Source organism: Bos mutus, chromosome 20 (assembly GCF_027580195.1).
Source record: "Bos mutus isolate GX-2022 chromosome 20, NWIPB_WYAK_1.1, whole genome shotgun sequence".
NCBI lineage: Eukaryota > Metazoa > Chordata > Mammalia > Artiodactyla > Bovidae > Bos > Bos mutus.
The window spans coordinates 13,934,671-14,078,849 of NC_091636.1; the positions used below are offsets into that span (position 1 = coordinate 13,934,671).

Sequence of the window (144,179 nt, forward strand, 5' to 3'; positions counted from 1 at the left end):
GCCTTTGGGCAGGGATGAGAGGCATGTTCTGACACATTGCCAATCTGACTCTGAGAGAACTGAACAGATTTTGTGGTGGCTGGAGTTTTGGCATAAGACTTTTATTTCCATCTTGTACTGCTATGAGCTGATTTAGAAAGTTTCTCTTTCTTAAATAGGAATGTATTTTAGATGTGCAAAATCTGGTTACCATATTCCATGGGCCTATTTGCCTCCAACCAACTTTGAAAACCTACTTTGTCCTAATTGTGCCAACTCTTAAGCCATCCACAATGTTGAGTGTCCCACAAATCCACATCTTGAAAAGCAAAGATGATTAGTCTAAAGCATTTTCTTTTGTGTGGAGATTTTCACATTGACTAGATTGTCAATGATGTTCATGACATCACGGAGATGATTAGGTCTAACTTGGCAGTGGGCGTGGTGGCAAGAAGGGAGCTGTTCCCACTAAATCGTGTTAACAGTATGAGCATACACTTGTCATACTGGTCTCTTAGCTCCCAGTTCATCACTTTTCTGTTATGGTTCTGCCACTAATATTAGTGATCTTACCAAGTTATTTAACCTGCCAGGCACTGAGTTTCCTCATTTGTAAAATGAAGATAATTTCTTCCATTACTAAGTTGTTATAAAATGAAATTGTGGATGTGGAATGTTTTTAATGAGTTCAGAATGCTACATGAATGTTTAAACAAAAAACAGGGATAGAGAAATGGAGATTGTGAGGGAAATTCCAAGAGAAGCCAGGAGTTCAAAACACCATCTGCCAATTGAAGTGCTGACTGAAGGTGATTTCAGATGTCCCAATCCTGCGGAGAAATGAAAGACCCACTTAGACATGTCACAGGAGGGGCAAAAGAAAGATGCTTGGGTGGATATTGCTTTTTTATGGCTTTTAATTTACGGAACTAACAGACCAGGGAATGGAACATGATGTCCGTGCCTGTGGTCCTGCCTGCTCCAGTTCACTCCATCCCCTGCTGCCAGACCAGAAACAACTCTGATCATAGAAGTCAGGAATGCTAGACGGGAAAGGAACTGTGAGGTCATATAAGTCGGTTGATATTGTGTAATTCTCTTATTCTAGACCTAAGTGGCTAGACACCTACAATACCTCAGACAGTTACTATTTCTATGATCCGTACCCAGTTTTCTTACTGTTTTCCTTCAGAAGTCCCATGCTCCAGTCAAACTAGAATACAGTTTATTGCCTTAAAATTCTACACTTCTTCACGACCAAAAAAGGCGGGGAGGGAAGTTGACAAAGCAGGAACAAAATGGGCAAGAACACAGAGGGTGATACAAATATATTTAGGTGAGGTCAGAGATGTAGACTGGGCTTTGAGTATGATTTAAATAGGGGGAGAAGAAAGGTAAGGAGAATTATGGACACACAGAACTTCAGAGCAAGGGCTCAGAGCCTATTTAGTCCAATGATTTTTAAACTATGTTCTGCAGATTGTTGGGAGTTGTGGGGAATAGTTCCCTCTTCCAACTCCAGGCGTCACAGTGAAAGGCAGTGTGGAGTTGGGGTAAGAACAGTATGTGAGAATCTAAACTCTATATTGTTTGTCAATTAAAGTGACATATATTTCTTAATCTGCTCTACTTATAAGCTTTTACAAGAAAAAATGGTTTTGCATCAAAGGCAGACATAGATTATAGAATAAAAGTAATTGAGCTGAAAAGGACCTTTGTCATGACTGGAGACATTTTAGTAAAATAGGAAAACTTCACTTGTATCTCAGTTCTTCTTACCCAGTAGATCTTCTTTGAAGCCTCCCTTTCACAAATTTCCACCTTTCTTCCATTCCTGATTTAATGTTCAAATATAGTGTTTTAAAAAAGGTTGAAAACGTAGATGTAAAAACAAAATTGGTAAAGTAGCGAAATGAGAGAAAAAAAGTAGCTTCCAGATGAGATAAAAAAAGATAAAATAGGATACATTCCACAATGCAAGAATAATTCAGAGATGCTTCTCAGAATGTAGACAAAGTGGGAAAAATTCCTGCATTATTGGACTAATAACTGAATAGGATGGTTGGAGGAATAAGGTATTTGACCAAAGAATTTGAAGAAGATAAAGTTTCTCTGTACCATTAAAAATAAATGAATAAAAACTTAATTTAAAAACTACCTTTTATGTCAGTTCAGGCAAACAAGCTAATACAGGGATCTATATAGACACAGACTTAGAGAGGTTATTTGTAAGTGGAATATAGCTATATCTCTATCTATCTATCTATGGAAAATGGGAAGAAGGAGAACCACAATCCTGCAGTGGCTAAAACCAAAACCACATCACAGAAAGTTTATCAGGATGAAAAAGCAGAGGGTTTTGTCCCAGATGAAGGGACAAGATAAAACTCTGGAAAAACAACCAAAATGAAGTGGATGGAGATAGGCAACATTCTAGAAAAAAAATTTAGAATAATGATAGCAAAGATAATCCAAGATCTCAGAAAAAGAATGGAGGCAAAAGATTGAAAATATGCAATAAATGTTTACCAAAGACCTAGAGGAACTAAAGAAGAAACAAACAGAGATGAACAATACACTAGAAGGAATCAAAAGCAGAATAATTGATGCAGAAGGACAAAAAAGTGACCTGGAGGACAGAATGGTGGAAATCACTGCTGCAAAACAGAATGTAGGGGGGTAAAATGAAAAAAATGAAGACAGCCTAAGAGACATCTGGGACAACATTGAATGCACCAGCATTCACATTACAGAGGGCCCCAAAGAAGAGAGAGAGAAGGGACCCAAGAATATATTTGAAGAAATAATAGCTGAAAACTTCTCTAACATGGGAAAGGAAATAGTCAACCAACTCCAGGAAGCACAGAAAGTCCCAGATAGGATAAACCCAAGGAGGAACACACCAAGACACATACTAATCAAAATGATGAAGATTAAAGACAAAGATAAAATATTAAAATCAACAAGAGAAAAAATGACAAATCACAAGAGAACTCCCATAAGGTTTTCAGTTGATTTTTCAACAGAAACTCTACAAGCCAGAAGAGAATGGCATGATATATTTAAAGTGATGAAAGGGAAGAACCCACAACCAAGAATGCTCTACCCACCAAGACCCTTCTTCAGATTTGATGGAGAAATCGTAAAAGCTTTCTAGACAAGCAAAAGAGAATTCAGCACCACCAAACCAGCTTTACAACAAATCTAAAGGAACTTCCCTAGGCAGAAAACACAAGAGAAGGAAAAGACCTACACAAAATACACCCACAACAATTAAGAAAATGGTAATAGGATCATACATATCAATAATTACCTTAACTATAAAAGGATTAAAAGCACCAACCAAAAAGCATCAACTGGCTGGGCAGATGAGAACATGTGCATGTATGCACTTCCACTTAATGCATCACTCTACTTAACCCCCAAAATTGCATGTAATTATTTTATATTGTTAAGTTGATCATGTTTCCATATGGCTTGCAAGTGCAATTATCTTTTATTTTTTGTCTGACTATTGATTGTGAAAACTGATAAGCATCTTTTACTATTGAAAAAATAAAATAAACAATGTTTTTCTAATTCTGTGATATTTTTAGTGGAGAGAGGAAAGAAGATGGGACTAAATGCCAAGTTCAACTAAAATAGCATGACACTTTCCCCTCACCCTGAAGAAATTTCCTCCCAACCACACACACACACACACACACACACACACACACACAGACTAGTGATATAGCAGTTGCCTTCTCCAGTGATCCAAGACAGAGAAGTAACAATGCCTTTTATGACTTGGCCTCAGAAGTCATGCCATTAGAGTAAATGCTTCTTTTCTTTCTGTGTTCTGAATGAGGATGTACACAAGGCAATTTTTCCAAAATGGACAAGTTTTATATATATATCTAACCTTAGCTGTCCCACCCAGTTTTATATTTAACTCTTTATTCTTTTTAAAGCAAAATGTGGTAGTAGAGAAGAATCTGGGGGAAATTCTTAACAGACACATCACCCTTTCCAAACAATATTTTCAAGTAACTTCTGGACAGAAGATGAGGGTCATTAAAAAGTACTAGAATTGTCATATTCACAACCAGCAATCCATATTTGTCAAGTAGAAATTTGTCTCTCATCACCAGGGTTGAACACATGCATATTGTTGCTGTTATTCAGTAAGCTAAGAACAAAGCTAGTGGAGGTGATGGAATTCCAGTTGAGCTATTTCAAATCCTAAAAGATGATGCTGTGAAAGTGCTGCACTCAATATGCCAGCAAATTTGGAAAACTCAGCAGTGGACACAGGACTGGAAAAGGTCAATTTTCATTCCAATCCCAAAGAAAGACAATGCCAAAGAATGCTCAAACTACTGCACAATTGCACTCATCTCACACGCTAGTAAAGTAATGCTCAAAATTCTCCAAGCAAGGCTTCAGCAATACATGAACCATAAACTTCCAGATGTTCAAGCTGATTTTAGAAAAGGCAGAGGAACCAGAGACCAAATTGCCAACATCTGCTGGATCATTGAAAACGCAAGAGAGTTCCAGAAAAACATCTGTTTCTGCCAAAGCCTTTGACTGTGTGGATCACAATAAACTGTGGAAAATTCTGAAAGAGATGGGAATACCAGACCAGCTGACCTGGCTCTTGAAAAACCTGTATGCAGGTCAGGAAGCAACAGTTAGAACTTAACATGGAACAACAGACTGGTTCCAAATAGGAAAAGGAGTACGTCCTCTATATTGTCACCCTGCTTATTTAACTTCTATGCAGAGTATATCATGAGAAACGCTGGGCTGGAGGAAGCACAAGCTGGAATCAAGATTGCTGGGAGAAATATCAATAACCTCAGATATGCAGATGACACCACCCTTATGGCAGAAAGTGAGGAAGAACTAAACAGCCTCTTGATGAAAGTGAAAGAGGAGAGTGAAAAAGTTGGCTTAAAGCTCAACATTCAGAAAATGAAGATCATGGCATCTGGTCCCATCACTTCATGGGAAATAGATGGGGAAACAGGGGAAACAGTGGAAACAGTGGCTGACTTTATTTTTCTGGGCTCCAAAATCACTGCAGATGGTGACTGCAGCCATGAAATTAAAAGACACTTACTCCTTGGCAGGAAAGTTATGACCAACCTAGACAGCATATTCAAAAGCAGAGACATTACTTTGTCCACAAAGGTCCGTCTAGTCAAGGCTATGGTTTTTCTAGTAGTCGTGTATGGATGTGAGAGTTGGACTATAAAGAAAGCTGAGCACTGAAGAATTGATGCTTTTGAACTGTGGTGTTGGAGAAGACTCTTGAGAGTCTCTTGGACTGCAAGGAGATCCAACCAGTCCATTCTAAAGGAGATCAGTCCTGGGTGTTCATTGGAAGGACTGATGTTGAAGCTGAAACTCCAATACTTTGGCCACCTGATGCAAAGAGCTGACTCATTTGAAAAGACCCTAATGCTGGGAAAGATTGAGGGTGGGAGGAGAAGGGGACAACAGAGGATGAGATGGTTGGATGGCATCACTGACTCAATGGACATGGGTTTGGGTGGACTCCGGGAGTTGGTGATAGACAGGGAGGCCTGGTGTGCTGTGGTTCATGGGGTCTCAAAGAGTCAGACACGACTGAGTGACTGAACTGAACTGAATTGAAGTTGTGTTGACTCTTTGCAACCCCATGGACTGCAGTACACCAGGCCTTCCTGTCCCTCACTATCTCCCAGATTTTGCCCAACTTCATGTCCGTTAAATCGGTGATGTTATCCAACCATCTCATCCTCTGCCACCTTCTTCTCCTTTTGCCTTCAATATTTCCCAGCATCAAGGTCTGTTACAATGAGTCAACTCTTCACATCAGGTGGCCAAACTATTGGAGCTTCAGCTTCAGCTTCATCATCAGTCCTTCCAGTGAATATTCAGGGTTGATTTCCTTTAGGATTGACTGGTTTGATTTCCTTGCTGTCCAAGAGACTCTCAAGGGTCTTCTCCAGCACCATGGTTTGACATCAATTCTTTGGTGCTCAGCCTTCTTTATGGTCCTATTCTCACATCTGTACATGACTACTGGAACGACCATAGCTTTCACTATACAGACATTTGTTGGCAAAGTACTGTCTCTGCTTTTTAATATGCTACCTAGGTCTGTCATAGCTTTTCTTCTGAGGAGCAAGCGTCTTCTAATTTCACGGCTACAGTCATATCTGCAGTGATTTTGGAGCCCAAAAAGAGACAATCTGTCACTGCTTCCACTTTTCCCCCATTTGCCTTGAAGGTACGGGACTGGATGTTATGATCCTAGTTTTTTTAATGTTGAGCTTTAAGCTAGCTTTTTCACTCTCCTCTTTCACCCTCATCAAGAGGCTCTTTAGTTCCTCTTTGCTTTCTGCCATTAGAGTGGTATCATATTTACCCCTGTTACTAAAGATGAGATCTGATCTTACTTACAAAGTTTTAGTTACAATTAGTATCCACAGTGGTACAATTTTAACACCACTGGGTATCAAAAAGGATGACCAAAACATATAGACAAGAGATGGAATATGGTATCTGGACTCCAAATAGTTTCCCAATGAGTCCTGTCTTTTTGTAATTACATCCTTGTGTAATTATCAGGATTTGTCTATGTGACCAGTAGAATATGTCAGAAGTGATAGTGTATAATTTATCAAGCTAGGTCATAAAAGATATTGCTTCTGTCTCTCTTAGATCACTTACCTCGGGAAAAGCCAACTGCTATGTCATGAGGATACTCAAGTGGCTTCTGTGGAGAAGCTCATGGCAAGGAACTGAGGCTCCAGCTAACAGTCTTACTCTCCAGCTCCAGTCAAGTCAGCATCTTAATTATAATGTCATGAGGGATCATGATCCAGAACCATCTAGCTAAGCCACTCCTGAATTCCTGACTCATAACAGTTGTGAGGAAATAAATGTTTGTTGTCTTAAGCCACTAAAGTTGGGGGGTAATATGTTATATGCATGCGTGCTAAGTCACTTCAGTCGTGTCTGACTCTTTGCCACCCTATGGACTGCAGCTTGCCAGGCTCCACTGTCCATGGGATTCTCCAAGCAAGAATACTGGAATGGGTTGCCATGCCCTCCTCCAGGGGATCTTCCTGACCCAAAGACTGAACCGAGTCTCTTACGTCTCCTGCATTGGCAGGCGGGTTCTTTACCACTAGTGCCGCCTGGGAAGCACTAATTTGTTAATATAGAGGGGCTACATGCTCAATAAAAAGTATTCTCACTTTGTTTCTGGGATGTGACCCAGAGTAATCTTTAAAATTCATTTTAAAAGGAAAAAGTCATTTGCAAAGCCATCTATGAAGGCAGAATAACACATATTCAAAATCTGACAAAAATGGCACACGATAAAGAAAAGTATAGATTAAGTCTCACTTAAAAATGTACAGGCAAATATTCTAAATATTATATGAGAAATGGAATACAGTAATATATTTTAAAAATACATCTTAATCAATGAACTCATCCCAGGAATTTTGGAAAATCAATTAATAGAATTCATTGTATTTTATATTGAATGAAAAAACTATATAATTATCTGGATAAATGTCAAAAGACAGTCAGTGAAATTAAACATCTATTCTTGGTAAAATATACATGTGTGGGCTGTGTACTTAATTGGTATTTAGTTGCTAAGTCGTGTCCGACTCTTGTGATCCCACAGACTGCTCCTCTGTCCATGGGATTCTCCAGACAAGAATACTGGCATGGTTGCCATTTCCTTCTCCAGGGGATCTTTCTGACCCAGGAATCAACCCAGATCTCCTGTATTGCAGGCAGACTCTTTACTGACTGAGCAGTTGCATATACATAAATATAACGAATTTTTTTAAAACCAGATATAGAAGGAAGTTTCCTTATTTGACAACATTTTGTCAACAGATAACACATACTTAACAGGAACTACTTTTAGTGTTGTACATTCCATCAGAAATAAGGTAAATATGATCATTTATATTATACATTTTTGTGAAGGTTCTAACAAATTCAATAAGACAAGTTGAAATATAGGGAAAGAAGAGACAAGTGGTCATTGTTTGTAATACAATTATACCTCAAAAACAACTAGAACTAATAACAGAGAGTTTAGTAAGACAATCATATAGCAAGATAATATTTAAATATCAAACAATTATTAATATAGCAGAAATAATTTAGGAATTACTAAATATTTATATTTTCCTAAGATGTCCATAAGAAAAAACTTTACTGAAAAACAGGAAGGATTTAAATAAATGGATTTCTATATTGTAATGGACATGGGTTTGGGTGGACTCCAGGAGTTGGTGATGGACAGGGAGGCCTGGCGTGCTGCGGTTCATGGGGTTGCAAAGAGTTGGACACGACTGAGTGACTGAACTGAACTGAACTGAATATTGCATTTCTGTTTAGGAAGATTCAATCTCATATAAATTTCAATTCCTTTTAAATTAATTTATAAATTTACACAATTCTAATAAAGTTCTAATAGCAGTTTGAAAGAATCAAAAAGTTAAAATCAGTTACATTGATTCTAACTTTCATTTGAAAGAATAAATACACAAAAAAATTAATGAGTGGAAATCTGTCCTTCTAAATATCAAGACATACTTTAAAGCCACAGCAATGAAAACACTCTGGGTTTGAATTAAGTATGGAAAAAGAGACCAATGAAACAGAATATAGGGTCTAAGTTAAAATCCACACACATATAATTTGTTTTTATGTTTAAAACCTACAGATGAATTTTAAAATAACTGGAGTATTTTAATGTTTCACATTTCATTATGTAGCATTGAAATGATGGTTATATACTGGGTAAAGAAATATGTTAACTCCATTTTGGAGAAATATTTTTTATATGATGAGAGAATATTCATAAGTTCTTTTGTTTTTACATTTAGAAGTACTTGAAGGAAATGTAGAAAACTTTTATACTTTTGAGGTAGAAAGGGCTTTTGTAAGCATGTCACAAAGCCAGAAACATTAAAGCAGAAAATTAATTTTGTGACTTTTGCTTTTACAGAAGTACATAAAATTTTAAATCAAGTCTTTCAATATGAGAAACTAATAAAATGTATTATAAAATATTTTCAATGTGTATCACAAAGGTTTAAGATCTATAAAATATATAGAACTTTTATCTATCAGTTATAAAACATAAGCAAAAGAAAAATGGGCAAAAATTAAGCACTCAGTTAGATAAAATACAAATGATTACCACTATCTGAAAAGAAACTGCTTAAATTCAATAATAAACAGAGAAATGCAAATTTTTTAAAGCAAGATTGAAGATTTATTTAAACCTTTCAGAGCAATTGGAGTGGTAATATTCAGCGTCCAAAGGTATGGCAAAAATGGGTACTCTCATTCTACTTTCTAGTAGTTTTACTGTTGCAACATTTCTAGAAAATAATCTATTAACAATTTGAAAGATTTCTTGTACATGCCTTTGAGCTAATATTTCTAATTCTAGTGGTTTATCCTAAAGAAATTATAGGACAGATGTACAAAGATATACTGTATAAAGATGCTTATTGTAGTATTGGTCATAATAAAAGATGAATGGCTATAAGTAAATGTACTGATCATAACAAACACCCTCTTCCAACAACACATGAGAAGACTCTACACATGGACATTACCAGATGGTCAACACCAAAATCAGATTGATTATATTCTTTGCAGCCAAAGGTGGAGAAGCTCTATACAGTCAGCAAAAACAAGACCAGGAGCTGACTGTAGCTCAGATCATGAACTCCTTATTGCCAAATTCAGACTGAAATGGAAGAAAGTAGGGAAAACCACTAGACCATTCAGGTATGACCTAAATCAAATCCCTTATGATTATACAGTGGAAGTGAGAAATAGATTTAAGGGCCTAGATCTGATAGATAGAGTGCCTGATGAACTATGGAATGAGGTTCGTGACATTGTACAGGAGACAGGAATCAAGATCATCCCCATGGAAAACAAATGCAAAAAAGCAAAATGGCTGTCTGGGGAGGCTTTACAAATAGCTGTGAAAACAAGAGAAGCAAAAAGCAAAGGAGCAAAGGAAAGATATAAACATCTGAATGCAGAGTTCCAAAGAATAGCAAGGAGAGATAAGAAAGCCTTCTTCAGCGATCAATGCAAAGAAATAGAGGAAAACAACAGAATGGGAAAGACTAGAGATCTCTTCAAGAAAATGAGAGATACCAAGGGAACATTGCATGCAAAGATGGGCTCGATAAACGACAGAAATGGTACGAACCTAACAGAAGCAGAAGATATTAAGAAGCGATGGCAAGAATACACAGAAGAACTGTACAAAAAAGATCTTCACGACCCAGATAATCACGATGGTGTGATCACTGACCTAGAGTCAGACATCCTGGAATCAAGTGGGCCTTAGAAAGCATCACTACGAACAAAGCTAGTGGAGGTGATGGAATTCCAGTTGAGCTGTTTCAAATCCTAAAAGATGATGCTGTGAAAGTGCTGCACTCAATATGCCAGCAAATTTGGAAAACAGCAGTGGCCACAGGACTGGAAAAGGTCAGTTTTCATCCCCATCCCAAAGAAAGGCAATGCCAAAGAATGCTCAAACTACCGCACAATTGCACTCATCTCACACGCTAGTAAAGTAATGCTCAAAATTCTCCAAGCCAGGCTTTAGCAATATCTGAACCGTGAACTTCCTGATGTTCAAGCTGGTTTTAGAAAAGGCAGAGGAACCAGAGATCAAATTGCCAACATCCGCTGGATCATGGAAAAAGCAAGAGAGTTCCAGAAAAAACATCTATTTCTGCTTTCTTGACTATGCCATAGCCTTTGACTGTGTGGATCACAATAAACTGTGGAAAATTCTGAAAGAGATGGGAATACCAGACCACCTGATCTGCCTCTTGAGAAATTTGTATGCAGGTCAGGAAGCAACAGTTAGAACCCGACATGGAACAACAGATTGGTTCCAAATAGGAAAAGGAGTACGTCAACGCTGCATATTGTCACCCTGCTTATTTAACTTCTATGCAGAGTACATCATGAGAAACTCTGGACTGGAAGAAACACAAGCTGGAATCAAGATTGCCGGGAGAAATATCAATAACCTCAGATATGCAGATGACACCCCGTATGGCAGAAAGTGAAGAGGAACTCAAAAGCCTCTTGATGAAAGTGAAAGAGGAGAGTGAAAAAGTTGGCTTAAAGCTCAACATTCAGAAAACGAAGATCATTGCATCTGGTCCCATCACTTCATGGCAAATAGATGGGGAAACAGTGGAAACAGTGTCAGACTGTATTTTTTGGGGCTCCAAAATCACTGCAGATGGTGACTGCAGCCATGAAATTAAAAGACGCTTACTCCTTGGAAGGAAAGTTATGACCAACCTAGATAGCATATTCAAAAGCAGACATTACTTTGCCAACAAAGGTTCATCTAGTCAAGGCTATGGTTTTTCCTGTGGTCATGTATGGATGTGAGAGTTGGACTGTGAAGAAGGCTGAGTGCCAAAGAATTGATGCTTTTGAACTGTGGTTTTGGAGAAGCCTCTTGGGAGTCCCTTGGACTGCAGGGAGATCCAATCAGTCCATTCTGTAGGAGATCAGTCCTGGGATTTCTTTGGAAGGAATGATGCTAAAGCTGAAACTCCAGTACTTTGGCCACCTCATGTGAAGAGTTGACTCATTGGAAAAGACTCTGATGCTGGGAGCGAATGAGGGCAGGATGAAAAGGGAGGACAGAAGATGAGATGGCTGGATGGCATCACTGACTCGATGGACGTGAGTCTCAGTGAACTCCAGGAGTTGGTGATGGACAGGGAGGCCTGGCGTGCTGCGATTCATGGGGTCACAAAGAGTCGGACACGACTGAGCGACTGAACTGAACTGAGTCCTATCAATGGAGAGTTAAGTATGTCATTGTCCACCCACATATTTATACACTGCAATTTTTTTTTTAATGAGGTAGATCCCACTGACATGGAAAAATGTCCCAATACCTTAAAATGAAATAAAAATTAAAGTTACAGAGCAATATATATGTATAGTATGATCCCATTTGGGCTTCCCAGATGGCACTAGTTGTAAAGAACCCTCCTGCCAATGTAGGAGACATAAGATCAAAGGTTTGATCCCTGGGTCAGGAAGATCCCCTAGAGGGGGGCATGGCAACCCACTCCAGTATTCTTGCCAGAATTCCATGGACAGAGGAGCCCTGCAGGTGGGCTACAGTGCATAGGGTTGCAAAGAATCAGACACAACTGAAGCAACTTAGCATGTGTGCATGCATGATCCCATTTACATTTTCTTAAATATGTGGATTTGTGTGCATGCATGCATGCTAAGTCATTTCAGTCCTGTATCTGATTCTCTGTGATCCTATGAACTGCAGCCCGCCAGGCTCCTCAGTCCATGGGTTTCTCTAGGCAAGAATATTGGAATGGATTGCCATGCCCTGTGGATATGTTAGCATAAAAACATGGAAGAATATATGTCAAATTGTTCACTTACCTGTTAGAGATTTAGGACTAGAAAATGACCATTTCTTTCTGTTGTATTACTTTAATCTTTACAGTTGAAACAGATTTTTCAAAAAGATAAACGTCAGGAAAATAAAGTATTTGTGACAATAACTCCTTGGTTTTATGCATAAAATGTTGGGCATTTGCTGGATCTTCTAATTCTTTATTTGCTAATTATTATATCTACCAGAACCTAGTGAAGACTGTCATTATTAATGAAAATGGAAGAGGTCAACCCAGTTACAGGGATTTCTCACTTAATCTGTATGATCAACAACCACACAATCACCGTCCAGCTGTATCACATCCTGTTCTCTGAGAAGAGTCTGCATGCAATGAAACCACTAACTGTGACTTTAAATAGTAAATCTTATCAAAAGCTACATGAGGTGAGGATATGAAAGTCTGGTCTTGCACCTGCTGACACTGGAATGTGTGACTGTGATCATCTATGGGGGAGTCACTCTGAAATAAAATGCCATCTCTGGAGGGAGAAAGGCACAGGCAACGCAGCTCTCCATCAGTGAACTTCACCACCGTGGGTGTACGGGCTCAGTGGCAGGACACCCCAAACCACCAAGGCCAGCTGGCCAGAATTCAACACTGGGGCCAGCAATCCATGTTTCAATTTGAGGTCCTAGAGCCAATGGCCACCCAGTTATTGCTGCAGAACCAACTGCCTGGCAGAGAGGGGTTTGTTTGGAATCACAGTTGTGCCCACCAAGGGAAAGGGATGTGAATTCTCAGTTCAGAGCTGGGTCCTGAGAGGCCCACTGCAGGTGGGGCATGAACTGGGGTCTGAAGAAGAGGTTTCATAGGGAAGTCTCATTGGCTCAGTTCCTCCTACTAGTTCCGAGGTCACTTGTGAGAGGGGATGCAGCTGGGCTCAGGCTTGAAAAGGCAATGTGGCCACAACCCCACCCTGGTTGTAGAAAGAGAATCAAGAAAGAACACACCAGAGCTACCTAACAGCCTTCGCTATATCCTTGGAAACTTGATTTCCTAGAGTAGGAAGGTACACTCAAGTAGCAACTGGTCTTCTTTCCTCAACTTTGAAATTCCTGCCTTCTCTCAAGCCTCTGCCTCTGAGTTAAGAAAGAGGTGTCCAAGTGATGAGTATCGCATTCCTATTGACTTCTCCCACATGGAGGCCTGCTGTTTCCAAATCTTGCTCCTTATGTCTTGTTCCAGCAAGCTGGTCCAGAAATAGAAGCCTGTTGAGTTGGTAGTGGATACTTGCATCTCAAAGGCAAACTTTTGAAATCTCAGTGGCTTCAGAGAGCTGTGGCTTATTTCATGCTCAGATGAAGTCTCATGTAAGTTGGAAGGCCGTCCTCTGCCTTGCAGCTTTGCCATATGTTCCAGCTGATCTCTGAGTTCTCCTTTGTGAGCACATGAAGAATGGAAAAGGGACACTGACCTGAACTCACTAGCTTGGATGAGGCTCCTCCTCCACTTCTACTCACAGTTCAAGCCAAATGGTCTCGTGATTCCAACCTAACTACAGAGGAAGCTGGAAAGTGTTAGAGGGACACAGGGAATACGCACTGTGCATCAACTGTCTCTGCCACATTCATCATGTTGGAAATGCTTTACGAAATCTCAAAGTGGAAGAGCAGAGCGGTAGAAAGAGCCCTTGAGTGACATTCCAGGCTCAGTGTTCCAGAGCCATTTCTGCCACTGGCTAGCGGAGGGAACCCTCTGCTCTTCTACACTTCAGCATCCTCATCTATAGAAGATGAAGTGGGGTTGCATGTCCAGAGCTATGCCTACATCCAAAGACACAATTCCACAAAGCTTGTGAGGATGGTACATGGATGATCACTGAGCTTTTCACCAAAGATTCCACACAGAGAAAGCCCTGAGGGAGAAAGCTGTGGTGGCTTCTAACCTTCTTCCAGGGCCTGCCCCGCTTGCTGTCATTTACAAGGCTCAGTTCTCAAGGGCCCAAGAGTCATTGAACTCAAACTTTTAGAAGCTCATTGAAAAACAGTAGAGGCCCTTATTTCTAACAAGGTGGGCAACAGATCTCTATTCATATCATTAAAACATGTGCAGGGATGGGGGAATGCATTAGCTAAGAACATGGCCAATGGAGCTAGATGGCCCAAGTTCAAATTGTGGCTCTCATACTGTCATGGTGTGGGTTCTCCAGGAAGCAGACTCTGAGTCAAGGGTTTTAGAATGCTGGAGAGTTATTAGGGAGTGTTCCTGGAATCAACCACTATGGAAGGAAAAGGAAATAAGTAGGACTGGGTTAAGGGAGAAGTTAAGCTGCAGTGTAATCTCAGTGAAGGCCTGAGTCAACCTTTCAGGCTTCTGAAACTGAGATGGACCTTCAGCATTATCCTGAGATGAACTGGGGGTGGGGATTACCTTTGTCTTCCTCTGTTAATCAATCACTGGATACAGGCTGCCCGAAGAAGCAAGTATGGCCCCAGGCTTGATGGTTCTCTTCAGCAAAGGCCTTTCCCAAAAAGGGCTGACAGCTAAGGGCTGTCTGCAGCCACACTCTCAGCAGCTGGAGGTGCGAGTCCTTCACCTCTGAAGAGGGAGCTGAGCAGTACATCTCAACATCCTTATAAGTACTCATTAGTTACATGACCTTGAGCAAATTAGTCTCTTTATACTTTACAAAGGAGAAAAATGAGATACTATTGGAATATGTAGTTCATCGTGCTAGTGCTCGGTCATGTCTGACTCTTTGTGACTCTATGGACTGTAGCCTGCCAGGCTCCTCTGTCCATGGGATTTTCCAGGCAAGAATACTAGAGTGGGTTGCCAATTCCTTCTCCAGGGGACCTTCCTGATCTGGGGATCGAACCCATGTCTCCTGAGTCTCCTGCATTGGCAGGCAGATTCTTTACCACTGAGCCTCCTGGGAAGCACAAACTTCATAGAGTATGATAATTAAACAAGTTAAGACATGTAAGACATTCATGAAGTACTTGCTATGTGCCCAGCACTGTTGCAAATGTTAGTTATCACATGCCTCTCATAAAACTGCACAATAACAAGAATGGTAACATTTGGGGATTAATTGGAACTGTGGAATCTTATGGGAGATGAGAAAAAGGGGAGACGTCCCCACAAAAATCCATCTGTGACCCAGCCCATTGTTGATTCCTCAGAGGCCCAGGCTCTCAGCCAAAATGGTTAGCATGAAAGACTTCAGATCAGTTCTCATTCATTCCTAGGCTTACAAACATAAAAGCTCAAGGAAGTAACTTCACCTCAAAGGTCCTTTTTAATGCTTCTGAATGTGAACAACTCTCACCTCACTCAGTACCACAGAGAAAATGCTCTCTCTCTCCTAAGGAAGGCATGTAAGAGCTCTGCCTTTTGAGCTTAGCCCCCAGATTCTCTGGATTCTTCAAGCAATGGAACAATGTGTCAGATCTCCTGAAGGAATCCCAGCCTCCACTCTTTCAGGGCTGGAGGAGGCACTGCTCAGGGAGGAACTGTCCATGTGGGGACCTAGCCGGCAAAGATTCCGCCCTCATCTGCATTTGGTATGGGCCATTTGTTTAGGAATAAAATTCTGACTTGTGGGGAAAAAAAAGCTAAGGCCAGAGAATATGGAGTCTGCAGGAAACAAAAGGCAAAGGGCATGATGGGATGAGTGTTCAACCTTCCTCGCTGAAGTCAGACAGATACCTGGAAAGGTAATGGGAATTTTCCTTCTAAGGCTGGGAGGGTCTCTCCTTATCTTCTATAAACTATTAATATCCCCATGGCAGTGTGAACTAGCCTCCACTTCTCTTTTTTAAAATGTGGATGGAAATAAAGAAAGGAAGGTTTCTGTGCTGGATTCGCTTTCTTACTGCCTGCCTCTGAGACTGTTAGTCTAAAAAGTTCAACCAGCTTCTCTCATCCATAGCCTACTTTGCCATCAGGGCGGGTCAGACGGAAATTTGTTCTACATGGAAACCTCCAATTATTTTCCCTTCTTTTCACCAATAAAAAAAAATTTTTTTTTCCCTACCCCAACCCAACCACTATTTTCCCTTCCCCTCCTCCAAACCATTCTTCCCCCACCCACTCCTGGACTAGCTGCCAGTGTTGGTTCCAACTCCCTACACATTTCAGTAGAAACAGAACAGTTGTTTTCAATTACATTCCAAAGCACAGGCGAAGGTTTCTGCAAGCAGCTTCCTAGTTCTCAATTGACCGTGGCAATAGCAGCCTCAGAGAAGAAAACTCTTTCCAGGAAGAATGCAGACCTCACTTACTCAGAAAGCAATTTGAGGCTTGTTTTTCCATTGCACACACACACACACACACACACACACACACACACAATTATTGGGGGCTTTCCGGTGTTCTCATAAGGAAGGGTTTCTCAGCAAAGCACTTCATCTAGAAGCAAGTCCATCAGAGAACAGGATGGAGGGGCCATAAGATAGTTTTCTGGCCTCTGGAGCTGGAGGAAATGCAAGAAAAGCAGGCATGAAGGCCAAGGTCTTTCATGACTGGACTGTAAAATGCAGGCCAAAGTGGGGCCCTCACAGTTTGCAAAGCTAAGCTGCTCCTTCATCTGTAACATGAAACAAACCTTGGAGCAGCCAACCTAGGGTAACAGGAGAAAATGAGAAATCAGAGTGTTTTAAGAGCTTGATGATACAAGTCTGGTACTGGGGTTCTAGGCCTGGTTGGGCTACATGCCATCTGTCTTGTACCTTCCTTGTGTTTCTGTAGAGCCATTTCCCCACCCTCTCCACCCTGCTGTCTGTCCGGGAAGGTTGCTGTCTATGGACTAAATCAAAGGCAACCTGGCCCTCTGGTTTCCCATTGGGTTCAGTGGATGGCAGTCAACTGGCAGGAGGTCAGAAGGGAGGAGGCAGGGATAAGTGTGTGTCCGCACCGCCCCTCCACCACCCCCCAGCTTTCTCCCTTCCATTCTCTGAGGTTGGCTGCTTCTCACAGCCAGGGAACCTCTCTCTCCAACTCTAGGAACCACTCCTTCCTTTGTCCTTCCTGCCTGAGGGGTTGCGATGGCTACCTGTGGTGGCAGGTCCTGGGCGTACGGAGCCATACTTCTTTTTTCAGAACCCTGTCCACATCTCTGTAGAGTCCGTTGTTAACTGCTTCTCAGTGACCCAGTTTGGGTGTGCCTTCTGGGACCTTGAAGGTTTTATTACTAAATTCATCGTTATGATGTTTTTCAAGGCAGGAACTCTGAATTTCCCAGGGCCCCTCAGTATAGTTTCATAGAGGAGAATGATATATGAAAGTGGTGACTTTTCATTCTTCAACATGAAAACTGAGTCCCAGAGAAGTAAGTCATTTATCTGGTCTACATCCCTTAAACCATATTCTGAAGGGGATCTTGGCAGCTACTGGGGAGAGGATGGAGAGGCTGAGAAGGTGACATGAAAGCCCCCACCAAGGCTTCCAGAGCAGCTAAATGTTATCTGTTTAAGAAAATTTTAGGTGGATATTCCAAAATATTCGAGAATAAATATTATCATTGAAGAGCACTGTTTGGTAAGCAGAAGAGCCCATATGTAGACTTTGAAATGAATGCAACTCTGGATGTTATTTTAGTTGTGGTTGTTCAGTCACTAAGTCGTGCCTGACTCTTTGCTACACCACGGACTGCAGCACGCCAGGCTTCCCTGTCCTTTACCATCTCCTGGAGTTTGCTCAAAACTCATGTCCATTGAGTTGATGATGCCATCCAACCATCTCTTCCTCTATCACCCCCTCCTTCTTTTGTCTTCAGTCTTTCCCAGCATCAGGGTTTTTTCCATTGAAAAGACCTTCAGCTCTTCACATCATGTGGCCAAAGTATTGGAGCTTCAGCTTCAGCATCAGTCCTTCCAATGAATATTCAGGGTTGAATTCTGTTAGGATTGATTGGTTTGATCTCCTTGCTGTCCAAGAGGCTCTCAAACGTCTTCTTCAGCACTACAATTTGAAAGCATCAATTCTTCAGTGCTCAGCCTTCTTTATGATCCAACTCTCACATCCATACATGACTATTGGAAAAACCATAACTTTGTCTATACGGACCTTTGTTGGCAAAGTAATGTCTCTGCTTTTTAATATGTTATTTTAGTAGTAGAATGCTTACTCCAATAAGAGCCAAAGAAAGTGCAGTAGGAATATTTTGCAATGCCAGCTCATCATACTGGCATTTTTTTTTTGCCAAGTAATTCTCAGTTCAGTTCAGTTCAGTCGCTCAGTCGTGTCTGACTCTTTGCAAGTAATTCTACCCCACTGCTAGTCACAGCTAACTGAATTCTAGTGGATACCTGACTTAGGAAGAATGACTGTATAAGTTAGACTGAGAAAGCTCCTTTCTCTTGAGAATTTGAGCCAGGTGGCCCTGGATTGTAGTCAGATGACATTATGACCTGATGCAACAGTCATGTAGTCTGGGGATACAGGAGAGGCTCAGGCTATATGGAGGCTCTGGCTAGTTGAAGCCATGAGGAAATGAAAACTAAGACCCTTGTAGCAGGCACCAGTCCACTGCCAAGGAAATAGAGCAGGTTCATAGAGATCATCTCTCTTGTTTCCTCCATGTGGTCTCTTGTCTCAGTTTATATTTCTCTAGACCTTATGATGCTGGTTATTTTTCCTGCCATTGGGTTCTAAACTTTCTCTCTGAATTTTTACTAACAAATGCCCTTTTCTTGTGCTAGAATGAGAATTGGATAGATAGATAAATGTCTATAGGCATATATACATACATACATAGAGGAGAAAGGACAAACCTTTCTTACAGAAGAATTGCAAATAATATATGAACACGAGCCTTCTCTAGCAGATGGAACTCAACTTCCCTATCTCTAAGTGTGAGCTGGACTTAGGGACTCCCTTCTAAAAAAAAGTATGAAAAAGGAAAAATAGTAGCTTCACAGTGGAGAAATCTATCAGCACTTTAACTAGCTGATCAAAGTTAATATACCAGTGGTAAGTCATGTGGATATCAAGTACGCCCTGATATTCAACACTTGAAGGGAAGAGACACTTCACCTCCATGCAGTTCTTCCCCCAAATCCATAATTCCAATCAAATAGCGAGAAAACATCAGATAAATTCAACTTGAGAAACATTTTACAAAACAACTGACAGATTCTCTTAGAAAACAAGGAAAGACGATTAAGAAATTGTCACAGACGAAAGGAGACCCAGGAGACATGACAACCAAAAGGAAAGTGGTCTCCTGAACTGGATCCTGTAAGAAAAAAGGAATCTTAGTGGGAAAGCTGGTGAAATAAAGTCTGTCATTTGGATAATAGTGTTATACCAATGGTAGTTCCTTAGTTTTGACAGAAGTATCGTAGTTATATAAAGATATTAACCTTAGGAGAAGCTGGGTGAGAGTACCTGAGGACACTCTCTACTATGTCTGGAGCTTTTTGTAAATCTATAATTACTTCCAAAAAAATAGAAAAGAAAAAAGATGACTGAGAAGCTCAGTGGATGTCCAGGAGCACCAGAGAACCAGGCATAGCTACAGAGCCAGGATCTGCTGCCAAGCCCACATAGCAGAACTGGCCAACAGACTCCACGGCCCCCTCAGGGCACAGGCTCTGCAGGCTCTACCACCCACACTATAACACCAGGCCCTTTCCTCGCTCACTGCCGCCTCTAGAAACAGATGTGGCTTCCGCTACCACCATCTGTCACCACAATGAAGTCCAGGCAACCCAACTCCTCCCATTGCTGGGCTACACTTGCACAACCACCACAGGGTGGGACTTCAGCACCTGACATTTTGGCTTCTATCCCTCGGTGGGGTTCTACTTCCTAACATCAGAGGTTTCCCAGACATAGGAAGGAGGTTCCAATGCCCAGTGGCCAGAAAGAAGGACATAGGTCCACTGTGGTGACTGAGTCCATAAAAATGGAGTGGTCAGACAAGGCCCCTGGGAAGAAATAGTATATAGATAGGGCATTATTAGAGTGAAACTGAATTTGAAATAAAACTCAGCAGCTTCTGGCACTCAGCCCTGTGGTCAAGGCGTGATTCTAACAAATAAAAATGCATGCTTCTCAGGCAAACACTGTATTGAACAAGCAGTACACAGAGTGTCAGCAGAAAACAATTTCATTTTTGTCTTTCACTGTCCCCTTCAATCAGCTCTGTGAGGCCATGTCTGCTGATTTTTATGCCAGAGCATGGAAAGTCCTTAAGAATTCTCTGGTCACTCTTGAGTAATACACACAATTCTAGGGTCACTTCAAGTCATAAATCATAATTTCAGATTTGCTTCCAAATGTGTCTAGTCTTACATAATAGTTGAAATTTTAAATTTGCCTTTAAATTGTGGCTTCTCCCCCTCTGATGCTGTGGGTCTGAAGTCAAGGAAGTAAAGGGTCTGTCTGCTCTCTTATCTGTGCTTCCTCTGGCTTTTATGGTTTCAATCCCTGCAGAGCTGAAGTACACTCAGAGTGAATAGGTCAGGGGAGAAGAAAAGTTTCTACTTACCTGGTACTGTCAAATTTATCTACAGATTCAATGAGACATGTATCAAAATCTTTGCTGCCTTCTTTGAAGAAATTAAAAAACTGATTTTAAAGTTCATATGAAAATTAAGGAGCTCAAAATAGGCAAACCAGTCTTGAAAAAGAATAAAGTTTGAGACCTCACTTCCTAATTTCAAAACTTACTATAAAGCTATAGTAATCAAGACAGGGTGGAACTGGCATAATGGTAGATATAAAAATCAATAGAATAGTATTGAAAAGACAGAAATAATCTCTTACAATCAACTCACTTTTGAAAATGGAGTATAGACAATTAAATGGGGAGCTAATAGTCTCTTCAACACGTGGTGCTAAGATAAGTACACATTCAGTGTAGAATGAAGTTGGACCTACACTTCACACCATATATACTATGTGTAAAAAGGAACTCAAAATGAGTCAAAGATCTAATTTTAAGACCTAAAACTATAAAACTCTTACAAGAAAGCACAAGCATAAATCCTCATGACTTTGAACTAGGAAATGTTTACTTAGATTCTGCACCATAAGTACAAGCAACAGAAGAAATAATAAATTTTTTAGATATCATCAAAATTAAAACATTTTGTGTTTCATAGGACACCACCAAAAAAGTGAAAAGACAGTCCACAGAAAGGGAGAAAAATTTTGTATATCACATGTCTGATAAGGATTACTACCATAATATATAAATATCTCTTACAACACAAGAATAAAAATAAAATGCCATTAACAAAGGATCTGAGTAGATATTTCTCTAAAGAAGACAGACAAATGGCCAATGAGTAAATGAAAAGATGTTCAGTATCATTAGTCATTAGGGAAATGCAAATCAAAACGACAATGAGATAACCACTTCGCACCCAGGGTGATGGCTAAAATCATAAAGGGAAATAATAAGTATTGGTGAGGATGTAGAAAAATTTGAACTCTCACACATTGCTAGCAGGAATGTAAAATGTAGTAGCCACTTTGGAAAAGTATAGCAGTTTCTCAGAAGATTAAACATAGAATTACCATGTTACCTAGCAATTCTACTTTCATTTCAAGAGAAATGAAAACATATCAACACAAACAGATTCATAAATATTCAAAGCATTATTTTTTACAATAGCCAAAAAAGAGGTGGGAACAACCCAAATGTCCATTAACTGATGCATGGATAAATAGCTCAAATGGTGAAGAATCTGCCTGCAATACAGACCAGGGTTTGATCCCTGGGTGGGGAAGATCCTCTGGAGAAGGGAAACAGCAAACCACTCCAGTATTCTTGCTGGAGAATCCCATGAACAGAGAAGCCTGGCAGGCTACAGTCAGTAGAGTCAGACACGACTGAGCAACTACCACACACACACATTCATACACTGAAACATAGACAGCCATAGAAAGGAACTGATACATGCTACAACATGATGCACCTTGAAAATATTATGCTAAGTGAAAGATGCCAATCTCAAAGGCTCAAATACTGTATGATTCTATTTAAATGAAATGTCTAGAACAGGCAAATCTATATAGACAGAAAATATATTAGGGCTGGGGGATTTGGGGATAAGTGAAAAGTGATTGCTAATGGGCACAGGGTTTCTTTTTCAAGTGATGAAAATATTCTAAAGTTGATTGTACTAATGGCTGCATAGCTCTGTGAATATACTAGGAACTACTGAATTGTATAATTTGAGTGAATTGTATGGTATGTAAATAATATCTCAATAAAGCTGTAATTTTTTAAAAAGTGCCAGTGTAGTCTGTGCTATGTGAAGACCTGCAATGCTGAAATGAAATGCAGAGGAGTTTTTTTCAAATATTAAAAAATGCACTAAATCTTGGTCTTGCTACAAGTTGTGGTGGATAATTTATTGTTTCTGAGATCTAATACAACCAGCAGAGAAACTGTAGTCTAGAGTGAGGGGATTTTCAACTAGAAGGTGGTTTGGGGAAAGCCTAGCTTCTCAGCATGAGGCCAAAACAGCCAAGTCTCCCAACAGCACAAGGCCTCCTGGCTCCCGCTTGCAGGCACACAGCAGTGTCCCAGCAGACCCGGGTCCTTTGGGAAACAGATCCTGGAGGCAAGTAACCCAGAGCATAACTGTGTGCCTAAGGGTTGTGCAAGAGCCAAGACCTGAGAGTCCACGGTCCTGGGGCACACAATACAAGGACAATGTGAACTATCATCTTAGCCTAGGATTCCTCCAAAGCAAAGGGTCCTCTGTGAGACGGACAGGGCTAATAAACAGGACCAGAAGTATCCATGCCAGTGTAAAACCTTCAGGACATTCTGAGAAGCCTCACAATGCATTTTATAGCTGTTTACCCCTGAGATGAATGGAGGAAGTGCTTTTTTGTCAGCTCCACTTGGCCAATGGCCAAGGGCCATTCTGTGGAGAAGTAACTCTCCCTCCTTCTGGGTTGTGCAAGCCTAAGTTCCCACAGGCATGCTGTGGAGACCGAGGGTAGAAGGTACCAGGCACACCATACACTCATTTTTAGCTGTAAACAAGTTGAGAACAGTGCTTACGAGATGTCTGATGCAACCATCAACTAAGTTCTGTGACGTCTCAGAATCAGCTACAGAATTTTTAAGGTCCAGTGAAACATGAAAATGTGGAGTCTTTATTCAAAAATTATTAGAATTTCCAGATGGTGACAGCAGAGCATTAAGCCAAACCCAGGGTTCTTCTGAGAGTGGACCTTGTGTGACTGCACTGGCTGCCCATGGCCAGGAAGCTGGCCTTGTCTGGACTCTAAAGTAGCAAACTACCCTCACCCCAACTCCCACCCTGGCAATACACACACACACACACACACAGAGACACACACACACACACACAACCAGGTACTCCTGACATCCCCATAATAAACACCGACATCAAGGAACTGAATTCCCCTGTCCCTGCCTCTCCCTCAGCTCTGACCACACACCCATAAGCAAGGTCTCTGCAAGGGGGTTCCTGACCCTGGTGTGTGCTAAGATGTTTCCAGGCCCAGGTCAAATCTGGACAAAGGAGAGAATTTTTCATGAAGCTGTTTATTTTTTTTCCATAAGATTCTTTAATATAAGATTTCTTCCTTACTTGAGAAATGAAATTATGGTGATAGTAAACAGCACTTTTTTTTTTTTTTTGGCTATAAAAGGATATTAGTTTTTTTGAGTGTCAGTCCTTTGCAGTTTTGGACTTAAGAAAATTACTGGCTCATGAATACCTGGAAATACTGGGTTGGGAGGAAGAAGAGAAGATAGGTGTTCAAAATCAAGAGGTTGGTTGATGTAAGGATTTGATGCTACTTGGATAGACAGAGAACAGTGCAGGGTATTTTATCAGCAACCCACCATCCCTTACAAGAGAGAGAAACATCAATACCTCCAAATTCAAGTCTGCCCCTTGTGAGTGTTCTTGATGTGCTTTTCCTTCATCCATTTTTCTTGCCAAGGCTCTGTGTAAGGATGAAGGAAAAACCCTGTCTGTCAGTCCCTTGGACTGCAAGGAGATCCATCCAGTCCATCCTAAAGGAAATCAATCCTGAATATTCATTGGAAGGACTGATGCTGAAACTGAAAGTCCAATACTTTGGCCACCTGATGCAAAGAACTGACTCATTTGAAAAGACCCTGATGCTGGGAAAGATTGAAGGTTGAGAGGAGAAGGGGATGACAGAGGATGAGATGGTTGGATGACATCACCGACTCAATGGACATGAGTTTGAGTAAACTCCAGGAGTTAGTGATGGACAGGGAGGCCTGGCGTGCTGCAGTCCATGGAGTCGCAAAGAGTTGGACATGAAGAACTGAACTGTCAGGTAGAGTATGAGCATTTGGAAGCTCTTAAAAACCCCTCATCTATCCTTAGATCACCCACCTGGAATTCCACTGCCAGTACTGCACTGCTTTGGGTAGAATATGAGCCTCTGGTTTACTCAAGTGGCTTAATGTGTTAATTCTTTAAATATGCATTAAAACCCTAGGCAAGAAGATTCAGTAGCACTTAGTATAGTGCCTGATGCATTGAAGATACTGCTCACATATGATGATGAGGATATTAACATCAGGTGATTATATCATTAAATTCTAACAAAACCCAGAGAAATAGGTGCTAATATCATCCCCATTTTTTGGCTGAGGAAACTGAAGTTCAGAGAGACTGAATAAGTTACTCAAAGCCACACTGCTTGGGAGCAGAGGGCCAGGATCCAAAACAAATCCAAAGTCTATTGTTAAACCCCCTTGCTATGTCACTAGTCCTGTGAGAACATGAGTGGGGCACCCTGAGGGGCAGTGATGCAAGGTTGGAGGCTGATGCCAACCACACTGAGAAGTGTGGAGGTTGGTGCCAGCAAGCTCCATAATTCTTGCTGCCCCACTGGGTGTGCAGCACTTACCTAGTTCAGTTCAGTTCAGCTGCTCAGTCATGTCCGAGTCTTTGCGACCCCATGAATTGCCTAAGAGGGCTTCAAATGAAAGAGGTCCTGTCCTCACCTCTTGTTTCTCTTTGCCCTTCTTTTCTGTACCCTTTTTTCTCCTAGCATTCCTTGTGTGATTCTGGCAGAGCCAATAGAGGAAACAGACCAAAAATTTCCTTTTAGGACAAAATCTTTTCATCTTCAATATCTAGAAGCAGTATCTAGCATTTAGCATCTCACATACAGTAGGTGCCTAATAAATGTTTGCAGATCACTCTGAGAAGGCAGCCTCTTCCAGGTCCCAATGAAATATCCAGTGGTGTTCTTGAGCAGCCTGGCAAAGTCCCTGTCATCCAACATGCCACACAGTGGGCTCCATGCCCACTTTTATTCCCACAAGTCTCCAAAATGAAAGGTTGTTGCTGAACCACAAAGACACCGGGATTCTTGGCCTCCAGAGGAGAACAATTCAACACAGGGCCAGTGACAAGGCTTGATGGCTCAGAGCTTTTGTGTAATAAAGTTTTATTAAAGTATTAAAGAGATAAAGAAAGCTTCTGACATAGACATCAGAAGAGGGCAGAAAGAGTGTCCTCCGCCCCCGCTAGTTTTTAGCCGGATGTTATATAGCTACTAGCAGTCTGCAAATTAGAGAAAGGAAATGTCTCAAAACTCAGAGAATGGCACCAGGCCCTTCACCCACAACATGCATTTTGAGATAACATTGGCACCAGGTGAGTCATCCTGGCCATAAAACGATTGACATGAATCTTGAAGAAAGGCAGATTTCCAAGCAAATATATAGTTTCATTAACATAGATTAGAACAATGCATGAGTTAAACATATTGGTTTGTCAAGCCAGTTCTGAGTTTTAGGCAGAACTGATTTGAAGCCCAAGTCTAGGGTAAATGCATAGTACATTAACATAGCTTAAGACAAACTTTTCCATAAGAAAAATGCTTTGGTTAGCTCCTCAAGGCTTGAGAAAAGTTAAGTTCAGGTGGAGCCAGGTGTCGTCATGGCAACACAGAATTTTAAGAGAAACCTCTTTTTAAATTTGTATAGAGAAGGGGAAAAAATCTAACACTTGTTTGTTTCCTCCTGCTGCGTAAGAGAGAGAAAAAAAAAAAGTCTGACACTTGCAGCCTATTTCCTCTGCTTGGAGACCCCTGGCCTTCCTGCTTGTTACCCTCTCAAAAGCAAACCTCATTATTAATTACAATGACTCTGAAAGATGCAGGAGGTGTGTAGTGCATGCCCCATTCCCAAATTCAGGGCATGTCATCTGATATGGTCCATTTCCTCCCATTACCTACCATCCACCCTCCAAATGTGTCTACTTCAGCTTCAGAAATCTAAACAAACAGTGTCATCTCCACCTAATTAATGCATGACTCTAAGGAAGTACTCCCAAGTGTTTGAACAGCATCTCTTGATGCTGTTTGAGCACGACTGGCTTCCCTGGTGACTCAGATGGTAACGAATCTGCCTACTATGCAGGAGATGTGGGTTCAATCCCTGGGTCAGGAAGATTCCCTGGAAGAAGAAATGGAACCCATTTCAGTATTTTTGCCTGGAAGATTCCATGGACAGAGGAGCCTGGTGGGCTACAGACAATGGGGTTGCAAAAAGTTGGACGCGATTGAGTGACTAACACTTTCACTTTTCTGAAAGGTTAGAATCTGCCAAAGCCTCCAGATAAGGAAAAATATTAGACCCTCCACTCCCAGTCCACCTCAGAGAAAATATACCTTCTCTTAAGCAAAATTAGCCACTCTTCTGATACTAACCCTTAGTATCCACTTATTAAATCACCAGTCACTTGTTAAAATGAAAGTGAAAGTTGCTCAGTCGCTTCCGACTCTTTGCAATCCCAAGGACTGTAGCCTGCCAGGCTCCTTTGCCCATGGAATTATCCAGGCCAGAACACTGGAGTGGGTAGCCATTCCTTTCTCCAGGGGATCTCCCAACCCAGGGATCAAACTTAGGTCTCCTGCATTGCAGGCGGATTATTTACCATCTGAGCCACCAGGGAAGCCCAGTCCCTTGTTAAGAAGCATTGAATTCATCATGACAGAATTGAGACTATGCAGTTATAGTACTGCATATGGGAGAAACCTTTTCGGACTGATTTAATACTAAACAAGGCTTTGCCAAAATGTTTCATTTCATGTTTTATTTGAGCCAGCACCAAATGATAGGCATTGTTTCCTTTTAATTGAACCCATATGCAAATCGGTAGAATACTCCAGATCCTCTGGAAGAAATCTTTCCAAGCTCTATTTGAATTACTTGATTTATGACTGAGTCTTGACATCTGGATCTCACACGGATGTTCTTATTCTAGCAGGCACACTCACAAACAATATGAATTATCATTTTAAAGCAGCTGTGTGTGTCTTATTCCAAAATGGACACCAAGTTTGTTTGGAGTTGCAGAGTTAACAGGAAAAAGAGGAGGGAAATCAGGCTTTTTTGTTTGGTTTGGCTGGTAGTCCTAGCTCCAGAGACTTTATGGCTGAAGCAAGGAAGAGGCCAACATAGTCATAGAGCCAAGTATGTCCAGCTCTTCCACAAAGAACAGGTATTCTCCTTCCCAGTCAAAGGAGAGCAAAGGCTCACTTACTGTATGCAAAGATGCTCCTTGGCCTTCTCTTTCTATGTACAAACTCAAGCACACATTGCCATTCTGCTTCTGCTGAGTGTCTGACTACTTAGAACAGACCTAAGAACAATCCTATGTTGTACAGTGATCAAACCAACCTTGGATTATGACTCTCATTCCTCCTTTTTTCTAAAGGGATCAAGTACAAAAAACACTTGGGAGGTCTATATAAAATTCAGGAATCCAGAAACTGCAGGAGAGAATCACTTTTGGGAGAAGAGCAGAGAAATCTAGTAGAGGATGAAATGATTAGATAGCATCTCTGACTCAGTGGACATGAATATGAACAAACTCTGGGAGACAGTGGAGGAAAGAGGAGCCTGGTGTGCTGCAGTACATGGGGTCACAAAGAGGTGGACATGACTTAGTGTCTGAACAACAACAACAAAGAGAAGCCTAGTTCAGCAGCAGTTGTCCATGGCCAGGGATGGTGGCAAAAGCTGTCTGTGGCATACATCTAAGGATCTAAGACAGGGTAGTTGTCTCTAGGCCTACATATGTTATGGTGGTGGTGGTTTAGTTGCTAAGTTGTGTCCAACTCTTGAGACCCCATGGACCATAGCCAGCCAGGCTCCTCCGTCCATGGGATTCTCCAGGCAAGAATACTGGAGTGGGTTGCCATTTCCTTCTCCAGGGAATCTTCCCAACCCAGGAATCGAACCCAGGTCTCCTGCATTGCAGGCAGATTCTTCACCAAGTGAGCTACAAGGGAAGCCCCTACATATGCTATACTTCCATTTATTCTGTAGTTTGTGAAATCTGCTTCCACAAGAACAGTTAAAATTGGGTTGGGAGAGAAAAGCAACCTAGAAGAGCAGAAAAGGGAGAAGGTAAGGAAAAAGCCTTTTCTATACGGAACACTTTAGGGGCATCAGACTTTTGGGGACACTCTGACCTCATCTTTACCTTTGTAAATATCCTCCCCCCTCCCCCCTTTTCTCTCTTTTTCTCCTGATGTGTTCCACCTGTTAGTACAAGGAAGCTTTTTTCCTTAGACAAAAGATTATAAAGAAATGAGTCTGGTCAAGTTTTGTTTGGTTTTTAATATTCTCTTTAAAAATGTTCATGTTTGCCTTTAGCCTATCACAATTTCAAACACACTATGGAATTTTTACCCTTCCATTCCATTTTTAGAATACAGTTTTTGCCTAGACTTGGTAATGGATCTATTAATCCTTCACTGGATATAAAGGAGAACTCCACATTTATGACTTTAACCAGGGTTCTCAACTTGGCATTACTGACTTTTGAGGCCAGAAAATTCTTGTACAACGTTGGATATTTAGCAGCATCCTTGGCCTATGCTCGCTGGATGCCATCAGCACCAGCTGTAAAATCCAAAAATGTTTCCTGATATTGCCAAATGTCTCTTAGGAAGAAATTCCTCCCCCCACCCTAGAAACACTGGCTTTAAGAAAATCATTAAAATATGAAAAGGAGATATTAGATACCAATTTGAAAACTCAAAATCTTCATTTCCCAAGTATTTCAATATTTCAATACTTGAAAACTTTTTTAGTAGATTTTATTCATTGCCTGTCTTATGGCCATTTCCCAGCCCTCTGTAATTACATGGTGGGCTGATTCATTGATCTTTTCTTAAAATTTTTTCGGCCCTGCTGAATGGCTTGTGGAATCTCAGTTACCCCAACCAGGGACTGAACTAGGGCCATTGCAGTGAATGCACTGAATCCTTACCACTAGACTACCAGAGAACTCCTGGATTCACTGATCTCTGAGCTGGCAGAATCCTGTCCCAGCTCCGGAAGAGACGCCAATCATGCAAATCCCCTTTCCCTTTGCCAGTGGTTGGTCAAGGGATGGGAAACATGTAGCTCGGTTCTAGACAATAAGAGATAAAAGTGGGGGAAATGCTTGGGAAGGCCTCAAGATTTTAAAAAATATCAGTAAATAACAATAAATAAGATCCTCTCTAGAAAAAGTCTTTCGGCCATCTCTCCTTTTCACCCACTAGGATTTTTGCCTTTGAGTGGGGCTATATTACTTGGAGCTTCAGCAGCTATCTCACAGCCACAAGGAACTAAATAAAAGGCTGAAATGCCAATAGCTTGAGGAAGGTAAAGTAGAAAGAACAAAAGAGCTTCAGTCCTCGATGATGTCTTTGAACTGCTGAACTGGCCTTGGAATATCCACCTTAGGCTGCCTGTTAGTTGAAATAATTCAAAATTTTTATTGCTTAGCTAAACCAACAATCGGCACACTACAGTCTGTGGGTCACATCCAGGAACTAAGAATTGTTCTTACAGTTTTAAAAGGTTGTTAAAAAATAAAAATAAACACCCATATGTGATCCACAAAACCAAAATATTTTTACAATATGGCCCTGCACAGAACAAGTTCGCCAGTCCCCAACCTAAATCCCACTCATAGCAGATGTCTGATGATTTGCTACCCAAAGCATTTCTAACTAATAGAAGTATTGATGTATCCATTTTATAGCTGTGGAAACTGAAGCTGGGTTGGCCAATTGTAGGCTCGACTAGGCAAGTCAAATACAAATTTGCCATTATTTCAATTCATTGTAAAGTTAAGCCAAATTGAGGCATCACAAAAGCATTAAACCTATTCCTTAGGGCTTCAAATAATGTTTGTACAACAGGTTTGATGTTACAAATCAGAATAGACAAGGCCTCTTGATTAAACATAATGTGTTCAATGAATACCTTCAAAAGGGGCCAGACTGTCCCACTATCTAGAGCACCAAGGCATTTCCTGCATTAGGAAATCAAAGCTGGAGACTCCAAGGAGGAAAAGTCATTACAGAAAAACACCAGAAACAAACTCACAGATACGATCAATTCCCTCTTCTACTTGCTGACACAGTTCCTTCACTTCCTCACTGACTCACTCAGAGAGTGAATCTTCAAGGAAAAACATTCAAAGCCTTCCTCCACTAACTATAGCTCCTGTGTTAATCTGCAGTCAGGTCAGCACGTTCTGTCATGTAAACAGTGACAAAATCTTAAGCACACTCAGAGCACTGGGTCTAGAAGAAGGCACACAAAACTTGTGGACACCCCCTAAGGTGAGTGTTGCACAAAAGTTACAGTGAGCACCTGCCAGCATCTAACCATGGAGCTGAAACTGAGCACCAAGGGGTGGCAGAGCCAGGCTTTTCTCGGTTGATCCAACCAGCATTTCTCTGCCTTGGTATCCCAGGACCTGGCACACAGCAGGCGGTCAGTGAGGAATGAGCGCCCTGAGTCTACACCCAGTACTGCTTGTGCTTTAGTGCTGGGTTGGTTTGTCTGCAGAGCTTGACCATGTCAGGATCCAAATTCATCCATGTCTCCCATGGAGCACATCTTTCTGCTGGCTCGGAAGCTGGAGACTTCTCCATGCGTTCACATGGTGGGGCCCTGAAAAGACTGACTGGAGCACTGCCGGAGCTTCTTGGGAGAGGCGTCACTGTGACGGTGGGAACCGTTGGGCTCCTCTCTGGCCTAGGACCTGCGGTTGTGGGTTCTAGGTTGATCTGGGGCTTAATAAGAGGTGTTGCCTTGTCTGCCTTCCGGCCCAGCAGCCAGACACACGAGGCCACCACGGTTACTATTAGCAGGAAGAGCACCACTGACAGTGGCATGATGACCATCAGAGGGTGACTGCTCTCCCTGGTCTGGGTAGGGGCCCCAGGGCTGGCTCTGGTGGCATCTGGTGACCAAATGACTCTGGTGGGAGAAGCCATGACATCCAGAGTGGGCTCTTCACCACTGTGTCGTCCCCAGGGAGCTGCTTCCGGCCATCTGGTCTGGGTCAGCTTCCCCAGAGTTCCTGTCTGTGTTGTGGGTTCTGAGGAAACCACAGGCTTTTCCTGAGAAACACCGATAGTCACAAGGTTATCAGTGACTAAGAAGGAAACATTGGGGGTAAAAGTCTGCGAAAAAAAGGGGTCAGGTGGCACTATGGTGAAGGGGAGACACCCTGTCGCTGGTTGGACGTGGTCTGCCCTGAGCAGAAACGTGAAAGAGTCACTGAGGCTGTTGGGGCCCGTTAGATTGGCATGCGGCTCAAGAATCAGCAGTCCTTGGTCAATATCCCTCTGAGTGAACAGAGTAGCATCTTCCAAGGCAGTGTCCCAGCCTGCTCTTCGTACAAGTCTGCTGTGGACAGGGGGTTCTGTCACTTCAAATGTGGGATCACTGTTAGTCCTGTTAGCAAGCTCAGTAGCATCAAGGTCCTTTCTTGTCAGCTGATGGGCCACTCTGTTGGCAACTGTCAGGCCTGACGACACCCGCAGTAACGGCTGCACTCTGATGCCCAGTGTTTGTCCTGTCAGGTTGCTTTCTGAGGTAAACAGTGAGAACTGTAGCTGGTCCTCTGAGGCAGTGAGGTTTGTCATGTGGTAAGAGAGCTTTCCTAAATTCAGATCTTCCTGTCCAAAACTGACGACCTCCTGATCTTCAATGAGCAGATGACCATGCTGGAGGGGCCGCATAACCTTGTAAGTGACGTGGGGGCTCCTCCCATTGGTCACTGCTGACAGGTGAGCGCCAGTGACGGTGACACTTGTCTGGCCTTGTGGAAGAAGAAGGTCAGTGAGGTTCACAAGGGTGATGGAGACGGGGATGACATCCAGGTGGAAGGGCTTATAGAGTGGGCGGTGCTGGCCATCGCTGACACTGAAGTAAAACGCCCCAGAGGATGGGCTTCCATCGTGTACGAACCACACCTGAGAGTTATCAATGTCGGCTTGTGTGAAGTGGTGAACGGGTACATGCGGATGGTGCGCCATTGCCAAAAAGCCATTATTAGGATCACGGATGACCACATACCTGATCTCTTCTGGAGGACTGTCTAGATCTTCCACTTTCAGGTTTTCAGGTCCTAAAACCAACCTATTGCCCTGCAGAACTTGCAGTCGAAGCCCTTTTGTCTTTAATTCCGGTGCTTGGTCATTTATAGGAGTGATGGTGATGTTAAACATCTCTTCATGAAAGTCGGCCTCTGGCTTCATGGTGGACTTGCTCTTTTCATTGGGCCAAACAGCAAAGGTAAAGTTATCAGCCAGTGATTCAGAGTCATCGTGAAGGTATGTGACTCCAAATGTATTAATTATATATTGAGAGAAATTGGGTTTTCTCTTGGTAATATTTCTCTCTCCAACCATAAGAGTTCCATGGTGAGGAAGAGATGTAACTTGGAACCAAATTTCGTATAAAGAACGCTGAGATTTGGGCAATTTAAGTAAGAGATTGGACGCATCTAACTTAGATTGGTCAATGAGAACTTTGTCTCCCTCCTTGACAACAGCTCCTGTTAAAAACACATGTAAAGAACAAAGTGGCATTTCATTAGAACTTTCAAATGATCTCACATTTGCCTGTCCCAGTGGATGATCCAAAACACCTTAGTATCTGAATTAGCATTGCTACCCAAGGCATACTAAAAAAATTAATTTTAAATACACACGCCCACTCTATGAAGTCAGTATTTCAAGTAAGAGAGTTTTAAACCTTGAGATTCATTTATAACAAGTCCATCTCCTAACTTTCCCACTACTGGACTTTCTCTTACCATAGAAACAGGTATAGCTTTCAGTATCTCTTTCTTTTCAAGAATTTACCCTTTTTGTTATGTTCATTTTCCATCAACAGTTTTCAGTCGTGGGCATGGTGAGGTCCCCGTTTGGAAGTACAAATAGGAATTCTTGAAAGCTAATTTTCCATTCTTTCCCCACTGAAACTATTAAGGCTCAGGAGAGGAAAAAGCAGAGGCCCAGAGAAAAAGCATACATAAAGAAATAACACATTTCATAGACATAAAAGTTTTATTTCAAAGATTGATATCATGGCATTGATGATTAAAAAGGGAAAGATTTATTCCCCAAATGTCCCTGTTCTAATAAGTGGAGATAAGGTATTGACTTTATCAGTAGGATAAGGTGGAATTACCTGTATTTGCAAGCAGACGACTCTGCCGGCCAGGTTCGTTAATTTCATACGAAATAGTTATATGAAACTCCTCAGGGCCTAGAGCTGCTGGCGGGGAGGACACTGTGAACGTGAAAGAGTCTTCCGCGGTCCAGCCCATGTTTTCCCAGTCCATATGCTGGTATGATATCAGCTGTTCACTCACCTGGCCAGATATTAAGAAAAATCAGCCCCTGATTTCAGGGATCATATGAGAATAAACATATATCCCAATTGGAAGAGATATATGTTTTTTCAGGGTTTATTCATCCTCAGAGTATTACACATTTCCATGCAAATTTAGGAACGTTAAAAGTGTGGTAACATATTTGTCAAACCTAGGTGATTCTATTACCAAAAGAGAAAGAAAAGCACATTGATTTTGAGATGACTGATGCCTGCGGTATCTATATTATAGCAAGTTTATAATGAACCTTTACTTCCATGTCAGCATCATAACTACCAACTCCCAACCAATCTTGCTTCATATGTATTCCTACTTTTCTGCCCAACAGATTATTTTGAAGCATAACACAGACATCAAGTAATTTCATCTGTAAATGCTCTAGTAAGTATTAGTAAAAGATTTTTTTTTTCAAATATTCAGTTACCACCCATATGGCATCATTTAATATGGTCCTCTGGTACCTATAGTTCTTACGTATTTGCAGTTATATCTAGAGCTTTAATAAGAATCAGGTTCAATTTTGCAGTAAGAATGTTTTACATGTATATTTCCTCTTGCATTGCATCACAAAGCAAAATAATGTCGGGCTTCTTCTCTTTTGGATATGTTAAGATTGATAGGTGGCTTCAAGTGTTGCCAGACTGATCCAACTATCTTTAAGCTCCCCATAAGTCTATCAACTAACAGTTTTACGTGCTCATTGATGCACCTGCCTAAACTCATTATTTTCATGGGTTTCCCCAGTGGCTCAGACTGTAAAGAATCCACCCGCAATGCAGGAGACTCAGGTTCGATCCCTAGGTCAGGAAGAACCTCAGGCGAAGGGAATGGCTACCCACTCCAGTATTCTTGTATGGGGAATCCCATGGACAGAGGAGCCTGGCAGGCTACACAATCCATGGGGTCAAAAAGAGTCAGACACAACTGAGAAACTAAGCACATTATTTTCACAGTGACAAAACACTGATATTATTCATCATTCCTTCTTCATTCTTATTTGGAATTCTTCTATAAAAAACTTTCTCTTATCAGCTAGTTGGCTGCACTGATATACAGTACAGGCAGGACAAACAGGATAAGTGTTTTATTCTTTTCCTTGTAATATCATTTTCAGAAGAATGAGTCCCTTGGCTCCAATCTCCAAACACTGACCACTGGTTTTGTTTTATTTGCTTGAGAATCATCATTAATTCATGAATTTTAATATATGGTGTATATCATTCTCTTGCAAGTATAACTCCTACTGATTTTTAAGTTTTCCCATCTTGCTTGAGATAGTTTTCAAGATTTAACCAAAGTCCTTAATGTCTGTGACCTATCACTGTCCTTTTTTTTTTGAAAAGCTTTTTATTTTATATTGGAGTATAGCCAATTATCAATGTTGTGATAGTTTCCGGTGGACAGCAAACTCAATCATACATATACACGTATCCATTCTCTTCCAAACTCCCCTCCCATCCAGGCTGTCACATAACACTATCAAGGTCCTTTTTATATCAATTGATGGAGATGGTCCCAACCCAGTATCTTGTTGATACAACTGCCTAAACTCATTATTTTCATGGGTTTACCATGAAAATACCATGCGAGCAGCCCTTCCTCCAACAACAGTGACTATAACCAAGAAGGGAAGGCTAGAGATAAAATATGCAACCCTGAATTCCTAGAGGTCACATCTTTTTCTGACCTGCTATCTATTACAATATCTGAACTTACAGGTAGGTTCTGCCAAAGTACTTGACTGTCCATGTCAAAAGTTCTGAGGATAAACTATCATATAATTTACAGAGAAATCTTCAACAGTCAGTATTTGGAAATATGGTCTTCCATATCCGTGGGTTCCACACCCAAAGATTCAACCAACCATGGATCAAAAACATTTGGAAAAAAAATTCCATAGAGTTCCAAAAATCAAAATTGTTATGTGTTACATACTGGCCATGATTTATAAGGCATTTATATTGTATTAAGTATTGTAAGTAATCTAGAAATGATTTAAAGTATATAGAAGAATATGTGCAGGTTATATGCAAATACAATTCCATTTTATATATGGCACTTGAGCATTCTTAGATTTTAGTATCTGCAGTGGTGGGGGATCGGAGAAGGCAATGGCACCCCACTCCAGTACTCTTGCCTGGAAAATCCCATGGGTGGAGGAGCCTGGTAGGCTGCAGTCCATGGGGTCGCTAAGAGTTGCATACAACTGAGCGACTTCACTTTGACTTTTCACTTTCCTGCATTGGAGAAGGAAATGGCAACCCACTCCAGTGTTCTTGCCTGGAGAATCCCAGGGACGGGGGAGCCTGGTAGGCTGCCATTTATGGGGTCGCACAGAGTCGGATACGACTGAAGTGACTTAGCAGCAGTGGTGGGGGATATAGGGAGGGATGGTCCTGGAACTAAAATCCTACAGATGTGTAAGAATGACTGTAATGTATTAATTAACAGAGGTGTGGTAATGCATTGCTTTGACTCTCTGCTCATGACAGTGGGTGTATCTAGAACCAGAAAGGCTTTTGGCTAGTGAATTTCATGGAATAAAAGATCTGTGTTCCCAGAGTGGCCAAAACTGCTGATGAGGATTTTTTTGTTTCTCATCCTATTCAAGGATAAAGCAAGTAAGTGCTGTCACTTGGGGATTTTAAGTAGGGAGAAGAAAATATCATCTCTCAACATTTCCTAATTAAAAAAACAAGGTGACTCATGAGAAATTGGACTTTCTCCAAAGATAGTAATTTCTGCTACTAACTAGTAACTGAATACCCTATTAGTTCCTGGGGAATAAGTCAGTTTTATTTAGTAGATCTACCATTTCTATTCCTAGTTTAAGATTTATGACAAAAGGTTAGTTATCAATATATTCCTCCTCCTAGAAGTAGGTGACTGTGCCATGGATTTTAGACCAGAGGATGGTTTCTGAAATGTTTCCATTCTGCTTGAGAAGTATAATATTATAAGGCAAACAAGATCCAGTTTCTTAATATGAAAATTAACAGACTATTAACCAGGAGGAAGGTTTTTGTGGATATGGGTCATTCATGGCCACTGTTTCTTTGGTATGAGTGAAAGTCAGCTTCCCTAAAAAACATATAACAAATTGTTAGAATAATCTAAGATCTTTTGATGTCTATTGTAAGGAAAATGATTTTCCCAAGGAAAGAATGGTTTTCATAGATGGGAAGAATAGACATGAAGGTCAGAAATCTTCTGAAAGAAGTAACTGGCAAAGAGTCTTAAACATAGTTCTGTATTTCAGGTGCCTAATGTAGGAGAGGTCTGTTCTGAGTTCTGTTTTTGAAAGGCATTTTAAGAGTAAGAAATTGTAGATAACAAAGTGACATTTTACACTGGAGAGAGAGAGAGAATGGAATTAGATTCATCTTGAGTGTGTGAGCTTCCAAGACCCGAGAACAGGTAACTGAAAGGGCTGAGCTAGAAGTCAAAGGAAGTGAGGGCACCTGTGGAATGTCAACTTGCCAGTCATGCCTTGAAAGAGGATAAGAGGGTTGAGGTGATGTTTAGAAAACAACTTTGGCTTCACCAGCTTTAAAAGTCAGGTTCTAAGGGGTGTGTGTGTGTGAGCTGGTGTATTTGTGAGAGTGCCTGTGTGTGTGTGCATGCTGAGAGAGGGCCAGGAAAGGAAGAATAAGATCAAGACCTTATGAGAAAAAGTGCAGGGTCAACCTGAGGAGAGAAGGTTCTCAGAGAAGATTAGGAATTACTTGTTATCTCAAATAGAAAGCAGCCTTAGGAACAACTTCCAACAGCTCTGCATATTTCCACTGTGTTAAATATAGACAGATAAGCCACTTAGCAAAGTACCTGGGCTCTGGGATTAAGGGGAGGGGAAAGGGGTGTTTTTGTTTCCTATGGATTTAGATTAGCCCAGATATTTTCTCTTTTACAATCTTTCTGGTATGTCATTAGAAACTGAATGGTGTATAATTTCAATATAGAAAGAAAAATAGAAAATCAGAAAAGTCAGGGTTTCCCTGGTGGCTCAGTAGTAAAGAATCCGCCTGCCAATGCAGGAGACACAGGTTCCATCCCTGATCCCGGAACATTCCACATGCTACGGAACAACTAAGCCCGTGTGCCACAACTACTGAGCCTGTGCTCTAGAGCCCTTGAGCCCAACTACGAAGCCCAAGCGTCCCAGCTACTGAAGCCTGCGCACCTTAGAGCCCATGCGCTGCAGCAAGGGAAGCCACCGCAGTGAGAAGCCCGTGCTCCACAACTAGAGAGCAGCCCCGCCTGCCGCAACTAGAGAAAGCCCACACAGCAATGAAGCCCCAACACAGACAAAACTAAATTACAGGCACCATTGTTTTAAAAGAGAAAAGAAAACTCACCATCTGGCAACCAACTAGTAATAAACGCTTCAGGTAAGAATCCTAAAATGACTGCTGAAACTAGTGAGCTAAATTATGATGAGAAACAGGATATTTAGATGGTTCCAAAGCATCTCCTCATAGACACTTACTAATTTTCCCTTCACAGTTGAGAAACCTGAAAAACAGCACCTGACCAAGTGATGAAAGAAAATATCATCAGGGACAGGGCAAAGCGGGCGCCGGGCAGGACACTCTGGGAAGAACCCGGCTTCTCTTGTGGCGCTCTTGCCCCAGACAAGAGGAAACATCAGATAAAACCAAACTGAGGGACTTCCTACAAATAACTGGCCTGTTGGCCACAGAAAACAGCAAGGTCACAAAAGTCAACATGACTGTGGAATGGATCCAGATTAAAGGCGACTAAAGGCTCCTGACACCTATTTGCTATGTTTTGTGCTGTGGGTTTTCCCCTCTGCCATAGAGCACATTCACTGAAACAACTTGTCAAATCTGAGTAAGGTCTATAGATTATAAAACAGCATTACTGTTCATTTCATGTTGTTGAAAATTAAACTGTGGTTATATAAGAGAACGGCCTCTTGTTTTTAGGAACTATACAGAGCTAAAAATAAATGTACTAAATATAGAGGTAAATAAATACAAATATGTTACTAAATATAGTGGTAAGGGGGGCATCATGTCTGTAACTGGTTCTCAAAACTCTCAAAATATCAAAAGTGTGTGTGTGTGTGTGTGTGTATAGGGAGAATGATAAAGGCAGTTAAAAGGCAGTTAAATGCTAACATTTGGTGAATGTGGATGAACAGTATAAGAGAATTCTGTATTCTATTGTGATTTTTTTCTGAGTCTGAAATTATTTCAAAATAAAAAGCTAATATAACAATTTAAAAAAGTAAATCCTGGGGTGTTTTACTATATCAGCTTCAAGAAGGGATCAACAGTGCCTTTTCTCTGTTGACACCGTTTATGTAGAATGGGGCATGTGCCTTGGCACTCTGAAATCAACAAAAGGTTGTAGACTATCCCAGCATGCACCCCACCTCCAAACTGGTCCATTTCTCTAGGACTTTACTGAGGTTGTATTCCTCTCCGAATGGGTGGATATGTGGCTCCAAATCCTAGACCTTCTCAGAGTAGTGCTTTTACTAGAAGGGACACTAAGATAATACCCTTTGGATCTCTGAAATCTAAACATTCTGGATCTCATAGCCTTGATTCCTACAGAACCACAAAGAAAAACATTTATCAGAGACCAAAGAGACAGATTTGGCTGTAAGAAGGCTAGGGATTCTATTGGTTTTTGTGTGATGAGTTAAAGTTTGCAGCTGAGAGGCTCCTGAGATGCTCAAAGAAGTTGGAATTTCAATAACTCCTCTCCCTCCCCGCAGTGACAGGGCTAGCTGGGAGCAGAGCGGGGGCCAGAACCCAGATGTCCAGGCTTATAGATAAGAGCTCTTTCTTTAGAGCCATATTACTGGCAACTTTTTGCCCCCAACTACTTGAACCATTAACTCTCTTCCTCCAAGAAGGAAAAGGATGTTCACTAATATAAAAATGGAACCACAGGAATGTAGTAAAATATGAACCCTGGATTGATCAGCCGCTGTGAGGTACTTAGTTACTCAGTTGTGTCTGACTCTGCAACCCCATGGAGTATAGCCCATCAGGCTCCTCTGTCCATGGGATTTCCCAGGTAAGAATATTGGAGTGGGTTGCCATTCCCTTCTCCAGGGGATCTTCCTGACCCAGGGATCTCCTGTGTCTCCTGCATTGGCAGGAAGATTCTTTACACTGAGCCACCGGGAAGCCAGATTGATCAGACCCAAAGTCAAATATAAATATTACCAACTGCCAGCTCTGTGTCTTTTATGCAAGTCATTTAATCTCACTGAGCATCCATTTATGCATTAAAATACAGAATCATATCTGACTTGCAGATATGCATTTGACCTAATTGGTCTTTTGCCATATCAATGTTCAAAATGGCGGGCTTTGGGCATTTCTAGGGCTTTCAAGAAAGGATCTAAGCCCTAACTAAACAATTCCTTACAGATGGAAGGCTATATTCATTTTTTATAGTGAATCATGGCATGAGAATATTAAGCAATCAGAAAGTTCTAAAATATGCCTAAATAAATAAATATTTTCTCATAAAACAAAGGAAATTGTAGGCTGGAATTCTGGCACATATTTTGGAAGCTCACTTTCCGTTGCTTTGTAAATAAACATTAGCTCACCATTCTATGGGCTTCCCAGGTGGTGGTAGTGGTAAAGATTGAACCTGCTGATGCAGAAAACATAGGAGACATGGGTTCAGCCCTTGAGTCGGGAAGATCCCCTGGAGGAGGAAATGGCAAGCCACTCCAGTATTCTTGCCTGGAGAATCCCATGGACAGAGGATCTTGGTGGGCTACAGTCCGTGGAGTTGCTAAGAGTCGGACACAACTGAAGAGACTTGGCATGCAAGCATGCACCATTCTACACTTGGTGATTCAGTAAATATTTGTTTAACAAACAGATACACTACTTACAAAGTGTTTTACAAATTTTAATTATAAAGTGTACATTTATATCATGAAGCAGTAGAAATAAGGCAATCCAAGACATCTTACCCATTTATTTAATAAAAACACATTGACAGTACCTAACTTTAATTGTGCCCTAAATATATGCCAGGCATTCTGTTTGGCTCATATGTAACTCATTTTATTTTTATTTTAGGAGGGATTGTTATATTCATTTGACAGATTAAAAAAACAACTGAGGCTCAGAAAATTTAAATAATTCACTAGCCAACAGGTATAAGAACTCAGTTTTTAATTCAGTCTTGTGTGACTCCAGAGTTCATTGTACCTATGTGTGGAAAGCTCAGTGTGTGCTAAGTCACTTCGGTCATGTCTGACTCTGAGATCCCACGGACTGAAGCCCGGCAGGCTCCTCTGTACACAGGAGTCTCCAGGCAAGAATACTGGAGTGGGGGTTGCCATTTCCCCCTCCAGGGGATTTTCTGATTCAGGGATCAAACCCCATCTCTTTCCTCTCCTGCATTGTCAGGTGGGTTCTTTACCACTAGTACCACTCGGGAAGCCCAGAAAGCTCAGTGGCACTATAGTAAGCCAGAAATTCACAAGTTAGGCTCTCTAACCCTAAGGAATTCAGGAATGTTGAAAGTGAATTGGTAGGTATGATTAGGGCAGACAAGTGCCATTTTGGTCTGGCCTGTCTAGGACACAGTCAGTAATCTCACCAAAAAATCTCTATCTTGGGCAGATATTTGTAAGGAAAGGAGACTACAGGAATCCAAACAGTTCAAAAAGATTAAATCTCCAAGGTTCCATGTAGGTTAATAAAAAGTCCTAAAGGCTAAGACTGGGAAAACAACAAGCTCCTGTGCTCCTGAAGGATGATCTCAGAGAAATGACTCCTTTTTGTGAGCCCTTTCTTGTTTCCACCAGGACTGGGACCAACATGCCTGCAGTGAACAGCTAGTTGGGCATAGCTGTTCAAAGGTTCCCAGAAGAGGTCAGAAGTCTGGGGCAGCTCAGGATGAACCAGCTTAGAGGGTGCCCAGGTATCAGGCATGTGTAAGTCCCAGGCATGACTCTCCTTACTGGAAATGGATAGAAGAGGCATTTTAGGAAACTTAAGTTCCTAAATGGTGATATCTGGAAATCTCCAGCTAGAAACGGGCAACTGAAAACCAGGCCCAAACAATTATCCATGCTCCTCTATACTCTACATAAAAATATTACAACAAAAAGCTCTTCATGGGAGCCTAGCAATATATCCATCTACAGCCCTACCTGACAGAGAGGTCCAAATCCACATTTATATGGAAGCAGACTTGCTTCTTTTAAAAAAAAGCAGACTCTTTTTTTCTGGAGAAGGGAATGGCTACCCACTCCAGTATTCTTGCCTGGAGAATTCTTTGGACAGAGGAGCCTGATGGGCTACAGTCCATGGAGTCGCAAATAGTTGGACACAACTGAGCGACTAACACTTTCAGACACAGATTTGGGCTTCCCAGATGGCACTTGTGGTAAAGAACCCACCTACCAATGCAGGAGATGTAAGAGACTTGGGTTTGATCCCTGGGTTGGGAAGATCCTCTGGAGAAGGGCATGGCAACCCACTCCAGCCTGGGAAATCCCATGGACAGAGGAGCCTGGTGGGCTACGGTCCATGGGGCTGCAGAGCCAGACACGGCTGAAGTGACTCAGCACACACGCACAGACGTAGATTTTCATGGGCCTTATACCATTACAAGCATGGAGTCCTTTAATAAAACTACCAAGTGAGATCGTATGGGACACCTCGCTTTTATTCTATATGAACATACTAGGCTAAAAACACCCACCAAAAATATCAGGGCCAAATCTCTTGAACCTGTGAGTGTTACCTTCTATGGCAAAGACTTTGCAGATGTGACTAAGTCAATCTTCCTAAGACGGGAAGGGTATCCTGGATTATTCAGGTGGGCTCGAACTGCAATCACATGAATAAGAGGGATGCAGAGGGCTAAAAGATACAGACAGAAGAGGAGAAGGCAATGTGACCACGAAGACAGAAATTAGAGAGATGCGGCCACATACCAGGAAAGGCTGGCAGCCACCAGGAGCAGGAAGACAGGAGTGGAAGAAGTTCTCCCCTAGTGCCTCCAGAGAGAGCATAGCCCTGCCACTGCCTTGACTTCAGTCCAGTGAAATGGAGTTCCAACTTCTGGCCTCCAGAACTATGAGACAGTAAATTTCTGCTGTTTTAAGCCACCAAGTCTGAGGTCATTTATTACAGCAGCTTTAGGAAGTTAATAAAAGGAGAAAAGCTCAACCATGCTCACTGAAATGGGAATTAGTTCTCTCTGCTTTTTTGGTTATTCAAAGCCAGCTTCAAGTTTGAACAATGAATAGGTGGCTAAATGACAATGCAATACAATAATTTCCATGCATGCAAAAATATGCTAGCACATAATTCAGTGAACTGCAAGGGCCAAATCAAAATTGCTAAAACAAGAAACTGGAAAATGTTCAAAATGTCTACTGAGTCTAGTTGCCATTAAGCTTGTCACTGAAGAGACCCCAAGAAAGCAGGGGTCAGGGTGGGGCAAGAGTGATCACTAACACAAAGAAGCTTATCCTTCCCTGCACAGAAAATAAAAGAGCCAAAGTTTAACCATCCCATTACAGTCTCCATTAAGTTATAATAAATTAGCTTCTCTCCTATGGGAAATGCGTTCACAATGTCTTAAAATGTACACGCTGATTTCAGAGTCTAGAAGGGGTTATTAGACAAAACTCATAACCCAGAATCGATTGTATCATTTTCTAAATGTGGACCTGGAATCCTGTATCTGTGCTGAAGCAGCAGGCAGAGATGAAGATGGATGATCTACCCATAACAGCATAATGGCTGAAACGCAATTACTGGGCTTTATGGAAAAGAAAAAAGGCCAGGCGTCATAAACCTCAAAACCAGAACACTTTGCTTTTTAATGATTTCAAATTATCTAAACAAGCACTGGAATGAAAATCACTCAATTAGCCTTGTGCTCTACTAGTCAGAGAATTCTTTAGAGAATTCAATTCTTACTTTGTACATTCTTTGAAATGAACAATAATTTCTCTACGTTTGTAGAAAGGTTTTATTTCATTTTAAAATTTGATGATTCACCTTCTCTGTGTATTTGTATGTTTAATTCTTCAGGATGTAAGATTTTCAGCACAAATTTTTGTGGTTTAGCTATTCGCTCTTGGGCAGTTGTAAAATTACGCAGGTGAAAAACAAGAATGTTACTGTTTATCTTGGTAGGTTGATATGGTATGGTTTGAAAATCATTAATTTATTCCAGGATAAGAAAGTATTTTGAGCTATTAACTAACAAATGTTTTCCCCACAATTACTCTTCCAAAGGGTGATATTAAGCAAGAAATGTCTTGATTTCTTTCATTAGCTGTAACCATCCAGAGCCATTAATTTAAATGGTCATTTTTGTTTATCTATCAAAAGCCAGACAGGGTATAGGTTTTACATGCAAATGATACAGTGTTTCTGCCTCCCCTAGCTGAGTGGTAGAGAGCTGGAAAGAATTTATCCTTTAAGGTAAAGGTGTGAAAAAAGACTCAGCCACCACCTGTCTGAAGCCCTCTCCCCATTGGACCCTTGGCAGGTTATGGGCTAGAACTAACTCTTGAAATTAGAAAAAACTAATCTAAAAAGTCAAAAGGCAACTGAAGCCATTATATTACATGAACATGGCTGAACAGCTCTGAGCTCCTTTTATAATGAAAATTGTTTCCTCTGTAACATCTCTTCTCACCAACCAGATTGAAGAGGACTAATCAAAGCACACAATAAGTGTTCAGTTAAGGTCCTTGTTCAATAATTTCAGGGAAAAGGTTTTAACCATAGTCGCTACCTCCAAAACCTATCCCACCCTCTTTTTTACTTTTTCTGGAGCTGCTGGGGAGGAAACTGAACCATCATAAAATGGCTGAGAATTTGACCAAGGTCCTGTATGACAGAGCCCATAAAACTATTGATTTTATGAAGGGATTCATAATCTATTTGCATGTGAAGAAGAAGACAGGATCTGAAAAGAAGAAAGTCAGGGAGGTAAACAGTAAGTTTCCTTCTCTTCCCAAGTCACAAATCAAAATGTGCATTTTTGAACACACAAGCTAAACAGAATTGGAACGCCTTCACCTAAACACCAATTGCAGTGGATTTTTTGATGATGCTCTACTCTTTTTCAGTACTAATTTTCTTTGTTTTGATGTCAGGACCTTTTTTATTTTTATATTTTTTTAGCTTTTTATTTTATATTGGAGTATAACTGGTTAACAATGTTGTGATAGCTTCAGGGGGACAGCAAAGGGACTCCACCATACATATCTCAATATTAATGTTCTGCTCTAATGTTTCCTAATTTTATTTTTACAATAAGCATGTGTTACATAAAAACTCAAAAAACCCACACACACTGAAAGAGCCAGAGTTAGCATTTGGGTTTATATTCTTGCAGAGTTTCCTTTGCACATTCTCCTCTCCTCCATAAGTACTGATGCTCTTTGTGACTAAAGAAGCGGAAGGGGAGTCAGGGTATTTTGATGAAATTTATTCACAGAAGCTTACAAACTTAGCCAAACACATCCTGCAAAAAACACCAGGTTTGTTCAGCCGCTCCCAGCTTCTCTGGTGAGACCTTCCACCGGGTCCTCCTTGCCCTGACCCTCTGGGGTGGGATCCTTGGCGCTGCCCCAGCCTCAGGCCTCAGTCTGCCTCCAGCCTGTGCTCTGCCCAAGGATGCAGTGCTGCTGGATCCAGACAGGAAGCCCCTGACATGGTCCCCAGCCTCCTCTTCTCGTCATCGCTCAGGGAAATGTGTTCCAGAACACCAGGGACTCTTCCACAAAGGGAATCAGTGAGTGGGCGACAGGATGAAGCAAACGCCACTTTCCTCTCACGGCCTCATTTCCATTCATGGGATCACCACAGCCCATTAGGGGAGATGTAGCAGCCAACTCCAGTGTCCCAGAAAATGGCCTGCCCCATGAAAGTAGTCCTTTGGCTACCAGAGGAAAGAACTTCTCACATTTTCAAGGACAAAAGGAGAATCACAACAGCCTTAGCTACTATTTATTTAGCATCTGCTACATGTGGGGCAGTGTGCTAAACATTTTGTATTTACTTTCTTGTGTTAATTCATTATAAACTCTAAGAGGAAAGTATGGACTAGCAGATAGGAGCATGACCTATAATCGAGACCCTGAGTTCCAATCCTGACTCTGACACTTGTGAACTGCGTAGCTGCGGGCAAGTGGCTTAACTTCCCTGTGCTTTAGGATCCCAGCCTGCAAAGCAATATAATTAGTAATATAAAAGAAATCTGTGAAACTGCTGCACTCAATATGTCAGCAAATTTGGAAAACTCAGCAGTGGCCACAGGACTAGAAAAGTTCAGCTTTCATTCCAATCCCAAAGAAGGACAATGCCAAAGAATGTTCAAACTACCACACAGTTGTGCTCATTTCACATGCTAGGAAGTAATGCTCAAAATCCTTCAAGCTAGGCTTCAGCAGTATGTGAACCAAGAATATCCAGATATACAAGCTGGGTTTAGAAAAGGCACAAGAACCACAGATCAAATTGCCAACACTTGTGGGATCATGGAGAAAGCAAGGGAATTCCAGAAAAACATCTACTTCTTCATTGACTATGCTAAAGCCTTTAACTGTGAGGATCACAACAGACTGTGGAAAACTCTAAAAGAGATGAGAGTACCAGACCACCTTACCTGCCTCCTGAGAAACCTGTATGTGGGTCAAGAAGCAACAATTAGAACTGGATATGAAACAACGGATTGGTTCAAAATTGGAAAAGGAGTATGTCAAGGCTTTATGTTATCACCCTGATTATTTAACTTCTATGCAGAGTACATCATACAAAATGCCAGGCTGGATAAATCATAAGCTGGAATCAAGATTTCCAGGAGAAATATCAACAACCTCAGATATGCAGGTGATACCACTCTTATGGCAGAAAGTGAAGAGGAACTAAAGAGCTTCTTGATGAGGGTGAAAGAGGAAAGTGAAAAAGCTGGCTTGAAACTCAACATTCAAAAGACCTAAGTCAAGGCAGACAGTCCCATTACTTCATGGCAAATAGAAGGGGGAAAAGGGGAAGCATTGACAGATTTTATTTTCTTGAGCTCCAAAATCACTGCGGACAGCGACTGCAGTCTCGAAATTAAAAGACGCTTGTTCCTCTGAAGAATAGCTATGACAAACCAAGATAGCATATTAAAAAGCAGAGACTTCACTTTGCAGACAAAGGTCCATCTAGTCAAAGCTATGGTTTTTCCAGTAGGCACATACAGATGTGAGAGTTCGACCATAAAGAAAGCTGAGTGCCAAAGAATTGATGCTTTCAAATTGTGGTGCTGGAGAAGACTCTTGAGAGTCCCTTGGACAGCAAGGAGACCAAACCAGTCAATCCTAAAGGAAATCAACCCTGAATATTCATTGGAAGGATTGTTGCTGAAGCTGAAGCTCCAATTCTTTGTTTGGGCACCTGATGCAAAGAGCTGACTCATTGGAAAAGACTCTGATGCTGGGAAAGATTGAAGGCAAAAGGAGAAGGGAGCGACAGAGAATGAGATGGTTAGATAGCATCATTGACTCAATGGACATGAATTTAAGCACACTCTGGGAGATAGTAAAGGTTAGGGAGGCCTGGTGTGCTGCAGCCGCAAAGAGGGGTTGCAGAGTCAGACAAGACTGAGCAACTGAACAATAACACAACTCAGCAGAAAGCTGAGAAAGTTGCCATTCTAATGGCATCCTGGGACATAGGGAATGTTCAAAATGGTTTCAACTGTCATTACTACTATTTCCCCCCATTTTACAGATGAGGAAACTAAGGATTAAAAGATACATTATAACTCACAGAGTTAATCCAGGTCTTCCCACTTCAGAGGCCAAGGCTGTGTCCTCAGTCATAAGTGGTCAGTAGTGGCTCAAGGAGCAGCAAGAAGGCACCCGATTCCTACATGATATGCTCTGTCCACACTCTTATACTGAAGACAGGGAGTATGGGCTGCTGTGCTGAATTCCCACAGACTCTAAAAGTATCTTAGATGCTGTTTTGGGGAAATAGGAATCATCCCAACCGGGAGTTACCTGCATAAAGGCCTGATGCCTGGTACACAACAGAAGGGTCTCCCCATTGTCCTCTGATTCAAAGCACTGGGCAAAGGCCACACTGGCATGTTGGGTGCATGCTCTGGAGAGGAAAGGGCTGTGTGGAGAAGAGGGATGTTCTGCTGGTCCATTCAAGGAGAACACACCTTTCTCTCTGACCACACCTGACTTGTGACGTTGCCCAGGCTGTGCGTCCACACTGCAGCCTGGCCCTGCCTCCACGAGGACCACCAGCTGGGTCTAACACCCCTCATCCCGACACCACTGTGCAGGTGCTTTCCAGCCCTGAGCCCCACGGTAACACACCACCCACAGACAAATACCTGTCACTGATGATACAAACAGCTGCCACTGATGATACCAATCAATCAAGACTTTTTCTGCCCTACTAGTTGGCCTTCTGGGCTTCCCTGGTGGCTCAGACGGTAAAGAATCTCCTCAATGCAGGAGATCTGGGTTTGATCCCTGGGAAGATCCCCAGGAAAAGGGAATGGCAACCCACTCCAGTATTCTTGCCTGGAAAATTCCATGGACAGAGGAGCCGGGTGGGTTACAGTCCATGCGGTTGCAAAAAAGTTGGACATGACTGAGCATGCACGCACTCCAATCTAAATTATTATATATTTGCAATGAAAGCAGTGGAAATTAAAGCTTGAAATGATCACCATCAAAAAATAATTTTTTAAAGAACTAGGGCTAGAGTCAAGGCATCTTAATAGGACTGTCATCATTCTTGCTAGTATTCAAAATACTAGCAAAAAAAAACTAGGCAAGTTTTGATGCCTTTGGGCGCATTAAAAGTTCCCCCTCACAATGTAGTTTTCATCCTTAATTTCTTTTTTCCTTCCTCCAGAGTACAACTGTGAACTAGAGAATTTATACCTCCTCTTTTCAATGTCCCTTTCAGAACTTCTGCTAACCTTATGATCTGTTCCCTTCAATGCATCCCAGACAAAAGCAATTGCAAAGCAAAAGCTAAATTCAATTCTGCTACATCACACTGGAGAAAAATGGCTCAACAGTTAAAGGCAGATTTGTGGTTCACTCTGGCTATTTCCTCTAAACTTGACAAGACTTTTTTATTCCTTAGTCATGTAAAGCTACAGCCAGATCAGCTACCATATCCCTGTTCCCATTGTTTAAGAATGGAAAAAGAAAGTTGAATGACGTGCAACAGTTATATTCAAGAAGACAATTTGGAAACAAAGATTTTTAGAAAATGAAATCACACATAAGCAGTCAGATTCCTAGGTTGCAAAAGTAAAAAAAAAAAAAAAATCAAATGACTTGAAGGCTTATACATTTAAATAAAAAGGCACCTACATAGATGCTGGTGGTAAGAAGTTGGAAACAGATGGCTCTGGGTGCAGATTAAATACACACACACATTTTATACACATACATATTTACATGCATACATACAACTGTAATATATGAAATTACGTATATCAGTTCATATATTAAGCATAAATGTACACAGACATATCCTGCAGGATTTATTCTTGTAACTCTGCTTTGGGTTCCCTTTAAATTCATCTTTAGTGATAAAAGGATTCCCTCTTATTTATTAGACACGAGGTTTGAATTTGCTTGGTGTTTTCCGCCAGTTGTGTTTTATCCTGTGTTCACCACAGTGTCCAGTTTTAAGACCAGCACAGCTGGAATGAGTACCTGCCTGGGCAAAGGGGCACCTCTGCTTGACTTTAACAGGATGAGGACCAGCAGCGAGGGGCCCGCTTTGCACAGACACCGAGCCCAGTCCAGCTGCCCATAAGTACATCAGGACTCACCAGATTCTGCGTAAACACGGAAACGTCCTCCGTGCTGTTGTCAGAATTGACACGTAGCAGCCTCCCGAGTCTAGGGGAACGTATGACGGTAAAGGTTATAGTTCTGTTTCCTGCACTGTCCACATCGTTGGTCACAGCTCGCAGGTCACGAGATGAAAGGGGCTTCACGGAACCTAAGTGAAGATTAAAACATGCATGTAGAGCATATGAAGGCTATGGTTAATGACTTTTAAAGACCCCTGGGAACTGGAAAACGCGTAGTTATGTACAGGAGACTAGCTAACTTTAACTTGAAATCGGGCTATGAGGAGCTAGTGATCCATGAGGCATCTGTTTGTGGATGTGCTTTGCTACTAGGGCTGGAGATGAAAGGAAAATCCCACGAAAAGACCCCCTCAGCCCCCACAGTCCTGTGTGTCTAACTGATCTCAAGAGAAAGAAGCCATGGCCAGGTGAGTGGCACCCAGCTCAGCTCTGGGCACAGGAAGGGGGAGTCGACGTTGTGCATGGACAGAACAGGAGACAGCCCCCTCCCCGGGAGGACAGGCCCATCCTGGCCTGATGGCGGCTGTAGGTGCTCCATGGAGTGTCCATCTGTGGACACCTGAGGGAGAGGCTGGCTCTGGAACAAATGTGAGAGGTCCCAAAGGACCCCCAGACATGCACGCTGCATGGATAACATGGGGAGGGAAGAGCCTGTGTGGATATCATGGGAAGAAGAACCAGTGTGAGAGGTCAGTGTGCCAATGTGACCTCATTGATAATCAATGGCCAGAGAGACTGGGGGACATGCAGGTTAGAGCAGTGCTTCTCACATGCTCCGTACTGAAGGATCAGTGTTTCCCCCTAAATCCACTGTGGGCCAATAATTTTATAAAACACAATAAAACATTGCAACAATGTCAAATTGCTATAAAATTTTCTAAACACCTCCTTTCACTTTCCATTCTAATCACTTTACAGAGCAGAAGGACCACAGCTTGAGGAATACAGGGCTGAAGTACATATCCCTTCACTTTGCACGGGATTAGGGAGTAATCCCAACCTGATAGGATGGCAGATCTGAGAGAGATTCATGCAGTCCACCTGGCCCAGAATTTCACCTTCTCTCTTCTGTTTTAGCCCTCGCTAAAGGGCCTTAGCATCAGGTCTTGCACAGGGGCCTTGCACTAGCTCTTGGAGTAGGCACTCGATAAATTGTTTAACTAAGCCTCCTAAGTGACATCCACTGTGCTTTCATTACTCAGCCATTATAGCCCTGGAGAGTGAGGGCCACCAACTGCAGTATTTAAACCATGTTAGGTGCTTAAAGGCAAGACCTTGACTATAGCTAATACATGGGGAAAGCCAGCTTTCAGTAAGATTTTCAAACATGCAAGGAATGTTCTAAGGCTTTAATTAACTAAGGTTCCCTTTAAAATAGCAGACAACAAAACAAAAAATAAACAAAATTTCCTCCACTCAGCAAAGAAAACCATCAACAAGATGAAAAGGCAACCTGTGGAATGGGAGAAAATACTTGCAAACCACATCTCTGATAAAGGGTTAATATCCAAAATATACAAGGATCTATACAACTTAGTAGAAAAATCCCCAAATAACCCAATTTTAAAATGGGCAAATGACTTAAATAGACATTTTTCCCAAGAAGACTTACAAATAGGCAACAGGTACAAGGAAAGGTGTTCATCAATGCTAACCATCAGGGAAATGCAAGTCAAAACCACAATAAGATATCACCTCATACCTGTCAGGATGCCCATTAACAAAAAGACATGAAGTCACAAATGCTAGTGAGGGATGTGGAGAAAAGAGAACAGAACCCTTGTGCACGGCTGATGGGAATGTAAATTGATGCAGTCACCATGGAAAACAGTACAGAGTTTCCTTAAGAAATTAAAAGTAGAACTACCATATGATCCAGAAACCCCACCTCTGGGTATGCATTCAAAGGAAACAAATTCATTATCTCAAAGGAAAATCTGTACTCCCATGTTTGTTGCAGCATTATTCAAAATAGTCAAGGTATAGAGACAACTTAAATGTCAATCAGTGGATGAATAGATCAAAAAAATGTTGTAAAATGTGATATATATACACATACATACATATATATATACACACACACACACATATATACACACACACACATACACATACACTGTGCTGTGCTTAGTTGCTCAGTCATGTCTGACTCTGCGACCTTATGGACTGTAGCCTACCAGGCTCCTCTGTCCATGGGGATTCTCCAGGCAAGAATGCTGGAGTAGGTTGCCACGCTTTCCTCCAAGGGATCTTCCCAACCCAAGGATTCAACTCAGGTCTCCCATATTGCAAGTGGATTCTTTATTATCTGAGTCACCAGGGAAGCCCAGTTATAATTTGTATGCCCTGCCTAATTTGAAAAGTCAATCTTTAACTCATTTTATTTATTTATTTATTTTATTTTTAAACTTTACAATATTGTATTAGTTTTGCCAAATATGGAAATGAATCCGCCACAGGTATACCTGTGTTCCCCATCCTGAACCCTCCTCCCTCCTCCCTCCCCATACCCTCCCTCTGGGTCGTCCCAGTGCACCAGCCCCAAGCATCCAGTATCGTGCATCGAACCTGGACTGGCGACTCGTTTCATACATGATATTATACATGTTTCAATGCCATTCTCCCAAATCTCCCCACCCTCTCCCTCTCCCACAGAGTCCATAAGACTGATCTATACATCAGTGTCTCTTTTGCTGTCTCGTACACAGGGTTATTGTTACCATCTTTCTAAATTCCATATATATACATTAGTATACTGTATTGGTGTTTTTCTTTCTGGCTTACTTCACTCTGTATAATAGGCTCCAGTTTCATCCACCTCATTAGAACTGATTCAAATGTATTCTTTTTAATGGCTGAGTAATACTCCATTGTGTATATGTACCACAGCTTTCTTATCCATTCATCTGCTGATGGGCATCTAGGTTGCTTCCATGTCCTGGCTATTATAAACAGTGCTGTGATGAACATTGGGGTACACGTGTCTCTTTCCCTTCTGGTTTCCTCAGTGTGTATGCCCAGCAGTGGGATTGCTGGATCATAAGGCAGTTCTATTTCCAGTTTTTTAAGGAATCTCCACACTGTTCTCCATGGTGGCTGTACTAGTTTGCATTCCCACCAACAGTGTAAGAGGGTTCCCTTTTCTCCACACCCTCTCCAGCATTTATTGCTTGTAGACTTTTGGATCGCAGCCATTCTGACTGGCGTGAAATGGTACCTCATAGTGGTTTTGATTTGCATTTCTCTGATAATGAGTGATGTTGAGCATCTTTTCATGTGTTTGTTAGCCATCTGTATGTCTTCTTTGGAGAAATGTCTATTTAGTTCTTTGGCCCATTTTTTGATTGGGTCATTTATTTTTCTGGAGTTGAGCTGTAGGAGTTGCTTGTATATTTTTGAGATTAGTTGTTTGTCAGTTGCTTCATTTGCTATTATTTTCTCCCATTCTGAAGGCTGCCTTTTCACCTTGCTAATAGTTTCCTTTGTTGTGCAGAAGCTTTTAAGTTTAATTAGGTCCCATTTGTTTATTTTTGCTTTTATTTCCAATATTCTGGGAGGTGGGTCATAGAGGATCCTGCTGTGATGTATGTCGGAGAGTGTTTTGCCTATGTTCTCCTCTAGGAGTTTTATGGTTTCTGGTCTTACGTTGAGATCTTTAATCCATTTTGAGTTTATTTTTGTGTATGGTGTTAGAAAGTGTTCTAGTTTCATTCTTTTACAAATGGTTGACCAGTCTTCCCAGCACCACTTGTTAAAGAGATTGTTTTTAATCCATTGTATATTCTTGCCTCCTTTGTCAAAGATAAGGTGTCCATATGTTCGTGGACTTAAATAGGAGGACCTATCTGAGTCACCAAGGAAGCCCAAGAACACTGGAGTGGGTAGCCTATCCCTTCTCCAGGGGATCTTCCTGACCCAGGAATCAAACCTGGGTCTCTTACGTTGCAGGAGGATTCTTTACCAACTGAGCTACACAGTGAACACACACACACACACACACACACACACACTCTGGAATAGTATTTAGCCTTAAAAAAGAAGGAAATCCTGTCATTATGGATGAAGCCAGAGGGCATTAGGCTAATGTGAAACAAGCCAGACAAAGACAAATACTGAATGGTATCACTTATATGTGGAATTTTTTTTAAGTCAAACTCAGAAACAGAGATTGGAAAGTGGTTGCCAGGGGCTGGGGGTGAAGGAAATGGGGGAGAGTTTGGTAAAAGGGTACAAACTTTCAGTTATAAGATAAATAAGGTCTGAAGATCTACTGTACAGCATGGTGATTATAGTAAATAACACTTCATTGTACAATCGATACTTGCTAAGGGAGTAAAAGTGAAAAGAAAAAAGTAAACATAGGAAGAGATGAATGTATTCATTAGCTTGATTTGGGAAGGATCCTTTCACAGTGTACACATACACCAAATCATCACATTATATATTTCAGATATCTTACAATTTTTGTCAATTATACCTTTATAAAGCTACCAAACAAAAGACTAAAATAAGATACAATAAAACAAGACAAGATAAACATAATAAAGTAAAATAAAATATCTGAGTTTTCTGGGGATAGGCACTAGGCCCTGGGGCCCCTGAGAGGAGGCAGAAGTACCTGGAAATATAAGCCTCAGGAACACAGTTCTGCCCCAAAGTCAGGACTGCCTTGGTACACACACACACAAGTATGCTTTAATTGCCTCCTGTATTGCTATAGTTCTTGCTGCTGAAAGTCACTGCTACCTTTTAGCTTCTGGAACTGGGGACCCAGGCAATGAGGTCATCCTGGGGAGGCCAAGAAGAATTATTCTGTACATTCAGTCAATGTTACATGAAGTCATAACTGAGGCCCATTCTCTATTACCTGTCAAGCAAGGGTCCCCCCTCTTGTCAGGTGGATTATATCTCTTTTGTGTGCAGTCTCTGGCACCCCAACATCCAACTTCTTCTCATCTTCAATTTTTCTTTGGAACTTTTAACACTGTGCTTTCTTAATTATTTCCTTAATGAAATCAGACTCTTATCTTTTCATTTATTCCTTCACCTCAAGGATTATCTTTGGCAGGTGAAGGGGGAGTTGGTGGGAGGGCTCTTTAAAAAAAAAAAACAAACGTTTTATTTATCTTTAGTTGAAGCATGTGGGATCTAGTTCCCTGACCAGGGACTGAACCTGAGCCTCCTGCACTGGAAGGGCAGAGTCTTAGCCTCTGGATCACCAGACAGGTCAATTTCAAAAAGTCTTTTTGGGTAGAGGGCCCACCAGAGATGTCCCAGGTCAAGAGTACTTCTTGCCCAGCCAGAGTATATTAATCCCTCATTCCCTCGTCCAGCTTCCTAACCCAGGAGGGTGTCCAGTTCCTAGTCAGCAGTCACCCAGAGCATGCTCAGTCAGCAAGACTAGCTGGCTCCCTGCTGCAAATGCCTGATGAGCATCTCTGACCACGCAGCCCAATTCACCAAGAGCCAAACATCACTTTCCCCCAATCCCACCTTCTTTCATCCAAGCATTGATATTTTCATCAGTTAGCTTCAAGCACTTAATTTGGGCAAGATTTCACTAAAGTCCCACCTAAATTTATATTCTATAGAAGAACTGCCCTACCAGGAGTGTGGTAATAAAAGGGCACTGTAACCATATCTGTTTGGCAAGCTCCCACTCTACATGTACCTCATGGCGATTTCAAAAGCAAGTTGGCATGTTGAAGACTCTAAGTCTTGGAGTAAAGATTTCTTTTTGCCCTTCTTTTAAGTATAGCAGTTCTCAAACATACTCATATCCTATGATGTTTGCTTCATGAAAAACAACCACCACCATAACAGCAAGAGTTTCATGGCCCCTTGGGCTAGGAGGTCTTGTGCATTCCTTCAACGGACATTATCAAATGCTGTGTATGCAACAAGCCCTCTAATAAGGAACGGAGATATACCAGGAAACAGCACGGACCCAGTCCTGCCTTTTCATGTAGATGTCATGTAACTCCTAAGATGTATGTATTTTTTTCCTCATCGCTAAGAAGGGATGATAAGGTTAAGCACCTTGCCTAATGGTTAAATGTAGATCTCACTGACTCTGAAGTCAGTATTATTAGAAAGTTGGCACTCACCATATTGCCTATATCATACTATTGAGTTGGCAAAAATGTTCATTTCGGTTTTTCTGTAAGATGCTACAACCGAAATGAACTTTTTGGCCAATCCAATACTTTGAGCTCAGTTAAAATGACCCCTGAGTTAGGAAATGTGATGAATGATTCAGGAAATCTGATAGATGCAGCTCTCCACCTTCCAGACACAGCCTGCCTCCTCCCTGGGCTTTGCCTCTGCATCATGCTGTCCTCACTGGTAACCTCTCCCCTCTCTGTTCCCACCATCACAATGCTGCTCACTCTGAAGAGGCAGCTTAAGACCCATCTGGCCAACAAGACCTCCCTCCCCATTGTTGCCTATGGGAAATTTTCCTCCCCCAAACTCAAGGAGTTCACCAGGCTGCACCCTCACTGGACACTTAGGATAATATATTTTGCATGATTACTATACTCCTGAGTGTAAATCTCTTATTTCCCCAACGAGTTAAGTCTTTAATTTTTGCCTTGAGGACTGACAGTCTTTTCTTAAAGCTCTTGGTTATCTCCCACTAAGTCTTACAATATTCAATTCAGTGTTTCAAGACCATCTGACTAAAAGATTTTATAAATCTCTGCTCCAAACCCTTTAGCAACATGCTGTGACTTCCTTCTGCTTTCTTCTCTCCCTCAATTCCCATCATGCAGGACAGATGGCCCATTGGTGAGACATGATTCCCTCCATAGCATAACCAAACCCCAAGGGGACTGAGGTCACACAGTTTGCTATGAATATCCTTCACTGCTCAGTTACTTAACTCTAGGTCTGTGCAAGCTTATATTCCAAACCAGTCTGACAAAACTCTCAAGGTCAACACCCCCCTCTACACTCTTTGTAAAAGAGCCAGGTTTAACTTAGATACGCAGAAAGACTAGAACCTAAGGCCACAGTATGTTCCAACATGCTAAAACTAAATATAAACACATTCAATGGTGGCATTCAAGGTGAAAAACTGGTTACAAAATTCCTTTCTGGGGAACAATTTTTTCTGAAAGAAATAGAATACATGTATAAGTATACACACACCTATATATGTATGTGTATTTGGCGTGCTGAGATTCATGGGGTCACAGAGAGTCGGACATGACTGAGCAACTGAACTGAACTGATACTTATATACAAAATAATAAAGAAAATATACATTAAGTTTACTTTCTTAGTTGACAACCAAAAAGTCTGTTTAGAACTACAGCTCTTCCTATTTTAAAATAATTGAGTTAAAGATTGACTTTTCAAATTTGGCAGGGCATACAAATTATAACTGGGCTTCCCAGGTGACTCAGTGGTAAAAAATCTGCCTGCAATGCAGGAGATGCCAGTTTGATCCCTGGGTCAGGAAGATCCTTGGAGAAGGAAATGGCAACCCACTCCAGTATTCTTGCCTGGAGAATCTCATGGACAGAGGAGCCTGGCAGGCTACAGTCCATGGGGTCACAAAATAGTCGGATACGACTTAACAACTAAACAGTAACAACAACACAAATTATAACTAACCTTCAAACATTCACTCAGTAAGTATTTTTATAACTATTTTGGCTTACCCTACAAATTCTCACAAGTCTCAAGCCAGGGCCGCTTTTTAAGGCAGTATACAAAGGAGGCAGAACAGCATGGCCCAAGTCTGCTGGGGTGATGATGAAAAGCCAACTGGTATGAGCTCAGTGGGAGTGATTGAAAAAAAAAATTGACTAATGCTGGGCTATAATATTTTAATAATCCAAGAGAGTAAAACATACAACATTTCCACATAAGCACTGCTGCTTATTAAATTGCTCTGCACCTTTTCCTGGTTGTGTGTATCAATCCATCAATAACATTAAGAAGGGGACAAACGAAGCAGCCACCATGATGGTCTTATTCTCAGGGAGCTGATATTCTAATATAGAGGCAGTCCTGGAACACAGGCACACACAGAAAGAACAGATACTGTGATCCGAGCACAAGGTTTGGGGGTCGTGTCAGCGCTTCGTCTCGAGGCTTACGATTCCTATCAGTTACCTGACTTTGAACCTGCCCACGTCTCAGTTACTTATGTGCCAAATAAAGATGATCAAAATTTGCTTTTAAACACATTATTTTGTTTAAATCTTTATAACAACCCAGTTCAGTAGATTAAAAAGATACAAAACACTATAAAAACACAGGTATCAATAGTATCTATTGATACTGTCCTATAATAGAAATAGATTTTCTCCTATTACAGTTCTATGAAGTCCATAGCTCTATAAAAAGGAATAAACTGTCTCCAATATTTCAGAACATATAGGTCAACTTGAGTCTGACAAGAGCTACAGTAGCTGACAGCTGACACCTGGAGCCACACCAGAGGTGGGACACAGAGAGTCCCCCAACTCCTTCCCCCGCCAAAGGGCTGGCTAATAGATGGAGGAGGCAGAGGTCACTCAAGGCCTGCTCTCAGCATCAGGCATCTGTCATCATCACCCCTGCAGCTTTACACAGCATCAGGGACCAATATCCTCAGGAGGCTGCAGCAGAGCCAGGCTGAGCAAGACTCAACTATGCCTCTGGAGAGAGGATGAGGCCGTGTGGTCTTCAGAACCACAGCCCACATCCAGGAATTCTGATGCAGAACAGAGGGGCCACTGCTACTTGGGGACATTAGGGTAGGAAGAATGCCAAGAACAACTGGACCAAGGGACCCATAATGTCCACCCCATCTCTAAAATCTATGACTCCCTCATTCTCATTCCACACCCACCCAAGATCAGATCAAATGTTAAGAATCAACTGATGGAAACGTACACGAAAATTCATCTTCCTTCCTACTGACCAGGGGCTGGAGTTGGATATAAGTCATGGTCTGGGGATAGAGAATGACAGAGAACCAAGAATAACAGACCTAACAGGCTAGGGGGAGCTGGAAAAGGAAACAACTCACTTTGGCATCTGAGGATAATGTAAAGTTCTGGCGGAGGGTTCTTAGATACAGGATGCAGGGAGGCCAGAGTAGGGCAGATGCAGTGCATGTCGGAAAGGGAAAGGGGATGGTTACTCAGGGCTGTGTCCACGGTTACTCTATGTTTTGCAGAGTTCCACAAGGGTGACAAGAGATATTTTAACATGTTTTTTTTTGCTAAATTAATATTCAGTAAAACAGGTGCCAGAAACTTGAAACTTTCTAAGCTACAGTGGCTATAACTCCCCTTGAATCCAATAAAACTGTCTTCAGTCACAAACCAGGGTTTAGCGAGAATAGATGAAAGGTATTTAATCTTTTGCAGCAACCAGATTTACTCTAAGTTTAGACCCTCTTTTTAATAGATGGCTGTATTTTTTTTCCAAAATATTAGGGTGTAGCAGTTTGCTTATTTTTTAAAACACCAAATGACACTCTAATTGCCTTGAAAAAGGATAGAAGCATTGCACTTTTCAGAGAAAAATTACGGAATATAAAAAGGTTTTAGAAGAGAAGAATCCAGGTTAACATATCTTCAGTTAGATTTTGATAAAGATTCTTTTTGTGAGCTCAAATGCTTAAGGCACCTAAAAATTTCAAAAAAAAATTTTTTTTTTGAAAGTTATGAACAGTGATTTTTCTCTAGGTTTATTTAGAGGTATGTAAGCTTTATCTTGGAGAAGGCAATGGCAACCCACTCCAGTACTCTTGCCTGAAAAATCCCATGGACGGAGGAGCCTGGTAGGCTGCAGTCCATGGGGTCGAGAAGAGCTGGACACGACTGAGTGGCTTCACTTTCACTTCTCACTTTCATACATTGGAGAAGGAAATGGCAACCCACTCCAGTGTTCTTGCCTGGAGAATCCCAGGGTTGGGGGAGCCTGGTGGGCTGCCGTCTATGGGGTCGCACAGAGGTGGACAGGACTGAAGCGACTTACCAGCAGCAGCAAGCTTTATCTATTTCCTGGTTGCACAATCAAGGTATATCATCTCTTTAAGCCACAAATTCTGCCAACTTGCTGTGAATACATCACCTATCTCACACAGATATAACGATTAAAAGACTAGAACACCACTAGCCCCATGATCGCAGTCCTGGTTGTACTTCAGGACCACCTGAAACTTAAAACAAAATGGTGGCCAGGACCTAGTCCAAAGATTCCCATTCAATTGGTGAGGCTGAGACACTGGTATTTTTTAAAGCTTCACAATGGTTGAGAACAACTGGCTAGAGTAACCATGGAGTGACCATATTATTGAAATGATCAATGTTTATATTTTACTGATAACACTGCTGCTGTTGTTCAGTCGCCAATTCACGTCTGACTCTTTGCAATCCAATGGACTGCAGCATTACTGATAATGTATATCAGTTAAACAAGTTATAATACACAGGGTTTTTTAAAATTGTAATGTAAAATGTTATTATTTCCTGTGCCATCTACCTCAGCGCTTTTGGAGGGAAATAACAAGCTTTAAATTTTTTTCCTCCTCTTTCATTACCCTCGCCATTGGGTAAAACCTTGTTCTATCCTTGCAGTGAGGGTTTTGAGTCAGAGATGCTCACTTACATCTCTCCATCTCAGCCAAGCTGAAATTTTTGGCAAAAACCAGTTCAAAGGCTGCAGGGCCTCAAAGTAAGAACCGCTGGTCCCCTGATACACAAGGTTTTTATATTAAAAAAAAAAAAAAAAAGAAAACCCCAAGATCTAGATACTCATTACAGAAGCTCTCCTGCTTCTTTAAGGATCCTATATGTGAACCATGAACTTCCAGATGTTCAAGCTGGTTTTAGAAAAGGCAGAGGAACAGAGACCAAATTGCCAACATCCGCTGGATCATGGAAAAAGCAAGAGAGTTCCAGAAAACATCTCTTTCTGCTTTATTGACTATGCCTTTGACTGTGTGGATCACAATAAACTGTGGAAAATTCTGAAAGAGATGGGAATACCAGACCACCTGACCTGCCTCTTGAGAAATTTGTATGCAGATCAGGAAGCAACAGTTAGAACTGGACATGGAACAACAGACTGGTTCCAAACAGGAAAAGGAGTACGTCAAGGCTGTATATTGTCACCCTGCTTATTTAACTTCTATGCAAAGTACATCATGAGAAACGCTGGGCTGGAAGAAGCACAAGCTGGAATCAAGATTGCTGGGAGAAATATCAATAACCTCAGATATGCAGATGACACCACCCTTATGGCAGAAAGTGAAAAGGAACTAAAAAGCCTCTTGATGAAAGTGAAAGAGGAGAGTGAAAAAGTTGGCTTAAAACTCAACATTCAGAAAACGAAGATCATGGCATCTGGTCCCATCACTTCATGGCAAATAGATGGGGAAACAGTGGAAACAGTGGCAGACTGTATTTTTTTAGGCTCCAAAATCACTACAGATGGTGATTGCAGCCATAAATTTAAAAGACGCTTACTCCTTGGAAGGAAAGTTATGACCAACCTAGATAGCATATTCAAAAGCAGAGACATTACTTTGCCAACAAAGGTCCATTTAGTCAAGGCTATGGTTTTTCCAGTGGTCATGTATGGATGTGAGAGTTGGACTGCGAAGAAGGCTGAGCACTGAAGAATTGATGCGTTTGAACTGTGGTGTTGGAGAAGCCTCTTGAGAGTCCCTTGGACTGCAAGGAGATCCAACCAGTCCATTCTGAAGGAGATCAGCCCTGGGATTTCTTTGGAAGGACTGATGCTAAAGCTGAAACTCCAGGACTTTGGCCACCTCATGCGAAGAGTTGACTCATTGGAAAAGACCCTGATGCTGGGAGGGATTGGGGGCAGGAGGAGAAGGGGACGACAGAGAATGAGATGGCTGGATGGCATCACTGACTCAATGGACGTGAGTCTCAGTGAACTCCGGGAGTTGGTGATGGACAGGGAGGCCTGGCGTGCTGCGATTCATGGGGTCACAAAGAGTTGGACACGACCGAGCGACTGAACTGAACTGAACTTAAGGCTAGTACAGGAAAAAAGTGTACATGGACCATAAAAACTGCTTCCCCCATTGCCCTTCACCAGCATGCCCTCTTCTGAGGAACAGGAAAGAGGAGGGACGGGGTGGGGGATACCCAGCCTTACTTCTGTTAAATTCCTGCAAAGAGACAATCCTTTTTGGGACTTTGTAACTGTTGTTAAAGTCATTCTATAGTAAAAGATAATACTTTATACCATGCAGGTAGAACTTTCTATATTTATAAAGATATTATATTAAATGATATTTCAATTTATTAATTGAAAAACACTTAAACCCAAACACTCAATGAAGTTAAAATCTTACCTGGGAAGATGCTCAGTCCTCTGTTTACTTCCAAGCTAATGATCAGAGCTCGAGCTGTGATGCTAAAAATTTGTCGTGGTGCAAAGTTCAAACCATCAGTAACCTGAAAATTAAAGCCTCCTGACATTGCTCCTTCAAAAGAAGAAATTACACTCTGGTCAGTCTGGTCATTTTGCAAAAGCCACCCACTTTCACCTTCTCTCCCACCTAATCTCCCTCCAAAGCTACTCCTATCAATTTGAGAGTTAGTTACTACGGTCACCAAGATCAAATCAAATACTGCCAAAACACAAAATGAAAAGAATACCAATAAAGGTCTAAAATGCATATTCCCACCTCATCCTCTCCTGAAAGTAATAAAAGAAAGCAAAGATGTCACCTCCAAGAAATTAAAAAAAGAAATTTCAGACATGTTGATTACCTGTATTTTATTATCTTGGAGTCAATTTATACCAGTAAAAGTAATACAAGGATGCCACACACACATGCATCCCTTAGCAGTTTCTGAACTATTGATAACACTTGATGATAATGAAAATCAAAACTAGAGGGAATTAAATAACACAGCCCCTCCCCCCAAATACTTTCCCATTATTCATCTATCTCTGTTTCCTGCTAAGAGGGGAAAGAGAAAAAATGGAGAAAGACTCAGCCCCAGTTTTGTTAAATTCCTGCAAGAAGACAATTCTACTCTCATACTTCTGTTAAGAGATCAGTGACATCAACAAAGTTATAAATTAACTTATGTGTGAAATAGAAGTTGGGCCGGGCCCCCTATTGATCCTGTTCCCCCGAGTACTTTACCGGTCTGATTCCCAAAACACCAGGCAAGATCATCACGCAGAGAGCATGACAATCACAGTCCCCTTGCCTTTTGAAATAGTTCATCCAGGAGTAAATGTGCAGCCCACAGGTCTCTGCATCATGTAATGGGTAGAAATGCCCTCCTCGTTGCCCTCAGGGACATGTGGCAAGGAACAAAGGAGGCATGATCAGGATCTGCAATTACCTACAAGTACTCCCTTAATAACATGATTTAATAAAAGGCGGTTGATGACTTAACCTTCTCTTAAGTCTCTGTTATTTAAGCAAACCCAGAGAATTCTGACTCCTCAAAATAAAAGGTTACAGCCTTTAAACATTTTTTCCAATACACTGGAGTCACCATATTTAAAAAAAAACAGAGGAAAAGAATTCTGGGTCTGCTTAATTTAGAACAGAGGCGCACAGCCAAATATTATTTTTGTTTGTTTGCTCCTTTTTACTAGAAATAGCACTTTGAAAGCTGTATTTAATTAAATGTGAAACTATGGAGAAAATGTTTTCTGCTATTAGGCAGTTTGAACATTTCATGAATTCGGTAACAAAATGTAAATGGAATCCAAAGGAATTATAGCAAAACGAATACTAGAATAGTGTACTAGGTACACTGACTAGCATACAAATTATGACCAAACAGACAGAGGGAGGGAAACATGAAAGTGACCTGTGGATTTTATTGTATAACCTTAGATTCTCCTGACCTAACAGTACTTTCAGAAGGGCAACCTCAAATCATTTATCCCCCCACTTCTTGGCTGTATCGACCTACTTAGGTTGTTATGTGGAATAATGAATTAGATTAATGGCGGAGCACTTTGCAGATATAAATGCTAAGAGAGACTAACTAAACCTAAGCCTTTGTTTGGGGCTGCTGAGGGACAGATGTAGCAGGGAGAACCAGCTGGTTTCAGCAAGTGGCTCATCTGCAGCTGGGCTCCTGCCACTTTGAAGGCTATTACTGCCTCCAGGTCCATTTAGAAAATGTGATGGATTGACTCTCCAAAGAGCTTGACTTTAACTCTCCTTTCTGCTTTTTTAGGAGAAATTATTTTCTCTATTTGCCAAAAGCAAATATTGACCTGGTAGTTGACAAACAAATCAATCCAAAGAGCTAATTTATATTTCAATCCTTCACTGCAAAGAGTAACTTCAGCTCTTCAAACTACTCTGCCCTTCTATGGGTGGCAGCTACTAGAGAAAGCCCAGCTTTGGAGTCGGACCAGTTATATCTTTCTGGGCCTCAGTTTCTTCATCTCTATAACGAGATCGTTTACTCCCAATCACTCAGAAAACTTTTGCTGATTAAATGAAATGGGTCCTGTCATTGTATCTCCTGCAGTGCCTAGCACATGCCAGACAATCAGTAACTCCTTCCCACTGCACACTGCTTAGTCTTAGAAATTCTAAACTTTCTCTGTGCAAGTCTCTAAAGCAGGTCTCACTATTTTGAACATATGACAATCCTTTCATAGAGATAAAAAACTTCTAGGCCCTTGCCTAATAATACCTGGATTTTTAGTATCTAGTAACCAAAACCACACATAATTGGCAGAAACATCCTATCAATTCAATGCCCCTTTAAATGAATTTTATTATATTAATGAGAACAACTGCATACAATTAAAAAATAAAACACATATGGAAAAGATCATTCAGTCTAGAAACAACGCTTTTACACATGTGGGTAGATTTACGATTTTATTGCAATAAAACTAACCCCCAACAGGTCCCCAGGCTACAGGTTTGGAACCACTAGATAAGAGCAGTCACATAGTAAATGCTTTTCAGGTTATCTGGGAATTCTTTGTACTTAACTGCAGAGATAATCAGGAAATTACTACCTTTGAGTTTAGCAGATTTTTATCTTTGTTTTCTTTATTTTCAAAGAAGGTAATTAAAAGTGGCTGGAAAGATACAGCTTTTAGCTTTACCATCATGCACCCCAGGCTCACACTCCTCCTCCCCCCACTTCCTCCTGTGGCTGAGAATGGGCAGCTTGCCCTCTTTGACCACTGTCAAGGGCAGCCAGGAAACAGAGGCCAGCTAGATCACCCCTCCTGCAGATGTACAGTGGTGATGTGGCTTATTGATTTACTGATGACCAGAGGGAAGAAAACAAAGCCTTTTAATATCAGGGTCTCTTAGATTTACAGTTATATCCATTCATTCATCCTTATATTCATTAATTTAATAAATGCATTTGTTGTGTTCACCAATGTATTCCAGCATTTGGAACATTACCCGGCACATAATAGGTATCAATAGGATTTCATTCTTACAACAAATTTTTATTAAGCACCTACTACGTTCCAGTCACTGTTCTTAGGTGCTGAGAATGTAAGAGCAAACAAAAGAAAGATCCTGTTCTTCTAGCCCTTATACTCTAGTGGGGAAGACAGACAGCACACAAATGAACGAATCAGTCTATACTAGAACGTAAGGTAGCCAGAATAAGGGATAGCGATAAATGCAAGAGATGTGATTTCAGCGGGCGGTCAGGAAAAAGATCTCTGAGAAGCTTACATTTATCTATTTTATATATAATGGATAAACAATAAGGACTTACTATATGGCATAGGGAACTATATTCAATAACCCATACTGCAATAACCCATAACGGAAAAGAATCTGAAATGTACATATTTCACCTCACATGAGAATGTGAGTAAGCCAAGTATGAGTTATAGGTACCCTCTGATGTTTGCTATTATTGGCCTTACTCAAATGTAAGCTTAAATGTACTGGCCTTACTAAAATGTGTCACTTTTTAAAAAAACTATACAGTCTGCAAGGTTTTTAGATGGCTTGTGGTTTTCCGTCAGCAGCTATTAGGTGTGACTACATGTTAACCTTTGACTGAAACGCACTTTAGTTTCACATTGCTTTTCTCAGTTACCTACCATTGTGTACAAACACTAGCTGGCCCTCGTTGATCTGAGCCTGGGTGAAGTTCTGAATGCTACGGCCAGGAATGGACTTGAGAGCCAAATGTCCATTGCTGGGTGGAGAGACCAAGTAGGCCAGGTCCTGTGGGGAGGAGTCCCCATCCACTGCACAGAGTTCATCACGGGTAATCTCAGTGACAGAATTCACCCACACCTTAAAAAGAAAGAATCACACATCTTGTGAGCACAAATTCCAATCACATAACACCAGTAAACTGAATAGCTATGAGACACCGGCCCCTTGCACAAAGACTTAAAAGAAAAAAAAACTAGAGCAACTCACTCACGTTTTTAAACCATGATGAGTCTTAATTCAAAACAGACATATAATTAAATGCCAGATGAAATGCAGAGCATGTTGTAGTGTTTATTTAATTTATGAGATTTCAATAAAAAAACAGGATTCATTGTTATTTATTCAAAACTAATTATTGAAACTGCATATGCATTTATGTAAAGTACAAAAGCAATAAAAGTTGATGGTTACTAAGTACTGTCTGTGTGGCTGGTATATGCTAAGCATTCCATATGGAATCTCAAATAATCACAGAAACTACCCCATAGGATTGACTTAAGGATTTCTATTCATTACTTTAAGAAGCAAATGATTTCATTCGCTTTTAAATATTTGAGGGCAGAACACAAACAATACATTTTTTAAAAATTCTCCTTTATCCTATCCATCTTGCCGGGAAACAAATACCTAGTCCCCATGGCCTTGCAATGTTTACTCTGCTTGTGTGCGTGTGCCGTTGCTTGGTTGTGTCCAAGTCTACAGGACCCCATGGACTGTAGCCTGCCAGGCTCCCCTGTTCATAGGATTTTCCAGGCAAGAATACTGGAGTGGGTTGCCATTTCCTTCTCCAGGGGATCTTCCCAACCCAGGGATCAAACCCAAGTCTCCTGCCTGCATCTCCTGCATTGGCAGGCAGGTTCTTTCCCACTTGAGCCATCTGGGAAGCCCAGGTGAGTGCTTATTGCAGTTGTTTCTGAGTAACAGTCTCTATTTTTCCATTTGTATTTAAAATCTGTTTACATTATTCAACACATCATCCTTTTTTGAACATCTGCTATATCCCAGGCAATGTTCTGGTGCTTGCAATACATCAGTATACAAAAGAGTCCGGTCCTCATGGAGGATACATTCCAACAGCAGAGGATAAAGGGATACAGGGAAGAAATGCTAGGAATAATGAAGAAATAAATGACACAGTCTGTTAGAGAGTCACAGGCACTGTAAACAAATTTTAAATGAAGCAACATGAGATGCTCAGAGGTTAGATAGGAGGCTTATCTGAGGAGAACTGGAAGGAGGTGAGGGAGGATCCATGGGGACACGTGGGGAAGTACAACCAGGAAGAGAGCTCAGCCCTGCTTGCGGGCAAGCCTCGGCCGGCTGCGGAGCAGCAGAGGCCAGCGCGGCGGGGCCAGAACTAGCAAGCTGAAGAGTAGGAGGCGGCACATCGACACGGCCGCCAAGGTCAATCCTGCAGGCTCTTGAAGGCCACCTGGGCTTCACTTGAGTGCAACCAGGAATTACCATGGGGCTTTCGGTAAGTCATAACCTGGGCCAGCTTAGTGGTAACAGACCCCTGTGGCCTTGTGTCAAGGACAGAGTGTGGGAGGCCAAGGATAGAAGCAGGACAACAGTTAGGAGACGCGTGCTATAATCCTGCAGAGAGAAGAGAGTGGGGGGCACTGGAAAGGAGGGAAGAAGCGGGGAAATTCTGGGTGCTGTCGACAGTTTCTAACAAGCTAGGTGTAGTAAGGTGCAGAAGAAGGAAGACGGTGAAAAGGACCTGGTTTGGGTCTCAGCAACTAGAAGGACCAAATCACCATCAACCGAAATGAGGGTAGCTGCAGCAGGCGCAGATCTGGGCAGCAAGAGAAGGTGTTCAGTTTTGAAATCCCCAAAGCCCCAAAAGTCACTTCAGTCGTGTCCGACTCTTTGCGACCCCATGGACTGTGGCCTGCCAGGCTCCTCTGTCCATGGGACTCTCCAGGCAAGAACACTGGAATGGGTTGCTATTTCCTCCTCCAGGGGATCTTCCCGACCCAGGGATTGAACCCGTGTCTCTTCTGTCTCCTGCACTGGCGGGTGGGTCCTTTACCACTGGGGCCACTGAGTTTAAAGTGCTTGCTGAGACATCACATTACATCTCATGGAATCGTGCTGCTTGGGGTTTCTCTAATCCTATGGTCATGTGACATTTCACCAACACTAAAGGCGGTGGCTTTAACACTAAATAGATTTTCACATTTCTCTCTGTATTTATAAAGTCCTCCCGCAAAAATACTGTGCATATTTCTAAGCTTATGTGTCATTCTCTGCTCTCTGACAAGAACCTTATCCTCTTCTACACTTGTTACCAACTCTTTAAAAATTCAATCCTAAACTATTTAGGAGGTAATTGCTCTGGTCTAACAGGCTGTTCTCCTCAGTAGAAAATGCAGTTTGTGAAATTAACTATGACTAAACAGAATTTGAGAAAGGGAGATCAGAAACTACACAGGATTTCTACATTTTTCTACCAGAAATGATATGCCACTTTAGCTATGAAACTTTGGGCACATTTCTCAATTTCTCTGTGCCTCAATTTCCTCATTAGTGAAGTAGGAATAATAGAATTATTATGTATAATGAGTGATATAAAGCATGTAAAGTATTCAGAACAAGTTTTACCTGGCACAGAGTAACCATCCAATAAATAATAGCTTTATGTTACTCATCTTTCTTCATCAGATTTGGCTCTGAGAATGGATGTGATTTTTAAATATTACTTAAAAGTCACCTGGAGTATAATATCACTCTTGACACTATTCTTTTTTATTTTTTAACTTAAAAAAAAAATTGGAGTATAGGGACTTAACTGGTGTTCCAGTGGTTAATCACCTTCCAACACAGGGTTTGATCCCTGGTTGGAGAACTGATCCCGTATGCCACAGGTCAACTAAGTCTGCATGCGACAACTACTAAGCCTGTAGGTCACAAGGAAAATCCCCCACCCACACACACACACACAAATTTAAAAAGAATATTGGAGTCTAGGAGATTTACAATAATGTGTTACTTCCTGGTATACAGCAATGTGATTCAGTTATATATATGTATGTATTTTTTCAGATTATTTTCCACTATAGCTTATTATAAGATATTGAACATAGTTCTGTGTGCTATGCAGTAAATCCTCGTTATCTATTATATGTATAGTAGTTTGTATCTGTTAATCCCATACTCTAATTTACCCCGCCCCACTCTTTCCCCTTTGATAACCTGAATTGGCTATTCTACAATATGCACCGCACATTCTGTTTCATCCCACAGCATTCCTCCAGAATTTGGGATCGTAGTTTGTCTGTTTAATGTTTGTGTTGCCAATGGATGCTCCTATGTCTTGGCATTTGGAATATGCCCACAGAGGATTTTTCAGCCCCAAACTCTAAGAACATCAATTTTAACAGCTACCAGAAATACTAATCAACCTAATGTCAAATTGTAAGTTTTGGTTTTCAGTTAATCCATGAAAAGGCTACAGTTTCTATAAAATATACAAGCTGGACTGCCTAACAAAATTCTAAGCCCAATCATCCTAGTCTTGCACTTTTTACATTTTTAAATCCATATATGAATCTTATCTTCATTTCTTCAGGAACTTGATCTGGAAATATACTGCCATTTCTCTTCCTGTGACTCGTAGATACTCATTTTTTCCAGTGGTGCACACAAAAGCTGGATGAAGCATGTTTTCCACTGTAGTTACTATTCTGTGAAACACTGTTTTGCCCCTCTTGCCTCTAGAATATATCATCTTCCAAAACCAATGTAAAATCTGCCACTCAAAACAAGAGCTAGTAACCTCAGTTCTCCATTTCCACTCAAACAAAATTTGCTTCAGTTAAAAGTCCCATTGCTTTTGATGAGACCTGATTTAATGCCTAGTCTTCGGTAACAGAAACTTCAAATGGGCGGGGACAAGAAAACAAAGTCTCCAAACTTGATTCAGATTGCAGTGTGATCCAAAGCCCAATAAACAATGGCTTAAGGAATAAATATCTGAAAAAATTAACATTTGAACCTGGAATGATGTATTTTTTTAATTCACTTTTAAACAGGATGTTAGATTTAGAAAAATGATCTAATATATCCAAATTATGATCCAAATACTTAAAAACCCAGGCCTTTGTTTTGAGTTTCAAGAGGGATGTGAAATATTTGTGAATGGACTATCCCACTCTTTGATCCTTCCAGGCCTTCAGGCCTCCAAGTCACCGTTTTGGACTTTGCTGCCTTCATTGCTCCACTGTCCATAGCTCTCAGAGATCTTTACAGTGATGGCAAGTGCTTATCAGAAACAAGCAAATAGTTCTATTTTTGGTATCAACAACAACAACAAAACAAAATGTACAGTATCATTGAAAGCAAAAAGTGAAAAATAGAAAAACGAAGCCCCCTTGTGGACACCAATACATTTTATCAAGCATACATGAAAATCACTGGTCATGCCTGAGCACAAAAGTACTCAGGAGAACATACGTCAGAGGAAAATGCAAAGGATTCACCCCACGCAGTCTAATCAAATTCCAGCTCCAGTTTGTCATGCTGAAATTACCTCCTGTACCACCACTGATTGGTCATGCGCTTCAAAGCAATGTTGTTTAAAGTATTTCAAGAGAAAGGAGTGTGCTTGGAATGCTGGGACTGAGTGGTGAATGCTCAGATTCCTGCCTCTGAACGCCCATCCAGAGTCTGAGATGCCCTCAGCAGTTCTACCCTGTCCGCCCGCTATCTTCTCCCACACAGACTGTAGATGACTCTCCGTGCCACCTCCTCTAAGCTCCGATGATAAGTAAGGAGAGTGAGATGTAAGGAGAGTGAGATGAGAGGGTCATGTGGGATGGTCTGAAGGTCTTGAGAAAATGCTGTTTTAAAGTCAAAGACAGGCGGCGCGCCTCCTCCGGTCGCCCTCCCCGCCTCCCGCGCTCAGTCCGGTCCCTGCGGCGTTTTCGGGAGTTTGGAGAAAGCCAATCAATAAAATAAATACATAAATAAATAAAGTCAAAGACAGCAAGAGAATCTGAAGACTCCGATGGTTAATTTTATATGTCAACTTGACTGGGCCACAGGGTACTCAGATATTTGGTCAAATACTACTCCGCGTGTTTTTATGAGGATGTTTTTGGAGGAGGTAAACATTTAAATGAGCTGAATAACACAGATTCCCCTCTCTCAGGGGGGTGTGTGTGTGTGTTAATCACTCAGTCGCCTCTGACTCTGTGTCACCCCATGGACTGTAGCCTGCCAGGCTCCTCTGTCCATGGAATTCTCCAGGCAAGAATACTGGAGTGGGTAGCCATTCCCTTCTTCAGGAGATCTTCCCAACCTAGGGATTGAACCAAGATCTCCTGCATTGCATGCAGATTCTTTACTGTGTGAGCCACCAGGGAAGCCCCATCTCAGGTGAGAGGGCCTCACCAATCAGCTGAAGGCCTGAGTGGGACAAACTGGCTGATACTTCCCTAAGTAAAGAGTATTCTTTCCTGCCTGACTGCCTTTGAACCAGGAAAGCCTTTACATGGGGCTTCCCTTATAGCTCAGTTGGTAAAAAAATCCGCCTGCAATGCAGGAGACCCCAGTTTGATTTCTGGGTCAGCAAGACCTGCTGGAGGAGGGATAGGCTACCCATTCCAGTATTCTTGGGCTTCCCTTGTGGCTCAGCTGGTAAAGAATCCACCTGCAATGTGGGAGACCTGGGTTTGATCCCTGGGTTGGGAAGATCCCTTGGAGAAGGGAAAGGCTACCCACTCCCATATTCTGGCCCAGCGACTTTCACTTCACTTCACACTATTGGCTCTCCTGCATCTGCAGCCTGCCCCCTTGCCCATAGATCTTGGGACTTGGAAGCCTCCATGATCACGTAAGTCAATTCCTTATAATAAACCAACAAATAAATACACACGCACACTCACCCTATTGGTTCTCTTTCTCTGAAGAACGCTTCATAATACAGAGGCCTTATTAATTCACATTTAGGACTGTTTTTGTCCCAGATTCTGCCACTGTCTAACTTGATTATTTTGGGCAACTCACTTCATTTCTGAAGCTTTCTCTTTTTGAAAATGGAAATAACAGTAAAACTCACTTTATCTACTTTCTCAGGTCCTTGGGCTTCTTAACTATAACCATGAAGGAAGACAGTAGAGCGTCACGGTTACAAGTGAAAACTTACATCCTCACCTCTGTCACTACTGTCTACCAGGGGCTCTTCCATTTCTGATCATGTGCAAATGTCTCAGTCTCTCTGTGCCCCAGATTCCTCATCCTTAAAATAAAAACCATATCCCATAGAGTTGTTGAAGATTCGATGAGTAAATAAATACAATATGCTTAGAACAACGTTAGAAGCAGAATAAGGGCAATGTAAGCATCAGGGACTGTTGTTGCTCAGTCGCTCAGTCGTGTCCGACTCTTTGCGACCCCATGGACTGCAGCACACCAGGCCTCCCTGTCCCTCACCATCTCCCAAAGTTTGCCCAAGTTCACGTCCATTGCATTGGTGATGCCATCCAGCCATCTCATCCTCTGACAGCCTCTTCTCCTTCTGCCGTCAATCCTTCCCAGCATCAGGGAATTTTCCAATGAGTCAGCTGTTCACACCAGATGACCAAAATACTGGAGCTTCAGCTTCAGCATCAGTCCTTCCAACAAATATTCAGGGTTGATTTCCCTTAAGATTGACTGGTTTGATCTCCTTGCTGTCCACAGGACTTTCAGGAGTCTTCTCCAGCACCACAGTTTGAAGGCATCAATTCTTTGGCGCTCTGCCTTCTTTACGGTCCAGCTCTCACAACCATACAAGACTACTGGGAAGACCACAGCCTTGACTGTATGGATATTTATCGGCAATGTCTCTGCTTTTCAACCCACTGTCTAGGTGTGTCATAGCTTTCCTGCCAAGAAGCAATAGTCTTCTGATTTCATGGCTGCAGTCAACATCCACAGTGATTTTAGAGCCCAAGAAAAGGAAATCTGTCACTACTTCCACCTTTTCCCCTTCTGTTTGCCATGAATGGGGCCAGATGCCAAGATCTTAGTTTTTTTAAGTATTTAGTTTTCAGCCAACTCTTTCACTCTCCTTCACCCTCATCAAGAGGCTCTTTAGTTCTTCGCTTTCTGCCATTAGAGTGGTATCATCCGTGTATCTGGTGTTGTTGATGTTTCTCCCGCCTATCTTGATTCCAGCTTGTAACTCATCCAGCCCAGCGTTTCTCATGATGTGCTCAGCGTATAGGCTAAACAAACAGGGTGACAGCAGACAGCCCTTGTTGTACTCCTTTCTCAATCTTGAACCAATCGGTTGCTCCATTCAGGGTCCCAACTGCTGCTTCTCGACCTGCATTCAAGTTTCTCAGAAGACAGGTAAGATGGTCTGGTATTCCCATCTCTCTAAGAGCTTTCCACAGTTTATGATCCACACAGTCATAGGCTTTAGTGTAGTTGATTAAACAGAGGTAGATGTTTTTCTGGAATATTCTTGCTTTCTCTATGATCCAGCAAATGTTGGCAATTTGATCTCTGGTTCCTCTATCTTTTCTAAACCCAGTTTGGACATCTGGAAGTTCTTGGTTTGCATAATGCTGAAGCCTAGCATGCAAGATTTTAAGCATGACCTTACTAGCACAGGAGATGAGTGCAATTGTTTAATGGTTAGAACATTCTTTAGTACTACCTTTCTTATGATTATGTAAATTATAGTTATTATTACTGCTTCCCATGCTCTGAAATCTAGGAAAAGAAAAATCACTGCCTGAAATAATTCCCTACATTTGAAATTTTCCCTAGAGAGAAGTAACTAGTAACCATAGCTCTGGGGAAATTATTATTTTGTTGGAAAAAGTACTCCCAGAGCTTTACTATTTTGATGAAATGCATACACTTTATATATTAATTTTCAGAAAGTGAACAAGCCTAACATGTGGCACCTCTTTAATTTTATTAAAAGTTGTCAATTTTGGAGAACACTTTGCAATATGTTCAACACACACAGTTTTTCCAGGAAGTTTTCTGTGTTCATTTGTCATTGCTATTACACATTGTCATGGATATGCTAGAGAGATCATACTTCAATAAAAAAAAATATTAGGGGCAAAAATAAAGGATATCTTAGATGTCATAAACTGCCAACACAGGCTCTCAAAATTAGCTGCCTCTTGGCTCTTTTTCATCAGGTCTAAATTATACTGAGATTGATAGCAGACATTATAATTATATCATAAAATTTTAGGGCTCAAGATTTCCTTCTTCTAAAATCTTTAAACTAATTTCATTCACATTATACTATATATAACAGAAAAGGAAGGTTGTCATTATATACTCTGGTCTACATCCCTTTTTTCCCTAATATTTAAAATTTTATAATTTATGATGTTCTTCCTTTTCTGTATATGCCCTCCTCACCATGACTCTGGGCTATAGAGCAGTACCTAAAGTGAATCAGCCATGTTTGCAGACAATGTACCTAGTCTGACCATTCCTGTCTCCTTTCTTGCTGGACGGTACAGGCAGATGGGCAGCAAATGGGCAGGCAGGGCTGAACCAGCAGGCAGGCCTATGATGACAGTGTTCACAGGGAGACTTCAAAGCTTACAGTGACATTCTATGCCCCCTCCCCTGAACACAGAGACTTCTTGCATGTCATACCCCTGATGAAGGGGTATCTGGCCGTGGGGTGGGGTGGGGGGTTGTTACAGGCTGAATTAACTCTGTTACATCCCTCCAGTATCCACTTCCAGGTCCCTGCTAGACAGAAGTTTCTACAAATGAACTTCTAAGACTTGACTCAACCTGTCAAAGGTCAGGTGTTCCTAGGAACAGGAAGAGTAATTTTAAAAAGTGATTTGCCTATATCAAAACATTTAGATTTGCTAGATCAGTGGCATACAATGTTCTTTAACACCCAAAGAGAGGGATACTTTTTACACAACAACCTAGAACATATATGTGTATTTGTATGTGTGTGTGTTTAAAATGAAGCAAAAGTTTCATATAACAATCCTGCCCTTGCTACACACAGTGCATTCTGATGCTACCTGTTCTATTTGATTCTATTTAATTTGTTTTTAAAATGTTGGTCCTGTTCCATTCAATTAATTTCACAGACTTTGAACAGTCTGAAACCTGGAGTTTTAAAACACTGTACCAGATCATTCACATCATGGATAGCAGAGTAGACTCTGCTCAGACCATCTGGGCTTAAAACTCACTCTCTTACTAACTGTATGACCCTGGTCAAGTAACTTAACCTTTCTGCGCCCAGATCTACTGCAATCCTCATTGTACATCAAGGACTGTGAGCACAATGAATGAGAAGTCACATGTGATACGTCTATAATGGAGCCTGGCAGGGGCTCAATAAATGCTGGCCCACTTCCCCATCTCCTCTGAAGCCTAGTGGAATTAAATGGTCTAGTACAGGGGGTCCTTATGCCCAGCAGTCAGCTCTTACCATGGAACCTAATGGCTGACCACTCTCCTCCCTCCATCTGCTCCGGTCACTCTGAGCTTCTCATGTTCTCAAACACTCCAGACCTGCTACAGACTCACAACTTTTGCTCTAGCTGAATCCTTTGCTTGTGCTCCTAACATTCATATGGTTTCTCTCTCCCCCACCTGAGCCCACTCACTCTGGCTTTTATTCAGAAAAAGTAGGCTTAAGACTGCCTTTCCTTAGGAAGTCCTGTGTGCAAATCGGTACTTGGCTGGCATCTGGGAACTCCGTTATTAAACAGTTTCCTGTACCGATACAAACCTTTTCCTAAAATAATAAGAGTGTGTATCTAAACAGCACAAACAATGTAATTTGCGCTGGACCCCTGCTTTCCTCCTGGGAATCTGGGACTTGGTACATACTAGGTAGAGGGCGCCTGCTTTTATTGAGCTCCAGCCCCCAGTAAACATCTTGGGTACTCAGGATCTAATGATCTTCCCTGGCAGACAGCACTTCCTGCACATCATCACAATTTGCTGCTAGAAGAACTGAGTGCATCCTGTGTGACTTCACTGGGAGAGGACTCTTACAGCCTGACCTCCTTTCCTCTGGACTTCACCCCATGTGCCTTTTCCCTGAGCAGATTTTGCTTCATATATCTCACTGAAATAAATCTTAGCCATGATCTGACTCTATGCTGAGTTCTATGAGTCCTTGCTAACCGCTAACCAACAAACCTGTAGAGGGCTTGGGAACCCCTGACACAGAGGGCTCCGCTCAAATGTCCCTTCCTTGGTAAGACCTTCCCTCACCATGCTCTCTGCAAGCTCATCATTCTCTGACCCCACGGCGCCCTGTCCCCTTAAGTGCTCTGTGAAAACATACCACAGTTCATCACTCTGTTTATCACATACTGTCAAGGTCTTCTCCAATCAACAGAAGCTCCATGGAGCACTTAGATAGTCAAAATTTATTGCCCTTATTACTTGTCAGGGACTGTGCCAGACACTGAGGCCACCACAGGAAAGGGACAGCAAATTCCCTTCCCAATGGAGCTTACGTTTATGGGAGGAGACAAACAATATTTGTTTACTACAAAGGAGAATACAGCAGGGTCAAGGGACAGAGGACAGCACACTGCTCCTTCGGCTGGGTCGTCAGGGAAGCATCTATGAGAGGAACATGTCTAGAAGGTTGGGTGACCAGGGTCCAGCTAGGCTTCCAGAGCAGGCAATACACCCATGCTTAAGGAGTCCTGGCACTACTAATACCAGATGACTGGTAATCAGTGAAATCTAGAAAGCCTCTAATTCACAATCATCACAATTTAAACAACAACAAAAAAAATCATTTTTTGGCAAATAAGCCTAAATACCTTGATATGGAAAGATGTTCATTGATAGAGCACCATGACCACCATTTACAACTGCAGAAACAAATTCTTGACATTTCTTCCATTTTAAAATAATCAAGCAAATCCTACCAAAATGATTTCTACATGTGTACATGACTAGTTAATATGTCTCACAGTCATACCTAGTCACCTCCAGATTTTAGACACACTGACTTTAAAACCAAAACTATTCATATGTTTCCCAGAGAAAAGGTTCCCCCAGTCTAGCCTGGAATGATTCCATCCAACAGAAAATGGAAGCTCAATAGCCCCTTCATCCATCCAAGTGTAGCTTCACCCGGAGAGTGTCAAACAATGTTTACAGTCATAAAAACCACAAGATGTTAGAGCTGGGCGGGACTGTGAGATGATCAAGGAAAACATACACATGCATAAACACTCACACACCCCACCCTGAAACATGCTTATGGTTTTGCTATTGAGGAAGGTGAAGCCCAGAGATGGTTCAGTCGCTAAGTTGTGTCCAACTCTCTGCAACACCATGGACTATAGCACACCAGGCTCCTCTGTCCTTCTCTATTCCCAGAGTTTGCTTAAATTCATGTCCACTGAGTTGGTGATGCTATCTAACCATCTCATTCTCTGCTGACCCCTTCTCCTTTTGCCTTCTATCTTTCCCAGAATCAGGGTCTTTTCCAATGTGTTGGCTCTTCACATCAGGTGGCCAAAGTATTGGAATTTCAGCATCAGTCCTTCCAATGAATATTCAGGGTTGATTTCCTTTAGGATTGACTGGTTTGATCTCCTTGCTGTCCAAGGGACTTTCAAGAGTCTTCTCCAGCACCACACTTTGAAAGCATCAATTCTTTGAAAGCTCAGCTGAGGCCCGGGGAAATGTTGCTTAAATTGGGCAGTTTACAAGCTTTCAACTCTGGTCTCCTAACTTTAATCCAGAACTTTCATGGCAGAAATGAGTTTCTTACTAGATAAATAAAAAATAAGTTCAGAAAGAGCCAGTGTCAAATGACTACACAACTCAAAACTGGGAAGTTGCATCTTTCCTGGCCTGGATCCAGGCTATCAAGGGGGACAGGCAGGAATAAAGGCAATGGCCCCTGCTCCCAGCTATTATTATTATTTTTTTGAGAAAAACACTGGAATCAGGGATGGGGCAAGAGGTTTGGGCAAACCACTTGAGCAAGCAAGGTTCCCAGCAGACTATATTTTCCTAATTTTAAGAGAAAACAAAGTCTAGGGTATACTTTTTTCTCCTCACAATTTAATGTTCTGAACATCTTAAATTGACAAGTACATTTAAATATACTAAAGCTATTATTAAGTTGATAGTGCCTCTTACAATTGATGGTACCTCAGAACTGAATGCCAAGCCCACAGCGGGGTTTCAGTTCCTTCCCATAAGGAAGCCTGAGAGTTCACTACCTAATTCCTTGGTCCTCCTCTCTCCCAGGCAACTCTAGCTCTTCTCTTTCTAGAGCCTCGGTCCCTCCCCTGGATCTTTCTCACCCCGCAGTTCAGCATCACTCAGCAAAGTGTTCAGATCCTCTGCCGAGGCTCCTGAGCACACGGAGGTGTCAATACGCCTGCTTCAGACTTATTCCTGTAAGTCCACTTTAGTAGGAACAAGGGGAAGAAAAGCTCTGGAGATTTTTCTTCACTAATAAGACAGCCCTTGATCACAAAGACACACTGGGAGAGCTTGAGTCAGTCATGGGTAAGAGGGGAAGTGGCAGAGCACAGTGGTGAGACAGTCAGGCTTGGGCATGCTCGGCTTCAAGTCCACACCTTCCCTTGAGACTGCTCAGAGCCTCAGCACTCCCATCTATAACAAGGGTATTAATCACAGCAGTTCCTTTGTAGGGCTGTGAAAATGACACCAGCATGGAAGATGAACAGTACTCTACTCAGTAATAAATGCAAACTTTTACAACTGTGTTTAATAACGATTGACTCCTACAGTTCATCACACTAGCCCACAGCCTACTTCTCAAATCATTTTGCTGAGAGTGGGTCAACAGGTACTAAAATAAGTCTGGAGAGAGGGAGAAAGGAAGCTGAAAACAGAGGGGGAGGCCCACATGGTTGACCGGTTGGAACACATTATCCCCAGGTACCTGGGCAATGACTGGGAAGTTAACTAGAAGATAAAGGAATGGGTTCCAAAGGTCTAAAAACGCCATCATCAATTTTTCACTTAAAATGTAGAGGCTGCATAACGAACAAGCTGTAATAGAATTAAAAGCAAAAAAAAAAAAAAAAAAAGCACTAAAAAGCCTATTCCCAGATCCAATTATTGTGAGCAAATAAAAACAAAAACTCCAGCGATTTTTAACAATGCAAAATTTTCTATTTCGATTAGCCCCTGGTGGGTTCCTGGGTATGCCGGCATAATCATCCAGCTGGTGCTGGAGTATCTTATAAATCAAGGTCAAAGGCTTCTTGTTCCTTATTTCTTTGTTGTTCTCTTTGCTTTCTTCCTGTCCCTCTCTGTCACCTGCCAGGACACCACTCTCCAAAGATCCTTTTTCTCTTTGTGTCAACTACCAGCTAGATATTATGGGTATGTTGCACCAAGTTGTAGCTTGGTGGACTAGATCCTTTGTCACTTAGAAAATAACATTTTAGATGACTGGTTTAGAACAGCACAAGCCAAAATCAACATAATGTCCTGGTATGACTAACCTTTATTTAAAACCAGCTGGAATATGTCAACTATACATACATAGTCATATATCTTATTAACATCAGAAATAATACAAAAGAAAATCAAGCAGGTAGCCCTGTATTATTATGATAAATCCAAAAGCATGGAGCACTTACCTGGAGGATTTTATTGGCTGTTATTACTGGAGCCTCATCATTTACTGATTCAACAGTCACAAAAAGAGTTTGGGGCAAACTCTGTTTTCCAAGCTCTGAGCTATTTGCAAAGATGATGAAACTGTCAAGAAGTGCTTCGCTACCATCATGCACATAGGAAATCAATTCATTTTCTACCTGTAACCAACAAAAAAATTCACCACACTACTGGATATGTAATTTAAAACTATGACAAAAATGCTCTAAGAGAAATCCTGATATTTTATATCTCTTTAAAACACAGAAGCATGTGTTCATCCCATAAAATGTGATTCTGACAATCAGAGCGCAAATTCTGATGCATGGCATAATTTTGATGAAGCACTGCAGCATCCCAAAAGTAAGTTTAAGGATGAACAGAGTGATTGAGCAACATGGGGTAATAAAGAAAATGCTGGACTGGTTCTCACAAGGCCTGAGTTCAAAGGCTATTTCAAACCCTAAAATGTGTTGTAGGTGACACAGTCTTCCCTTTCTTCCAACAGATCACCCATTAAAATTCAGACTCTGCTTGTGTATTTAGACAGACTAATTTTTGAAGTTGTAGAGAATTCAGAATGTTGGACAATTCAGATTATTGGGCTTGGGCTCTTAGTTTGCACCCACTGGTTGGATTTCTGCTCTTTGGGGACACGTGGACCAGTGCAACTATTGCGTGCATCATGCCTGCTCAGACTCTTTAAGTTTCCCCAAACTGCTCTTTTCTGAGCTAAGTATGCATTATTCTCTTAACTGCTCTTTGTATGTGAGGTTACACCTGCTACCTCCTCCTCCTGCAGAATACAATCATTTTTTGGTGCATCTCTTAACAGCTACTAAAAAGCTCCTGAGGACAAAGTATAATGAAATACATTGTAAATAAATTATTTTATCAAGCCAGATTTCTCTCACTGTAATAACCAAAATGCAAATGTTTACTTTTATCCCTGGTTGATTTCATCTTTCTAATTTTCATTCTGAAATGGTTGTCCAATGAATCAGTTATTCCTCTTGGATTTGTGATAGCCACAGATTTACTCAGAATGCCTTTCATGTCTTTAAGACTCTGATGGAAGTATGGATCAAAACCAGACACCAGGAGAATTTTAAAGCTAGACGGGAACTTGGCTTCAGTGAACCTGTGACCCCAAAATACAACAGCAGAGAACTTCCAAAGCCCAACAGGAGTAGTTGAACTTCCAAAAAGTCTCTGGGGTTGTGTTTATTTTGATAAAATACAGCCAACATTCTTAACAGTTCAACTTTGTCCAGTTCTATGGCGCACTTCCTTTGAGCAAAGACTTTTGATCTCTCAGAGGTGTCTCTGACAAGAGTTGAAAAGTTCACGAACCGTCTCAAGGGAAAGTTGTAGTCACTTGAACACAGGTGCATGAAAGTTTCTTTGGAGTTCCATGGGAAGAGAATTCCAGACCGTAGGCCTGACCACATATTCCTGGAACATACTGTTTTAAGCTATTAAAAAAAAAAATGTGGAAGATGGCACTGATCAGAAGGCAGGAGAAATTCTAACCTAACATGCTTTAGGAAGATAGCATTTAAATAGACATCACCTTCTCTGTATCCTTCCTGCAGAAATACATCATTTCCTCAATGGAGTGGTACTCTCTCAAATTACCACGTAAAATGCCAGTGTGCACGTGCACGTGCTGTCACCTCAGTCGTGTCCACCTCTTTGCAACCCCTTGGACTGTAGCCTGAAGGTTCCTCTGTCCATGGGGATTCTCCAGGCAAGAATACTGCAGTGGGTTGTCATGCTCTCCTCCAGGGGATCTTCCCAATCCAGAGATCAAACTCGCAGCTCTTACATTTCCTGCATTGGCAGGTGGGTTCTTTACCAGCTGAGCCAGCTGGGAAGCCCAAAATGCCAGTTAGTAGGTATTAATCTAAAGGCAAGGAGGGTTTGGTGGGAATGTATCTATTCCTAGTTCTAATGCTAGAAAAACATCTGCTGACTTTCAGGTACTTAATAAACTCGTAGAAAATGTTAAAAGATCAAAAAGCATTTGGTCCCCTGTCACCAGTCATGTTCAGGTAATATTAAGTTCCGCCCTTCACAGCAGGCTTTCCAGGTAGCTCAGTGATAAATAATCCACCTGCCATTGCAGGAGATGTAAGAGACGCGACCCCTGTTTTGACCCCTGGGTTGGGAAGATCCTCTGGAGTAGGAAATGGTAACCCACTCTAGTATTCTTGCCTGGAAAGTTCTGTGGACAGAGGAGCCTGGCGAGCTACAGTCCATGGGGTCACAAAGAGTCGGACATGACTGAGCACACAGAAAAATAACAACGGTTCACATTCTCCCTCCCCCATTGTTCTGAACCTCACTAGGGGTCAAAGATAAAGTCAAAAGCCCTCCCATACTGGACCTCCCTAAATCTCACCTACGGCCCCCCACCCTTGTGTGAAGCTCCACACACTGAGCTCCTCCTGCTCCCCTCACAGAGCTGTTCACTTGCTCTTCCCTCTGCCTGAATGCTCTTCCTCCATATCCACCAAGCTCACTATCCATCACGTCCTCCAGGTGTCTGCTCAAGGCTGCCTCAGGCCCCCAACCACTGTATTTGAAGCTGAGCATCAGCACACACAGACACACAAACACCACTGATGTTCCCAGCACTTCCTATCTCTCTTTCCTGTTCTAGTTTTCTCCATAGCACTAATTTCATTCAATTATTTTATTTATATAAAGTCACTTATTTATTTTATTTATTCTCTCTCTCTGCCTCTTTCTTTCCCCACCAGGAAAAAAGATCCACAAGGGCAGGGCTTGTTGCTGGGTTAATTCACTGCTTTACACTCAGTGCTTATAACCAGCATACCTGACACATAATGGACACTCAAAAATTATTCACTGAATGAATGAAGGGCAGAAATGGCCAAGACCACTCCTTCTCTGTCACTGAAGGTGATAGCCACGAGTTGTTAGATGTCACCATAAGTTAAAATGACCATGTCGCAAACCCTGGAGACCTCAGAAGGCATAAAAGAAGGGAAAATGTAAAGGTCTTGAGAAATGGAGGATTTCCTGTCACATCAGTAAACAAAGGATGTCACAGTGATGTTCTGGCTCTCCAAATGTGAATTCCTGAGCCTTACGGGCACTCAGGAAGGAGAAGAATACCCACAACCTGGCAGCCATTAGGCTGTAGCCACTCCCCACAGTGAGCTCTGAGCAGCTCAGGATATGAAAGCAGGATACTGGCTCCAGATAGCTGAGGTGTATGTGAAAGGAATGATTCGAGTGAGCCCAGGCTCTTTCAACATCCCATAAATAGAAAAGTGCTAAATTCTTTAGCTTGGTTAATCTGGTTTTACTTCATTAACAATAACCTTTTGATGTTCAGACTACCTGCTCTTTGTCGCAAACGTCTATATAACCTGATTCCTACCCCCACCTCCTTGGAGCAGTTCTCTCAGGGTCACTTGAGATGCTGTCTCCTGGGCTTGAAGTCCCAAAAACTTCCACCAAATAAAACACAACTCTCAACTTTTAGATTGTGACTATTTTTTAAGTCAACAGGGTCACCTGAAGATCAGGAACATATAATCTTGACTGTGACCAAGGCTACGCAGCAACATGGATGCTGTAGGGAACACACACGTGATGCATACGTCAACCAACCACGCTTAAATATACACTTCTCATAATACAAGGCACGGACGGTAAGGAACTGGTTAAGACAGAACCAAAATTTAGTGCTCAGTCTCTCACCCGGAGTACATGGGGTGAAGAGAATTAAAATTCCATTCACATGAGAGCAGGTGGTTATCTTAGGTGGTTTGTCCAGCCTTTGGGAGGGAAGCTATGATTAAGACATGGTTGCACGGAGTCAGTGAAGAATCACCTCCCCTGGGTCCCCAGTTGAGAGGCACCGAACTTTTCCACCCTCAGCACTCTCCACTTCTCCCCATGGCTCTGAATACCACCTGATTGAGTCTAACCCTCTTGACGTGTGCCTCAGGGCTCTCCAAAGTTGGCCCCTAAGCACCCTCCAGCACACTCTGTCCATCTGGGAGCCTCGTGAACTATTCCTTGGCCCCTAGAACACCATTCACTTCAATGCCTTCACGTCATTGCCATATAGTCCCCTTTTGCTCGCATTTCTTTGCTTTCTCTCTCCATCTCTATTATCTCCCAGCTCCTTCTCTCTATCCTAAAAGTCTAGCTTAAACTTTATTTCCTCTGAGAAGCCTTCAATTAGAGTCAAATGTGACCATTCTGCACACCCACAGTATCATTGTTAAAGTGCTACATGAAAGACAAGAAGAGTACAGCTTATATTAAAGTTCATGTGCCTAACTCCCCCACAGCAATTCTTGAAGGCAAAAAAATATGTCTACTTATCATGGAAACCTTACACAGTAACTTGAACAGAGTAAGTTTTTAGTAAATGGATTCAAGTCACTTGATGAGGTGAAATCCTTAGAAGCAAAATGAAGCAGCAATATGCATTCTTAGCTAACTGGACAAAGATATCCAAAGATGCTAGATAACTGCTCATGGTTTCCATCCTGAAGACAGTGTGTTCCTAGGAGCTTATAAAGGAAATAATGGGGATCTGAAAGATACTTTGAAATTTTTTTTTTAAATATGGAAATCATTCTTTTATTCATGGTAAGGAAGCAAACTATCACAGTAATAACACTCTAATAACTCACTGAGGATATTTAAGCAATGACTAGATGACCTCTCTATGGAGGTATCATGGAAGGGCTTCCCCATCTGCTGGGAGGTTGGACCAGATATCTTCTAAGGCCCCATCACTTCCCAAAGTCTGTGAATCCAAGTGATAAATAGCCAATTTTTTTCTTATCCAACATATCCAAATCCAAATATATTAACTGAGAGTTATTACCTGTTTCCTGGTAAATTTCATCAGCTTTACTCTTGGAAAATGAGAATTTTCAACATAACCATGTTTCGGTGGTTTGAGTAGAACAAATTCACAGTCAAGTCCCTCAAAATGCTTGCTTGGAATTCTGAAATAGTCTTCTGGAAGTGCCTTGGAGCCACCTTCCTGGACTGTGAAATTTTGTACTGCCAGAGGAATACGTTTAGGGACAATATCCACCAGGATTTCAAGTCTGCTCACAGCTTGGAAGCCACTCATAACATCCAGTATAAAACGGTCCTGTTGTTGGTCAGGCATTGTCTGTACATAATGGATGTAACCATCATCAACATCCTGCTGCGTAAACATCAAAGGGAACTTCTCCTCTGTACCCACGCTACCCTCCTCCGGTAAAGACCTTCGAAGGTATCCATGCACTGGCGGAGTTCTAACAATGAACACTGCCTCTGAAGGAACAGGGTGTTCGTGCACAGCCTTGAGTGCACATTAACAACACAGAAACACAAAAAGAAAAACATTAATCTATGGAAGAGTCAAGACCCTTGATGAACCAAATTTTTTTCTATTAATGTTCACAAATGGCTCAAGTTATAATCCAGGTTAAGACACAGTTTAAGCCTGGGTCTGTTCTGGTAACCATGCTAATATTTCGAATTTCAGTCCTGATCACAAAGACAAAGCAACATTTGAACAGTTACTAATGTATTATCAAGACATTGTCCACAGTGGCAAGAAACCTAGGACTCAGAAAATAGAGCTGAAAGAAATAAAATGGTATCTAGACAAGGTAGTAGAAGAAGTAGCAGTTAAAGCACTAAAATTGCAAGACTTTAAAGGAAAGTCTATTTTTAAACTAGCTCAGCATTTTAAATATACATTTAATTTACTGATTCAGCAAAATTCATCTCAAAACTTTCTGACAGATTTATAGTCCATGAACTATGTACACCCCCTTGTGGTGAAACTTAAATTCTCTAAGATCCTGAAAAATAATTGAGAAAAAAGGTGGTGGGCTCCATATTCTCTTGGTCAAAACTCATTATTCAGTAAATTGCTCTGATTTGAATTCATTTCTGCTGCTGCCACTGTTCAGTCGCTCAGTCGTGTCCGACTCTTTGCAACCCCATGGACTGTAACCATCAGGCTCCTCTGTCCACGGGATTCTCCAGGCAAAAATATTGGAGTGGGTTGCCATGCCCTCCTTCAGGGGATCTTCCCGACCCAGGGATCGAACCCAGGTCTCCTATACTTCAGGCAGATTCTTTACCACTCACCCACCAGAAAAGTCCAAATTCATTTCTACTTGATGTTATTGGCTGTATTTAGCAAGCAGGAAAACTCATTTGCAGTCCTGAGGGTAGATTCAGAGTAGCTTGCCTTTGTGGCCAATTGTCATAAATCAGTTTACATACCCTGCACAGATTACTCATTCTCCCCTAACTCTGATCAGCAGGGCTGTGCTGCTAGAGGCTCTCAAGTCAGAGTCTCAGGAAACCAGGCGGCTTCTGGTGTGAAGTCTTACCCTTGGCATTCCCCGGGTCTGGGCCAACTTATCCATCAATTTCAAGAAACTACATAAGGCCACATTCAGAGCTAAAGAAATAAACTGTGTAATATAGTATCCTCATCTGTTTTAGGAATCCTTTTTATGTCAGTTAAATTACACTTTTATGCCCTGCTTCACCACATTACAAATGTAACTCAGATCAAATCAAATATTGGCAGTGTTGCCACGAAAAATGAAAAAAGTAATGACCTCTTCATTGACTATAATATATACATTCCCTCCTCCTCAGGTTATTCTACATTATAAACATATATGCATACTCATGTGATCATGTGCACACAGCTTTAAAATGAAGGGATTTTAGGATTCGTTATATTCCATTTCCAATAGAACAATTAGCAGTATCAAAATCATGGAACCGTCTGGCTTTTCTTCTCAATGGCATCTGCATTTTTAAAAAGTCATTCCAAATACCAGGAGAGAAATCATCATAAAAATAGCTCTCAGAAGCAAACAAAGAGATCATTTGTCCCTGTGGTTCCAGAGGGGGAGAATGCTAGGAGCTAGGACCACCACCTACCTGAAGCCTTCCTCTGCTCAGTTTTACCGGTTTTCCTTCTTCAACCACAAGAGTCTTGCTGTGCAGAATTCGCGTGTGATGTTGGTGGCTTTCTGAGTCCACCTGCACGTAGACTCCCACATATAAATGTGTATCTTTAACTCGCACCGTTAGGTTGAACATATCGAAGCTGCCACTACCGTCATGCCTGTAAATCACACGCCCTTGCTTCAAGTCATGCATGGAAAATGAGCCAGGCGCTGAGCTGCTGACCAGCACCCTGCCGTGCTTTGGGAGCTGCACAATACGGAATTCGACCTCGTGGTCTGTTCTGACATCTTGGTTTGTGGTGACACTGAGGTTGGCTGTCGTCAGGCTGCTGTCTTTGCCTCTCTGTACGAGCAGCCCCGTGTTGTTGACTACACGGATGTAGGGGTCTGACACGCTGACCTCAAGCAGGGATGATGTGTAGTGGACACCATCCGTCACGAACAACACAAAGCGGGCTGAGTCTGCACCCCGGTGCCTGAAGAGCACGCGTCCTTCCCGCAGGTCCTCTTGCCTGAACTGGTAGAGTTTCTGAGTTGGGTCACTGGCTTGCACCAAGTCCCCGTTTGGGATGCCCCGCCGGATGTAGAGCAACTGCCCATCGTCAAAATCTGAGTCAGGGTCATGGTAGCAGATATCTGAGAGGGTCAACAAGCGCTGGCCGTTCCGCACAACCTGAAAGACCTTATCCACCATGCGCACTGGTTTCTCATCATTCTTTAACTCCACAGAAACGGTGACTTTGATTTCCATAGACAGATGCTCCATGTCAAGATCCCTGAACGCTCCCTCTTGGACTGGTCCTGCGGTGGAGGCCACAAGGAAGAATTCATCACTCTGGGTCTCAGAGTCATCGTGCTCATATATCAGCCGCTCACCCAGGATGTCTTGATCCACGAAGGCAGTAATGTTGTCCTGATTTCCAGGAGAATCTGAAGAGCGAATCAGTTTCAGCTTCCCGTGTTGCGGACTCTTGGTGACTGTATATTGGAAAGTCCGATTGTCCAAGGTTTGAGCAAATAATTCTGACTCTGTGATTAATTTCCCTTCTCCTTCTTTTACAAGCAATCCTCTGTTTGTTACAATAATGTGCCTCCTCTCTGCTTTAAAGTTGATTCTGAAAGTATAACCTTTTGATTCTGTGTGTTTTGCAACCATCAAGAACCTGAAACTATCTTGTGAATGTTCCCTGGGCCTCTCCTGTGGTTCATAACTTATCTTACCATCTGTAATATTTTGTTGGCTGAAGACTGAGTTTGTCTGTAGAACTTCTGTGCCAAGTAGCAATTTTCCTTTCTTAGGTGGGATCAGTAACTTAAAATGCAGTTCCCGCTCAGCTACTTCCACTCCCTCTGTCACGGCCTGTAAGTGATCAGAATTCAATACGTGCCTCTTTATTTTACTGATCTCAAGGGCAACATTTTTCAGAAGGGTAAACTTTAGCCACTGTATCGTAATAGGAAACACCAGCTCTTCGCTGCTTTTTCCTTCTATGTCAACTTTAAATTTAAAGTGATCCATAACATTTTCTAGTTGCAAATCTTTGAATGTAGTACAGTACCGGATCTGACTCCGATCAACAGAACGCTGAGAAAAGGTACTGATTTGTTTCCACTCGCCACCTGGCCCTTGCTGCTGAATTTGGCCAAAGCGAGGCGGATAAGTGATAACATAACGGGTGTCCACCTCAGGGCGTTCACCATTAACCTCCACCGACAAGTTGCTCTGAGTAATCAGAACCGAACCACCCTGCTGTACGACCACACCGGTCCGATTGGCCACTGCCAAGTCCCAAGGAATAGCCATGACCCGCAACACCACCGTACTGCTAACCAGCTCTCCATCATTTGCTCTCAGAAGGATCCGGGAGTTTGGATGGCCCCTGTGCACGCAGAAAATGTTGCCATCTCTTAAATCCCCATATGAGAAACCATTAATGGCTCTCCCGGGATCATTGATGTTTTCTAAAAACCCAGCATCTGAATTGAAGTTGCCAAGCACTGAGACACTAAGACTCAAGGAATCTGTGTCTGGGTCTGAAACATGTATGATATTTGGAGTCAGTCGTTTCTTAGAATTCTCAAACACGAGAAGCAAGTTTCCTTCAGGGAGCTTAAGGTTTGGGGGATCATTTACTGGAATGACAACAATGTTAAACACATAAGAAACATGTCCTTGCAGATACAGTGGCACTTCCCTCTTGCTGTTGGAAGAGACTGAAAATGTGAAATAATCCCTAGGTTCTTCTGAACCGTCATGGACATACCAAATGTTCCCTTGCTCCAAATCCAACAGAGTGAAAACTTTCTCCGGTCCTTGCTCGGGGGAAACATCTAATCGAAGGAACCCATAAACAGGCATCTCCTTTATTTTAAAGAGTATCTGAGACTGATGGATACCCAAATCCTTCAGCTCCATATCCACCTTCATATGCCTTTGTTCCAGTAAGGCTTGCCCACCTTCTTGGACCTCCAAGTTATTCAGGACCAAGAAATAGCTACGCACATCTTGAAGACTAGGCTTGCCCGCCTCAGAGTCAGCAGTGGAAAGGGGAACTTCTGCCAGCAGCAGTTTCTCCATGGTTGTTGCAGAAGGGTTTTCATTATCACTGCCCTTCATTTTACACCCAGCAGATATATCTTTGGAAACAAAGGCATCCTTTAATGCTCTCTTTTCTGAGTTGGCTTCCAAGCCTCTCAAGCACCCTTTAAAAGAGATTCCTCCAGCAGATTTCCCAGGCACAGAGGCAAGTCCTAACCTCTTAACTTCTTCTCCCTTGTGTCTATCAAGACCTCCCACGAAGAGGGGGCCTGCAGATACAAACAGTTTGCTCTGCAAAGGCAGGTTTGTCCTTACTCTTTGTTCATCCACCATCAGGCCCAGGTATCTTTCAGTGAATCTGAGTTGAATATCGTGCCACTGGTTGTCACTAACCAAGCTAAAAGAAGAGAGCTGAGTATCACTCCTATCCCTTCCTACATGAGCCTTCAAAAAACCTTCAACTATTTCCAAAGCGACAAAATCTCCTTCCCTACCTGACTGAAATAAAAGCAAGGCTTGTTGAGTTCCAGTCTGCAAAGCAAATTCCAACAGCCCATCCCGTTGGACCTTCCACTCTGGGAAGGTGACATAGGATCTGGAGCTAAAGAAATTGATGGCTTCATCCTCCCCTGCAAAAAATTCATCACTGCATCCTAGTGACACCTCATAAACTTTCTTAAAACCAGGGTAAGATCTAAGAGAGGAAAGGATCTCCCTCTGGTTAAACACCACATCCTCCATACAGCCACGGAAATTGGGGAGCTGTCCATCGAGATATGAGACTTCAAGTCCACCATGGCCCGCTATGTAGATTCCATGCTGAAAGTGCAAATTGTGCATCCCACCAGTGATCCGGCCAGTCATCTCATAATGTTTGTCAATAACCAGAGAGACATGATCCTTAACACAGTACAGTTCCACTAAATGCCAAGCCAAGTCATCCACACGAAGTCTTTGCTCAGAAAGACGCACTAGTTCACCTGTCCCCAAATTCACTCTCACCTGAAAGACAAACAATCATAATTAAGCAATCTCATCTCATAGTGTTTTATTCAGAAAATATGGCCATTCACAAAGATAAAGAAAGAGAAACCTAGACATGGAAAGCCCTTCCCACACTTACGGACTACATACTGAAATTAAAATATTTTGAGTTGGAATATTTACTTGTAAATATTACTTGTAATTACTTGTAATTTACTTGTAAATATTACTTGTAAATATTACTTGGAATGCTTGTAAAATTGGAGAAGATCTCAACCCTTACATGTGGCATCTGATTTTATTCTAGTGAAATAACAATAATCAAGTGTTTTGTTCTCTTTCTCTCACTGTTCTTCCCTCCAGTAATTGAATTATTGTACATTTTTAAAGATTAATAAAAATCTTACCTGTAAGTTTCCTGATAGAATTTCTATTATACAGTAGTCATTTTCCCCAGCTGCAAGAAAAAGTAATCCCTGTGGTTTGCTGGTTTGAAATTTTAATTGAAGAGATAGCTCAGAGGAAACTTCTATGATATTGAGCCCCACGTAGCTTTCACCATAAAAAGATGCTGTAGGAAAAAAAGAAGTCAGTAAACTTATTACACAATGACTGTTACACTTATATAGCCATCTCCCTGCAGGAGAGACCCTGCTGAAGACAGCTGCCGTACCCAAGGCCACACCTGCTTCCTGGGGTAGCCCACAGATCTATCGTGAGGGTATAAACGCTGTGTTCTCTTATTCCAACTCAGGACACTTCTGATAGATCAGTCCCTCTTCAGAACTCTCAAGAGGGCAGAGCCTTCTACTGAAACTGAATTGCAAATCTGCTTCTCTATCTACCCAATTCTGCTTCTTTCCCTTCTAAAGGGGTTAATCCCAAGTCACTGATGGTGAACTGGTGTTATAGTGAAAGGGAACACACTAGCCAGCTCTGAAATATCAACCTATGAGAAATATAGGGCAAGCAGTAGCAATGAGACGGAGAAGGCGATGGCACCCCACTCCAGTACTCTTGCCTGGAAAATCCCATGGACGGAGGAGCCTGGTAGGCTGCAGTCCATGGGGTCGCTACAAGTCGGACACGACTGAGCAACTTCACTTTCACTTTGCTCTTTCATGCATTGGAGAAGGAAATGGCAACCCACTCCAGTGTTCTTGCCTGGAGAATCCCAGGGACGGGGGAGCCTGGTGGGCTGCCTTCTATGGGGTCACACAGAGTCAGACACGAGTGAAGAGACTTAGCAGACTTAGCAGTAGCAATGAGAACAATGGAGTTGGATGTCTATTGATAAGTTTGAATGAAGCTTTGGAAAAAATAAGGAAAAACTAGGAGAGATTAGCTGACAATTACAAGGCAGGTGTGAAGGCCAAAGGGCTTCCCTTGTAGCATATAAAGTCTTTCTCATCTCCTACAGCAGGTGGGCAGGGGAAGTTGAGACTCTCACCCAGAAAATGCCATTGTCAGCTTCAAACAAAGTTCAAGTTCCAATCATATCAGGCTGCCTCTGACAAGTCCAAGGCTTTGTTTGGGAAAGAATGGAAACTTGACTTATGGGATGCGGACATCTGGATTGATGCTGAAATACTCTGTGTCCCTAGATCCCTCTCAACACTCTGATCCTGAAGAAAAGACCCATTCCCCAATTAAAGTGATCCTCCCTTTGCTGAAAGAGGATGCAGAGACCTCTCCCCACAAATAACATGTAACCCCTGAAGACACACCCCCATCTCTCATCCTGACCACTAGACCCAAAACAAAGCCTAAGTCACAACATAACTCTAGTATGGAGACATGACTAGACCCTACAGGAGCTGCAGGACCTATCCAGAAGGTAGTGCCAGCAGCCAGGAAACACACATGGGACCAAGGATACCTAATCAAGGGGGCAGGAATATAAAGTTAAATAGGCAGAGTTTATAAGAGTTTTGGGGGCACATCCCCAGGGATGCAGGATGTAACCTGCTGGCACAGACGGCTGTAAATGATGTGGACTCACAGCTAAGGTAGATCCTAGAAGCACAGAAAGTGCGATGACCCAGCCTGAGACGCACATGACAGAACTGCCATGACGGATGGATGGTGGAAGCAGAGATTCAAGGGACGGAAGTGGTACATCCAGAACTGAGCATGGACAGGACCAGAAGTCCTGAGCAAGCTGCACGACATGGTGGCCTGGAACTTCATGTCATCACCTTTCTTGCATCAGCACCTTTTCCTCAGCTTGTGAGTCTGGTTGCCCAAGAAGGGAGAAACCCCTTACTGCCAGCTGATGGAAGGACCAAACACCAAAGCCTGGTTCATGGCTGAGTCAGCATCATCATGGGCATGCAGACCGGAAATGGATCCCCACTGCACTACAGCTGCTCTTAGGTGTGGCCATGAAACCACCAGTGTGGGAAAATTCTCCCCAAGGTAAAACTATGGGCAGTACATCTAATCATTTGGTTTATATGGAGCCAGAACGGCTTGAGGTTGGAATAAAGACTGATAGGTAGCAGCAAACAGCCTGGCCAGGTGGGCTTCCTAGGTAACCCAGCCTGCTTCTCCTCTTTGCTCCTACAACACTGTGCATTTGTTTATCCTAGCGTTTGCCTGGATAGATATTCATCTATCTCCTGCACCAGTCCATGAGTTTCCTATGATGAGGGACTACATCTCTTTTGCCTTCTTCTCTCCAATACCTAGCACAGTACCTGGCACCCAGGTGGTATAACAGAATTTTGGTACCCCATTTAGATCTCTTTTAACAGGTTGGTACATCCATCCCCCAGCTGATGAACTCTGTTATCCAGAAATTTAAGTAAAATCATACCCTCTGTCCTGGAGGGCAACCTCTAGCCAGTGACTGACTGAAAGAGGTGTTTTGCTCTTCATATTCCAGAGCTGAGATGAGACCACATCTTTGCTTGGTTTCTTTTCCTGCCCTCTCTGCTTCCATCACTTCCTTAAAGTTCTCTCCTGGTAGCACCCACTCAATTCTTCATTCCCACAAGAATCCTCTCCTAAGCCTCTCTCTCTAGGGAATCCAATCCAAGCTAGGTAGGTATCAGGCAATCATTTATTGAACCAAACTGAACTTAAACAATAAACCTTCATTTTATAGTTGAGTCAAGTCAGGCCTAAAGAAGCTTATGGACTTAGGTAAAGTCAAAGTTAATTTGAAGCAGAGCTAAGACAAAACCTAAGCACAACCAACCACCAAGCCAGCATTTTTTGTTTGTTTTTTTTCACCAAGGTACAAAGTTGATACAGAGATGAACAGAATCTCTTTCAGACTTTCTCAGATATGCGGAAGCATCTTTTTTCCTCATTAAAAACAGCCATTAATAATTAAATTCAATAAAACTAGAATATAGGGACATAGTCATAAAGTTGAAAGAAGCAATTACAAATCCACAAGCTTATCCTTCTGGCTCTCCCGTTACTGAAACCCCCCACTCCAATTTTCGACAGACTTAGAGGGTGTATTGTTAAGTTTTCAAAACCAGGAAATGTTTTCTAAATCATAAAATCTACTGCTGAGAATGACTAAGTAACCGTAATAAACAACATCCCTATATTTTCCCATGTTTCACCTCTGGCACTGAATCAATCCCAGTCTCAGCTGGTGGCTAGAAATTTCCATTGCCTCAAGGGAAAAACAAGGAAGCAGGTTTCAAACTTCTGGCCTGACAGCCTGAAGCCACATACTTCCAAGTCAACCCTAACTTTTGTGGTCCCTAGTAAGTGCCTCAAAATCAGAATAAAAAGCAAGTAAAGCACAAGTAAAACTGGTTTTACTTGTGAGAAAAGTAAAGGCAATCTCTACCTGCAGTGAAGGGAAAGGTGTGTGTGGGTATTTTACAGGAGGGTAGCGAATCAAGTTGAACCAACAAGTCAGAGCATCTTCCTGATTTTGTGTCCTTAAATAAATGGTGAAATGTTTTGAATAGAAAGTAAAGTTTCGCTGTGAGGTAAAATACTTTGTGTGGAAGGTTTCTGTAATTTCTCCCAGGTAGGTGACTATATGATTCATTTTACCTACTTTAGAATTGGTTTCCATTCCTTCTTTCAAACTATATCTTCCTGGATTTTTGTTTGATTTTGGTTTTACGTTCAAGTTTTTTGGCGTTTCCTGTGCGCCAGGTACTATGAGGGGTTGGTTGGAGAATTAATAAGACAAAGGAACTCCCAATCTATCACAGGAGAAAACTGTTTAGAAAAAAGAGGGTATCCAAGTGATAGTAGAAAGTACTAGAACAGAAGCTTGGCTTGAGCCCAGTGGGATATGAGGGAAGGAGCAATCCATTAAGGTCTCTCCCTGGCAGATGTAAATATCCCATCCCATGTGCATATTCTGTCCACACAGACCGTTTGGTCCTGGGAATTCAATGGCGATTGAGAAAGACTGTATATCAAGCAATTTACAGTTGCCTGATTATTAAGCAGGAAATTCAGACCACAACAGAAGCACTGGGGCTTGTCAAGGAGGGTAGATGGAGGAAAGGTGTTTCAGGCAAGGCACTGGCTTCTAGGAAGAGCTGGTGAGGGGTGGAGGAAAGGAAGAGGAAAGATGAAAAGTGGGGAGAGAGAGAAGAGAGGAGACTGCAAGGAACCAGAAGCCCAGTGTGGCTGAGCCAGTATAAGGAGTGGGCAGCCAGGATAGAAGCTGCAGAGGCACAAGGGGTTAGGGGGCAAATACCACTGCATCCATTTGAGGCCTTCCCTGAACTTTCAGTTCAAAGTCCATGTGCACAGCCCCCCCCACACACACACACACACATACACGCACACACACATGCATGCTTATAAAAGGAGACACCCAGTCCCAGTACCTGACTACTCCCTTCAAGACTCCTACTTGAATCTCTGATTATCTTCTCTATTTGTTTTCTGGGTTATTATTCGGTCCCAACACCACACCACTCCAAACAGAAGGTAAGACTCTGAGGCCAGGAGACTTTGTTGATCTTGATCACAGCTCCACCGTGTACACAGCAGCGCAGGGCACATTAGGCACTCTGTAAATGATGGCTTAGAAGCCAAGCTGAAGAGTTTAGACTATCCGAAGAGGGCCATAAAGGAGTTACATAGGGACACGACATAACCAGATTGCAATTTAGAAGAGGACTCTGGCTGAAATGCAGAGAATGGACTCAAGGGGCCGGTAGGGTTGGGGGAAGCAAACAGAGGGGAGAGGTAGGCAAGTTAAAGAGATATTTAAAAAGTAGGACTGTCAGGAGAGGAAAAGGGAGAGGCCAAGGGGGGCAATCCAGATTTCTGGTTGAGTAGCCAGTTATTAAGTGAGGGAACCTGAGACAGGAGCTTTAGTTTTCCTTTGTTTTGTTGTGTATATATGACGGGAAATTCTCAATAAACGTTTAGGGAGCAAATAACTGACTGATCACCTGGATCCTGACTTACAGGGGTGGGTGACTTACAAGCCATAATAAGAAGGTTGAACCTTATTCTGCAGATAGTAAGGAAGCATTATGGTTTTCAGTTGGAAAAAGACATATCAGTTCTGTGTTTTAGAAAGATCAGTCTGGTGACTATGCAAGGGCAAAACAAGAATAGGACGGAAATTAACCAGGAAAGTATTTTAAAGAAAGATTTCAGAACTGTTTGCTTTCACTGAAATTAGAATTGTCTTTTCATAATACAGTATTTTTGGTAACTTTATATCATAACTTTTTATGTACTGTGTTTCTTCTAAAATGTTCTATGGATGATACGGCATAAGTGTAAAAACTTATTTTTTAAATTAAAATAAAAAAACCACCAAAGCAAACTTCTCTGCTAGAATATTTGCATTATACAGATTCCTAAGATGAAGTCCTAAGAGAAGGGCTGAAGTTATAAAACAGCTCTTATTCATGCTGTATCATTCGAGTGGAATAACTTCACTTGGAAAGGAAAGCCACATTTTACCCCACAAATGCATCCGTAAGAGCCTTGACAGTGTTTCACCATGGTATTGACGGCCCATACTTTATCAAACTGATGTCGAGTATTTATTCAAGAGATCACTAACTTTATGCACTAGCTCCCCAGGTGGCGCTAGTGATAAAGAACCCGCCTGCCAATGCAGGAGATGCAAGAGATGCTGATTCGATCAGTCAGGAAGATCCCCTAGAGGAGGGCATGGCAACCCACTTCAGTATTCTTGCCTGAAGAATCCCATGGACAGAGGAGTCTGGCAGACTACAGTCCATAGAGTCACACAGAGTCTAATACGACTGAAGCAATTTAGCTCACATGCGCACAACTTAATCCACAGCACTCTAAGAAAGAAGAAAGCTTACAAATGTGAAAAAAATTAGCACAAATATCTAACATGCCCTAGAAGGCCCAACCTCCTTTATTCACTGAAAGCAAATCCCAATAGGGAAAGTTCCAACAGTCTCTCCCACAAGGGTCAGGTCCACTAACATTTAAGTTAAGAAAGAAAATCAATGAGTGAATAGATATTTGCTCCACGGCTGCAGGCAGGGCAGCTGACCGGGTGTTCACTAGGCTGGGAGGGTGGGACAGGTCCCTGGCTCCATATCTGTATAACAAATGTGTTGCTGACACAGTTGGGAGGGTGGCGGAGAAGCAAGTAGTAGGCCCAAGGCCACTGTGAGGATGGAAATCTTAGGTTTCCAGGAAGAGCTGGAGCAATCCACAGTCCTGGAATCCTGGCTATTGCAGAACATGTCGCACCAGCCTCTCAACTTTCATTCATTCCCCAAACATCGGTCCCCATGCCCACTGTTCAGGTTGCAAGAGAAAACCAGCACTTGCCCTGCCCATACCCCCTCTCAATGGGGCATTCTCTAGGCCTGCTAAAAATGGTCATAGATTGTGTCCCCCACAACTGCAGGGGGAGCTAATCCTGTAGATGTTGTAGATTCCTACAGAAACCCCTAGAACTGAGGTAGTGGTCATCCTGGGCCCCAGCCACCTCGGGCTGAGCTGACAGCTCCCTCCTTAGTGACCGCAGAGCTTATGTCCTATCCTGAGTGACACTGAAGACATTTCTGTGTCTGCTCCCCGCTGTCTAGGAGCTCTCTAGGCCCAGCCACAGGCTCTACAGTGAGCGCTGGAGCCAGGCTCGCTCTGCTCATGGACAGAACCTTCTCTAAAGCTCCCAGCTCCCTTGCTCTCTGATGGCACGTGCCTTCTCCTGACAATCAGAATCAAATGGCCCTCGGAACTCTGCTCAATGATATATGGCAGGCTGTATGGGAGGGGAGTTTGGGGGAGAATGGATACATACATATATATGGCTGAGTTCTTTTACTGTCCATCTGAAACTATCACAACACTGTTAATCAGCTATACTCTAACATAAAGGGCTTCCCAGGTGAGGCTAGTGGTAAGAACCTGCCTGCCAATGCAGGAGACATAAGAGACATGGGTTTGATCCCTGGGTGGGAAGATCTCCTGGAGGAGGGCATGGCAACTCACTCCAGTATTCTTGCCTGGAGAATCCCATGAACAGAGGAGCCTGGAGGGCTAGTCCATGGGGTCACAGAGCTGGACATGACTGAAATAACTTAGCACTCATGCATACTCTACTATAAAAAGTTTAAAAACAAACAGAATTAAATAGCCCTTTATATGATCTCTTACTAGTTCAGACACTCCCTCTGTAAACTTCCTATTGCTGCTGTTAGGGCTTCCCTGGTGGCTCAGCTGGTAAAGACTCTGCCTGCAATTCGGGAGACCTGGGTTTGATCCCTGGGTTGGGAAGATCCCCTGGAGAAGGAAAAGGCTACCCACTCCAGTATTCTGGCCTGGAGAATTCCATGGACTGTTTAGTCCATGGGGTCACAAAGAGTCAGACACAACTGAACTGCTAACAAACTGCCACTAATTTAATGGCTTAAAATGACACACATTGATTGTCTTAAAGAGTTCTGGAGTTCACTGAGCTAAATCAAAGTGTTTGAATGCCTGCATTCTTTCTGGAAGCTCTGGGGGAGACTCTGTCTCATTGCCTTTTCCAACTTCTAGAGACCATCACATGTCTTGGCTTGTGGCCCCAACCAGATATCATACCACTCTGACCTCTGCTTCCATCACACCATCGCCTTCTTTGATTTTGACCCTCCTGCCCTCCTCTTATGGCACCCCTATGATCACCTTTAGGGCCCGTTGAGATAATTCAGGATAATCTCTCCACCCTCAAAATCCCTAATTTGATAACATCTGCAAAATCCCTCTCACTATGTAAAATAATATAATCCATGTTGAATGAATTAAGATGTGACTACCTCAGCAGGAGTATCTGTAGTATCCCCAATCTGCTTACCAGACAAAGGTGACTTCCTACTGTGATGAGACTCCATGAGGACATAACACCCTGTGTCATATAAACACTGAGAGCAGCATTTATCTAAGCCTTTGTCAGCCATAAATTGACACTTGCCATCTACCTCTACAAGGACTAAATCAGTTGCTACTGCAGCTGCTGATTTTCAACAAAACACCCTCTGCAAGGAGTTCAGGGTAGAGAGTAGAATTGAGGCATTCTGTGCTCTGAGAAAAAGGTCCTCAGATAGTTAGATATTTTCAGGAGACGATTTTATAAGCCCATTTCTTGAGTCTCCTCACATCTAGAAAAGCACTAAAATGCTTCTTGGTGACGACTGCTCCTTGTGACTAGCAAAAATCTTCTGTAGAAAATAGGTGCTTGAATACATGCACTCCACCTTCACCAAAATCACGTATATACTGACCTTCCCCACTACCTCTTTGGAGCAGTTTCTCAGAGCTATCTGAAATGCCGTCTCCCTGCTGTCTCCTCATTTTGCCCCAAATATAAAACTTAACTTGCAACTCTCATGTTGTGTGTTTTTCAGTTGGCATCTTCAATTAGATTCTTCAAAACAACAGCCTGAATCACCCAAGGAAGAAAGATAAACTCACATTACACATCTGGCTAAGCAAGAATATATTCTTCAAAGTGCCTGAAAGCAGCTTTTGGTGAGACCTCAGTATCCGATATTCGTCACACAATTACAGTAGAGGGTGAAGAACAGTATATATGTTAAATTATATGCTATGGAATTCTTCACTCAATGTATGCTCAGTCACTCAGTCGTGTCCAGCTGTTTGTGACCCCGTGGACTGTAGCCTGCCAGGCTCCTCTGTCCATGGAATTTTCCGGGCAAGAAAACTGGGGTGGGTTCCCATTTCCTTCTCCAGGGCTTCATTCTATCTCCTCTATCCATATTCTGTACCTCTCAATGGATATCTAACCTATTGGGTCTTTCTCATGCCCAAGCTAATGGCACAGATGAAGAGACAGGAGAGTCATTACTAGGACAGAAGGGAAATGAGCATTTATCCAGTAGTTTCCAGGCTGCCATGTCTTGCCTGTGTGGAGGTCTTGCCTGCGTGCATGATCAGTCACTTCAGTCATGTCCAACTCTTTCTGACCCTATGGGCCGTAGCCCACCAAGCTCCTCAGTCTGTTAGGGGAAGCACACTGAAACCGCCCACCCTGGCCAGGCACCATAGTAACTGTTCGCATGAGTTGTTTTAGGACAGGAGGTCCTGGTAAGGAACACAGAACTAATAAGCCACCACCAATGGGGAGAGTTCAGGAAAGGTCAAAAGGAGACACCACATGTCCGATCACCTCCCAGAATCCTCCTCTCTGGCATCCATCTTGGCTGAACAAGGCATGCACCACCAGGAAGGACTCTGAGTCAGATGATTGGCTAAAGACAACCTGAAAATTAATTCCATCACCATAAAACCCGAGACTGCGAGCCACAGAACAGTCTTGCTGACTGGCAGAGCAGTTCTCCTGGGTTCCTTTGCCCTACTGCTCTCCACCCGGATGTCCTTTCCCAATAAAATCTCTTGCTTTGTCAGCACATGTGTCTCCTCAGACAATTCATTTCCGAGTGTTAGACAAGAGCCCACTTTCCGGCCCTGGAAGGAGTCCCCCTTCCTGCAACAGGTCCATGGGATTCTCCAGGCAAGAATACTGGAGTGAGTTGCCCTGCCTTCCTCCAGGTGATCTTTCCAACCCAGGGATTAAAACCCTGCCCCCACCCCTGTGTCTCCTGCATTACAAATGGATTCTTTGTAAAGAATTCTGAAGAAGCATTTATCATCCCAGTTTTACAAAAGCAACATCAAGACCAAGACAAGTAATTTTCCCCAAGTCACTCTGAGAATAGGTGATGACACCCAGATTAAAGCTCAAATCCACCTAATTCCAAAGCCATAGGCTTCTCATCACCCCACAGGGACCACTCAGATCCCTGGCCGTGACCATCACCACCTCACCTATCCCACAACACCATTCACTGCCCACTCAGATCCCCCTGGCCTGCAGCCAGCACCTTCCCTCTCAACCATACACCAAAGCCATAGCCACAGTGGCCTCACACTTGGACTCCTGTACCCTCCGGTTGCTCCCTGACCACCAGGCAGGAAGAGGCCGGGAAGCAGTCAGAAAAAAGAATCTGGAAGAAGGAAGATGAAGAGGAAGGAGCTCGCAAGTGCCCCAAACAGCAGAATTGACTGCGCAGTGTCAGAGGAACTTTGAAGCAGGTCCGCACAGGGGTGAGAGCCAGGCGTGCGCCAGTACAGGGCCGGGTGCTGTACATCACTCCAGAGCTCCTTGCGAAATCGCCTAAAGTGAAGTAAAGAACCATTCCGAACTTAATCCGAAGACCACAAAGACTGGCAAGGCCTTTGACTGAGAATGCGTTCTCAAGTCTCGAAGAATGTCTTTTGTTATAAACTGAATTAAATTTCAAGGAGCTAGAGAGGGCGGGAAGGCCCCAGTGGAAGGCCCCAGTGTCCAGCTCAATGATGTCAAAAGTCACTGTGCTTTTACTAGTCATCTTTGACTTCTGAAAGCCGCCAAGGAAATGTAAAGCACCTCCAGCGAACGGGGTCCAGAAAATGTCTGCGGACGTGTGCGGGAACTTAGGGAACGAGAGGGCAGCCACCCACAAAAGAAACTCGGCGAGCAGTTCAAGGCCTCTTGAGGGTCACGAGCAGTCAAGGAAGGGCCTGGGTAGGGGAGGGCTGGAAAGCCTGAGAAGACAGGACAGCAGGAAGCCTTCCGTCTACTCCTCCGAGTGCCGCCGAGAGTCCGGCCCCAAAGCCCAGACCCGAGGCGCAGGGCCCGCCCCCGGAGCTCGCGAACTCGCCGGGACCGGAGGGGCCGGGCCGCGCGGGGCGGGAAGTCGGAAGTTTTCTGCGGAGACGACGCAGCCACTGCGCAGGGCCGAGCGGTCTCCTCCCGGGGCTGCCCGGCTCCCAAGGCCCCGCCTGAGAGTCCAAGTCGCGCTCGCTGCGGGACTGGCCGGGCCGCGGGGTCTCCCGGGGCCCTCGGATCACAGGGGGCTCCAGCCCGCACCCTCCGCCCCGCTCCCCACCGCCTCTAGCGGGCTCCGCGCGCGGCCGGCCGGGGAAGGGACGGGGAGGGGAAGTGGGGAAGTTGGGGGCGCCTACCTCCAAGCGCCCTGCGAGCCCCGCAGAGCCCCAGGAAGGCGGCGAGCAGGACGAGGCGGCGGGCCCCGAGGCGCCCCATCCCGCTGCAACACCCCGGTGGCGTCTGAGCTACCTGCTTCGGCCCCTCCCCGCCCCCGGCCGGGACCCGGAGCGGGACCGGGGGGCGCCGCCCCCAACCAGCGCGGGGGCTGGGCCGGGGCGGGGAGAGCCGCAGGCAGCCCGCAGCTGTTGCGCCCCATCACGCTCCGCCTGGCGCCGGGGTGCACGGTGCAGACACGCGGCGGGGCCAGAGCGCCCCGGCAGACTCGGTACGGAGAGAGCACGAGTCGCCCGCCCTGCGCGGCGAGTTCTGCGCTGGAGTTGACTGTGCGTGCGGGCGCTGATGAGAAATGGAGAATGGAGGGGGAAGCATTCCTGGTGGAGGTAGGACCTTACCGAACACGACTTTAAGGTGCCAGAGTGAGCGCCAGCTTATTGCTGAATCCCCAGTGCTGACCTGGTGCATAGACACCGGCAGATGAATAAGAATTAAACACAAACTGAGCGTGTTACTTCCTTCTGGAAATGGAGATTGGACCAAATCTCTAAGGCCCTTCCAGCTTTACCATTCTCACTTTCGAATTCTAAACAAATGGAAATGCTATCCACGAGGAATGTGAGTGTTAGCACAGAGAAGGGTCCCGCCCCAGGCTGACTGTGTCCTAGGAAGAGCTGGAGGTGTAGCTGTGCCTGGGGTTGCAAGGCCAGGCTGAGCCAGGCATGCAGACTTTCTCCTGGCAGGCTCAGGTAACCACAGAAATGTAAATGCACAAGCAGTGCAGAGCAAGATTGCCCAGGGACCCCGAGACTGTCACCAGTGTCCCCAGGGAGCCTCTACTCAAATGCCATCCCTGGTTAAGGACAGAAGCTTGGTTCCTTAAGAGACCTGAGGGCAAATCACGGTTCAGATATTATTAGGTGACCTTGGTCCGTGACTTTGAACAAATGTCTTAATTGTCTCAACTTCTGTCTCCACTCCTGTTCAGTTCAGCTCAGTCGCTCAGTCGTGTCCGACTCTTTGCGACCCCATGAATCGCAGCACGCTAGGCCTCCCTATCCATCACCATCTCCCGGAGTTCACTCAAACTCACGTCCATCCAGTCGGTGATGCCATCCAGCCACCTCATCCTCTGTCGTCCCCTTTTCCTCCTGCCCCCAATCCCTCCCAGCATCAGAGTCTTTGGTAATGATGCCGATCCCATAGGTGGGTTGTGTGGTTATTCCAGCCCCTGAGGACTGAGTGTTGAGCATGGTGTCTGGCTTGTGGTAAGAACTCACTGGGCAGTCTTGTTATACCCAGGACCCCAGCCAGGCCCAGGGTCTTCTCTGACCAGTTTGGAACAACTCTGGCTAGACACACACTCCTGAGAGTGAGCCATCTTTTCTCTTTCCTTCAGGATGGAGGGCCTTCTCATTTTCCTTCCATGGGCTTAGCCATATGTACTATTGAAGACAAAAACAAGACCAGGACCTGACTTGTGGCTCAGATCATGAACTCCTTATTGCAAAATGCAGACTTAAATTGAAGAAAATGGGGGAAAAAATCAGGTAAATCAAATCCCTTATGATTATACAGTGGAAGTGACAGATTCAAGGGATTAGATATGATGGAGTGCCTGAAGAACTATGGATGGAGGTTTGGACAGGGGGCAGTGATCAAGACCATCCCCAAGAAAAAAAATGCAAAAAGGCAAAATGGTTGTCTGAGGAAGCTTTACAAATAGCTGAGAAAAGAAGTGAAAGGCAAAGGAGATAAGAAAAAATATACCCATTTGAATGCAGAGTTCCAAAGAAGAGCAAGGAGAGATAAGAAAGCCTTCCTCAGTGATCAGTGCAAAGAAATAGAGGAAAACAACAGAATGGGCAAGACTAGAGATCTCTTCAAGAAAATTAGAGATACCAAGGGAACATTTCATGCAAAGATGGGAACAATAAAGGACGGAAACAGTATGGACCTAACAGAAGCAGAAGATATTAAGAAAAGTGGCAAGACTACACAGAAGAACTATACAAAAAAGATCTTAATGACCTAGATAACCATGATGGCGTGATCACTCACCTAGAGCCAGACATCCTGGAATGCAAAGTCAAATGGGCTTTAGGAAGCATCACTATGAATGAAGCTAGTGGAGGTAATGGAATTCCAGTTGGGCTATTTCAAATTGAAAAAGATGATGCTGTGAAAGTGCTGCACTCAACATGCCAGCAAATTTGGAAAACTCAGCAGTGGCCACAGAACTGGAAAATGTCAGTTTTCACTTCAATCTCAAAGAAAGGCAATGTCAAAGAATGTTCAGCTACCACACAATTGGACTCATCTCACACGCTAGTAAATTAATGCTCAAAATTCTCCAAATGAGACTTCAGTAGCACATGAACTGAGAACTTCCAGATGTTCAAGTTGGATTTAGAAAAGGCAGAGGAACCAGAGATCAAATTGCCAACATCTGTTGGATCATAGACAAAGAAAGAGAGTTCTGGAAAAATATCTACTTCTGCTTTGTTGATTATGCCAAAGCCTTTGACTGTGTGGATCACAACAAACTGTGGAAAATTATTCAAGAGATGGGAATACCAGACTACCTCACCTGCCTCCTGAGAAATCTGTATGCAGATCAAGAAGCAGCAGTTATAACCAGATATGAAACAACGGACTGGTTCCAAATAGGGAAAGGAGTATGTCAGGCTATATATTGTCACCCTGCTTACTTAACTTCTATGCAGAGTATGAGAAATGCTGGGCTGGATGAAGCACAAGCTGGAATCAAGATTGCCGGGAGAAATATCAATAACCTCAGACATGCAGATGACACCACCCTTATGGCAGAAAGCGAAGAGGAACTAAAGAGCCTCTTGATGATAGTGAAAGAGAGTGAAAAAGTTGGCTTAAAACTCAACATTCAAAAAACTAAATTCATGGTATCCAATCCCATCACTTCATGGAAAATAGATGGGGAAACAATGGAAACAGTGACAGACTTTATTTTCTTGGGCTCCAGAACCACTGCAGATGGTGACTGCAGCCATGAAATTAAAAGACGCTTGCTCCTTGGAAGGAAAGCTATGACCAACCTATGCAACATATTAAAAAGCAGAGACATTACTTTGCCGACAAAGGTCCATCTAGTCAAAGCTATGGTTTTCCCAGTAGTCATGTATGGATGTGAGATTTGGACCACAAAGAAAGCTGAAAGAAAGTGAAAGTGTCAGTCGCTCAGTCATGTTCGACTCTGCGACCACATGGACTGTAGTCTGGCAGGCTCCTCTGTCCACAGGATCTCCAGGCAAGAATACTGGAGTGGGTAGCCATTCCCTTCTCTAGGAGATCTTCCCAACCCAGGGATCGAACCCAGGTCTCCTGCATTGTAGGCAAATTCTTTACCATCTGAGCCACCAGGGAAGCTTTGATGCTTTTGAACTGTGGTGTTGGAGAAGACTCTTGAGAGTCTCTTGGACTTCAAGGAGTTCAAACCAGTCAATCCTAAGGGAAATGAGTCCTAAATGTTCATTGGAAGGAGTGATGCTGAAGCTGAAGCTCCAGTACTTTGGCCACTTGATGCAAAGAACTGACTCATTGGAAAAGACCTGGATGCTGGGAAAGATTGAAGGCAGGAGGAGAAGGGGATGACAGAGGATGAGATGGTTGGTTGGCACCACTGACTCGATGAACATGAGTTTGAGAAAATTCCGGGAAATGGTGAAGGACACGGGGAAGCTGATGTTCTGCAATCCATTGGGTCACGAAGAGTCAGACACGACTGAGCAACTAAACTAAACTGATCTGAACTACTGAAGACACCGTATGTCATCCATGTTCATAATCTCCAGTATCCCCCACTTCTCCATAGTCAAGCTGATTTTCCTGGGGCTGCAGACCTTGGGCCAGGTTGGTGGGAGTGGTAGTTCTACCTCTAGATGTCTCACGGCTTCCATTTTCTCTCCTATAAAATGCAAAGATTGGTTAAATGATCTGTAAATTCCCTCCAGGTTCAAAATTTTGATTCTGATTTGTCATCTTTGGCATCAGGATAGCTCTGCCATTTAAATAGAGCCCTTTTAATTAGTGCACAAAGAATCACGAAATGTTTGAATTTCTTTACTTCAAGCTGCTGCTGCTACTGCTGCTAAGTCACTTCAGTCGTGTCCGACTCTGTGAGACCCCATAAACGGCACCCCACCAGGCCTCGCCGTCCCTGGGATTCTCCAGGCAAGAACACTGGAGTGGGTTGCCATTTCCTCCTCCAATGCATGAAAGTGAAAAGCGAAAGTGAAGTTGCTGAGTCTTGTCCGACTCTTAGCGACCCCATGGACTGCAGCCTACCAGGCTACTCCGTCCATGGGATTTTCCAGGCAAGAGTACTGGAGTGGGGTGCCATTGATTGCCAGTAAACTTCGAGCATTTAATTTAGAAAAATCATGCAAAGTGTCAAAAAGAGACTAGGAATTATCTCCCTATAGATCATCACTTGCTCCTCTTCTTTAAATTAGTTCTAATCTATCACATAAGTTCTTCAAAGATTGAATGAAGTCTCCAGCCAATTTCTGTAGTGGTGAAGTTGGCTCTAGAATGATGAGAAATTATCATGCTCACTTGTTATGGAAAGCCCCATGATAAACATCGTGACTCTAAGGATGTTTATAGTGTCTGATCAGGAAACCCACCTATGTAACCCACCTATAGTCACTCAGATCTAACTATCTAGTCATTTTGACTGGCATTCACCTGCTATGCCCCGGCAACATCTGAATTATTCTGTTCAGATGTTAACCTGAACACTGTTCTCTGAGGAATGAAGATGTGGAGAACAGAAAATGAATTTAGAGATGGACATTCACTCAACAAATATTCATTGAACTCTTCCAAATGGGAAAGGCGCAGAGAAGATGTCATTCACAGAAATGAATTAGAGCCCCTGTGTCCAAGGAAGTTACAATAGAGAGGAGTTGGGACTTCCCTGGTGGTTCAGTGGTTGACTCTGCACTTCCATTGCAGGGGGCATGGGTTCAATCCCTGTTCAGGGAACTAAGATCCCATTTGGCAAAGCCAAAAACTGAAATAAAATATAAAAATATTGAGAGGAGTATAAGACAAGTATAGCAGTAATTTTAGTAAGGGTGCATTAGAAACTGGGCTTCTCTGGAACTGTCCAAGCCAAACATCTTTGATGATGTGACTGGCTTGAGCAGCCATGTCTCATTTACATGACCACCTTCCCTTTGACCCCCACCCCACCATGACTGGGGCAGGGTGGGTTTCTCGTCTAAGGAGTGTGGACCCCAGAGAAAAGAGTGTCAAAGCTGATTCCTTCTCAAAACTTTCATCCTAGAAGCATTAAGAATGAAATGATTGGTGGTGATCTCAGACCAGTAAGTCATGTGGAGATGGCACCTTAGTGAGCTCCAGCCATGTCCTCAAAGGTTTGGAGGGACCATGAGTCAGGAGAGGAAGCTGTTTGCCTCTTTCTAGGTCTTTGCAGAGAGAGGATTGGCACCGGGTCCCAGAGAAAAGCTGATTATGAGGGACAGTCAGAAAGACAGACCGTAAGTTGCTGCCCATTGGCTTTCTTAGTCCCATGAAACCCAGATGTACTTCCTAAGTTTTGTTTCCATGAGATTCTTCTGAGTTCTTTTGATAAATCCACATTTTACTGAGTTAGTATACAACTCTAACTTCACAAATTCACATGTACATAAATGATAATTTTCTACATTTTTTTAGAACTCAACTTGATTTCTGTTTTGACCTCTCAATTTGCTGTGGACGAAAAACTATTTCTCAGTGAATTGAAGTTTTCTCTCCTGCGTTGCCCTGGGTTGTGTTACGCGGTGTTGTGTTGTGTCGAAGTGCCATAGACCTTATGTAGTGGCCAAAACAGGAATGACTGAGAGAAGGGGTGTGGCAGCTCTCTGTTTTTGGATGCCTGCACAAGGACACCCATGATGTTTTGCCATTTGCAACAACATGGAGGGACCTGGAGGGCATTTGCTTAATAAAATAATTCAGACAAAGACAAATGCCATACACTATCATATATGTGGACTCCAAACAATAAAGCAAATGAATGAGTATAACAAAACAGAGACAAACACAGATACAGGGAACAAACTAATGGTTACCAGTGGGGAGACAGAAGGCAGAAAGGACAAGAGAAGGCTAAGGGGTTAAGAGGTGTAAACTACAATGTATAACATAGATAAGCTACAAGGATATATGGCAGGATATAGCTGATATTTTATAATAACTATAAATGAAGTATGGGGCTTCCCTGGTGGCTCGGTGGTAAAGAATCTGCCCATAATGCAGGAGCTGCAGGAGACCTGGGTTGGATCCCTGGGTCGGGAAGATCCCCTGGAGAAGGATTTGGCAACCTGTGCTAGTATTCTTGCCTGGAGAATCCCATGGAGAGAGGAACCTGACGGGCTACAATCCATAGGGACACAAAGAGTCAGACATGACTTAGCAACTAAACAACAACAATAAATGAAGGATAACCTTTAAAAATTATGAATCACTGTTTTTGTACACCTGTAACCTACATGATATTCTACCTCAGTTAAGAAAAAGAAAGACCTCCTCCAAATAAATAAAAGAAGTTTACTCTGCCACACTAGTTTGTCAGCAAGGAACAGCATCCCATTAGAAGGGCCTTGGGTAGAACAAAAGGCCATATATGATGAACATGAGGGGACCAAGAACCATTTTGGGCACTGGAGCTTGACTTTGAAGCATGGGTCACTGGAGATGGCCTAAGAGCCCAGGAAGAAAGAGGACATGAAGGCCTCAAGATCTGTCTCTGGAGAGGGTGAGGACTGAAGGCAGTGGCAGCAAGTTAGTAAAAGGGGTGGGGGATGCTGGTGGTATAACGAATTTATCTTTACAAGACCTTCATGTTTCGCTTGGTTCTCATTTCATGTTTTGCTGTCAGCAATGAAGAGCTTAACATTGAAGGAATGTAAAACATTTTGAAATAACAGGACTTGATACAATGATGGAGGTCAGGCTCTTTCAAAATTTAAAAAGACTGAGCACCCTGGGCTGGTGGATCTCTGAGGCCCCTGTCAGCTCTTGCAGTCCATGATGCCTTGAACAAATGAACTTTTCTGGAGGCCTTTCAGTAACACAGACCACACAAAGATGACTCTGGTCTGTAGCCATAATGGGAATTCTTGCAACCTTCCCACAACTGGTGAATCCTCTGCTTCCAATGGCCAGATTTTCTTACAAATTATATAAGCAGAGTGGCAACGTACAACCTTGATGAACTCCTTTCTCAATTTTGAACCAGTCCATTGTTCCATGTCAGGTGAGGACAGAATACAGCAGCAACAAGTTCATAAAAAGAGTGGGAGATGCTGGTACTATAAAGAATTTAGCTTCACTCAGAATCAAGGCTCCATCAGGCCACCGACCAAGAGACAGGGGGTTCATACAGCCAGCTCTGAGTGGTAAGCTGCTCCCCACAAGGCTCCGTGTAGAGTCAAGCCCCACATGGAAGCTCTATGCTGAGTCCCAGGGTGGGGGGTATGGCCATTTAATATGTCCGCAAGATGCCTATGGGCTTCGCAACAACTGGAAAATCACCCACTGAACAGCCCCAGGGACTCAGACATAATACCGACAGGCACCAGGCCTCATTAGGGGAAGATGTTTCTGCTAAACTTGCATTTCTAACACAAAGCTGAGTTCTGGTAACCCTAGTGAAAGAAATAAAAGAAGCCACAGGAAACTATTTTTGGCTATCTGAGAACAAAAGTTGATTTTAAATTGTTGAACTCTGCTTCCCCAAGAACAATTGAGTGCTGCGTTTGGCCTCCCTCTTGCACAAGTTACACATGTGGCCGACTCCTTCCTACCTTCACCCCGCAGTTGGGTGAGACTTGAAAAAAAACTAAGTGCTAAAAAGATCCCTCAGCCACATGACTCCTCCAGATCCAGAGCACTGAGGGTTTTCAAGTCAGGAATAAAGAGCATCACCAGCTTTTCTGAGCCCCTTCTCTGTCCACCTGCCCTTGACCCCGTGTGTCTGGTGCCATCGCAGGAAGTAGAAACAGCCAGATGTTCTGTATCTTCATATGGTGTTAGTCCAGGTAATGGGCTAGTGACAGCTGACTGTGGAGGAGACTGCAAGTGAGCAGTCTCACAGAGTCACCAAGAGAACCAGGACATCTTGCTTCATGGAGAATGAGGGAGTCGTCAGTGTTCATCAGGAGGGCTCAACAGTGCTAAAGGCATCTAGAGCAGTGAAGGATAAAGGTCATCCAGTGGTTTTGACCACTGGGATAAAACTAATGTTTTTTTCTTTTGGCCATGCTGCACATGTTGCAGGATCTTAGTTCCCCAACCAGGGATTGAACCTGGGGCTCCAGCAGTGAAAGCATCAAGTGCTAACCACTGGACCACTAGGGAATTCTCCATAAAACTGACCTTGATGAGACTAGCTCAGAGGGAGACAGAAATTGTTCAAGCCTGTATGGATGGGACACAAAGAAGAGGAGACATCACATGCAGATAGCACTTCAAAGGGTTTGATTAGAAGAGTAGGAATGAAATTAGATTACAGGATGAGGCGGTCATAATATCAAGAAAGAGATTTTTAGGATTAGAGTTTGCTTTTAGGTGATGAAAAACAGAAGAAGAGATTGAAGATTACAGGAAAGAGAGGGGAAGCTGGCAGTAGGTCCTGGAAGGAATGGGGTTCACATGTGAGTGGAGGTTTGTCCTAAACGAGAGGAGAGGAGGAGACGGTGAACTTGGGTATATGGCAAGTTTATATGGGTCAGAGCACAGGGAAGTGAGCTTGGTAGCCTTGATTTTCTCTATGAAATGGGATAAAAGATGCCTACTAAGTATAGATGGGTTCAACACAGGTCTGGAAGGTTTGGAATTATCCTTTAAAAAAAAAATTATCTTCCACCTGGCATCCCCTTTGGGAATCATAAGTTTGTTTTCTTTGCCCATGAGTCTACTTCTGTTTTGTAAATAAATTCATCTGTGGCATTTTTAGATTCCGCATGAAGTGACATCACACAATATTTGGAATCATTCTTGATCTGCTCCTCCTTCCCTTTTCTTTGGTTGTGCAAACTTGTTTACAAGTAGGTTGACCATTGCCCGCTCTGTGTTCAAGAGAGTCCTGGTTTACACCTGTTGTCCGGATGTGATTTCTCACAGTATCCATTCACTCTCGACAGTGTCCAAGTTGGAATAATAGTTTAGACAGACAGATAGACAGAGATTCGTGTTTTTTTCAATCTGCACAACTGTGTCATTTTCTCCTGTGGTACAGAGCCCTGCATCCAGACACAAAGCAAAATGTAGAATTGACTATACTATGTTTTAGTATAGGGTTGGGATGTTTCTCTGTTGGTGAAATGGAAGGCTGGGCATTCAAGAGATTCGAAAGTTCTGGGAATTGGACAGCATGGAGATAACGAAAGCCATCTGTGCTGTTTCTGTGAGACACAGGTAAGAAGACGGAAAAGTTTGCAGTTGTAAGCATCTCCCAGAAGAGAAACTGCCTTACAGGGTGCTTTTGACTTGTGCCCGCTTCCAACCCTCTACTACTTCCCTCTCATTTAGTCATTCTGGGAAATAAGACAACAGCCTCGGAGTTTACAATGAAGACTGCACTGTAGGAAGGAGGGGAGGGAAGTGCCTAGAACTTGCATGAACACCACAGCCCACATCCTTCATATGTTAGCATCAGAGACTGTTTTTTATTGTTGTTGCTGAGTCATTAAGTTATATCCAACTCTTTGGTGATGTCGTGGACTGTAGCCTGCCAGCCTCCTCTGTTCATGGGATTCCCCAGGCAAGAATACTGGAGTGGGCTGCTATTTCCTTCTCCAGGGGATATTCCCAACCCAGGGATCGAACCTGCATCTCCTGCATTGGAAGGCGGATTTTTTTACCACTGAGCTGCCAGGGAAGCTCAGACTTTCTTTTACGTACTGATATAACCAAAGGCCTGCCCACCGCCACCTGAGAATTGCCTTATGCATCAGGAGGGGTGTGGGAATTTTGTGATGCGCAAATGGGACTGGAGGGACTTGTGATAGGATGGGAAGAGGAAATCTGGAGGTTACCAGGGAAGGGGAAATATTGTCGTCCTGAATGGCAAACTCCAAAGGGCCAAATATGGAAGGAATGGCAATTGTGTAGTCAACCATTAGCAACCTTCACTTTACCAGACTTCGCTTTCTTTTTCTAAAGAGCAGTTTATGAAATTTGAAACTCAGAGGGACAATAAAACATCAAGGATGTCTGGAGTGGATTCCTAAGGAAAAGTCAATCCCATAGCAGACAACACCCCGGGTACATTCTGTGCTCTGGACCTTGACACTCCCTGTGTCCTCTGCCAGCGATGCTCCTGTGTCCTCCTGGTCCATCCCTCTCTGTCTGCAGGTCTCTGCTTAAATGCCCTCCAACTAGGGGGCCTTCTATAGCCACCTGTGGAAAATAGCTCCTCAATCTCACTTCCCCTGCTTTTTCCCCATAGCATTTATCACTGTCTAGTATGTATGTGGACTTATTTCTTGTCTGCCTTCACACGCTATAATGTGAACCCTGTGTGGCAGAGACTTGGTTTGGTCCCCTGCAGTAAGCCCACTGTTTGGGCCATCATAGGTTTTTAATTACTGTGTGTTGACTAAATGAAAAAAAAAGTGAATGAGTGGTTACTTTGAGTTTTAATGCAATGTCTGTTTTAATGGATTTTGATAAGTCTTCATGATCAAATGGGAGAGACATTCTATGAGAGTGACTCAATCTTGATTCTTACAATATGAGTAGATGAGTGGCCTCTATCTCCCTTCAGGTAAATCTGTTGGCTAGGTGAGCTATGCTCAGTTTCTTGGGATCAAGGGCAAAAGGCCCTTTAAATATTAATATTTAATCTTTAAAGACCAAGAGCAAAACAAAACTCCATGGAGCAGGCAGTATTGTCAAACCCACGTTGCCAATGAAGAAACTGACACTGAGACGTGGAACGGTATTTATTCAAGATCATCCAGCTGATGAGTCTCAGCCCTAGGATTCAAGTCTTCTGACTTCAAATTCCATCCTGTTCCTATAGCCCAACATGCCTCTCCTCCTGTAACACAGAAAAGACTTTGGGGGGAGGAGTTATCTCCTTTCACTGCCTCCACTTTCTCACCTCCCAGACTCCTTTTAGCCAACCCCAATCTGGCTTCCTCATCTCTGCTCCCCTGCACCTGGTCCTATCCTGATCACTGGTCACCTCATCCAGGGGCATGTCTCCGTTCTCATCTTACCTGATTTTCAGAAGTGTTCAAGGTAAGTACTCCCTCCTTGAAACCCTCCCCTTTCTTGGCCTCCATAAAGCACAGACTGCTGGTCAGCCTCCTACTTCAGTAACCATACCTCCACAGTCTCCTTTACCAGCTCCAAGCCATCTCTACAGGCTGCAAAACCTTAGAGTTCAACCCTGCCTCTTCTTTCTTCTCTAGCTACAATCCCATGGTATTAAGAATCGAACTGGGGTCTCCTGCATTGCAAGCAGATTCTTTACCAGCTGAGCTACCAGGGAAGCCCACTACATGGAAATGACTCACAAATTCACATCCCTGGTTATGAACTTCACCCTGGATTTCAGCCTTACTTTCATTCCAAAAACCTTATTATGGGTTAAATGTGTCTGCCCTTGCCTTCCAAATCCATATGTTGAAATTCTAACCCCAGTGTGATAGTATTTGGAGGTGGAACCTCTAGGAGGTGATTAGGCCAAGAAGCTACAGCTCTCATTTATGTAATTAGTGCACTTACAAGATGAGACATAAGGGCTTTTCCTCTTCTCTGCCATGTGAGGATACAATGAGAAGACAGCTAAGTGCAAACCACAAGGCAAAGCTCTCACCAGACATTGGATCTGCCAGCACTTTCTTCTTAGACTCCTCAGCTTTTGTAACCATGAGAAATAAATGTTTGGTACTTCACTCATCCAGTTTATGCTATTATAGCAGCCCGAGCTAAGACAAGCCTGCTTGCCATCTTCTCTTGAATGTCTAACAGACATCTCAAAATTAACAGGACAAAACTAGAACTCTTTATTTTACCACCACTGCAATCCTATCCCTCATCTCTGTAAATAACACTACCATATATTCAGTGGTTCAAATCCAAACCTTAAGCATCAGTCTTCATTCATCTCTTTCCTTCATATCCAGGGTTCTTCATTTCTACCTCTGAATATGACCTAAATTAACCTGCTTCTCTCCATCTCTCAGTTCAGTTCAGTTGCTCAGTCGTGTCCGACTCTTCGCGACCCCATGAATCCCAGCACACCAGGCCTCCCTGTCCATCACCAACTCCTGGAGATCACTCAGACTCACGTCCATCGAGTCAGTGATGCCATCCAGCCATCTCATCCTCTGTCGTCCCCTTCTCCTCCTGCTCCCAATCCCTCCCAGCATCAGAGTCTTTTCCAATGAGTCAACTCTTCACATGAGGTAGCCAAAGTACTAGAGTTTCAGCTTCAGCATCATTCCCTCCAAAGAAATCCCAGGGCTGATCTCCTTCAGAATGGACTGGTTGGATCTCCTTGCAGTCCAAGGGACTCTCAAGAGGCTTCTCCAACACCACAGTTCAAAAGCATCAATTCTTCGGCGCTCAGCCTTCTTCACAGTCCAACTCTCACATCCATACATGACCACAGGAAAAACCATAGCCTTGACTAGATGGACCTTTGTTGGCAAAGTAATGTCTCTGCTTTTGAATATGCTATCTAGGTTGGTCATAACTTTCCTTCCAAGGAGTAAGCGTCTTTTAATTTCATGGCTGCAATCACCATCTGCAGTGATTTTGGAGCCCCAAAAAATAAAGTCTGCCACTGTTTCCACTGTTTCCCCATCTATTTCCCATGAAGTGATGGGACCGGATGCCATGATCTTCGTTTTCTGAATGTTGAGCTTTAAGCCAACTTTTTCACTCTCCTCTTTCACTTTCATCAAGAGGCTTTTGAGTTCCTCTTCACTTTCTGCCATAAGGGTGGTGTCATCTGCATGTCTGAGGTTATTCATATTTCTCCCGGCAATCTTGATTACAGCTTGTGTTTCTTCCAGTCCAGTGTTTCTCATGATGTACTCTGCATATAAGTTAAATAAGCAGGGTGATAATATACAGCCTTGACGTACTCCTTTTCCTATCTGCTGCCCTAATCCATGTCACCATTGTCTCTGTCTTATACCCCTAGAGTCTGGAGCAGTGCTTTGTTGACTGGTCCAGACATAGCTGATAGTAAATATAGGGTGAAAAAATGAATATGAACTTTTTTTTTCAATTTAGAGTTTATTGGAGAATACTTGCCATCCAGGAGTCATTTCACAGCAGAACTCAGAGACACCCAGGAAAATTTAGAAGTCAGTACGCTCTAATACCCCCAATGCCAATCCTGCCCTTACTCCCATGCGACCCTTCTACTCCTTAGCTGTCTTCATGATGTCTCATAGACAAAACCTACTCAGAAGAAAGTAGATGAAATTTACCCATACAAAAGTGCAGATCGGTGATAATCACTTAAGGACTCATCTCCCAGAGTATTTGGAAGTTCAGTTCAGTTCAGTTGCTCAGTCGTGTTCAACTCTTTGCGACCTCATGGACTGCAGCACACCAGACCTCCCTGTCCATCACCAACTCCCAGAGTCCACCCAAACCCATGTCCATTGAGTCGGTGATGCCATTCAACGATCTCGTCCTCTGTCATCCCCTTTTCCTCCCACCTTCAACCTTACCCAGCATCAAGGTCTTTTCAAATGAGTCAGTTCTTTGCATCAGGTGGCCAAAGTACTGGAGTTTCAGCTTCAACATCAGTCCTTCCAATGAACACTCAGGACTGATCTCCTTTAGGATGGACTGGTTGGATCTCCTTGCAGTCCAGGGGACTCTCAAAAGTCTTCTCCAACACCACAGTTCAAAAACATCAATTCTTCAGTGTTCAGCTTTCACTATAGTCCAACTCTCACATCCATACCTGACCACTGGAAAAATCAGTCTTGACTAGACAGACCTTTGTTGGCAAAGTAATGTCTCTGCTTTTTAATATGTTGTCTAAGTTGGTCATAACTTTCCTTCCAAGGAGTAAGCATCTTTTAATTTCATGGCTGCAGTCACTATCTGCAGTGATTTTGGAGCCCCCCAAAATAAAGTCTGCCACTGGAAGCAAGGCCTTAAATTGAAGGAAGAAAATATTAAAGCAGACATGAGCCAGTGGAGATTTTCCTCTATTTCCTCTCAGAGACAGCTCTGGAGACTCAGGACCATGTGACGCACTTCCTTTAGCCAAGATTAGATTCAGGATTAGTCCATCAGCACAAGTCATGCACAAGTCCCCTGTAGGCCACAGAGTTACAGGAAGAGTTCCTAAAACCATGGAAGATGGCATTCTGCATGACCTCATGAAAAACACCTGCTTTTCTCTTCTTCCTCTAGTCCTGTAACCCCATCATCTCTCTTCTGAGTCAGCAATTGGGTGACAGCTTCTATTTTTATGTCATGGGAGAGAAGGACAGGAATCTAGAGGGAAATCAGACACGAAAACATATAGGCTGAGGAGTGAATTTTTTTTTCTATTCCCCTTCTACTAATACTTGTTAGAGTGTCTGGATTAAAAGCCACAGTCCTCAGGCCCTATGCGCTACTGCCCCCATTCCCACAGCTCTGTGTCAGGCATTTTGCTAGAGCATCACAAGGCATCTGCATCTTCAGCTGCTCGGAAAGTGTCATCTAATGAAGCAGAAGCCTAAGACACAGCTCCAACATACCCACAGCATCTGTTCAGGGAGACCACTGCTCTGTGGCCCCTCACTGAGGCTCTCCTAGGCTTCAAGAGATCCTGCTGATGGAGGCTTACTGCATCACTCACTGCACAGATATGGAGGAGCCCAGGGTCCCCCTCCTCAGGAAGCCTGTATTCCCATATGAGACTTCTTAGACAACTGCATGTCCCCAGAGCTGCCATTGAGGGCTACTTGCCCTGCTGTAAATTGGCCCTAAGACCCTTTGGTCATTCAGCAAACTTCTGGTTCTTTTTGGATGGATACCAGAAGCTCAGGGCTGCCTTGGTAGCTCAGATGGTAAAGAATCTGCTTGCAATGCAGGAGACACAGGTTCGATACCTGGGTCAGGAAGATCCCATGGAGAAAGGAATGGCTCCCCACTCCAGTATTCTTGCCTGGAGAATTCCATGGACAGAGGAGCCTGGTGGGCTACAGTCCACAGGATCACAGGATCAGAGTCAGACACAAGCGACTAACACAGCATAACAGAACAACCAGAAGCTGACTCTCCAGTGGTTCTGAGTGGGTGCAGTTAGACTTTCCCTCCACCAGAATGCCACTACCAGGTAGTAGAACAATGAAAGGGATAAATTCCACTGAGAGTTACAATTCAATCCCCAGTTTCTATGTGGCAGAAACCCCACGCTCTGCTCTGGCCACATGATCATGCTCACATAAAAGGCCCAATCCAAGGTGCATGAACGCCCATCTTTGTGGTCAAATCCAGTGACAAAGTCCTCCTTATAGCCAGAAGAGGCAGGGACAAAGGGGTTTAGGTCTGGAAAACAGGTATCAAAGTCCTGGGCTTGTCAGATTCTTAAACATCATTCATTCAAGGACAGCGAGTCCTATACAATCCTCCCAATCAAACCTCTCACACCATGAATGCCACTACTTAAAATTATCTCACATTCCTTATGCTAATTCACATACCCTCTTAAGTCTTACTTCAGTATGAATACTTTAAGAGCCAAGAGATCAACTTGAGATTTAGATTGCTATTTAGGATTCGCTATAACTAATTAATAATCCTGTGAGTTTCAAAGATGGTTAATCACTCCTGGGATGAAGCCTGGAGTTAACTTGTACATAAAAGTCATACCCTTTATACAAATTATTCTAAAGTAAATTAATCCAAAGACAATATTAAATTGACTCTAAAATAGAAGTAAACCCTAATGCTCTCGCTCAAGGACACCCCTCATCCTCCTTCCAATATAAATCAACTAGCAATCAATACTTCTCTCTCTCTCTCTCGCACACACACACACACACACACACACACTTCAATGCCCTTCTCTGTTTGCATTGGAAGAAACTGAGAAAACTGGGCAATAGCTGTGCCCTTTCTTGAAGGCACCTATTTTTCAGGCTCAGCAAAAGTTGGGATTTAGACCATTTACTCTCCATGAAGCATTTCTAAGAAACCATCAAGAACCTGAATACAGGGAGCATGACTGGAAGGTTCAGAAAAACTATTTGGTCTTTGTGTGAGTTTAGGGTTTCAGAATCTGCTGATGTTGCCGTGGAAATGGCCCACGTGAAACTTGCCCTGGGTGAGCCTAGGACTCTGTGATGGAGGAGCCCCAGCTTCCAGGTAGGCTGTAACACCTGGCCCAAAATAAAGGCTCTCGGTCCTCCTCCCGGACTCAGTTGCCAAGTGCAGTCCCCACCAGACCACTGTGTGGGGCTCACACTCCCTCCTCATCACTCCTGCACACCTTATACTCTCCTCTCATCAGTCCTCCTTGGTCCTGATGAACTGAGTGCCCTCATATTTATTAATTAGACAGTTAGGTCTAATAGCCTAGATAGCTTCACGGCATCCTGCATAGTGTAGGGGCTTCACAAATACCTTTTTCCGTTTTCTCTATAGCTCATACATTCATTTATTCAATGATGTTTAAACTCAGGGGGGAGTATTCAAAGTGACTTCAAAGGGAAATTTCAAGGTGGATTAATTTTCACCTTGAAAATTAATTCTGCTTCATGGGCAGATCTGTTTCAGGTTTCTAGACACCACAGAGTCGGATGTTAGACACAAGGAGAGTTTGTGTTTTTTTCTTTATTAAAGTATAGTTAATTTACAATGTTGTGTTTCTGGAGTACAGCAAAGCAATTATGTTATACATATACATATATATATATATGTATGTATATATACACAATTTTCCAGATTCTTTTCCAGTATAGGTTATTACAAGATAATGAATTTAGTTCTCTATGGTATATAGTAGGACCTTGTTTATCTGTTTCCTTTCTTTAGGGGATCTTCCCAACCCAGAGATTGAACCTGGGTCTCCTGCATTGCAGGCGTATTCTTTACCATCTGAGCCACCGGGAAGTCCCTTGGCACACACAGGACCTTGTTTATCTATTTTATATATTGTAGTACATGCTAAGTCGCTTCAGTTGTGTCTGACCCTGTGTGACCCCGTGGACTGTAGCCTGCCAGGCTCCTCTGTCCTTGGGCTTCTCCAGGCAAGAACACTGGAGTCGTTTGCCATGCCCTATTCCAGGGGATCGCATAGAGTCAGACACGACTGAAGTGACTTAGCAGCAGCAGCAGCATTCCGGGGGATCGTCCTGACCTAGAGATCAAACCTGCATTTCCTATATCTTCTGCATTGGCCAGCAGGTTCTTTACCATTAGCGCCACCTGGGAAGCCATTATATATAGTAGTGTGTATCTGTTAATCCTGAACCCCTAACTTATCCCTTTCCCTGTTTCTCATAAGTTTGTTTTCTATGGCTGTGAAACTGTTTTTTTGTGCTGTAAATAAGTTCATCTGTATCATGTTTTAATATTCCACATTTAAGTGATGTAATATGATATTTGTCTGATGTACTTAATTTAACATGGTAATCTCTAAGTCCATCCACGTTGCTACAGATGACATCATTTCATTCTTTTTTATGGATAAGTAACATTAAGGTGATGTATAGATATATCACATCTTCTTTATCCATTTAGCTGTCAGTGGACATTTAGATTTCTTTCACATCTTGGCTGTTGTAAATAACAGAATGAGAAAACAACAGAATGGGAAAGACTAAAGATCTCTTCAAGAAAATTACAGATACCAGGGAACATTTCATGCAAAGATGGGCACAATAAAGGATGGAAATGGTATGGACCTAACAGAAGCAGAAGATGCTAAGAAGAGGTGGAAAGAAGACGCAGAACTATACAAAAAAGATCTTCATGACCCTGATAATCACGATGGCGTGATCACTCACCCAGAGCCAGACATCCTGGAGTGTGAAGTCAAGTGGGCCTTAAGAAGCATCCCTACAAACAAAGCTCGTGGAGATGATGGAATTCCAGTTGAGCTATTTCAAATCCTAAAAGATGATGCTATGAAAGTGCTGCACTTAATATGCCAGCAAATTTGGAAAACTCAGCAGCGGCCACAGAAGTGGAAAAAGACAGTTTTCAATCCAATCCCAAAGAAAGGCAATGCCAAAGAATGCTCAAACTACCGTACAATTGCACTCATCTCACATTCTAGCAAAGTAATGTTCAAAATTCTCCCAGGCTTCAATAGTACATGAACTGTGAACTTCCAGATGTTCAAGCTGGATTTAGAAAATGCAGAGGAACCAGAGATCAAATTGCCAATATCCATTAGATCATAGAAAAAGGAAGAGAGTTCCATAAAAACATATATTTCTGCTTTATTGACTATGCCAAAACCTTTGACTGTGTGGATCACAACAAACTGTGGAAAATTCTGAAAGAGATGGGAATACCAGACCACCTGACATGCCTCCAGAGAAATCTGTATGCATGTCAAGAAGCAACAGTTAGAACTGGACATGGAACAACAAACTGGTTCCAAATGGGGAAAGGAGTACTCAAGGCTGTATATTGTCACCCTGCTTATTTAACTTCTATGCAGAGTACATCATGAGAAACACTAGGCTGGATGAAGCACAGCTGGAATCAAGATTTCTGGGAGAAATATCAATAACCTCAGACATGCAGATGCCACCACCCTTATGCCAGAAAGTGAAGAAGAACTAAAGAGCCTCTTGATGGAAGTGAAAGAGGAGAGTGAAAAAGTTGGCTTAAAACTCAACATTCAGAAAACTAAGATCATGGCTTCTGGTCCCATCACTTCATGGCAAATAGATGGGGAAACAATGAGAAGAGTAAGAGACTATTTTGTGGGGGCTCCAAAATCACTGCAGATGGTGACTGCAGCCATGAAATTAAAAGGCACTTACTCCTTGGAGGGAAAGTTATGACCAACCTAGATAGCATATTGAAAAGCAGAGACATTACTTTGCCAACAAAGGTCCATCTAGTCAAAGCTATGGTTTTTCCAGGAGTCATATATGGATGTAAGAGTTGGACTATAAAGAAAACTGAGCGCTGAAGAATTGATGCTTTTGAACTGTGGTGTTGGAGAAGACTCTTGAGGGTCCCTTGGACTGCAAGGAGATCCAGCCAGTCCATTCTAAAGGAAATCAGTCCTGAATATTCATTGGAAGGACTGATGTTGAAGCTGAAACTCCAATACTTTGGCCACCTGATGTGAAGAGCTGACTCATTTGAAAAGACCCTGATGCTGGGAAAGATTGAGGGCAGGAGGAGAAGGGGTCAACAGAGGATAAGATGGTTGGATGGCATCACCGACTCAATGGACATGAGTTGGTGATGGACAGGGAGGCCTGGTGTGCTGCAGTCCATGGGTTGCAAAGAGTCAGACTAAGCGACTGAACTGAACTGATGAACACTAGGGTCCATGCATTTTTTTAAATTAGAGTTTACATCTTTTCCAGATATGTGCTTAGGAGTGGGATTGCTAGATCATATGGTAACTTCGTTTTTAGTTTTATGAGGAACCTCCATGCAGTTCTTCATAATGTCTGCACCAATGTACATTATCACCAACACTGTAGGAGGGTCCCTTTTCTCCACACCCTTTCCAGCATTTGTTATTTGTAGACCTTTAATAATATCCATTCTGACTGATACGAGGTGATACTTCCTTGTACAATAGCTCTGATTTGCATTTCACTAATAATTAACAATGTTGAGCATTTTTTAAGCCTGTTGGCCATCTGTATGTCTTCTTTGGAGAAATGTTTATCAGATAAAGACAGTTTTAAAGGAATATGGTTCAGCCTGGAAGCTAGTCTACCCCTTTGCAAACTTGTCTTTTGGACAGATAATAAAATAGTAATAATAGCAAAGAACAACTAGTATTTTTTTAGATTGTTTACTTTTTGTCAGGTACTGTTGTAAGTGCTTTACCTATTTAGTCCACATTATAACTTTATGAGATAAATACTATTGACGCCCCCATGCTACAGATCCAGCAGTTCCTAGAATTCTGTTGTTAGAGACTCATTTACTAGACTTAAGCCACATCCTCTTTCAGGCAGTTCTCTCATTTTAAATGTGCATATCCCTCAGCATGATGATGCCCAGAAGTATACCAGATGAAAAAGGGAAGCTTCATGTAAATTAATGGACAAAATGCCTCACCCCCTAGTAGTCTGCTCTCTCTGGTGGAACTGGAGGAGGAGTTTTGAAGAGAGACAGCTGCAGATAAAGAAGGCAGGGTGCACATCTGTATCATATCAGACTGGGAGCCCTGTATCTGGGCTTTAACTGAGAAATTGCTGCAGATGTTGGCCAGAGAAACTTTGGTGTCTGTGCAGTTGTTTATTGAGCCCAGGCTAAAGAAAGAGTTTAGGGAAAGAGAATCTGAGCCTTGGAACAATGGTCTGACTGATGTCTAGACCCAACATTCAAGACACAAATGGTTGTCCATAGGAGGGCGATTTTTCCCCTCCCCAGACATTTGGCAATGTCTGGGGATATTTTTTGTCATGACTGGGTCAGGGGAGGGGGCAGTGAGGGCTACTGTCATTTAGTGGTCAGAGGCCAGATATGCTGCGACATGCTATGATGCAGAGGGTGGCTGCCTTGCCTCAAAGATTGGTTAAAAGAGCACCAATGCTAGTACTAAGAGGCAAGATTCTGTATCATTTCAATACCTTTCAGTTCAGTTCAGTCGCTCAGTCGCGTCCGACTCTTTGCAACCCCATGAATCGCAGCACACCAGGCCTCCCTGTCCATCACCATCTCCCGGAGTTCACTCAAACTCACGTCCATCAAGTTGGTGATGCCATCCAGCCATCTCATCCTCTGTCGTCCCCTTCTCCTCCTGCCCCCAATCCCTCCCAGCATCAGAGTCTTTTCCAATGAGTCATGAAAATTTTGCACCTTGTTTTATGTCCCTGGATATGTTCCAGTGTCTCTCAGTTTATAGTCTATGGGACCTTGAGTAGAATTTCTATTCTTACTGTTGTATGAAAATTGTATAAATCTTTATTATGTTGAATTTGTTCATAGTGCTTTTCATGTCTATTATATCCTTCTACTTATACTACAATACCCATTCTATTAATTTTTTTTGAGAGCTTGGTATTGAAACTCCAACTAAAAATCTTAATTTAGCTACTTGAAAAATAATTGCAATTGTGATATGTAGTAGAACTATATGTAAGCCTGCCCTGTATTTTCCAAGAAGTGAAGTGAGAGTCTCCCAGTCATGTCCAACTCTTTGTGACCCCATGGAAGTCCATGGAATTCTCCAGTCCAGAATACTGTTCCCTTCTCCAGGGGATCTTCCCAACCCAGGGATTGAACCCAGGGTTCCCGCACTGCAGGCTGATTCTTTACCAACTGAGCCACAAGGGAAGCCCAAGAATACTAGAGTGGGTAGCTGATCCCTTCTTTAGCAGACCTTCCCAAACCAGGAATCAAACTGGGGTCTCCTGCATTGCAGGCGGATTCTTTACCAGCTGAGCTACTAGGACTATCAGATCAGATCAGTCGCTCAGTCGTGTCCAACTCTTTGCGACCCCATGAATCACAGCACGCCAGGCCTCCCTGTCCATCACCAGCTCCCGGAGTTCACCCAGACTCACGTCCATCAAGTCAGTGATGCCATCCAGCCATCTCATCCTCTGTCGTCCCCTTCTCCTCCTGCCCCCAATCCCTCCCAGCATCAGAGTCTTTTCCAATGAGTCAACTCTTCGCATGAGGTGGCCAAAGTCCTGGAGTTTCAGCTTTAGCATCATTCCTTCCAAAGAAATCCCAGGGCTGATCTCCTTCAGAATGGACTGGTTGGATCTCCTTGCAGTCCAAGGGACTCTCAAGAGGCTTCTCCAACACCACAGTTCAAAAGCATCAATTCTTCGGCGCTCAGCCTTCTTCACAGTCCAACTCTCACATCCATACATGACCACAGGAAAAACCATAGCCTTGACTAGATGGACCTTTGTTGGCAAAGTAATGTCTCTGCTTTTGAATATGCTATCTAGGTTGGTCATAACTTTCCTTCCAAGGAGTAAGCGTCTTTTAATTTCATGGCTGCAGTCACCATCTATAGTGATTTTGGAGCCCCCCAAAATAAAGTCTGCCACTGTTTCCACTGTTTCCCCATCTATTTCCCATGAAGTGGTGGGACCGGATGCCATGATCTTCGTTTTCTGAATGTTGAGCTTTAAGCCTTAAGCCTACTTTTTCACTCTCCTCTTTCACTTTCATCAAGAGGCTTTTGAGTTCCTCTTCACTTTCTGCCATAAGGGTGGTGTCATATGCATATCTGAGGTTATTGATATTTCTCCTGGCAATCTTGATTCCAGCTTGTGTTTTTTCCAGTCCAGCGTTTCTCATGATGTACTCTGCATATAAGTTAAATAAACAGGGTGACAATATACAGCCTTGACGAACTCCTTTTCCTATTTGGAACCAGTCTGTTGTTCCATGTCCAGTTCTAACTGTTGCTTCCTGACCTGCATACAAATTTCTCAAGAGGCAGATCAGGTGTTCTGGTGTTCCCATCTCTTTCAGAATTTTCCACAGTTTATTGTGATCCACACAGTCAAAGGCTTCTATATGTAAACTTGCCCTATATTTTCCAAGTCTCCTATAAATGTTTTATCATACTTTCATAATTTAAAAAATAAAAAAGAGACAAAAAATTGGAAAAAAAAAAAAAAAAAAAAAAAAGTATCACCAGGGCTGAGGCTGAGAAACCCTGCAATACATTTGGATCTGCGTCTAAAAATTCTTGTCTGGGCTTCTGGGCAGTGACGACTCACAGGCGCCCTCCAATGGCCAGTACGAATAATGATCCTAAATACCAGTGAGTGTCTCCAAGTCTCAATCCTTTTCCCACTGTGCTCAGCTTTCTTTGAAAGAGCTAGAAGGCCTGTCTTGTCCTTTACGTGGCTGTCCTCATCTCCCAGGCACATGCCTTATGAGAAAGCAAGGAGCGTGAGACCTCTTCCTTCATGATGAAACTCTGCTGATCTTCCAATCTTGTAACTTTATGGAAACAGCTTGGTGTTGCAAAAGTTAGTTCCTTTCCCAGAAGAGCAAGCAACAAAACCAAGGAACTCTTTCTTTTTTGTACCAACTAATTACACCTCTATTTGTATTTTCTCTATCTTGGCTCTTTCAACTTCTTTTCATCTCCCAAGTCTGTGTGGACTTGTAATCCCATGATTAGCAGAGTGGTGTCTATTCATTGCTTTCCTGGGAATATTCATGAGGTTAGCTACAACGACAGAATCCTGATGTCTCGGAAGCTGATGAACCTCCTGACTTGTGCATACATCTCAAAGACATTTTGCTGAAATTGATCTTTCATTCTCCAAGCAATGAAGAGATATTAGGAAACCCTTTTCTTTCTTACTCCTATAGTTTTTAAGCTGTTAGATAATTACTTTGACCCTTACCTTGGGTCAAATGACAAAATTATTGGGAAAGTGTAAGCCTGAGAATCATTCTAGGTTATTCCCCTGACTGACACTGTGTGAAGCAATTTGCCATCCCACACCCCAGATCATGTCTGCATGTGCCAAGCTAGGTCTGCACTGACTGTTGATCAAACCACTCATCCCAATTGAGTGAGGGGAGGGGCAGTGCTTCCTGGCTCTTAGGAAGCTAATTCTTTGGACCAAGTGACTAGTAACACACCCACTCCACAGACACTGGCCCACTCAGCCACAGCCCTTGGCTGGCCTGCCTCTCCTGTTAGCCACGTGACTCCTGTTCCACTGGGGGCTGTGGTAGGTCTGGTGAATGATTTGTCAGCCCCTGGGAAGCTCTGAATCCATCTCCTTAGAATGCCTCAAAGATTCTTTGTTCTAAGTCAGCCTTGAAAAGCAGTGACCAGTAGAGTTCTTTATCCTGCCAGTAACCTGATCACTGACACTTGAGAGGAAACCTAAGAATTCAGGAGCATTATTTACTACCTTGTGAAGTATAAATCATTGTGCTTGCTTGAAACTGCATGTGTGTGAGAGAGAAGGTCAAGGTAGGCTTAGGTTCAAATCCTTTACCTATTTTCTCAAGTCTCCTCCCTTGCTCAAGCGTTAACTCAGCACAACCACTGATTCTGGAAGCGAACGCACCCTTCCCGTGAGAATATTCTGAGAAACCATTCGTCGGGCATGCTCTGTCGCATCAATGCACGCATCTCCATTCTTTCCTTGTGGCAGCAGGTAGCAAGAAGCATCTCAAGTTCTCCAGGAATCCAAGGTTAATAAGGACGAACTTAGAAGTCATCTTAAAAGAGGATAGACCTAACTGCAGCTTTGTCACTGAAAAAATAATTTCTTGACTTTCTAAAAAGCAAAGCTTGTGCCACTTGAGGGCGCCATTGGGTTTTAAGAAAAGAGCTTTCTGTTACCTTGAAAGAGCCCAGACACATGTCCAACAAGTTCTGCGAAATAAAACTAAATTTAGGTCTCACTTCTAGGAAAAGGAAGGGAAACAGTAATCTACTTTTTATTTTAAAGAGAGATTAACCCAAATTCAGTTAAGTTCTAAACTCCCTTTTACAAAGCTTCCTTTCCCCAGCCAAATGAAATAAAAAGAGATATTGTGTTAAAAGATGCCCTGTGTATTTTTGTAGAAGAGACAGTTGCTTAAGATCAACATTCCAGTGTGAAGTGAGAGAAATAGTGGGAACAAATTGCATAATAGGAACCTCCTGGCTTTAAACTGGAGACCTAAGCAATTTGGGTTCCATGGGGAAAAACTTTGCTTTACTTGGGTGTTTGAAAACTCCCAGAGAAAAGAAAAGCTTACATGTAACCCCAGTTTCCTTATCAGGGTTTGTCTGCCTAATGCAGGTCCCACTTTCAGCTGAGAATACTAGAAATAACAGGGAAAGCTGAAATTTCCAAGCTGGGGCTACAAAGGGCTCCTGTAGGTAGGGACGGGTAAAGGCTCTAAAATGAATTTTTAAATTCAATCGAGTATAACAGTGTTAAATGTGGATTTTTCAGAATGAGACATTTACTAGGCAAATAATCTGTAACAGAGCATTAGACAGAACATCATCAATATAAACTGGACTTTCCTCTCCCTGTCTTTCACCAAGCCCAATCTATTCAATCTTTGGTATTCAGTGAGAGCTCCATGGTTTTAATAGAGCCTTCTTTTATTTTTTCAGATAATCATCTCATTGCTTAGATTTTCTCTTGCAACTGTATTGCTCTGAATGTTTTATATATGAATCCAGTCTCTCCCATTGGACTATGCTGCTGCTGCTGCTGCTGCTAAGTCGCTTCAGTCGTGTCTGACTCTGTGTGACCCCACAGACAGCAGCCCACCAGGCTCCCTCGACCTTGGGATTCTCCAGGCAAGAACACTGGAGTGGGTTGCCATTTCCTATAAGACCCTTGAAAACAGAAGACAGATATTATATACTTGTAACTCCTATTGCCCAACCCAGGAACGTTTCAGGCACATGATACAATACTTTCTAATTTACTGAGTTATCTCAAAAGAAATAAGAAGGTAGGGAAAAAGTTTCTTTCTATTTTCTGGTCTTTAAAGGAAGAGAAGGTGGTTTCTATTGCTGAAAAGGCCTGAGAATGTCAAATATCTAAAAATAAATATGGATTAAAGTTTAAAAACACACGTATACATTACATTCCTTGAGGCTTTTAAGATAAATTACCGCACAGGCAACATAGCAAACCTAGATGTGTTTTAGGAAAACTAATTGAGTATATTATAAAGTTTTATCATAAGAGGAGATACAACATCCAATATGCAGAGTATGTGCTAAGTCATTCAGTCGTGTCCAACTCTTTGTGACCCCATGGACTGTAGACGGCTAGGCTCCTCTGTCCATGGGACTCTCCAGGCAAGAATACTGGAGTGGGTTGCCATGCCCTTCTCCAGGTGATCTTCCCTACCCAGGGATTGAACCTGAGTCTCTTATTTCTCCTGCATTTGCAGGCGGGCTCTTTACCACTAGCACCACCTGGGAAGCTCCCCCGTATGCACTATTGTTTATGAAATGCTGACTCTGCAAGCCACTTTATATTTACTACCTTTAAACTCCAGGAATCTTGCTCAGAGAGAATTAATCAGCTCATCAAAGGCCTGGAATGAATGGGTAGTAGAACTGAGGCTCAAGCTCTGAGCATGTGAATCAGAATTCGTGGTTCTGCACTACAGCAAGTCTAGACTCTCTGGGATGATGACTGTTGATTTTTCCATCAGCAGGCCAAGGACATAGCAAGAGCTGGGATGTAAGAGGGATGTGATATGGCTCAAGCCCACCTCTGCCAACTCAGCATTCATGGGAGCTGTGAGCACCACCGCCAGCCCTGGTGTGATTGAAGTCTGGAGACCCAAGTCTTGGGATGCTGCTGTGTGACCAGCAAGAGGCTTCCTGTCTTGCTACCATCTCATCTCATTATTAGCAAGCCGCCTGGACGACTGGGTTGCATTCAACCCCTCCTTGTATTTCCAGCAGGGCTTTCTCCATAACAGACATTCAGTATCAGTGGAGTTGAATCTTCAAGAGGGAGACTAGGGAAGTCTAACTTCAGTGCCCCAGTAGGGACTAGCAGTGGATTCAGAGGCAAGGCAGAAAGAGTCTTGAGAATTTATCAACCACTCTGCGTGAATGTGAGGAAGACTTACATGATTCTAAGTTCCTATGTCCAGGGGGGGAAATATTAAGAAGAGAGGTGGTTAGAATGGGATTGGTGTTAGGGGCATGATAAATTTGGAGTGCTAAAAAGTCATCAGGTGGCATTGTCCAGACACAGTTTAAAATTGTGGGAACTGGTACTTGAGAAAGAAGCCAATCAGAGATGTCCATTTGGGATTGTTCTTGCCCATCTTGTTGGCCGTGGCTTATAAATCATCCCCAAATTGATCACTCTTTCCTCTGACACTGTTACCCTGGTCCAAGCCACCCTGATTTTTTACAGATGTGTCTTACCAAGTGTTCTTCTTGTTCAGGCCTTTGGCCTGCTTCTGACCTGCCTGAACATTGCCCAGACTCCATGCCTGCCTGCAAGCACAAGTCAAAGTGAGTGGCCCTTAGAAGTCTTGAGCCCTTGGAAGTCTGGTCAACCCCTCAGGGTCTAACGAAATCCTATGACTCACAAGGTGAAACAAACAGCACTGTAAAAAGGTTAAAGTAAAACCAAAGCTGCATTTTTGCCTGAAAACTGATGATGGGATTATAAGCAGGAGCCCCAGAACTGCAATCTGAAGACTCACCCATGGAGTAGACACACTGCTCAGGACCTTTTCCCAGTGGGGACTGCAGATTGCTATTAATGAGGGACTTCCCAGCGCTATTCATCTCGATGTTGGTCGACCTAATTTTGTGATATCTGTGCTGTTACTGTTTTCTATTGTTTCTATTTTCCTTTTCTTTTAATGATTGTATACTTAAGTTAAATAATCCTCTATTAAATATTGAAATTGTTTATTCTGTGTATGTTGAGTAGTTTATTTTGTTAACGAATCCTTCAAACCTAAAACAAAAATAAAACTTGCAGTAAAACAACTGGTTTGGCTGTTTGTTTTTGCGACACCCCATCCCTCCCATCTATTCTTACAACAGGCAAGGTGGTCCTTCTGAAACATAATTCGGATCACCTTCAACTAGAACCCTGCAACGAGTAAAAGCCAAAGTCTTCACAAAGGCTTGCATGACCCCACCTGACGGGTACTCTTAATTCTCAGAACTCGTCTTCCTCTGCTGTCTTCCCTCGTCCTTCAGCTCCAGCAACATCAGCCTTATGGCTGGACCACAAGTCCCACCGGGCTTACTCCTACCCCAGGAAATTTCCCCTGGCCATTTCCTCTGCTTGGAGTGCTTTCCCTCCAATGATCCTCATGGTTCACGCTCTTCCCTCCTTTAGGACTTTGCTCCAATGCCATCTCCACGTTAAGACTTCCTCCAGCCTCTCTTGCAAATGACAGTTAACCCCACCCTTCATTGGTTCTCCTTTCCCTGCTTTAGTTTTCTCCCCAGTGCTTATCATCTTCATTTTACATATTTTCTTTAATTGTTTATTAAATTGTTCATTGTTTATCTCTTACCACCAGAAAGTGTCTGTGTGTGTGTTTCAGCAAGCATTAAGAACAGTACCTAGTACATAGTGAGCAGGTAGTAAATATTGGTTGAACAAACACTGAGTTATTGAACCTGTGCATACTATTAGTTGGAGCCATGAGATTGCCAAGGGCAAGAAGTTAAGAAAGGAGAAGAGGTTTGAGAACCAACCTTGGGCACAGAGTTTCACCCAGAGCTATGCAGCTGAACTGGGACATATGCCCATCCACTGACTCCTGGACCAGTCTTTGGCCAAGACACCAAACAGCCTTGCCTCCCAGAGATTTGGAGCCCCAGTAAGATTGACAGAAGTAGAAGAAGAGAGCCCTGGTGATCACATTTCAGGTCCCAGATGCCTGTGAAAAAAAAAATAGAGGATTATTTTTCAGTTTGTGGCAATAGGCACCACTAAGGATCCACTGATTTTGCTTGTGGAGGCTGAACCAAGGATTATTTTATTACCAGTATAGCCTTGTTGTACCCCCAGGAGAAACAACATTTACTTTAAAATAAGGCAGGAATAAAACTAGTGCCCAGATGGTAACTGTCACCCAAACTTTAGTTAATTTATTGAAACATGTTAGTAACTTACTAAATTGTACCCTGGCATCATGAGAAGCCCAATGTACTTTCTCCAGGAACTTTAATTGCCACCAGAGATGTCTAAAAGACTGCGGATTAGTATTGCTTGATGATGTGGTGACTATCCTGTTTCCCTTGGCTTTCTTCTAAAACTCATCTGGTTATTTCCCTGGAAATTTGACTGTATTGTCAAGGTGGTCATGTGTCTTGAGTCATGAAAGGTAACCCATTGTTCCCTGGCCAAACCCACATGATTATTTCATAAGATGTCAGTCCATCATTGAATCCCTGAAAAACTGGTTCATTGAAAGAGAGCTGTGTAGTTAATTGCCTGTGACCCTCCAGACACAGCTGTCAGGCTCGGTGCTCAGCCAACCAGCAAAATTCCACTGCAAGTATCCTCTGATTAGCTCTGCAGTGAGGCAGGAAATTGGAAAGCCAAAGAGTAGAACCAGATCAGTGGAAAATAATTGCCCATTCATCAGTGAATCTAGACATGAGAAGAACTCCAGAGAGCATCATTAGAAAAATGGCTACATGTTTGCAAACATCAATACCACTTCTACGCGCCAACCTTCATAAATGCAATGACCTTTGATGTGATCATCACGACCACCACCATCATCAATATCCACAGAGGCAGAATGTATTCATTACATTCCCACCATCTGTATAGTGCTGTTCTGACCACCCACCAAACATTGTCCAATGGCCCCAGCCTTTAGATGTTCACTAAATAATCTATGATTGTTGCCTGAAGCCAAAGCTGCCTTTCACAGGGACCAACTTCCACCTGGCTGATATGTTTTGTTGCAATTGTTTTTTAACCTTTTCAATAACACGATTCATGTTTTTATCAGACACAGGCTACTTTGGATTCCCTGACCAAAAGGAGTAATAACATAATTATTTGAATACTATTTTCATGAATATAAGTCAATTTATTCCTCACAATAACTCTTTGAGGGGGCAGGTGTTGTTTTCCTCACTTTATAAATAGTGAAACGACTTCAAATAAGGTATGTGACTCATGGATTTATAATTTTGGATAAGTGGTAGAGTGCGTATTTGATGACTGACGGAGAAAATAAAATCTCAGAAAGCCGTAATCTTTTCAAAGATTTGAAAAGAGCAAACCCTTGAAGTCTTAACTTGGAAAGATACAGTGTGTAAGAGAGAGAGAGAGAGAGAGGTGAGCAGAATGAGAATGCAACAGAAAGAGAATGAGAATGAGTTCATGTGTGCTAATTCAGAAAGGAGACTGAGCTCAGGGGAATGAGAAACATTTAAGTGCCCGGACAAAAAAAAAGACTCATCATAGGATCCCTAGAAGCAGAGTCCAGGGGACTGTGCTGAAAGAAAACATCAAGTGACCTGAGGAGCAGATTAACAATATTGTGATAGTTTCAGATACACAGCAGAGTGGCTCAGCCATACATATACATGTACCCTTTCTCTCTGAAACTCCCCTCTCATCCAGGCTGCCACATAACATTGAGCAGAATTCCCGTGCTATACAGTAGGTCCTTGTTGGTTATCTGTTTTAAATATAGCAGTGTACACATGTCAATCCCAAACTCCCAAACTATCCCCTCCCCACATCCTTGCCCCCTGGTAATTATAAGTTTGTTCTCAAAGTCTGTGAGTCTGTTACTGTTTTGTAAATAAATTCATCTGTATCATTTCTTTTTAGAGTCCGTGTATAATGGATGTCATATGGTATTTCTCTTTCTCTGTCTGACTTACTTCACTCAGTATGACAGTCTCCAAATCTTGAGATACTCATTACCATGGTGAATAAGACTCAGCCCTGCCCTGTAAGAGCATCAGGAAGATGCTTGATAGAAACAACTTAATGTGATAAATCTGCAGTAGACATCTGGGTAAAATGCTTGAGAAACCAAGAGGCAAATGAGATTAATGAGTGCCTCTCAGAGATGTTGCCACCAATAAGCCCTTTCATGGATCTTTGAAGGAAATCTCTGGATAAGAAAGCCCTGGGTAAGCTCCTCAACATCTCACCACCCCATACTGAACAGCAAAAGGCTTAGATTCAACAACACTGGAGCTTAGTTCGGATAATACTCCTTGGATGCATCATTAATATCCAAGTGTTTCCTGAGGATAAATACAGGTAAGAATCAATACTCACTGACTCCTGGGCTTCCCTGAAAGCCAAACTCCTCTGGATTGTTTCCTTTTCTTTTCTTCCTCTTCTGATTCACATTTCCAAAATGGACCAGGGCTATTTTTTTTTTTTTCTTATTACCTGTGACTCAGCGCTGATTCATTTCTTCACTATTTTGTATAATTTCCGTTGTTATTCTCTTTAGCTGAATCTTATCGACTTCCTATAATTTTTTGAAGCTTAGATTTCCCTTCCCAGGTCACTTATTCAATTGCTTTAGAAATATGGGATCAAGTTTGAATACTGCCATATAAAATGAAACTTCAGATCTATGAATGTGTGACTCACTCCGGTTGACAAATTAGTTGGTACCCAGGCCCCATCCCCTCGCCTCCTGCTTTCCTTCATGCTCCTACAGTTAAACAGGCACCATTAATGTTTTGTGGGGGGTTGGCATAACTAATTATTACACTGGGAGATTTTTTAAAATGAAAGAAGGCACTAAAATCATCAATAAGCATTAACTGAGCTACAACATGTATGAAATGGGACCATCCTGGACAAACCAAACTGTAGCATCATCCAATTTGTTACATCTTTGTAGGCATTCCTTGGGCTGGCCGTCATCTTAGCCAGTCAGATGACTCCAGGGCAGTAGAGAAAATATTTTTCCTTTTCTACACAGTTAGGGCTTTCCAAGCAAAGGAAACTAAAATTTGGGTTAAAAAGCAAACTTTGGAAGCTAAAGAGTGTTAGACTGAAAACTGTTAGCTCCCATTTCTAGGGTAACTAAATTTGTCTCTCCAGGAGGCTTGCAGTCTAGGGTAGGGACTCTCCCCTTTACTTCCTAAGACAATTGGTTTCCATTCAAAGGATTGTACATAACAAGAGAGTCAAGGCTTTTCTCCCTCTCTCAGAAGCAGCGTTTCGATTAATTGCTTTTTTTCCTGTGTATAGGTCAGACTTTCTTGTTTCTCTGTATGTCTCATACATTTTGTTGAAATCTGGACATTTCCAATAATATAATGTGGCAGCTCTGGAAATCAGATCCCTACTCCCCTCCACCAGGGTTTGTTGTTGCTGCTTGTTGAATTTGTCTTGTGACTTTTCTGAACTAAGTCTATAAAATATGTATTCTTTGTCAAGGATTACCACTGAGGTCTCTGCTGCTGCTGCTGCTGCTGCTGCTGCTAAGTCACTTCAATCGTGTCTGACTGAGGTCTCTACTCAGCTTCATAATCAACTAATGACTGAATGGAGAATTTCTTAAAGTCTTAAATGAATCTCCAATCTTTGCCGAGGGCTTCTGTGTGCAGGTTGAAGTTTGTCTTCCACATTCAACCAGGCAGCGTGTGACTCCGCCTTAGCCTTTACTCCTTACTTATACAGAGCCTCAAGGTCAAACAGAGGTGAGGGCACAGGATCTTCCAGCATCATTCATAAGTGTGTACATGGCCCCACATATGCACATGGCTGTCTAGATTTTTCAGGATGTGTTAGAGCTTTTCAAAGCACCTACGGATAATTCATTCTTCAATGAAGAACGCAAATAAGAATTCTGTTCAGGTAATTCATTTAAGCTTGTGTTTAATCTATTGTTTGTCTTGTTATCCATCACCTGAGGCACCTGTGAAGTACCTGTATTTGTTTCTAAACGTTTTCAACAAATGACCCAGAGAAAGGGTTTTAGCCTTGGGTGCTGCTGCTGCTAAGTCGCTTCAGTGGTGTCCGACTCTGTGCAAACCCATAGATGGCAGCCCACCAGGCTCCCCCGTCCCTGGGATTCTCCAGGCAAGAACACTGGAGTGGGTTGCCATTTCCTTCTCCAATGCATGAAAGTGAAAAGTGAAAGGGAAGTCGCTCAGTCGGGTCCGACTCTAGCGACCCCATGGACTGCAGCCTACCAGGCTCCTCCGTCCATGGGATTTTCCAGGCAAGAGTACTGGAGTGGGGTGCCATTGCCTTCTCCGACCCTTTGGTGAGCTCAAGTCAAATAAAAGTCTTCTGATTAGGGTCTTCCAGGGAACCATAAAGCAAAGCAAGTCATAACAGTTCTTTGGGAATGAGGTTTTGAAAGAGCTCAAGCTCCATTCTGCTGTCTCTAGTACCAGGCATGCAGACTGTGATTTTTCAAGGCTACCACCAAACTAGAGAGCATGGGATGAAAATAGGGCACATTAAATGCCACAAACATCACTTTTCTTACTGAGATTCAGTCATTTTTATCTACTAAATGATCCACAGGTTTCTGTAAGCTTTCAGTTAATTTCTAGATTTCTGAGAAAGTTGATTTTACCCCAAATTCCAGCAAGTTATTTTATAGATATCAACAAGCTGATTCTAAGTTTAGATAAAGAGGCAAAAGACTCAGAATAGCCAACATGTTACTAAATGAGAACAAAATTGAAGGAGAGAGGCTACCTAATTATAAGACTTACTATCAAGTTACCAAGACAGTGGTATATTGGCAAAATAACAGACAAACAGATCAATGGGATGAAGTAGAGAATCCAGAAATAGACCTATCAACTGACATAAACATAGTCAATTGACCTTTGACAAAGGAGCAACGGCAATACAGTGGACCAAAGACTTCAGTAAATGGTGCTAGAACAACTGGACATCCACAAACAGAAAAGATGGCTCTAGACCCAGACTTTACATCCTTTACAAAAATTAACTCAAAATGGGTCATAGACCTAAATGTAAAAGATGAACTATAAAACTCCTAGAAATAATGTAGAAGAAAACTTAAATGACTTTGCGTATATTGATGCTTTTTAGATACAATGCAAAAGACACAGTCCATGAAAGAAATAACTGACAAGCTGGACTTTGTTAAAATTTAACTGCTTTCTGAAAAATACCATCAAAAGAATTAAACACAAGACACAAACTGGGAGAAAATATTTGCAAAAGACATCTGATAAAGAACTATTATCCAAAATAAACAAAAAACTAAAAACTCAACGATAAGAAAACAAATAATCTGATTTAAAAATGGGTCAATAGTAGCCTTTCAATTTTGTTTATAGTGATCTTAATACTAAAAATATTTTTTATTGAAAGGAGAAATATGTCAATAAGAATGATTGTCATACTATTAGAAAAACAGCAAAAGACATGTGAAAGTGAAAGTCTTAGTCCCTCTGTTGTGTCTGACTCTTTGCAAGCCCATGGACTGCAGCCTGCCAGGCTCCTCTGTCCGTGGGATTCTCCAGGCACGAATACTGGAGTAGGTTGCCATTCCCTTCTCCACAGGATCTTCCTGACCCAGGGATCGAACCCAGTTCTCCTGCTTCTTCTGCATTGCAAGCAGATTCTTTACCATCTGAGCCACGAGGAAGCTTTAATAAAAGAGAAAATAGAAATAGCTAGTAATAACACTGAAATTTTCTCCCTTATAATTAAAATAGATTTTAAATGACTGGTTAAAAGAATATAATTTTATTAGAAAAATTGAAACATAATAGTACAAGGAGAAATTGACGATCACCTGAAGATAACCATCATTAATGTAGTGGGGATCATTCTTGAATTTAACTCATTATGCATATACACCTATACAATGAGTATAGGTGAATTTAAATGAGTACTCTATGTACTTTTAAATAAAATATATGGACACCTTAAAAAAGTGGGACAAAAATCTTGATACCTAACCAAAGAAAATGTCCACACGGCAAATAAGTGTATGAAAAGATACTCCACATCCTGTGTCATGGGGTAATGCAAAGTGAAACAGTGAGATACCACTATATACTATTAGGCTTCCCTGGTGGCTCAGTTGGTAAAGAATCTACCTACTATGCCAGAGACCTGGGTTTGATCCCTGGGTCAGGAATATTCCCTGGCGAAGAGAATGGTTACCCACCCCAGTATTCTCGCCTGGATAATTTCATGGACAGAGAAGCCTGGCAGGCTACAGTCCACGGGATCAAAAAGAGTCAGACACGATGAACACATACATTCATTAGACTGATCATATCCAGAACACTGACAATACCCAATGCTGGTGAGAAGGGAGAGCAACAGGAGGTAGAGCAATATTAATATGCTGCTGCTGCTAAGTCGCTTCAGTCGTGTCCGACTCTGTGCCCCATAGATGGCAGCCCACCAAGCTCCCCCATCCCTGGGATTCTCCAGGCAAGAATACTGGAGTGGGTTGCCATTTCCTTCTCCAATGCAAGAAAGTAGAAAGTGAAAATGAAAGTGAAGTCGCTCAGTCGTGTCCGACTCTTCGTGACCCCATGGACTGCAGCCTACCAGGCTCCTCTGCCCATGGGATTTTCCAGGCAAGAGTACTGGAGTGGGGTGCCATTGCCTTCTCCAATATTAATATGAGCAACTCTCAATATTAATACATTGCTGGTGGGAATGGAAAAACATGCAGCCGCTTTGAAAGACGCAGTAGTTTTGTCTTTAGAGGTTTCTCACAAAACTAAACTACCGTAGTCCTCCCTATCTGGGGTTTCTCTTTCTGTTGTTTCAGTTACACATGTTCAACCATGGTCTGAAAATATTACATGGAAAGTTCCAGAAATAAACAATTCCTAATATTTAAAATTTCAGGTCATTTTGAGTAGTGTGATTAAAGCTCGGTCCCACCCAGAACATGAATCATCCCTTTGTCCAGCATATTCTCCGAGCATATCCTGTACATTAGTCATTTAGTAGCCTTCTCAGCTGGGGCTTTCCTGGTGTCTCAGGGGTAAAGAATCTGCCTGCCAATGGAGGAGATGTGGGTTTAATCCTTTGGTCAGGAAGATCACTTGGAGAAGAAAATTGCAACCCACTCTTGCCTGAGAAATTCCATAGACAGAGAAGTCTGGTGGGCTATAGTCCATAGAGTCAAAAAAGAGTTGGACACAAATGAGTAACTAAACAAAAATAAGTCTTCTCAATTATCTCAGCTGCTCTATCACTGTGATTGTATTATTTTACTTAATAATGGCCCCAAAGAACAGGGGTAGTGATGCTGGCAATTTGAATAATATGCTCAAGAGATGCCATAAAGTGCTTCCTTTTACGTGAAAATGTAAAGTGATTTTTAAGTGAAAAGGTGTAAACGCTCAACTTAAGAAAAGAGAAAATATTATGCACTGAGGTTGCTATATGGTAAAAGTGAATCTTCCATCAGTGAAGCTGTGAAGGAAAAAGACATTCGTGCTGGGTTTGCTGTTGAACTCAAACTACAGGTTATGGCTGCAGTGCTTGATAAGTGCTTAGGTAGGATGGAAAAGGCATTAAGTTTTAAGATATTTTGAGAGAAAGAAAGATACATTCACAAAACTTTTATTATAGTATATTGTTATAATTGTCCTAGCTTATTATTAGTTGTCATTAATCTCTTACTGTGCCTAATTTATAAATTAAACTTTATCTTAGGTATGCATGTGTAGGAAAAACAGTATTCACAGGGTTCTGTATTATCCAAGGTTTCAGGCATACACTGGGAGTCTGGGAACACCTCCCCCACAGATAAGAGAAGACTACTGAATTCTTACAATACTATCCAGCAAGCAAATTCCCTGGTATTTAACCAAAGGAATTGGAAATTATGCCCACAGAAAAACCTGTGCACAGATGCTTATAGCAACTTCATTCGTAATTGCAAAAACTTGGAAACAACCATGATGTCCTTCAATAGGTGAATGGATAAATAAACTGTGTTAAACCCAGACAAGAAAATACTATTCAGCATTAAAACGAAATGAGTTATCCAGCCATGAATAGACTTGAAGAAACTGTAAATGCTTTATTACAAAGTGAAGGAAGCCAATCTGAAAAGGTTACCTGCTATATAATTCCAACTATATAACATTCTGGAAAAGACAAAATTATGAGGACAATTTAAAAGTGAACAACAAATTAATAATTCAAGAAAAGTAGTATGCTGACTGAACAAAGTCTACAGATTAGGAATGAACAGCCGAGAGGTAGGTTATAGTCTCTAGTGTTATGTGACAGTGGGACATAGTGGGAAACATTTAAATAAGCTTGGATTAGAGCCTTATTACGGGGGGAAAAATGTGGATTTCTAGGCTTGGAAATGTGTGCTTAAATTGATGTACACTGGAAAACCACTGAATATTTCTGAGCAGAAAAGTGGAGTGATATGAATTCAGCTTGTTGTTTGTTGTTCAGTCACTCAGTTAGTCATGACTGACTCTTTGTGACCCCATGGACTGTAACCCACCAGGCTCCTCTGTCCACAGGATTCTCCAGGCAAGAATACTGGAGTGGCTTGCCATTTCCTTCTCCAAAGAGTTCTGCTAGAAAAAGACTAATCTAGAGACAGAGTAGAGAATACGTAGGAAAAGTTTCAGGGAAGGAGAGTGGAGGGCAAGTAAACCACTTTTAAGTCTACAGCTGAATTTCAGGTAAGAAATCTTGTGCAGGATTTGGGTAGAAGTTTCAAACAGACATTCAATAGCAAGTTAGCACAAGGCTCAAGAACGTGCAGATGCATCAGTACAAATAAAACACTACACTCCTTTTGGGAAAAACCTACATAAGATCCAAGTCACCCTGAAAGTTTAAGCACTAAATGACAAAAACAAGTTGGATGTGAATTGTTAACAAGTTTTGGAGCTGTGCCCCCTGCCCAGCCATGGTGTGGAAAGGCAGGTTTCACTCACTTGACCCTGTCCCCACACAAGTGTACCAAAGAGCCCATGGAAAAGAGCACTAAGGAACCAAGCAAGCTAATGATGAAGCATGATCCCTCTAAGTGAGAAATCAGTAGTGGTGGAGCTGGGAGAGAGATTTCATAAAACTCTTACCTTCTGCATAACCCTATTCTCTTGTTCTGTTGACAAAGTTGATGAAGTTCAGAAGTACCCAAAGAGTCAAGGCAGGTTCCAGTCAGCTGTGAAGCATGATCTTTAGTTCCTTCTCCCAGGATTCTCAGACCCAGAGCTCCCCACACTGAAATGCACCTCGATTTCCTGTCTTCAAGGAATTGTCATCTCAATGCTTTTTCACTTTGCTCTTCTTCATCCTATCCTCTCTCTCCCAAACAACTCACTTGATCTCTGCTCTGTCCTTTCATACTTTGATTCTAGATCACAAGATAAACCAACCAGTGCAGACACTGGTGATGCCCAGGGTCTCGCATCTGCACGGGCAGTGGTCGCCCCATCCGCCGTGCCCACTTCAGGGACTCCCTCCCTGCTATTCTCTGCCTGGGACCTTGTCCTGTGTTTGCTCAGCCTTTGCACTTGGTGTCCTGGGTTGTCCAGAGATCAAACACCCCCCGGGGCAACCCTCACAACGAAGGATGGATGTCAGAGGAAGTCCTTGGTTTTCACTTAATCCTGATGTGCATTTCTCACAGTTTCTTAGACAATCTTCAGCTAGAAGGAGCCCAGGTTACCAGTAGCAGTAATTCTCTAACATGATTTTCATTGACTTTTCCCCCTTCACTGTCTGACTTGCTCCTCTATCTCCTTCTACCTTCCTGGAATCACACCCGTAAACTGCCTTCATCAGAGTCCTTTTCTAAGGCTCTGCCTTGGGGGAAAACCTAAAAGAGAAATTACATACTCTGTCAACAGGTCATTGTGATTTTAGGCTGCACTCTTTAGATTACACTTGAGTGCTTACAGGTGCCTTCTCTGGAGGAAAAAAAAAAGAATAATTTCTTAATTTTATAAAGGAGTGACAGTTGAGTTGGTGATTTGGGACACAATTATAGAGCATAAAGGAGATACTTTGAAGTATATGGCACCTATAAATACCCCCAAACACAACACATAAACCCATACTTACTTATGAGGTTTTGCCCCATATGAAGATGAGAATTTCCATACTTAGATCCACAACCACAATGAAACAAATTGAGGTTCCATGCATAAACAAGCTGTATTGTTCATTAAAGATATAAATTACCTCTTTCCATGGGGATCAATTTGAACTACAAATGTGGTAAAGGCTGAGGAAAGTCAAAATTGGCACTACTAAATACAACCATTGATTGATGACCTCCTATGAACCAGAATGGTAAAGCAGCATTCAAAATATGCTTACAATCCCTATAATTTAACTTAAATGGAAAAACTTTCAAATGCCCTAACCATCTTACAATTTTCATGACATCAATGTAAAGAACTCTTGAATTTAATAAAGAAATAAATTGCATTTACATTTAAAATGTATTATACCCAATGCAGGGAGAAAGAGACACTAATGATCAGAGTGTTAGCAAATGTTTCATTTCCCTTTGTGTAAATTTATATTCCTACATTTTACATCAGTTTTTCAGTCCTTTAGAATGCTGTGTTATATTTATACACTGAACAGCTGGCATATAAAAAAACACCATGCCAGGCCCACAGAGATGAGTTGGATATAGTTCTGACCTTCCACGACACTATGGTCTAATAGGAAATTGAGCTAGTACAAAGGATTAGATTTTCAATCAAACTTACATGAATCAGAGATCTTACCCAATATCAAGCTTTATTAATAATTCAAGAATACAAATTTCAGAAAGCAGAGACCAAATAGAGAGAGGTCTGGGCTCTCAAGATATGTGCTTTCAGGCCCAGCACCAATAAATCTACTAAGCAAGAGCTGTGGGTTGCCTTACATAGCAGGGAGCATGGGATTATGATATATCTTCTTTGTATACCCAAGAAAATTGTATAGCTGATAAGACATTTTCCAGGGAATCATGCTTCATAAACCTATAGATCCCAGATATGTTTCCCTAGGCAAAACAAAGACATTCTGCTAAGTGAAATCTATAGGGAAAAGATGCTCCTTCTAGGAAATACCATTAGTCTATTTCCCAAAGATCCAGTTACTTTGCTGACAAGGAGATTCAACCAGGTCACCTGCCTTCCTTCCTTCCCTTGGGAGCATCTGCCAGTAACAGAGAGAGAAAATGCATCACAGGCCAGCTGCTTCAATTCCTTCCTCCCAGGGAGAGAGGATATATGCCCAAATGATGACAAGACCCAGTAGAAATCTGTAACTGTGTTAAGAGATCAGGCAGAGGTTGATAGAGAATTCAGAGGATGGTAGAGCGCTGAAGACTCAGTACTGTCTGTGAGAGCTCAGCATGCACATTTTACAGCATCTGAAATCATGCCTCCTACTCATAAGATTCATATCCAGGGAGCCATAGAGACCAGTTGGGTCCAATATTGGAGGATCTGAAACAACCAAATGGAGATATGAAAGTCCAAAATATTCAAGGGCAGGAGACTGGGGTTAGTAGTTAAGGGGTTGAAAGCTATGGTTTGAAAGGCGTGTGCTGTTAGAGTGTGACGTTCCTTAGGTAACAACTTTAAGAGAGTTGTTCCTTCTCTCCATCTCCCCTTCTTGCTCACTCTCTTACTCTCTCCCTCTGCATACTTTCTTCTCCCCTCCTGCTATTCTCCTTCTCCCTCTTTAATTCAGTATAAGTAGGGGTTGTTGTTTAGCCGCTAAGTCGTGTTGCACTCTTTTGTGACCCAGTAGACTATAGCCTGCCAGGCTCTTCTGTCAATGGGATTCTCAAGGCAAGAATACTGGAGTGAGTTACTATTTCCTTCTCCAGGAGATCTTCCCAACCCAGAGATTGAACCCATGTCACCTGAGGTAGCAGGTGAATTCTTTACCACTGAGCCACCAGGGAAGCCCAAGAGGTAGGGGTAGGCATAAATAAATATACTTTATGCTGCTGCTAAGTCACTTCAGTCGTGTCCGACTCTGTGTGACCCCATAGATGGCAGCCCACCAGGCTCCCCCGTCCCTGAGATTCTCCAGGCAAGAACACTGGAGTGAGTTGCCATTTCCTTCTCCAATGCATGAAAGTGAAAGTGAAAGTGAAGTTGCTCAGTCGTGTCCAACCCTTATCGACCCCATGGACTGCAGCCTACCAGGCTCCTCCATCCATGGGATTTTCCAGGCAAGAGTACTGGAGTGGGGTGCCATTGCCTTCTCCGAATATACTTTATACTATATTATAAAAATATTTCTATAATATGGATTCCCTGGTGATTCCCTGGGATTCCCTGGTGGCGCAGATGGTAAAGAATCTGCCCGGCATGTGGGAAACCTGGGTTCAATCCCTGGGTCAGGAAGATCCCCTGGAGAAAGAAATGGCAACCACTCCCAGGAAATAGCAACCCACTCCACTGTTCTTGCCTGGAGAATCTCATGGACAGAGGAGCCTGGTGGGCTATACATTCCATGGGGTTTCAAAGAGTCAGGCACAACTGAGCGACTAACACACACACTTATAAATATTTAAATCTACTTCTTATAATACAAACTCTAAATTATATATGTACAGATGTGTTTCTATATAACAATTAATATTGATTTTAGCAAATACTTATTGAATATCCCCTATGTGGTGTCAGGCACTATTCTCAGTTCTTGTGATATATCCATGCACAAAATAAACAAAAGCCCTTCCATTTTGGAGCTTACATTCTATCAGGAGGATATAGATAGCAACCAATAAACATAAATAGCCTATATTGCTTGTTAGGATTCCCTTGGGCTTCCCTTGTGGCTTAGCTGGTAAAGAACCCACCTGCAATGCAGGAGACCTGGGTTCGATCCCTGGATTGGGAAGATCCCCTGGAGAAGGAAAAGTCTACCCACTCCAGTATTCTGGCCTGGAGAATTCCATGGACTGTATAGTCCATGGGATCAAAAAGAGTCAGACAAGACTGAGCAACTTTCACTTTCATTGCTTATTAGAAAGTCATAAGAACTAAGGAAAAAGGAATAGGACTGCTGAGAGGGAACAGGCTGAAATTTTAAGTAGGGAATTTATCCTGCTATTAGAGGAATAATGGGGTGAAGGCAAGGGGCAGATGATAGAATCTTATAGACCATGTTGAAAGCCTTGGCTTTTCTTCAGTGAGAAAAGGAGAGTCTTTAGAAGGTTTTGAACAGGGTAATTCTGTCATCTGATCTATGTCTGCCATGTTGAGAAGACTGTGGGGCTCAGGAGAAGCAAGGATACCAGTTAAAAGACTATTACAACAAGCCAGACAGGAGATGAGGGTGGGGGGAGCAATGGGGGTGATAAGAAGTGATCAGATACAGATATATTTCAAAGATGCAGCCAACAAACCAGCTTCCCAACTTCCTTGGGAATTGCATTTCCAGACAAAGACAGGGACTCCGGGAACCTTTCTCTGAGCAGAAAGGATGCCTGAGACTGTGCTCCTGTAAATGTTGCCTGGGAGGAGGTGAATATTTTCTCCTATCCCTGCATCTGGCCACAGAGAAGAGGTTGAACATGTGGTGCATGTATTTGCAGGAGGTCCAAACTGGAGAAAACTTGGAGCATGATGTTGAGTATTTCACAAGCCTCCCACATTGACAGGAGGAAACTGGGTTCCAAAGGGACAGCGGCTTGGTCCAGGATCACTCAAGCGCCACGCCTAACTGTCTCCTCCAATTTTGTGAGAGCTTGGCCTTTGGATCACACAAGCTTAGACCCAACATCTG

General features: G+C 42.5%; 1 protein-coding gene across 2 annotated transcripts; it reads right to left on the minus strand.

Moving 5' to 3' along the window:
* Positions 1-29,023: 29,023 nt before the first annotated feature.
* LOC138984181 (chondroitin sulfate proteoglycan 4-like) lies at positions 29,024-102,092 on the minus strand. 2 transcript variants are annotated; one of them, XM_070357490.1, is made up of 10 exons: positions 101,769-102,092; positions 90,722-90,885; positions 86,763-90,332; positions 84,679-85,149; positions 79,784-79,960; positions 66,062-66,260; positions 62,340-62,471; positions 49,961-50,133; positions 33,913-34,096; positions 29,024-33,274 (listed from the first exon to the last, which is right to left on the minus strand). In XM_070357490.1, the coding sequence occupies exons 1-10, from the start codon at positions 101,845-101,847 to the stop codon at positions 31,227-31,229; spliced, it is 7,197 nt and encodes a 2,398-aa protein (XP_070213591.1). In that variant the 5' UTR covers positions 101,848-102,092; the 3' UTR covers positions 29,024-31,226. The 2 variants fall into 2 exon arrangements, with proteins under 2 accessions (XP_070213591.1, XP_070213592.1); XM_070357491.1 differs by having other exon boundaries at positions 86,763-88,151; positions 101,769-102,089.
* Positions 102,093-144,179: the final 42,087 nt, after the last annotated feature.

Excerpts from the sequence above, each read along its gene's own strand:
- LOC138984181 (XM_070357490.1), bottom strand. The coding sequence starts at position 101,847 with ATGGGGCGCCTCGGGGCCCGCCGCCTCGTCCTGCTCGCCGCCTTCCTG. Across the intron at positions 90,333-90,721 it reads TTCTATCAGGAAACTTACAG|GTGAGAGTGAATTTGGGGAC; the intron begins GTAAGATTTTTA and ends TTTGTCTTTCAG. Across the intron at positions 50,134-62,339 it reads AGGACTGAGCATCTTCCCAG|GTTCCGTGAAGCCCCTTTCA; the intron begins GTAAGATTTTAA and ends ATCTTCACTTAG.